Genomic DNA, 136668 nt, shown 5'->3' with positions numbered 1-136668 from the left:
GGGATTTCCATACTGGGTCAGGTACCCACATCCCAAAATCTCTCTCTCCCTTTCTTCCTCTTCCTGTTGCCTGACCACAGCCCACACATGCTCCTGTAGCTGAGACTAGGCCACAGTAGAGGCATCTCAGGAGGCCAAGGTGTTCCTGCAGCTAGAGGAGAGGAAGTCCATCATTTGCTGAGCCAAAGTGAAGCTGGATCTTGCTCATAGGCAAGCGTGTCCCTCTGTGGCCAACACTGGTCTCTTGCTGCTTTAGGCACTCAGTCAGGGTCCCAGAAACTCACTCCCATTTTCTGCCACTTTTCCTGGGGTTTGGATTCCCTCCTTTTTAAGGAACAGCCAAGCCAGGCCCAGACTGACCCTTCTCCAACTCTCATCAGTCAATGCTACTATTCTTGGCCTTGGAATACAACCTCACGAACACAATCAAGAATGGGATGGCCAGGACTTACTATTTCTGAAAACTGTAAGTCCAGTGATTCAGCCTTGCCTTACACTTATCCTTGTCATGCAGAACACAGGCCATCTGTCCTCTGCCATATGCTCAGCATTTCCCACCCAGGTAGAGCTGGTCCTCTTCTTCCAGGAATTGGCTACTGTCCCTCCGCAATCCCATTCATGATAAAAAGCATTCTTACACAACACGAGAAATGCTGCATCAATAATTCTCAAGCCTTCGAGGCATCCAAATCAACTAAAGATGCAGATTCCTGTGCTCCAAAAACTACCAGAATTTTCCATTTCCTAGGTCTGGGGTGAACCTGGGAATCTGCCTTGCTAACAAGTGATGCTGACACTGTTGGTTCAGGAACCCCACTTGGAGAACCTGTGCTCTAGATCTCTACCCTCTTACTGAAGCGTTCTTCCACTTCCTGCTTTAACTGGAATCCAGCCATCCACCCCTGCAGCCCTTACAAGTAAATTGCTATCCCTTCTCTCTCACTGGTTTTCTCTGTCTTGTCTGTTTCTGGCCTAGATTCTGGGGAACATCACTTCAGCCTGTCATCTCCTCTGACCTGTCATCCTTTTGTCTAGCTTTCCCAAAAGAAACTTCAATTAAAATCTTTCACTTCTGCTTGTATATACAGACTGCACGGGGAAAACACATACCCATGTGGATTGATGTCCCCACAAATTCATTATCTCCAAACTCAAATTTAAGAACTGACCCCAACATGCTGACTAGCAAACCAAAAGCTTGTTAGTCATCTATTTAAACCTTCATTCTCAGGCATTTCCTTCAGGTTCTGCATTTTCTACTCCTATCCAGGAAGACAATATCAGCCCTCAGACCTCCCCTTACTAATGCATCCTACCATCTCACCATCATGGTGTGCAAGTTAGGCAAAATTCTAAAATGACCCATGATCTCTCCCCCTAATCTTCAGTACTGTTAATAGGATGCATTTTACTCCTGTGACTGGATTATGTTACAAGCACAAGGAGAGGGAGACCATCTGGGTGTTCCTAACCAAATCATGAGAGCCGTATGGAACTCCAGAGTGGTCTATGGCTAATAATCAAAGAGAAAGTAAGAGAGTCCAAGCCTGTGAAAGATTCCACACATCATCACTGGCCTTAAAGTTGAATGGGCCCACATGGTGAGGGATGCAGCAGACTCTCATCAAAGGTTCCTGACTAACAGCCAGCAAGGAAATGGAGCTCTCAGTCCTACAGCCGAAAGTAAATGAATTCTGCCACCCTCAATGATTCTGGATGCATATTCTTCCCCAGAGCCTCCAGATGGAAGCCCATCTCTATTGACACCTTGGGTTGGGGCTTCTGAGATGCAAAGTCGAGAGCCCAGTTGAGCCTGCTCAGGCTTCTGACCTACACCACCGTGAGGTAATCAATGATGGTGGTTTTGAGCTTTTACGTTTGTGGGAAAGTGTTAATGCAGCAACAAACTGATTCAGAGGTTTAATGAGCTTTCCCTCCTCCTCTCAGGCCAGTCCATCACCTGTGCTCTGGATCCCACCATCAGCCAGCAGTAGGGGGCAGTGGCTGGAGCACTGGCCCTGCATACAGACTGCCTGGCTTTGAGTCCCAGCTTTGCTAGCTGTGGAGTTGCTCCATCTCTCTGTGCCTCCATGTCCTTGACTGATCATATCCACCTCCTAGACTCCTCGTGAGAATGAGGGTACTTGATATGCGTAAAGCATTTAGAGCAGGGTGTAGCACATCTCAACTCTGAATGTTACCTGCTCCTGCTGCTACTGGTACTGCTGTCACCATCATCTGTTCCTTGGGGAGCTTCCTCCTTTATCCCATGTCACTCACGTCTTGAAACTGTTCCTTTCTGTTGTGATCTTGCCACTAGTATTTAAAAACTGTTTTAAAATTGTAAAATACATGCTCATAAAGAATTCACAATTCTGAGCCATTCAAGAATAAAAAGTGAAAGAGGAGTCTACTTATGATGCTTTGATACAGCACTCCAGATCCTGATCAAAATGCATCAGCAAACAGATGTACAGGAAAGGTTTTGAATTGTTAGTTTCACATAACTGATAAACACCAGGAATGCTGTTCTGTGACTCCATTTCACTCTATGTTGGTAATCTTACTGCTCACTACAAGCTTCAGGTGGCTACAAAATTCCTCAGTTTGAATGTGCCATGATTCATTTAACCGTTAATCTACTTATCACAATTCATTTGTCTCCTATTTCTCATTCCTACAAATAAGACGGAAAAGAAAATCTTGGGTAAATATCTCAGTGTACATGTGCAAGTATTTCAATAGAATAGTTTCATAATGAGGCAATTGCGTATTTTAATTGTTACAGATACTACCAAATGAGTCAATGCTGTGGTTTGATTATGTCTCCCAGAATTCCTGCGTTGGAAACTTAATTCCCAATGCAAAAATATTAAGAGGTGGGGCCTTAAAGAAATGATTATGGCATGAGAGCTCTGTCCTAACAAATGGCTTAGTGCTATGATCTCGTGAGTGGGTTACTTATCTCTAGTGGGCTTGTTATAAAGTGGCCCTGTGTTCCACATGCTCACAATTCCATGTTTTCTCTATTTTTTTTTTTGATACGGAGTCTCCCTCTGTCACCCAGGCTGGAATGCAGTGGCGCGATCTCGGCTCACTGCAACCTCCACCTCCCGGGTTCAAGCAATTCTCCTGCCTCAGCCCCCTGAGTAGCCGGGATTACAGGCGTGCACCACCACGCCTGGCTAATTTTTGTATTTGTAGTAGAGACAGGGTTTCACCATGGTCAGGCTGGTCTCGAACTCCTGACCTCGTGATCCGCCCACCTCAGCCTCCCAAAGTGCTGGGATTACAGGTGTGAGCCACTGCGCCTGGCCTCTCCCTTTAAAAGCAGTCCTGTCTTGGCCAGGTACAGTGGCTCACGCCTGTAATCCCAGCACTTTGGGAAGCCAAGGGGGGTGGATCACTTCAGGTCGGGAGATCAAGACCAGCCTGACCAATGTGGTGAAACCCTGTCTCTACTACAAATACAAAAAATTAGCCGGGTGTGGTGGTGGGCACCTGTAATCTCAGCTAGTCGGGAGGCTGAGGCAGGAGAATTGCTTGAACCTGGGAGGTGGAGGTTGCAGTGAGCCAAGAGTGTTCCATTGCACTCCAGCCTGGGTGACAAAGCAAGACTCTGTCTAAAAACAATAACAACAACAACAACAAAAAAAGAACACCATTTCTATTAATTAGGGCTGCACTCTCATCACCTCATTTAACCTTAATTACCTCTTTAAAGGCCTTAGCTCCAAATACACATTGGGGGTTGGGACTTCAACAAATGAATTTGGGAGAAATACAATTCAGTCCATAACACACATAGCACCACCAAAAGAGCTCTTGTGAGCTCATTACCTCATTGTTATCAAATCTACCAGATCCTCTCCAGTCCTTTCTTTGACTTGTTTGGCCTTTGACTTTTTGGGACACTTTTTCTTGAAAGATCCTCAACATTGGATTTCATGGTTCCTCTCTTCCATGTTCTCCACCTAACTACTTCAGTGGCTGCTCCTTCCTAGTCTCCCTTATAAGTCTTGGCCTCTATCCTTTAAATATCAATGTTTCTCACAGTTCTGGCCTAGGCCTTCTATGCACTCTTCTGTGATCTCATCCATTTTCATGGCTTCAAATATCATCAATATTCTGATGACACCATCCCAGAACTCCCTCGAGCCTTGGGTGTATCCACTTAGATGTCCCATGGGGACCACACCATCTATCCCCCTCACAAACATATTACCCTCAGCATCTTTTCATCTAACAGCCACCTCAGTGCCTGAGTCAGAAACCTACCCTGGGCTCCCAGAGGTGGTCAGGTGCCCCTCGCCTGTGCTTCAATATCCAGAATAGCCAGCACACTAGTGCAAACATTTCCTTGCCTCACTGCCCACAAGTCTGGAAGCTTCTTGAGGATACAGATTATTCTGTGTTGTATGCTAAGCTTCTAACACAATGCATAGCACATAGTGGTTTTCAATACAAAGTTATTGCATGTATACAGAAATGGTCCAGTTGGAACACAACTTTGAAGCAGTAGTAGATGCTATGTCGCCCCACTCTTATCTAACCCCACCCCACTCCCACTTTAGTATGCAAATGCTTACTCTCCCAACAGCCAACAGTTTGCACTCACTTCCCATTTCTAGATATCACCCGCCCATGCCTGAAGAGGAAGAGGGATGCCTCCCCACCAAGGTCACACTCCCCTTTCAAGGGCATCATACATCTCAATGACAAGGCAACACAGAGGTATAAAATGTGGCTTGTGGCTGGGTGCGGTAGCTCACGCCTGTAATCTCAGCACTTTGGGAGGCCGAGGTGGGCAGATCATGAGGTCAGGAGTTCGAGACCAGCCTGGCCAATATGGTGAAACCCCGTCTCTACTAAAAATACAAAAATTAGCCAGGCATGGTGGCACACCAGTGACCAGCCTGGCCAACATGGTGAAACCCCATCTCTACTAAAAATACAAAAATTAGCTGGGCATGGTGGTGCACACCTGTAGTCCCAGCTACTCCAGAGGCTAAGGCAGGAGAATCACTTAAACCCGGGAGGTGGAGGTTGCAGTGAGCTGAGATGGTGCCACTGCACTCCACTCCAGCCTGGGCAACAGAGCAAGACTCCATCTCAAAAAAAAAAAAAAAATCACCATTCCTCATGGTGATTCCTCAAAGACCTAAAGACAGAACAACGATTCAACCCAGCATTCCCATTACTGGGTATATACCCAAAGGAACAGAAATCATTCTATTATAAAGACACATGCACATGTATGTTCATTGCAGCACTATACACAATAGCAAAGACATGAAATCAACCTAAAGGCCCATCAATGGTAGACTGGATAAGGAAAATGTGGCACATATCTACCACGAAACACTATGCATCCATAAAAAAGAGTAAGACCATGTCCTTTGCAGGGATATGGATGCAGCTGGAGGCCATTATCCTTAGCAAACTAACGCAGGAACAGAAAACCAAATATTGCATGTTCTCACTTATAAGTGGGAGCTAAATGATGAGAACACATGGACACACAGAAGGGAACAACACACACTGGGGCCTATTGGAGAGAGGAGGGTGGGAGGAGGGAGAGGATCAGGAAAAATAACAAATGGGTACTAGGCTTAGTACCTGGGTGATAAAATAAATAATCTGTACAACAAATTCCCATGACACAAGTTTACCTATGTAATAAGCCTGCATATGTACCCCTGAACTTAAAAGTTAAAAAAAAAAAGAAAGAAAGAAACTCCATGACTCTCATTTGGATGCAGCTAGACAAAATTTTAGGCTGCAAATGCAGTTTCCCAATGGTCCCACAGCAACCCTGCCCAGTTTAACTTCCAATTCAGGGATTTAGGCCCATGTAACCTCCTGACTAACAATCCTAGGTAGGGTCAACTCTACATCTCTGGCCAACAGGAAGCAGTTGGAAGATAAGACCTTCACCCACATGCCAAAAATTTGTCATTGTTGCTCTGTCATAAGTGAAATGTGGAGTCCTAATTAAGGAAAAGGAGTCAGGCTGGCAGGACTGAGGGAAAGCAAAAAGAGAAAGCAGAGAAGCTGTAAGTTGGCCTTTCTTCATGTTCCGGGATACGTAGCACTCCTGCACCTTACTATCTCCAAACACCTGCAGGTTAGCTCATGGCAACCTTGGCATTATCAATACTCAAAGTAGCACTGTGCAGCCCAAGAACTATCCTATAGAGTCTCCAGCTAGCCTTTGTTTCTTTGCAGTCAACTCTTTTGTTGGCTGCCCATTGCAACCTTGCAACATATTTTCATACTTTCTTTAATAAATCTGCCTTCTTTACCTACAAATGTCTTGGTAAATTGTTTTATTCCTGCACCACTGGCCCAGATAGTCATTGCTCACCTGTGACAATATACCCTTGGATTCTGTCAACCAAGAAGCGGCAAAATTCCAGACTGCAAAGCAGTAAGACAGGACGTTTATTGGCATCTTAGGAATTCCAGATTTGGGAGAAACAGATTAGGTTAGAAGTCAAATTGTATTCCAAAGTACTGAAGTAAAGTAGGAATTTTTTAAAGGACACTGAAAGTGATTATACAACTTGTTTTGAAAGAATTATCATTGATGGAAATGGCTGGCTTAGTATACAACTCCATAGTTCATTGGTTGTTGCTGTTTAGGAGTTGCAGTGCTGGACAAATTCAGTTGTTTTCCAAGGATGTTATGGTCCTGGAAAGTGGCAGTTTGGCCCTGTTCAAAGGTTTGAGGCAAGGCAAATTCCTGAGTGGTTGTGGTTTTGGTTTTTGTTTTTGTTTTTGCAAGGTTGCAGGTCATGCAGGTAGTCCTTCTTAGTATGGCTTTCCAACTCCATTTTAGGGCTCTGAACCAGAGTGATGCCATTTTGTATATCATATTTCACAATTTTTATTATTATTTTTTTTTAGAGCTTGGATCTTGCTCTGTTGCCCAGACTGGAGTGCAGTGGCACAATTATAGCTCACTGCAGCCTCAAACGCCTGGACTCAAGCAATCCTCCTGCTTCATTCTCTTTAGTAGCTGGGACTATAAATGGGTGCCACCATGGGTAGCACATTTCACAATTCTAAAATAATTTGAAACAATACTTCAATAACCTCTAAACTAAAACTTTTCTCTTTTCCAAAAGCCATTCTCATGCCTTATTTATAACCTTACTTTCCAAAAACACATCCTACTTTTGTTGTACACTTTGCAAATGTGTTTCTCTTATATCTAACAGTTTTAATTACATATATTAATTACATTGTTAACTTTTTTTTTTTTTTTTGAGACGGAGTCTCATTCTATCGCTCAGGCTGGGGTACAATGGTGCGATCTTGGCTTACTGCAACCTCCGCCTCCCAGGTTTAAGCAATTCTCCTGCCTCAGCCTCCTGGGTAGCTGGGATTATAGGCGGGCACCACCATGCCCAGCGAATTTTTGTGTTTTTAGTAGAGACAGGGTTTCACCATGTTGGTCAGGCTGGTCTTGAACTCCTGACCTCAGGTGATCCACCCATCTCGGCCTCGCAAAGTGCTGGGATTACAGGAGTGAGCCACAGTGACCGGCCAACAATGTTAACTCTTAGTAACCATAATTTTCAGTGAAAACCTAGGCAATTAGCAATTATAATTGTTAGGTACCAGATGCAGAGCCCAGGACAATGAACAGAGCTTTGAAGACTGCCTAGAGAATCTGACCCCTCCCCGCGTGGCCAAGAGGCACAGCTGGTCCAGAGAGGATGCGGCCTGGGTGCTGGGGACACACACGTGACCCCAGGCCTTACAAAGGCCACTTGTCTAGACTCCAGAATCTAAAGGCTCAAAACCAAAACATAAGCTCACAGACAATATTAAAAAAATCACAGAAGTAACAGTTTAAGTACCTTAAAACATGTAGTAGAGACAGTATAAATCTGCTTGACCAATACACCCAGGCAAAAATGTCTGAATTCTTGGGACATTTCTATTTTATTTTACCAATAATTTTTAAATTAGTGTTACTTATCAAAGGTTACTAAAGTCACATGAACATGAAAAGCATTTGGGCTTATTAACTTAATTTATGAGTATTTATAAATCAATTTGGTACCATGTAGATAATATTCAGAGACATATACACATGTGTACAAAAAAAAACAGACACAAGAATCTTATAGCTTTCATTTTAAATTTTAGCCATGAAACTGGAAAAACTCACTACTTTAAAAGGACAGTTGGATTAAATTGTGCCTCTGTAAATGGAACAAGCTAAAGTGTATCTATCCCACATGGCTGAAGCCCTTGCCAAGTTTTGGAAAAAACAGGGTAGGGGACAGGAACAGTGGCTCATGCCTGTAATCCCAGCACTCTGAGAGGCCAAGGCAGGCAGATCACTTGAAGTCCAAGAGTACAAGACCATCCTGGCCAACATGGTGAAACCTCGTCTCTACTAAAAATACAAAAATTAGCTAGGCATTGTGGTGGGCACCTGTAATCCCAGCTACTCAGGACGCTGAGGCAGAAGAATTGCTTGAACCCGGGAGGTGGAGGTTGCAGTGAGCCAAGTTTATGCTACTGCACTCTAGCCTGGGCAAAAGAGTAAAACTCAACTTAAAAAAAAAAAGAAAGAAAGAAAAAGAAAAAACAGGGTAGCAAACTTACAGAGAAAGAATTTAAGGTTTGTCAAGACAGAGTTTGGGTATGTTCATCGAGAAGATTAAAAAAGGATGCCAAGTGAATAAAAAATAGGAACTCATTACATGATTTTACAAAGAAGCACATAGATGAGCCTAGAGAAAAGTCAGAAACCTTTTCAAAATAAGCAGCTGAATGCCAGAAACTCATAATTTGGAGACCCATCTATTTAGATATGTGGAGTTTTCATTTTCATTCTCTCTCTCCCCCTTTTTTTTTTTTTTGAGAGATGGGGTCTCACTCTGTCACCCTGGTGACATGATCATAGCTCACTGCAACCTCAAACTCCTGGGCTCAAAGGCTCCTCCCACCTCAGCCTCCTAAGTACCTGGGAATACAGGTATGTACCACCCCACCTGGTTAAGATTTTTTATTTTATGTAGAGTTGGGGTCTCATTATGTTGCCTAGGCTGGTCTCAAACTCCTGGCCTCAAGTGATCCTCCCAACTCAGCGTCCCAAAGAGCTGGGATTACAGATGTGACCAACCATGCCTGAACAGTTTCCAATTTATAACTAGACCATTGAGCTCAGGGTGAAGCCATTAACAAATAGGGTCAACAAAGCACTTGCAGTTTTTAGGAACTAATATATAAATACGTGAAAAACAGGCACAGCTAGAAGGTAGAGCATCTAGATTCTTTGAAATCAAGGATCCCATTTTTTTACACTGAATACCAGGTTTCCCAAAACAGGGAAATGCCATGGGACCAGGTTACACAGTACTTCCACAGCGCATCCTGCTGCAAGGGCCACCCAATGGCAATCAGCCCAATCAACAATCAGCCCATTCCCCATTAGAGTCATCCATTGGTACTGTTTCCATGGCCTCCAAATGTTCAAATTGTGACTTTTAATCCAGATGAGCAAAGAAATGAGTAGTCCCCTGTAATAACCATTCATGGCAACAACTCTCAGCCACCTACAAAACTGGAGCTCTTGTCAGTGACTTACCAGCCATCACATACAGAAAGGTCAAGTTCTCCCTCACATTACGAAGTAATGTCTGGTACACTCAAAAGACAAGGAGATCAGGTAACACAATCCATAAAAGAGCAGAGCTTTACACCTGCAAGGAACCTGCCTGATGACTCTTTGGACTGTAAAGAGCAGACAGAAGACCCAAAAAGTGGGTGAGTGGTGCCTTTTTCTGTGTTCCTCACTGGGTCTCAGCATCATTAGAAGTTCCCTTCTGGATCCACCCCCAACTCCTTTTTTTTTTTTTTTTTTTTTGGAGACAGGGTCTCACTCTGTCGCCTAGGCTCGAGTGCAGTGGCATGATCACAGCTCCCTGTAGCCTAGACTACCAAGGTTCAATCGGTCCTCCCACATAGCTGGGACTACAGGCATGTGCCACCATGCCCAGCTAGCCACCATGGTCGGCTAATCGTTTTTTTCTTTCTTTTATTTTTTGTAGAGACAGTGTTTCACCATGTTACCCAGGCTGGTCTTGAACTTCTGGGCTTAAGGGATCTGCCGGCCTCGGCCTCCTAAAGTGCTGGGATTACAGGTGTGAGCCACTGCATCCAGCCCCTTCGAGATCGTTTCATGTGGTACTGAAGATGACAAAGAGGAAAGAAGAGCAGAAGTAAATGGGAGAACAATTTAAATATATATATATGCTACTACCACCAAAATCTGTACCTGCAAAGGCTCCACTTGGGCTTCAAGCCTCACTGCAGCAACCCTCCTACTCGTTGCCCGGTAGCATCCAGGGAGAACAATTCTTAAAGGAGCCAATCGGGGAAATTTTAAGCTTTCTGAAGGGCCAATAAAATGCTGCATTTTTCTCAGTAAAAATCGTATCAACAAGAAAGGAAGTGAACAGAGGACCAAATATATTTTCAAAAGTTGTTTCAGTTGACTGAAAAAAAAAAATTCCCAGAAACAAGATCCAAAGAGAAAAAGTAGAAAGGCCTTTAAAATAAATAAATAAGTAAATAAATAAATAAATATCTTGAATATCAGCTTTTAATTATGCAGCCTTCTGACCACAGAGCTCTATTTAAAAAAAAAATTCCTTTCAAATTTCATATGATCAGAATTATCTGATTTTAGCCAGAACAAACAGCTGATAATCCTGGCTTTGGAACTTTTTTACCAAAGGTACCCCCATAAGTCACTCACCACCAAAGTTATGACTTAACCAAAGATACACAAGACATCTCCAAAGAGATGCAAAGCCATCCTCACAAGATCCAGAACCACCCCAAAGATAGCTCAAAGAATGGGAAGTTTCACTAGCTGCAAACTGACAACCCACATTTCTGTCTGGCCATATTCTCAGCTGACCATCTACACACAAAGACCTAAAAGTCCTGTGTGTCCCTACAGACAAAAGAAGACAAGAAATCAGAAGTTGTCCATGGAAAGTAAAAGGATCAATAACAAACGGGTACCCCCAAAAGTCAAAAGTCACAGAAATATCAAAACAAAAGGGACTAGTTCCCTGACTGGGAATCAAACCCAGGCCATGGTGGCGAAAGTGTAGAATTTTAACTAGACAAGATAGAGTAGTTATCGTTGCAAATCCTACAAAGGATCCAAAACTGGCAATTTGAGAGTACAAATCATTTTAAATTTGTTTTAGATCAGACTGTTGCTCTTTAATTTTGTCAAGAGAATTTCTAAGAATAGCCATGATACTATTACTTGTCTTTCTTTTAATTTAATCTTCCTATAAATACAAATAGGGCCACTGTTTACAAAGATCCAGAACCACCCCTTCATCCCATTTAATCTTTTTTAAAATTTAGGGATCTTTCTAATGTATAGGATCCATCTTTTAGATTAGAATTTCCAATGGTGTACTTAGGCCTTTTTAAAATTTTTTTAAACTTTATTTATTCATTTATTTATTTACACACAGATGGAGTCTCACTATGCTACTCAGGCTGGTCTCAAACTCCTGGGCTCAAGGCATCCTCCCACCTCAGCCTCCTAAGAAAGATTCCAGGCAGGAGCCACCACACCCAGCTCTAATGGTGTACTTATTCCAATAGCAACTCAATCTAATAAGCCTTTTCATAGAAAGTCTAGGAGGTAATATTCCAGCATTGGAATAAGTTTTTAACAAGAGATGTTTCCTGGACAGGACATCGCAGAGGCAATACCAAAGATCCCTTCCAAAAAATTTACTCCCAGTAATAAGATAAGACAGCAAGTCTCTTGTTGCCACAGACGGCTAAGGATAGTACTTTCCCAGGACTAACCAGGCAACAAGAGTTGTGATGACAAAAGTTCCTTATGGATGGGAATTTTTTTCTTTTGAGACAGAGTCTCGCTCTGTCACCCAGGCTGGAGCGTAGTGGCGTGATCTTGGCTCACTGCCACCTCTGCCACCCGGGTTCAAGCAATTCTCCTGCATCAGCCTCCCAAGTGGCTGGGACTACCGGCGCATGCTGCCACGTCCGGCTAATTTTTTGTATTTTAGTAGAGATGGGGTTTCACCGGGACTTCTTATTAAGACAAAAGTCACTGGAAAGTTTGCCGTATTCGGAAAAACATATATACTGCCGCGTCTTGGGTTCCCAGCCAGTTTTAGATTGGCCACCTAATATGACCCCAAAATCACACCCATAGATGGTGGAGACCAAGAGCAGGTGCTCCCACTTGGTCACAAGTCAAGCTCCCAAGGACATACAAGACAAGAGAGGAACTTCATCTTGCTTTTATTTTGGGGGCCCACAGAAAAATTTGTCTACATAGATGATGGTCTAGTCAGAACCACAAAACCGACCTGTCTGCATGGCTGGCATGGTTGGCTCAAACAGGGGGCTTATAGGGGTTTTAAGCCCACGTCCTACCAGAACAACATAGAAAGACAAAGATGATGGAAAAGACTATTTCTGGGAGGAAAGAAATCAATATTTGATCCCCAGTTTATACCAAAAAAAAGTACACCAGAGTTGCGATACCCAAGACTAGTCACACAAATCCTTTTCTCCCAGATTTTGCATGGGAAAAAGGGACAAACAGTGATTTTTTTGTTTTTTTAATATCTGCTTGGCCAGCTTTTCCAGAGAGACCAGAACCTGGCTAGTAAGAAACTCATACCCCATTCTACTGGCTTATCGGGTCCTGGGTTCCCTTGACCGCTGTTTCCAGAAGAGCAGAGTGGCTTTGGTAATCTTGCTCACAGTGCCAAAACTATACGGGCCAAGGGAAACTCCTTCACCCTCTGAAGTTTCACTCAAACAATCAACTCACAAAGAGGATTAATAGGAGAAATGGAATACAAATGTGTTAATGTGCATGGGAAGAAATACAGAGTGATCAACCCATCCCTCCCACCCCTCTGTGCCTTATATGTGTCTCATGTAAGGCACAGAACCTTATATACTATCCTGAGGTTACAGAAAAATGAGGGCTTGGATTGTGACAAACAGGTTATGAAAGGGGAAGAAGAAGAGGCCTGACTAGCAAAGGTGATCTTATAATGCAGACGAAACCTCACAGGTAGGCTGGGCAGGGTGGCTCAAACCTATAATCTGAGTATTTTGGGAGGTTGAGGCAGGAAGATCGCTTGAGGCCAGGGGTTCAAGGTTTCAGTGAGCTGCAATGGTGCCATTGCAATCAGCTTACATGACGGAGTGAGACCCTATCTCTTAAAAAAAAAAAAAAAAAAAAGAAAGGAAAGAAACCTCACAGGTAGCAGCTATCAGAGAAAAATAGATGGTGACTGTTTCTTTCATACCTTTAAAGGTGTCAGACTTTCAGTTAATCTTTCCTAGATCAGACAAAAGAGGGCCTCGGAGAAAGGCTGACTGCATCAATGCAGATTTTCTCTACAGATGCAAATCTCGCCCATAAAAGACAGCCTTTCAGCTATTCTTGTATTTCCAGCCTTTCTGAATAGCCATCTTGAAATATGTTAAAGAAGTATATTCTGGGGTGAAATATTTTGGTTTCCTATACATGCCTGCTATGTTTCTAGAACAGCAAGGAACCCATGTTGACTGGAACAAATGGGATGAAGGGGAGGGTAGTAGGAGATGACGGTCAGAGAGGTTAAGGAGGGGTAGACTGAGTAGCCTTACAGGCCCCTGTGAGCACTTTAGCTTTTATTATGGGTGTACTGGAGAGCCATTGGAGAATTTCAAGCAAGGGAATGACATGAGCTCATCCATTGTACAAATGATCACCCTGCCTACTGTGTTTCGAACAGACTATTAAAGGGTCATGGATAGATTACCAAGAGACCATTTAGAAGGCTATTGCAATAATCCAAGTATGACGGTGAAAATGACTGACATAGCAGCAGTAGAAATAAGTGCTCAAATTTTTGATATATTTTGAATTGATGTGGTGTGTGTGAGAGAGAGGTCAAAGATGACTCTGAGGTTTTTTCGTTAGAGTACGTAGACAAGAGCAGGGCAGGAGAGGGCTCCCCTCCACACACACACCAGGAATGTCAGGTGACCATCTGGTGATGGTCAGGCAGTTGTGAGCTGTCTCTCTAAAATACTAACTGGTCACAGCCGGTGCCAGGGAAAGGCCGGCTCCCAGTAAATAGAAAACACCTGAAACTGGTGAGCATCCGCTTCCCAGTAAGATCCGGGCGAATGGACTCACACATGCACAGTAAGAGGGAAAATGGCAAAGTTTAACTGGGATATGACCTCCTAGGGACATGTGACTGGTAAGGGAAGAATGCCTCAAGTGAGCATGTGTACAACCCCAGTAAACACAGTGCGCATGCTCCCCTCCCAGGTGACAGCCCACCCTAAGGGAAGAATCCAGGGAGAAGTAATGCAAGACTCCGGAAGTATGCCAACATATAAAAGGCCAAGCCAAAAGATCAAACCACACACTTGTCTTTCAAGTTGCCCACTTGGCCCTCTTCCAAGTGTACTTTCCTTCCTTTCATTCTTGCTCTAAAGCTTTTTAATAAACTTTCACTCCTGCTCTAAAACTTGCCTTGTCTCTCCTTCTGCTTTATGCCTCCTAGGTCAAATTCTTTCCTCTAAGGAGGCAAGAATTGAGGTTGCTGCAGACTCATACGGATTCATCTCATCGGTGGTAACTTATTTTGATGCCATGTGACTCAGATACTTTATACTGTTAACATTTTGACCTCAGTAACTAACAGATGGACAGTTATTAATGAGACAGAGAATGGGTGAGTGGCACAATTACAGAAGAAAAATGGAATGAGGAGTTTGGCTTTGAACACATTAATTATGAGATGTCTATGGCATCCAAGTGGAGATGCCAAATAAAAAGTTGGACATATCTGTCTGTAGTGCAGGATGCTGCCCTGGAAAAGAGACTTATCAGCATACACATGGTGCTCAAAGTCATAATAAGATAGAAGGAGACCTCATAGGGAGAGAGGTATAGGGAAATGAAGATATAAAACTGGACTGGGCTCTGGGGTGCTACCAGTAAAAGGAAGGAGGAGTCTGCCAAAAAGACTGAACAGAAGTGTCCAACAAACTCAAGGGAAAACCAGGAGTGAGTTATCAGAAAGGAAATTGTCTTAGTCTATTTTGTGTTACTATAAAAAAAAACCTGATGGATAATTTATAAAGAAAAACAGTTTATTTGGCTCACAGTTCTGATGGATGTTAAGTTCAAGATTAGGCATATGTAGCTGGGGAGGGCCTCAGGTGGCTTCCACTCATGGTGAAAGACAGAAAGTGACTTGGTGTGTGCAGAGTGCACATGGAGAGAGAAAGAAAGAAAGAGGGGGAGGTGCCAGGCTCTTTGTAACAATCAGCTCTCATGGGAACTAATGAAAAACTCACTCACCTTTGAAGGAGGGCACTATTTTATTCATGAGGGATCTGCCCCCATGACACAAACACCTCCCAGTAGGACCCACCTCCAACACTGGGGATCAAATTTCATCACGAGGTTTGGAGGACACAAATTTCCAAACCATAGCAGAAGTGAAAAAAGTATATCTCAAAGGAAAGTGTGACCAGCTATATAAAATGCTGCTAACATATTATAAAGAATGAAGAATTGGAGGCACAAATTCCATTTGGAGACATAGCCAAAGACAGAAATAAACAGTAACCAACCAAGAAGTAAGTGATCCTTTTTTATTCTAAGCTGTGTTTAGGAAGAGTAATATATCCTGGGTTTGCCAAATTTTTCATAGAATTGTTATTGCTTGTTCTAAATTGTTAGGAAGGAAGGACAGAAGGTTAGGTTGACCAAATATTGCCACAGTTTGAGTGGTGGATCTTGTGGCTCAGCTCAATGTTTCCCTCTTTTCAAAGGCCATCTTCTACTTGCACAAACCCCTTCACCTTCATATAAAAACAATTGAGATAAAATTGTTCTGAAGATAAGGGAAATACACTCCCTCCACCCCAAACTTCAGGTATTCTTAGGCAACTAAGAATCTTGTGGACCTTGGAGGGAAATCCCTGGTGATGTGCAACAGTCCATAGGGTTCCACTATGAACAGAAGAACATTCAAAATAGTCTAGCTCCTCCAGGAAACACTTATGAAGAGGGGTCATTTAGCATTAGGAGTAGCTCCCTCTTTCAGCAGTGAGTTTTCCTGAGACATGTAAGCGAGCTAAATTCACTTGGGAGTGCAAGCCTGAGGAGTAAAGCTCTAAAGCAACATATTTTTGACCTTGTACATTCTTAGCTTAGTGCAGATGGATGGGGACAGGAGGTAACATGGGAAATTAGACATCAAAGATTGAAATCTTTGAAGGGTGCTTACCACCCCTTGAAACACCAGCTGGATTTATGACAAAATTATGGCACTTCATATTGAGAATTTTTGAATCACTGGATTAACATGCATATTGGGAGAGAGCTGGCTCAAAGATGAAAGAGAAAGAGTGAGAAAGCTACTTTCAATGGCATCTAGAAGCCTCTAAAGTAGGAAATGACAAGATCATTTCCATATGGGAGGTAAATCACAAGATTCTGGAAATTGTTTCTCAGTTGAAAAAAAGTCTGAATTGTCTACTGTTTTATCCTCTTCTACTACCGTTCCTGCTCTGTCCCCCAGAGCCTTTCCAATCCTCTGCTCTCAGAATTGCCCTGTCCAGACCTACCTTGACTTCCTCTCCCATTATCTATGGAAGTTTTAGCAGCACCTTCCAAAGAAAAGCTGAATCCAAGGGAGGATCCTTCAGTGGCTTATACCACTTACACCTGGACCAAATCAGAACTCAGGGGTTTTACTAATTTCCTGATCCTACCCAAGATCCTATAGGCTTTGCTAAGGAACTTAGTTTGGCAGTAAAGACCTGGCTGGGTGTGGTGGCTCAGCCTGTAATCTCAGCACTTTGGGAGACCAAGGAGGGAGGATCACTTGAGCCCTGGAGTTTGAGATCAGCCTGTACAACATTGTGGGACCACATATCTATAAAAAATAAAAATAATTAGCCAGGTGTGGTTTTGTGGTTCCAGCTACTCAGGAAACTGAGGTGGGAGGACTGCTGGAGCCCAGGAGGTCAAGACTACAGCGAGCCATGATCACACCACTGCATTCCAGCCTGAGTGACAGAGTGGGTGTGTGTGTGTGTGTGTGTGTGTGTGTGTGTGTCTCAAAAAAAAGACCGATAAGCCAGTATATTCATATTTATGTCAACTAGTTCATATGTTACTATCTGAAAGGAAAGGTAGAGAATGGATATCAAAGGTTGATTTGAAGAATCCAGTAAGCAATTTCTATTAACAAAAGGCAGAGGACCCAGCAGAAGCCTCAGAACTGACAAACTGTCTAACACAGGTAATTCCCCAGATATTTCCCAAAGAACACTAATTGGTTTAAGGTACAACAATGTAAACAAGGATCAAATGAGACTGTATTAGACTACTTTGAAAGATTTTAAAAGATGTTTAAACAATACTCTGGAATAAATGAGGCCAGTTGTATTAGTCCATTTTCACACTGCTATAAATACCTGAGACTGGGTAATTTATAAATAAAACAGGTTTAATTGACTCATAGCTCTGCATAGCTGGGGAAGCCTCAGGAAATTTACAATCATGGTGGAAAGCAAAGGGGACGCAAGGGACATCTTAAATGGCAGCAGGAGAGAGTGAGAGCGAAGGGGAAACTGCCAAACACTGTAAAAACCTCCAGCTCTCATGAGAACTCCCTCATTATCACAAGAATAGAATGGGGTAATTCACCCCCATGATCCAATCACCTCCCACCAGGTCCCTCCTTCAACATGTGGGGATTACAATTAGAGATGATATTTGGGTGGGAACACAGAGCCAAACCATATCACCAGTCTAAGATCATCAAAATGATCCCTTACTGAATTCAAGTTTATTTAATGGGTTAGACAAACAATTGGCCAAGGTAGTCAAGTTACATTAAATAAACTGGGACTCATCACATATTTCTGAGCTTGTAAACCTTCTTGATAAGCCAACCAGGGTGATACAACAGAGGAAGGATGACAATGCCACTAAAATTATAAATTTACAACTCCAGCAACTTACTGGCCAAGTTGCTAGGTTTAAACAGAGGCCACCCTTTTGGAAGGCGTTTCAAAAACATCTAAGAATGTCTGTATTATAGAAAAAAAAAAAAAAGACATCTTTTAAAACACTGTAGAAAGCTGAAATGGGTGCAAAAGCAAAAAGAGAAAATGGAAAGGAAGAACAGGGAGGCTCTGGAAAAATAAAGAGGGCTTTTCCCTTCCTCCTAAGTTACACTCTAGGGGACGTAAATACGTTTATAAGCAAAAACCAAACTAAGGCTTTAGTTGATATAGAAGCCAGACTTTCTATTCTCAACCCTACCCTCCTAAAGAGCCCTCTTCCTTGGAGTAACTAACCACTTCAGATGGTAAGGATACCTAATCAGCCTATGACTGTACATAGATCAGAACTTTTAACTTTGCAGCTAGGGAATTTAGATAGACATCATTCCTTCCTTCTGGTGCCTTCTGTACCAATATATCTTACAAGGAGAGATTTCTTAGAGCTTTATAATGCCCATATCTCTTTTTCAAAAACAGGAAGAATATTCTTCAAAATGAGAAAGAATCAGCTAAAATTGATACTTATAAACATTTTCAGTCAAATGATTATTTAGGTTCAATTACTAGGCACCAAAGGAGGAACACCATGATTTGTTAGACTTCATTCCTGATTATCTATGGTCCTGCGCATCCATGAACATAGGGAAAATTCCAATGGCTGTACCAGTAAAAAATACAAGTAGATCCAAATAAACCAATTCCTGATATTAAATGATCCCCATTAAAACAGGAATCCATAATAGGCATAAAGACGTTAATTAAGGAATTCATTGATAATCATTCCTTGCATCTGCCCTTATAATATGCCCATCATCCCAGTACAAAAACCCAAGGGGAAGAAATGGAAATTTATGCCAAATTTAAGAGCCATTAACAATATTGTTGTCCTTTGACATCCAGTATTTCCAAACCCTCATAACCTCTTGTCTAATACACCCATAAATAATAAATGTTTTACTGTATTTGACTTATGTAGTGCCTTTTTCAGTATACCAGTAGATCCTGATAGTCAATACCTGTTTGACTTTACTTGGGACAGTGCCTATACACCTGGACAGTCATGCCCCAGGGTTTCAAGGAAAGCCCAACCTACTTTTCACAAATATTAAAAGTTGATTTATCTGAACTAAATTTTGAAGAAAATTCTGCTCTGCTCCAGTATGTGAATGACCCTTGTTATGCTCTTCCAACTTAGAAAAATGAAAAAGGGACTGTCTATATTTATTGGAACTAGCAAAAAAAAAAAAAAAAAAACCATAAAGTCTCTAAGAAAAAACTTCAATTCTGCCTAACAGAGTGAAATACTTAAGACATTTTATTTCTAAGGAAGGGCTACACATAAATCCAGACAGAATAACTGGAATTCTTACATTCCATACTCCAAAAACTAAAAGATAACTTAATGGATTTTGAGATTAGCTGGTTCCTTTTTTTTTTTTTTTTTTTTTTTTTTTTTGAGACTGAGTTTCGCTCTTGTGGCCCAGGCTGCAGTGCAATGGCGTGATCTCGGCTCACTGCAACCTCCACCTCCCGGGTTCAAGTGATTCTCCTGCCTCAGCCTCCCGAGTAGCTGGGATTACAGGCGTCCACCACCACGCCCAGCTAATTTTGTATTTTTAGTAGAAACAGGGTTTCTCCATGTTGGTCAGGCTGGTCTCAAACTCCCGACCTCAGGTGATTTGCCAGCCTCAGCCTCCCAAAGTGCTAGGATTATAGTCGTGAGCCACTGCACCTAGTGAGATTAGCTGGTTACTGTCACAGCTAGATTCCTAACTTTTCCCTCATGGCACAAACTGTATATATTTATTATTTTTAACACTCTTTTATTTTTTATGTTTTTGGAGACAAAGTCTCACCCTGTCACCCGGGTTAGAGTACAGTGGCACAATCATAGCTCACTGCAGCCTCAACCTCCTGGGCTCAAGCAATCCTCCTGCCTCAGCCTCCCAAGTAACTAGGACTACAGGTGCATGCCACCACACCCAGCTAATTCTTTTATTTTTTGTAGAGATGAAGTCTTGCTATGTTGCCCAAGCTGGTCCCAAACTCCTGGCCTCAATCAATGCTGCCGTCTTGGTTTCTCAAAGTGTTAGGATTACAGGCATGAGCCACCATGCCTGGCCTGTTTATATACATTAGTAAAAGAGGATCATCCAGATCTCATACATTAAACCACAGAAGGAAAAACAGCTAACTAGGAGTTAAAGGATAGTTTTATAAAAGCCCCTGACTGAAGACATCCAAATTACTAGTAACCATTTTTCCACTTTGTCCATGGAAGTCATGGAATCACCTTACGCATTCTGGCCCCAAAACACGGGGACAACATAGACGTATCAGCTATTACTGCCAACAACTAGCTTCTGTAGCATGTGGATTACCCCCTTGTTTAAGAGCCATCTCAGCCATAGTTGCACTTCTCAAGGCTACTCAGGAAATTGTAATGAAAGTTCCACTACGTATGTACCTCCTTCTGCTGAAGCTCTTCTAAATTTGCATTGCACTCAACCTTTTTCTATTAGCAGGTTGGCTTCTTTTGTTTTGTTGAGACAGGGTCCCACACTGTCACCCAGGATAGAGTGCAGTGGCATGAACATAGCTCACTGCAGCCTCAATCTCCTGGGCTCAAGCAATCCTCCCATCTCAGCACCCCTGAGTAGCTGGGATCACAGACATGCCACCACACAACCAGCTAATTTTTTAATTTTTCTATAGAGTTGGAGGTCTTGCTATGTTGCCCAGGCTGGTCTCAAACTCCTGGGCTCAAGCCATCCTCCCGCCTCAGCCTCCCAAAATGCTGGGATTATAGGAGTAAGCCACCGTGCCTCGCCAGCTGGTGTCTTATGAGATACTTTTACTCTCTCCCTCACATAATACAATCTTCATTATAATGCTCTTAAGCTCACTTCCCTGCTGCCTAAAGTGACTGATGAGATGCCCTGTGATTATATATCACTAACAGTATAGCTCTTGATGCCCAGACAGGATTTGTTAAAAAACAAAACAAAACAAAAAAACACTAGAGAATGCTGATGTTATTTGGTGATAGATCATATCTAAAGGATAAATATTGGAAAATATTGAGCAGGCTATGCTGTTGTGTCTTTTGTGGACATTACAAAAAGTAAGCCTTTCCTTATGGTGATATCACCTCAGCTGGCTGAATTAATAGAGCTCACTAGAACTTGCCAGTTGGCCAAAGATCAGACAGCTAAAATTTACACTGACAGCCACTATGCTTTTGGTGTAGCTCATGACTTCGGCATGTTACACAAATAACAAGGTCATCTGACTTCCTCTAGACACCCTACAAAACATGGCTCTCACGTCTCTAAACTTATAGAAGCCATTCAATTACAAAAATAAATTTGGTTATAAGATCCCTAGACATTCAAAAACTGAGTCTCTGGAAAGTAAGGGAAGCCATTTTACTGATGTAGCAGCAAAGACAGCTGCCCTATTACCAGTATGAGATGAAATCATAGAAATAGCCATGCTTAAATGGAACCCAATTAAAAGGGAATGTCAGGATGCTCAAGAAAGAGCCTCAGAAAAGGAAAAAGAAATATGATTAGCAGGCTGGGTGTGGTGGCTCATGCCTGTAATCCCAACACTTTGGGAGGCTGAGGCAGGAGGATCACCTGAGCCGAGGAATTTGAGACCAGTCTAGGCAACATGGTGAAACCCTATCTCTACAAAAAAAAAAAACAAAAAAAAAAAACAAAAATTAGCCAGGCATGTTGGCAGGTGCCTGCAGTCCCGTTACTCAGGAGGCTGAGGCAGGAGGATTGATTGGGCCCAGGAGGTTGTGGCTGCAGTGAGCCATGATTGTGGCACTGTACTCCAACCTGGTAGACAGAATGATACCATGTCTCAAAAAAAGAAAGAAAAGAATGAAAGAAAAGAGAGAGAGAAAAGAAATATGGTTAACAAAGGGCAAATATTCCCCGCTACCATTTGTAACCTATGGTTTGGACTCAATGACAAACCCATTTGCCTATGGGATTTCAATTTCCTATGTTACAACACATCTATGAGCTTATACACTAGAGACCTAAAAAAAAATGATTGCATGAGAAAAACAATACTACTGAAAACCTTCACCCACAATAGCTTATAAGGTTTATGCTAAATAAACATAATCCAGCCCCTCTGTGAGTCACAGAGGCACTTCTCCCTTTCTGCTGGACCCTTTGATACTTGACAAATACATTTCATTCAATTATCTCCTGTTCAGGGATATAAATTCATGTTGGTTATGATTTGCATGTTCTCCCACTAGGTTGAAACATTCCCAAGCAAAAGAGCCACAATGCAAATTATAAGAAAATGTCTGTACTAGTCCATTCTCAGACTATTATAAAGAAATACTGAGACTGGGTAATTTATAAAGAAAAGAGGTTTAATTGGCTTCGGGTTCTGCAGGCTGTACAGCAAACATAGAAGCTTCTGCTTCTGGGGAGGCCTCAGGAAACTTACAATCATGGCAGAAGGCAAAGAGGGAGCAGCACTTCACATGGCCAGAGAAGGAGCAGGGGTGGTGTGGGGTCGGGATGGGGGGGGGCAGGGGACATGCTACACACTTTTAAACAACCAGATCTCACAATAACTCACTCACTATCACAAGAACAGCACCAAGGGGATGGTGCTAGCCTATTCATGAGAACTCTAACCCCATGATCAATCATCTTCCACCAGGCCCCACCTCCAACACTAAGGATTACAATTCAACATGAGATTTGGTGGGCCACAGGTCCAAACCATATTATTGCACCCCGGGCCCCTCCAAATCTCATGTCCTTCTCATGTTGCAAAATAAAATAATTCCTTTTAAAGAGTCTCCCAAAGTTTTAACTTATTCCAGCATTATCTCAAAAGTCCAAAGTCTTGTCTGAGATAAGGCAAGTCCCTTCTATTTATGAGCCTGTAAAATCAAAAATGAGTTAGTTACTTCCAAGATACAATGGGGTACAGGCATTGGGTAAATACTCTCGTTCCAAAAGGGGGAAATTGGCCGAAAGAAAGGGGCTACAGGCCCCATGCAAGTCCAAAACCCAGTAGGGCAGTCTTTAAATCTTAAAGCTCTTAAATAAGCTCCTTTGACTTGATGGCTCACATCCAGGGGATGCTGGGGCAAAGGGTGGGCTGCCAAAGCCTTGGACAGCTCCACCCCTTTGACTTTGCAGGGTTCAGCCCCTATAGCTACTCTCATGGCCTGGCATTCAGTGCCTGCAGCTTTTCCAGGTGCACAGTGCAAGCTGTTGGCAGCCCTACCATTCCAGGGTCTGGAGGATGGTGACCCTATTCTCACAGTTCCACTAGGCAGTGCCCCAGTGGGGACTCTGTGTGAGGGCTCTAACCCTACATTTCCCCTCCATACTACCCTTAAGTAGAGGTTCTCCATGAGGGCTCCGCCCCTGCAGCAGGCTTATGCCTGGACATCCAGGCTTTTCCATATATCCTCTGAAATCTAGGCAGAGGCTCCCAAGACTCAACCCTTGCACTGTGTGCACCAACAGGCTTAACACCACATGCAAGCTGCCAAGCTGCCACGCTTGTCCCCTCTGAAGTAGCAGCCTGTACCTGGTCCCCTTTGAGACATGGCTGGAGCTGGAGCAGTCAAGATGCACAGAACAGTTTATTATTTATTTCACAGCACACTACTGGGAGATGAAGACATCAAATGTCATGACCTCCAATTGGGTGACTACATTTATTGGGAAAGACATCAGCTAAAGGACTCTCTTAAGCCTCACTGGAAGGAACCTTATTAGATACTGTTGACTAATCATTGTGCAGCTAAACTTGAAGGATTTGACTCTTGGGTTCACATCTCTCATTTAAAAAAAGCCCCAACTCCTAAATGGATTTCTAAGCCCTCTGGAGATCTTCAGTTAAAATTTTGAAAGACTCCTGGCTCCTCCAAAGACAAGACAAAGACAACAACAGGGTACACAGTGTATCTCAAGATACTAGACCAGTCCCATACAATAAATTTATTCTATAGCTGGGCATGGTGGTGCATACCTGTAATCCCAGATACTTGGGAGGATCGCTTGAACCTAGGAGTTCAAGACCACATAGCAAGACCTCATCAAAAAACAAAATTAAACAACAATTTCTTCTGTATATGACTTCTACTCTCATGCTTTCCTTTTATACTGTCTAAATATTTAATGACACCCCCTCTGTGGAGGACAAAGCAACTCCATCTTAAAAGTTAATCTGGCCGGGCACGGTGGTTCATGCCTGTAATCCCAACACTTTGGGAGGCCGAGGCAGGTGGATCACCTGAGGTCAGGAGTTCGAGACCAGCCTGGCCAGCATGGTGAAACCCTGTCTGTACTAAAAAAAATACAAAAATTAGCTGGCCATGGTGGTGCACACCTGTAATCCCAGCTACTTGAGAGGCTGAGGCAGGAGAATTGCTTGAACTTGGGAGGCAGAGTTTACAGTGAGCCAAGATCGTGCCATTGCACTCCAGGCTGGGTGACAGGGCGAGGCTCCGTCTCAAAAAAAATAAAAGCTAATACACCATGTTGGCTTCTGATATTCTTTGTTCTGAGAAGGCATCTAAGATTTCCAGTTTATCTATCGTTCATTGTGTAAAAGCAAGTACCATAAATACTGCCCTAAAGTCAAACAAACTTGATATTATTATATGTCAATTGTCCTACACATTCCTTCTAAACCACCCCTTTCCACTGGTATATAAGCCTTGGGTCTGAGGGGTCATGGTAATGGGCATCCACCATCTTGTCTTACTGCCACTGAAGACAAAGACATGGCTTCTGTTTGTAACTGGATTTGTCAGCCTCTGTCTTCAGCCTCTCAGCTTCTGTGGACTTTGGGGTAGGTTTGCACATGTCTGCTCCCCACAAAACACCTTCCTTTATTCAATACCCTCACCATACATTGGAAAATAACTAATTTGATGAACATAAATATGGGACAGACTCTTATTTTCCAATATTTTCATATCAAAATGACATTGGTATTCTAATGTCAACCCCTTGGAACCAATCCAATGTTCCTATAGCTTATGGTACTTTCTTTTCAGATATAATATACTATCTGAAATAGTATAATGTACTATCTAGGTTCCCATGTAGAAAGGAACATCCAGAAAGTCCTTCCCAATTCTAGATCTCGTTGGTCTATTTTTAATACTTGACAAATGGATCACTGTGTTTCTATAAATATAGGTATCAGTTACTGTGCAAGGTCCCCAGGTATAAGAAAAGACAGCAGCAACCTGTGTGCCCTGTCACAGTATCTCTTGACTGAGGGGACAGAAACCTTGCTTTTGTGGTTGGAAAAAAAACAGTGTAATGTAACCTAGAATCACACAGTAGGAATCACTTAATGGACTAGGATCCCACTAGATGGTAATTTAGGACTCACTCAGAAAAAATATGGGAAGTCTTATGACACACTCAGACTAAGCTCTATTTAGGAGTAGCTACCATTCACCTCATGTTGATTTGGAACACTCAACATTTTTGGGTCCATAACTTATACTCAAACTGCACCTCTGCCATAAATGCCCAGTGGCAACAACATGTTTGGTGGATATGGCAACACTGGCCAAGTAAGGTAGAGATCCTTAGGGGCAACAGGTGCAGGATTGGGGGTGTTAGGGCAAGTCAAGAGTGCATATAATGAAAAAAGGCATTTTCAAAAAAAATCAATACTTACTGAACTAAATTTAAGCTAAAGGAAGTACTCTTCCAGGAAAAAAATAAAGGCTAGGCAGCTGCCTGAAAAGATAATGATGCTATTTTTAAAGCGGGTAAATCAAACTGTTCAATTTATGGGGAAAATGCTAAGGTCCAAGAGTGAAAAAGAGCATGTGTCCAAACTCACATTTTTTTAGTTCTGTTTTTTTTTTTATGGATTTAGGGGTACAAGTGCAGTTGTGTTACATGGATATATTGAGTAGTGGTAAAATGTGGGCATTTAGTGCACCCATCACCAGAATAGTATACATTGTATCTAATAGGTGGTATTTTATCCTGCCCCCCTACCCTTGCACCACTTGGAGTCTCCAATGTCTATTATTCCACTCTGTATGTTTATGTGTACCCATTGTTTGACTCCCACTTGTAAGTGAGAAAAAAAATTAATTTTGTTTCTGAGTTATTTCACTAAAGAAAATGGTCTGCAGTTCCATCTATATATATAAATATATATATTTATATATAATAGTGTTTTATATACTTATAAATTATATATAAACATATATATTACATATATATTATAAATATATAAAACACATATTTATATATTATATATTATATTATATATAATATATACTATATAACATATAAAATATATAAAATAAAGGCTAGGCAGCTGCCTGAAAAGATATTGTATATTATATATACAAATATAATTTTATATATAAAATATATATTTTATATATACTTATATAATATATAAATTATATATTTTATATATTATAATTTATATTATATAAAAATATATAATATATATATCTTTATGTCCATGAGTACTCAATGTTTAGCTCCCATTTATAAGTGAGAACATGCAGCACTTGGTTTCCTGTTCCTGCATTAATTTGCTTAGGATAATGGCCTCCAGCTGCATTAATGTTGCTGCATATGACATGATTTTGTTCTTTTTTTATGGCTGTGTAGTATTGACTCATGTCCATGTACCACATTTTCCTTATCCAATCCGTTGTTGATGGACATGTAGGTTGATTCGATGTCTTTGCTCTTGTGAATAGTGCTGTGATGCATGTGTCTTTTTGGCAGAATAATTTATTTTCTTTTGAATATATACCCAGTAATTAGATTGCTGGGTTAACTTGTAGTTCTGTTTTCTGTTATTTGAGACATGTCCAAACTGCTTTCCACAGTGGCTGAATTAATTTACATTCCCACCAATAGTGTTTAAGCATTCTCCTTTGCCCATGGCCTCACCAGCATCTGTTGTGTTTTGACTTTAAAAGCCATTCTGACTGGTGTGAAATGATATCATATTGTGGTTTTGATTTGCATTTCTCTGATGACCAGTGTTGTAGAGCATTTTTTCATATGCTTGTGGGCCATTTGTATGTCTTCTTTTGAAAAATGTTGTCCTTCAAGTCAAGGGCAGTATGGTCACTTTTTAATGGTTTTTCTTGTTGAGTAGTTTGAGTTTCTTATAGATTTTGAATAGTCACCCTTTGTTACATGCATTCTTTGCAAATATTTTCTCCCATTCTATAGGCTGTATGTTTAGTCTGTTGATTATTTGTTTTGCACTGCAGAAGCTTTTTAGCTTAATGAAGTCCCATTTGTCAACTTTTGTTTTTCATTTTTGTTGTTTCCTTTTGAGGACTTAGTCATAAGTTCTTCGCCTAGGCCAATGTCTGGAAGAGTTTTTCCCAGGGTTTCTTCCAGGATTTTTATAGTTTCAGGTCTTACATTTAAGTCTTAAATCCATCTTGGTTAATTTTTGTATACGGTGAGAGATGGGGGTCCAGGTTCATTCTTCTGCATATGGCTCTAAAATTATCCCGGCACAATTTATTGAATAGGGTGTCCTTTCGCCAGTGTATATTTTGTCAAATATCAGTTTGCTGCAAATATGGGGCATTTATTTCTAGTTTCTCTATTTTGTTCCATTGATCTATGTGTCATGTCTATTTTTATACCAGTACCATGCTGTTTTGTTTACTATGGCTTTGTAGTATAATTTTAAGTCAAAATGTGATACCTCCAGCTTTACTCCTTTTGTTTAGGATTGCTTTGTCTATTTGGGCCCTTTTATGGTTCCACATGAATTTTAGGATTGTTTTTTCTAATTCCATGAAGAATGACATTGGTAGTTTGCCAGGTATTGTGTTGAATCTGTATTTGCTGAATATGTATTCCTGAATCTGTATTTGCTGAATCTGTATTGTTGAATTTGAATTGCTTTGGGCAGTATGGTCATTTTGATGACATTAATTCTTCTAATCCTGGAGCATGAGGTGTTTTTCCATTTGTTTGTGTCATCTATTCTTTCTTTTTTTCTTTCCTTCCCTTTCTTCCATTCTTTTCCTTTTTCTTGAGACAGGGTCTCACTTTTTTTTTTTTTTTGAGACACAGTCTTGCTCTGTTGCCCAGGCTGGAGTGCAGTGGTATGATCTCGGCTCACTGAAAGCTCCACCTCCTGGGTTCATGCCATTCTCCTGCCTCAGCCTCCCGAGTAACTGGGACTACAGGCGCCCGCCACCATGCCCAGCTAATTTTTTGTATTTTTACTAGTGACGGGGTTTCATCGTGTTAGCCAGGATGTTCTCGACCTCCTGACCTTTTCACCAAGGCTGGAGTCCATAATCATAGCTCACTGCAGCCTCCAACTGCTAGGCTCCAGCAATCCTCCCACCTCAGCCTCCTGAGTAGTTGGGACTACAGGCATGCAGTGTCAGGCCTCTGAGCCCAAGCTAAGCCATCATATACCCTGTGACCTGCAAGTTATATGCCCAGATGGCCTGAAACAAGTGAAGAATCACAAAAGAAGTGAAAATGGCCTGTTCCTGCCTTAACTGATGACATTCCACCACAAAAGAAGTGAAAAATGGTGGGTCCCTGCCTTAACTGATGACATTACCTTGTGAAATTCCTTCTCCTGGCTCATCCTGGCTCAAAAGCTCCCCCACTGAGCACCTTGCGACCCCCACCCCTGCCTGCCAGAGAACAACCCCCCTTTGACTGTAACACATTTTCCTTTACCTACCCAAATATTACAAAACGGCCCCACCCCTATCTCCCTTCACTGACTCTCTTTTGGACTCATCCCGCCTGCACCCAGGTGAAATAAACAGCCTTGTTGCTCACACAAAGCCTGTTTGGTGGTCTCTTCACATGGACGAGAGTGAAATGCAGCACCATGCCCAGCTAATTTCTTTGGTTTTGCAGGGATTGTAGAGACAGGGTCTCGCTATGTTGCCGAGACTGGTCTCAAACTTGTGGCCTCAAGCAATCCCCCAACCTTGGGCTTCCAAAGTGCTGAGATTACAGGCACCAGCCACCTCACCTGGCCTGATTTCTTTCATCAGTATTTTGTAGTTCTCCGTGTAGAGATCTGCATTAGTCTGTTTTCTGGCTGCTGATAAAGACATACCCCACACTGGGCAATTTACAAAAGAAAGAGGTTTAATTGGACTTCCAGTTCCACGTGGCTGGGGAAGCCTCACAATCATAGTGGAAGGCAGGGAGCAAGTCCCATCTTACATGGATGGGAGCAGACAAAGAGAGAATGAGGAAGACGCAAAAGCGGAAACCCTGATAAAACCATCAGATCTCCTAATACTTAGGTCACTACCACGAAAACAGTATGGAAGAAAACACCCCAATGATTCAATTATCTCCCACCAGGTCCCTCCCACAACACATATGAATTATGGGAGTATAATTCAAAATGAGATGTGGGTGAGGATACAGGGTCAAACCATATCAAGATCTTCCATGTCTTTCAACAAGAATAATTAATATGTTAATTCACAGAGAAGCTGAAATAGTCTCCAAACATGGCCAACCCTCTTAGATTCAGAAACACAAGGTTTACACTTATAAAAAACATATGGACCCCTTTCCTCCTGGAAATTTACTACCAGGGTTTGTAGTCTAATTGACTATACTCCTACAGCTTTAACATCTCATATATATGATAATCAGACCTATGATATAGTATAACTAGTTAAAATAGAAATCATATTTCAGAGTACCCACATTCTTCCCATGCGCAGTTGACGGGCCATATTACAAAAACAAAATTTGGAACTCCATTTCTGTTTTAGATTGTCCACAGCTTCAAGACGAATGTTATTGTCTACAAAATGTTTAAAATCCTGAAATTATAGAAACGTGGCTTTAGTCTCTACCCATTCAAAATAATATGTAATATATGGAAAATGTTTTTGTTGAGGAAGAAAGATAAATGAGACTGTGACCATCTTAGGCCTCACAATCAGACAACATTTAAGTCATATTGGTATTTGGTGCAAAACTGGATTCATAAAAAATTGGCGACAAAATGACACAGTAATCTAGATATTGATACTCAAATATTCTGGGTATTAAAACTCAGTCTTCTTCAGGTTATACTCCCAGCTAACTTACTTTGGGACACGTTCTCGGTCTATACTGAGTCTGTGTTCCCAGGCTTAAGTCCTCAAACTTGGCCGAGTAATAAAACTAACCATGATTTCTTTAAGTTTTAGTGCCTGTTATTTCACCTTTCGGTCGACAAATCGTTTTTCTCATGTTCCTCTGTCTTACATCAATTTAATTTGTAGACCAGCCAAATAACCTAAAAGGCTAGAAGGAAACAATTTTTCCTCCCCTACAACTATTTCCTCTAGTCCTCCGGGTGAAAGTTGTTCCACGTCCTGGGCAGAGAGAGCCCCACCAGGCAGCACCACCAGCTCCACAGAGTTGGAGCGATTCCCCCAAGAAGCTCCCCTGCGCCCCTCCTCACCCCCAGAGACCAGCAGAAGAAATGGCATCTATCCCTTGGAAGACACTAGGCAGGAGAGAACAACTGCAAGCCCTTCGGCTCACACAGAAAAAAGGATGGCGGAGGCGGCGAATGGGATGCAGCAGAAACCCCGCGGCTGCGGCGGAAGGGACACGGCCCCTCTCCCGCCTAACTCTGAGCCATCTTCCCCGCGTTGTTATAGCACTTAGAACGGACGCCACTGCGCAGGTCACACCGTGCCGCGCCGCCTTCTGGGGGCCGGAGTCCAGAGGGGCTGAGGCGCGAAGGCGGAGACCGACTTCTTAGCGGGCCGCAGTTGGAATTAGATTTCTACTGGGGCGGGGCTCGAGCGAACCACGGCCTAATCCTCATTAGCAGAGAAGGATAATTACCGCAATACTCTGCCCTGCCCTGACAGCAGCTCGTGAGACCCTGAGTCCGCTGAAGGCCGCCTCCAGCCTGGGCTCCGGGCACAGGCCACGCCCCTCCCGCCGCGTCCTCGCCTCTTCCATCGATGGCGTGTGGGTGGGGCTTCGTGGGGGCGGAGCTGCGCGGGGCGGGGCGTCGCGGGCTCGTCCGTGATGCTCTGGGATCCCGCGCTTCCGAGACTCGCTGTCTACGCGAGCTGCCTGTTTTTTTCCTGCCTGGACGCGCATGAGGGCCCCGTCCATGGACCGCGCGGCCGTGGCGAGGGTGGGCGCGGTAGCGAGCGCCAGCGTGTGCGCCCTGGTGGCGGGGGTGGTGCTGGCTCAGTACATATTCACCTTGAAGAGGAAGACGGGGCGGAAGACCAAGATCATCGAGATGGTGAGTGTGGAGGCTCGGCGCGCCCAGAGCACGCGAGGGGCCGGCTGGGCCGTCTGCTGGCCTCGGCAGCCTGTGCTGGGCCGCTGCTCGGTCGCGACTGGGAGCTGCCGGCGTCGCCTGTCAGGCTGGGATCTCGCTAGCTCGGGACGCGCAGCTTGGGGGACCCGGCCGCCCCGCGTGCGGCCACTCCGCGGGCTTGGTGACCAGGGTTTGGTCCCCGGCTGCGGCCCTTGGCTGCCCGTGGTCTTTGTTAGGTTTCCGTTTGAAGGAGCAAGGCAGAAAATAGATGAATCGGACACAGGCTACTTTGTGCTGCAAAACCCGTTTCTCTAGAGATAAGCTGCATGTCCTGGGCAGGTCGCTCCTTCTCTCCCTGCCTTGCTCCCGCCCTCCCCCCGGATCCGCGTCAAACCGTTGCCGCTAATCTAGTTGCAATTCCCGCAGAGGACTAGTTTTATGTTGGGGCTGCCATGAGTTAGATTATGAAAATGTGCAATATCTAAAATTTTACAAGAATGGCAATCCAGGAGAAATTCAGGATAGTTTATTTTGTATTTGAATGTATTCCTTCTTGTCTCAAAACTCCCACGAAATATCTTTGTTTTCATCTTAACTCCCAAAGCTCTTGTATACATTTTCGAATTTAATTTTTTATTGAAGAGGGTGTCTCAAGAATTCCCTTTGAGATACATTATAAGTAATTGTTTCAAAAATGAGGATATTTAGTTTCGTTTTGTATTTTAATTAGAACCCACTCAGGAAGACAATTCTTGCACAAACTTGCACGCTTATGTATTTCCTGAAATGCATAATCCTGGGTATACGCCTGACCGTGTGCTATACATGTGAATATCTAGGGTCAGATGATTTATGATAGAAAAAAATTTAAAATCTACATTAAATAATATCATTTTAGGGTGTAATACTTGGAATTTCTCAGCACCTGCGATATGTTCCAACTGACGAAAGACACGATTTGTCCTATTGGTTGTATTGACCCCAGGTTGAATACAGACGTATTTGCATAATTAAAATTAGCCAGTGTCCCAGCTATTTGGGAGGCTGAGAGGAGGATCACTGGAGTCTGGGAGTTCAAGGTTATAATCACACCTGTGGATAGCTACTGCACTCCAGCCTGGGAAACATAGCGAGACCCTGTCTCTTAAAAAAAAAAATTAATTCCCACTTGTCTCATATTCCAATAATATTCCCTAATTTTGAATTAATTTATTCTTAAAGGGTCTTAATAATTCTAAAGGCTTATTAAAATTCATTTGTCCCACATCTGTATGCCCACAGCAGCAAATGGTTTTATCTCAGAAGTTTCATTTTGCTTTTGTTGCTTTCCTGCTTAGAAAACTTGGCTTTCTTTTGCCCACAACCCAAGGTTAATAATGCCTATGTAGGGGAAAAAACCGAGTTGCCATATCTCCCTGCCTGTGCTTAAACTGTGGATTGGTCTGTATACCACTTATCTAAGCCAAGTAAGGTTAAAAATCAGCGTGTTCACAAAATCCTTCAATGATACCATCATAGGAACAGTTTGCTATCTTTGTGACAAATAATGAAGACCTATCTAGAATACCAACTTATTGGTACTAAAGAAATCAGTCAATATTTACATGTATGCGTAGTATATTAATTCAGATTGTAATATATGTGTAGCCTGCTAGTAGCTTTTCAATGGAAAAAGTGAAAAGAGCTTCATATTAACTTTTTAAATTTTAATAGGTTGCTTCTTCAAGTGGAAGAAGTATTTGACTGGGGGTCAGAAGACCTGGGTTGGAATCCTAGTTCCATCTTTCTGTAATAATGTAGGTCTGCTCTGCCCATCCTCTGCCCTCCTCCCTCAGAAAAATCTCTGCAAACCCATGATGTCCAACAGACATAGCTCATATTGGTCACAGCTAACGGAGTTAACTACCTAACCAAGTTGGGCCTATCTAACTGGCTAAGAAAACCAATAACTTCTGGGACTTGGTCAAAATGATGCATTGTCTTGCAAGAGTTTTTAATTGAGAGACATGAGGAAGTTGCTAGTGGGTTGTGTATGCTACAGCTGAAATATCCCATAGGGCAGCAAGATTAATGTACAGAAGAAGCCAGTCATGGCTAGGCATGGTGGCTCACACCTGTAATCCCAGCACTTTGGGAGGGTGAGGTGGAAGAACCCTGTCTCAAAAAAAAAAAAAAAAAAAAAAGAAGGAAAGCAAGATAGGGAATGGGATCAAGAAACTGAATTGTAAAGGAATTTTGTAAAGCCATTATAAAGAGTTTGCTCTTTATTTTGCAACAAAGGATCATCAAAGGTTTGCTTTGGCAGGGTACAGTGGCTCACGCCTGCAATCCCAGCACTTTTGGAGGCTGAGGCGGGAGGATCCCTTGAGCCCAGGAGTTCGAGACCAGCCTGGGCGGCATAGGGAGACCCTTTCTCTACAGAAAATAAAGATTTTAGCCAGTGCAGTGGCACACACTTGTAGTGTAGTCCCAGCTACTTAGGGGCCGAAGGTGAAATCTCTTGAGTCAAGGTGGTCGAGGCTGCAGTGAGTCGTGATCACACCATTGCACTCAAGCTTGGGTGACAGAGTCACCCAGAGTCTCAAAACAGAGAAACAAAAAACCCAACAGTATGTTTTATGAAGATGAGATAAGGTGGACTGGAAGGGAAGATCCTGGAAAGAAAGAAATTTAGGAGGTTGGTAGTATTGCTTGCGAAAGATGATTAGAGACCTTAAACTATGGCACTAGCAACAGGTATGGAAATAAGGGATCAGGAGACAAACATTTCCGAGATAAAATCAACGGGACTTTGTGCACAGACTGTAGAGTCATACAAACCTAGTTTTGAATCTAGTTTTTCTCATTTATCAAGCCATGTGACCTTGGGCAAATTACTTAACCTCTCTGAATCTCCCATTTTTCATCTATTAATTGGGAGATAATGATAGTACCTACTTCATAGGTTGTGAAGATTAAATGAGATAACACAGGGCCTAGAACATAATTGCTTTCTTTCAGAGCTTATTATTTGTGATCATTAGATAAAGGGATTAATTGTAAGGAGAAATAACTTTAAGGTTATCAGGTAACTGCTGATTCTGGTTATATTATTAGCCAAGATGAAGAGAAGGAAAAAGTGGCAGGTTTGGAAAGTAGCCAGGAGGTAAGGGAAATGTGGAATCACAAGTTCACTTTAAGTCATATGAAATTTGAGATGATCAAGGAATGACCAACTAGAAATGTTCATGAAATAGTTAATATATTTAAAGTGCTTAGAAAAGTGCCTGGCCCAGAGTAACCAATATATACATTACTTATTGTTATTATTAGCAATAGCAACTGAAAATGGAAGGCTGGTGCTCTAAAGATAAATTGGGGCTAGAAATAATATTTTCCCAAATGTCTAGCCTCTCAATGGCAAGTGTGGAGCTGGATATTATTTCTCATCCATAGTTTTACAGCAAGAAGAAAACAGAAAACTTGGCAATGCCAAGTTCAGTAAAGACGCTGAAAGCTGTCAGAGGTGGAATAACAGGAAATGTTTCCAAAGAAGGGGCAGAATTAGCTATGTCCATCTTCTCTAAGGTCAGAAGTTGATGACAAGATCAGAAGTTGGTCTGAAAGGCTATGGTAGCAGTGGGTTGAGCCGCCGTTGGTAAAACAATGATGTGAAGAAAACTAAAAAATGGCTTTTGGGCAGAGGAAGTAGTTGTGCTGAGGATGGATATTTTGTTTTGTTTTTCGAATGGTAGGCACAGGAGTATGTTGGTGGGCAGAGGAGTAGTGAAAAGCAAATGGTTAAAGATAAGAGGAGGAGAAAGAATAATCAGTCTAGCAAAGTTCTAGGGGAGATGTGGACAGATGCCTTTTGAGGGGAATACGGAACATCTCTGTCTTTCTGAAAGAGTGTACTACTCTGGGCCAGGCGCGGCGGCTCCCGCCTGTAATCCCAGCACTTTGGGAGGCCAAGGCGGGCGGATCACCTGAGGTCAGGAGTTCAAGACCAGCCTGACCAACATGGTGAAACCCCGTCTCTACTAAAAATAAAAAAACAAAGTAGTTGGACGTGGTGGCGGGTGCCTGTAATCCTAGCTACTTGGGAGGCTGAGGCAGGAGAATCGCTTGAAACCAGGAGGCAGAGGTTGCAGTGAGCCAAGATTGCACCATTGCACTCCAGCCTGGGTGACTGAGCAGGATGTCATCTCAAAATAAAATAAAATAAAATAAAAAATAATAAAAGTGTACCATTCATACTGAATTATAGTTACTTATTCTCCATATTCTCATTATATTACATCTTATTATTTACAGCCTTAGATTAATTGCCTCCACCTACTTCATTCATTACTTCTATCCAGTTAATCTGATTTTTCCTACTAAATGACACCTCTTTCAAATGTTACATACCGACTTCTTTTCTAATTTCTCCTGCAATATCAGAATGTATTCTATTTTTATCAGCAAATTTTCAGTTTTTCTCTAATAAAGCTACCAAAAAGAGGATGAGACTAGAATTCAAAGAAAGAGCCAAAAGGAAAAAAAAATGAGATTGCTTAATCTTATTCAGTTATTCTAATATCCTTTATTAAATTCTCTAAAGTAGAGTATTTATCCAGTGAAGTAAAATGCAAGCACAACACTAGAATGAATGTGTAGTCTTAAGCTTAGCCCCTAAAAAGCAACGAGGAAGGGAGGAAATTATTTAGACAGCAGGATAGGGGAGATGGAATGGTCACTAGAACCTCCACAGCCAGTTAAAAATGGTCATTTCCAATTTAAATATATCTCTCAACGATTTATTGCTTTGTTGTTAACGTCAACTATTACTTAAGTAGCTGATGTGGGATGGGGAGATGGAACGATCACTAGAACCTCCACAACCAGTTAAAAATGGTCATTTCCAATTTAAACATATCTCAACAATTTATTGCTTTGTTGTTAATGTCAACTATTACTTAAGTAGCTGATGTGGTTTTTTTAAAACTTTAGTATACTGTGTTTCTTTCTAGGACATAAACTTCTTTTTTTATTTTATTTTCTTTTTGAGGCAGGGTCTCACTCCGTCACCCAGGCTGGAGTGCAGTGGTTGAATCTCAGCTCACTGCAACCTCCACCTCCTGGGCTCAAGCCATCCTCCCACCTCGCCTTCAGAGTAGCCAGGACTAAAGCACGCACCACCACGCCCAACTAATTTTTGTATTTTTTTGTAGAGATGGGGGTTTTGCCACATTGCCCAGGCTGTTCTCAAATTGCTGGGCTCAAGAGATCCACCCATCTTGGCCTCCCAAAATGCTGGGATTACAGGTGTGTACCAACTGTGCCTGGTCCTAGTAAATAAACTGTTAACAAAAACTTCTTCCCTTCTTCCACTTTAAGACAATATAGGCCAACTCTGGGTGCATTGCCTATGAGTTAGCCCTGCTCCTCAAGGAGCAGTTAAAAAAAGAAAAAAGGGCCGGGTGCGGTGGCTCACACCTGTAATCCCAGCACTTTGGGAGGCCAAGGCGGGCGGATCACCTGAGGTTGGGAGTTCGAGACCAGCCTGACCAACATGGAGAAACCCCGTCTCTACTACAAATACAAAAAATTAGCCGGGCATGGTGGCACATGCCTGTAATCCCAGCTACTCGGGAGGCTGAGGCAGGAGAATCACTTGAATCCAGGAGGCAGAGGTTGCAGTGAACGGAGATCACACCATTGCACGCCAGCCAGGGGAACAAGAGCGAAACTCCATCTCAAAAAAAAACAAAGAAAATATCACATGTTTTCTGGGTATTATACTGAGTGAATCGAAAGCCCACTATTGAGTCTGTGTTTTAAAAAAGAAGGGAGAAGCAACCCAAGTTTTAAACAACTGCTTTAGTGAATCAAATAGACTTTATTTTATTGTATTTTTGAGACTAGGTCTCACTCTGCTGCCAGGCTGGAGTGCAATGAAGCGATCATGGCTTACTGCAGCCTCAAACTCGTGGGCTCAAGCAGTCCTCCCACTTCAGCCTCCCAAGTAGCTGGGACTACAGGCATGTGGCGCCACACCTGGCTAAGTTAAATTTTTTTTTTTTTTTTTTTTTTTGGTAGAGACGGGGTCTCACTATTTGCCCAGGCTGGTCTTAAATTCCTGGGCTCAAGCAATCTTCCTGCCTTGGCTGCCCAAAGTGCTGGGATTATAGATGTGAACCACCATACCTGGACAGACTTTTAAAATATCTCCATATCTCAATTTTTATCTAATTTATATCAGTGCTTAGATTTATGACTTTTTAGGACCTGTTTTGAATTCTTGATTTGTTTTGTAAAACATTTTCTCTGAATTCCTTTGGCATTTCCTGATGATTTCTCATAATTTAGCAATTTATACAGTGTCTCGTATTGTTTATTATTATTTATGTTCCTTGAGGGTTGGAATGGGTGCTTTTCTTTTGGTCTTATTTATTTTTGAGACAAGGTCTCATTCTGTTGCCTGGGCTGGAGTGCAATGACATGATGATAGCTCACTGTAGCCTCAAACTCCTGAGCTCAAGTATTCCTCCTGCCTCAGCCTCCCAGGTAGCTGGGAATATAGGCATGAGCCATTATGCCTGGCTAATTTTTTGTTTTCTGTAGAGACAAGACTTTGCTGTGTAGCCCAGGCTGGTCTCAAAATCCTGGGCTCAAACAATCTTCCCACCTCAGCCTTCCAAAGTGCTGGGATTGCAGGCATGAGCCCCCTGACTAGCTGGTCTCTTTAAAAATTAGTTGCACTCGACTAAGAGAAAGACCCCAAAACTGGCTTCAGTAAACAGTAAATTTTATTTTTCTAATGGAATGACAATTCCAAAAAACAGGCAGTTGCTTGTGTTTATTAGGGCCGTAAGGATACCAAGGCATAGGTCTTTGACATTTCTCTTGTCTTTTCTTCATGGTCGTGAGATGGTCGTTCCAGTCATGGCCAATGCGTCCATGTTTCAGGCAGCAGAAAGGTGGAATCAGGGAAGAAAATACCTATTTCAGTCAAGCTGAATTTTCTGCTTACAGATAATTGGAGAGAACAAGGTTGTATGGCCACCCTTATGTAAGTGAAGTTGAAGAATTGTTTTCTGATTGAGCACATTTGCCACCTTCCAACCAAAATGAGATATTATTAGTAAGAAAGAAAGGGAGAGAGTCCATTAATTGGTTACTCATAATACAGCAGTAGAGAACACAAACTCAGAACAGCTTCTGTCTTTTTTTTTTTTTTTCCGACACCAAGTCTCGCTTTGTGCTGGAGCGCAGTAGCATGATCTCAGCTCACTGCAACCTCTGCCTCCCAGGTTCAAGCAATTCTCATGCCTCAGTCTCCCGAGTAGCTGGGACTATAGACAGGCACCACCACGCCCAGCTAATTTTTGTATTTTTAGGAGAGATGAGGTTTCTCCATATTTGCCAGGCTGGTCTTGAACTCCTGACCTCAGGTGATCCGCCCGCCTTGGCCTCCCAAAATGCTGGGATTACAGGTGTGAGCCACCATGCCCGATAGCATGTATCTTTTGTTTACCCCGAGTAAAGATATATTCATTCACACTTGAAATATCTAGATTTTAAGTAGCTCTCAACACATAGCCACCTCCTTCGTATGTCCTAGTGAGATGTGGAAGCTAATCTCCCAATTATGTGTCACAACTAGCTTCAAAACTATAGACCTAACAGTACTCCAAAATGAATGCAGATTGAGCACCCCTAATCTGAAAATCTGAAATCCAAAACTCTTCAAAATCTGAAGCTTTTTGAATGCTGACATGATGCCACACAAGTGGCTGAGATATTGACACCTTCGCTTTCTGATGGTTAAGAGTACACAAATTTGTTTTAGCCACAAAATTGTGTAAAATATTTTATAAAATTACTTTTAGGCCATGTATATAAGGTAGATGTGAAACATAAATGAATTTCATATTTAAACTTGGGCACCATCCCCAAGATATAATGTATGTGCAAATATTCCAAAATCCCAAAATACCCGAAATCTGGTCCCAAGCAGTTTGGGTAAAGGATACTTAACCTGTGTAAGGTTGTGAGACATAGCAACAAAAGGCTATGTGATAAAGAAACAGGAAATGACATTGCATAATGATTCATGGCTGTGGTGATGTTTGAAGGATAAAAATCATGATTGTTCCAGTTTGAAAAACAGAGAAATACATTAAATTCTTTTTTTTTTTTTTTTTTGAGGCAGGGTCTCACTCTGCCACCCAGGCTGGAGTGCAGTGGCACCATCATGGCTCACTGCAGCCTTGACCTGCTTGACTCAAGTGATCCTCCTACTTCAGCCTCCCAGGTAGCTGGGACTACAGGTGCATGCCACCATGCCTGGCTTATTTTTGTATTTTTTGTAGAGATGGGGTTTTGCCATGTTGCCCAGCTGGTCTCAAACTCCTGGGCTTAAGCGATCCTCCTACCTCTACCTCCCAAAGTGCTGGGATTATAGGTATGAGCCACCATGCCCAGCCCATTAAACTCTTAACATTATCAAAAGCTATATTCAAGATGATCTTGAATTCCCAAATTTGTAAACGTGGAAATGTTTGTACCAGGCATGTATGACTTTGTCCTTTCAAATCATGTTTGTCAGGTTTCCTGTAGATTATCCATATGCCACAAGTTAACCACATTTTCAACTTTAATGCAAAGTTGTTCTCTTATCTAGTGAGCTACTTGTATATTAGCTAGAAACAGCTCCTTCCTGAAACAGTTTTAGCTTTACAATTTTTTTCTCTTTCCTTTTGTTGAGAATTCATTTACCTAACAGATGGAGTCGCCTTTGAACTGGATACTTAATTTTAAATTTATTCACAAATTTTTTTCTGACTAAAAGCCATTACTTCTTTCTTTCTTTCAGTCATTTATTTATTTATTTTAAGAAATGGGATCACAGTCTGTGAGCCAGGCTGGAGTGCAGTGGTGCAATCATAGCTCACTGCAACCTCGACCTCCTGGGCTCAAACCGTCTTCCCCCCTCAGCCTCCCAAGTAGCTGGGATTACAGACATGTGCCACCGTGCCTGGCTAATTTTATTTTTAGAGACAGGGTCTTGTGGCTGGGCACAGTGGCTCACGCCTGTAATCCCAGCACTTTGGGAGGCCAAGGTGGGCAGATCTTGAGGTCAGGAGTTCTGGAGCAGCCTGGCCAACATGGTGAAACCCTGTCTCTACTAAAAATACAAAAATTAGCCAGGCGTGGTGGCACAAACCTGTAATCCCAGCTACTCGGGAGGCTGTGGCAGGAGAATTACTTGAACCCGGGAGGCAGAGGTTGCCGTGAGCCAAGATTACACCATTGCACTCCAGCTCCGGGCAACAGAGCAAGACTCTGTCTCGAAAAAACACAAAAACAAAAACAGACAGTGTCTTGTTATGTTGCCCAGGCTCATTACATCTTTAGATCCTTTTACTTTCTTCACCTCGGTTACCAATACTAGCCATTGATTGGCGGGCAAGAGGTGGGCATTTTTTCCTACAATACAGCAATTTTTTACAACCTGGCTAAGGCTCATAAGAGCTGGTTATATAAACCATGACAACTAGAGAAGGATGAAACCTTATTTTGAAATACAGGATCCCATATACTAGTGTTTTACACCAATGGTACTCAAAGAGTGGTCCCAGACCATGGCATCAACATTGAGCAGGAACTTATTATATATGCGAGTTATCTAGTCCTACTCCAGACAAACAATCAGAAACTTTGAGGTTGGACCCAGCAGTCTGTTTTAACAAGCCTGCAGGTGATTGTGATGTGTGCTAAAGCTTGAGAATCATTTAAGTAAACAATTCAAATTCTTACCACAGCAAAATGCAAATTTTATGTGTAACAAAACTTCCTGGTTACTTGCTCACAAATAATAGAATCGGTGCTGCCAGACAATTACTGTATAAAGAGAGAGTGATGAGGATATAGAAAAACAGGTACTTTCATTTACTTTATTAAAGGCAGTATGCATTGGTTAAATGAATGATGGTGCATTTGTATAATAAAATATTGGGCAGCTGTGAAAAAAAAATCTGTATGAGTTAACTTTTTTTTTTTTTTTTTTTGCGACCGAGTCTCTCTCTGTTGCCCAGGCTGGAGTGTAGTGATGCGATCTTGGCTCACTGCAACCTCTGTCTCCCAGCTTCAAGTGATACTCGTGCCTCAGCCACCTGAGTAGTTGGTATTACAGGCACCTGCTACCACGCCTGGCTAATTTTGTATTTTTAGTAGAGACGAGGTTTCACCATGTTGGCCAAGCTGGTCTCGAACTCCTGACCTCAGGTGATCCACCTGCCTCAGCCTCCCAAAGTGCTTGGATTACAGGTGTGAGCCACTGTACCGGGCTATGTTAACATTTTAAAAAGCTCAAGAAATGGTGACAAGGGGAAAAGGCAAGTTGCAGAACAGTTGTGCTCCCAAAAGAAATACACATGTATATCCTTATGTCATTGGAAATTAAAAAAACAAAAAACAAAACAAAACAAAAACTTTAGAAGCTGTTTCTAGTTTTACTAATGACAGTGGACTTGGGAGGATGAGACCAGGAAGGGAGACTTCAACTTTTTCATCCTTTAACTTTTTAGATTGTTTGACATATCATGAGGATGTATTGCTTTTATATATTTTTTAAATCGGTTTTTTAAAAGCAACAAGATTTTTTAAAGTGTGTTGGGACCACATTGTAGAACATCTCTATTAGTATAAGATATTTGCAATTTATTTGCTAGAGAGGCTTTGGGTATGGTTTTTAAAATAAGTGATACCATCTGGAATGTGTTTTGATACAATTAAACTGATAACTGAGCACACACTAAATTAATATTATTAGAATCTGGAGGTGGGGAGCAGGAATTAAAATAAGCCTGTATTAAAGATAATGAAGTATTAAACTGTTATGGGAGCAGTAGAAAGAGGAAGACAGAAAAGAGATGGATTGCAGAGGTGAAATCTATAGGACTTTATATTTTTTGCACAGTGTTTTGGATTATCCTTAATGTTCATAGTAGTTTGAATGTTCCTGTGTATTTTATGTTAAATAGTTTCCATATTTACCTCTTTTGTTTGCTTTAAAAATAGTTCAGTTGTCCAGGCGTGGTGGCTAACGCCTATAATCCCAGCACTTTGGGAGGCCGAGGCGGGCGGATCACAAAGTCAGGAGTTCGAGACCACCCTGACCAACATGGTGAAACCCCATCTATACTAAAAATACAAAAATTATCTGGGAGTGGTGGCAGATGCCTGTAATCCCTGCTACCCAAGAGGCTGAGGCAGGAGAATCACTTGAACCTGGGAAGCAGAGGTTGCAGTGAGCCAAGATTGCACCATTGCACTCCAGCCTGGGCAACAGAGTGAGACTCCATCTCAAAAAAAATAAATAAATAAAAAATAAAAATAAAAATAGTTCAGGTATTACATATTTAGAGAGAGTTATTAAAGAGAGAGATATATAAAGAATCTGAAGTCCTATTTTAATCTTTATTCTCTTTTAAATTAGAGGTTGTAGTTTATATCTTCAGCCTAACAACTTGACATGTAATGTCATTAAACCATACCTGATAGGTTTTTTTTCTCTCCTTAAAAACAGCAGTAGGGAAATCTATACAATTCAGTTTTTCCATCAGCAGGTGGCAGACTTCTCTGGCCATTGTGACACACTGCTATTCTATATCAAATTATCTTTCTTGTGTTATGCACTTTTATGTTAACTCTCAGAGTTGCTTAAACCATTAATCTATACAATTTAAACCAAGTAAGACAACTTTCTGCCATTATAGACTTAAACGCCATTTTGTCATTTTTTTCATATATGTTGTTTATCTTCCTCATTTTCAAGGTGCTGATAGATTACAAAGTAGTTTAGCAGTTCATTAAAAGAGTTGCTTCATTTGTTTGCCAAGTTCCTTCTTGTAATTAGGTGGAAGTAGAGAGCCAGTGCCTGCAAGATCCTTCCTGTCCCCATTCTGTCTTCTCTACCGCCTTGTCAGAAGGCATAGCCTTCTCCTTTGCCTTATCTCCGATATCATTAGTTAGGCAGACTTTTCCCAGTGAAAAAGATCAGTTTTTCAGCCTATCTGGATTTCTCTGTCAAATGGTTAGGGTTCTAAGGGAACAAGTTGCTAGATAAAATTCAATGAGACAGGAAAAAGTTGAGAACCCAAGCATTATATACAGCATAGCAAAATGTTGCAAAATAGAAACTCACTATAGTCGGCTTAAGAAAAAAGGAGGCTTCACTGGGACTAGAACTAGAAAGCAGTTAGAAACTGACTCCCATTTGGGTTAATTCGGCACTGTGCTATTGTTCGGTAACTAGGGAAAAACTAAAATTTAGAGGTGTCTACCTTGACCAAGTATACTCTACGCATTTATTTAGTCCTTAAAACACAGTCTAGCTGTAGTTACTTTCCTAATTTTTGTTAACTCACTTAGGAAATAGCTAGTTAAGTAGCACAGTCAGCATTCAGTTTGATTCTTGTACTCTGAAGCTTTTGGATAAGGTTTCCCTGTTTGGGTAATTTAAGCAGGTGTATGTTTGTTGCCAATTTTTATGTAATTTTTTTTTTTTTTTTTTTTTTTTTGAGATGAAGTCTCCCTCTGTCGCCCAGGCTGGAGTGCAGTGGTGTGATCTTGGCTCACTGCAAGCTCCGTCTCCCGGGTTCACGCCATTCTCCCGCCTCAGCCTCCCGAATAGCTGGGACTACAGGCACCTGCCACCACGCCTGGCTAATTTTTTTGTATTTTTAGTAGAGATGGGGTTTCACCGTGTTAGCCAGGATGGTCTCGATCTCCTGACCTTGTGATCTGCCTGTCTCGGTCTCCCAAAGTGCTGGGATTACAGCTGTGAGCCACTGTGCCCGGCCTGTTGTCAATTTTTAAAATTTTGATGTCCTTCTAAGCTAGATAAATAGAATAAAAATTCTATTTTGTATACAATATGTACATAAAAGAGATTTTGTCACATGTTCCTAATTTTGGTAAGATAGGAAACTCTAGTGTTCCATAATTTTTATTCTGTAATTCTTTGTGTGTGGCTTATTTAGTAATGATATACAGTATCTTTTTCCTTTAACAAGTTATAGAATCTATGGCTTGAACAGAAGACAATCTCGTAAGGGAATGGGGTGGTCTTTGAAAGTTTAGTAGTTGGTAAGTCCTTGGTTCAAATCTCAGCTCTGCCACATTTTAATGGTTTATCCTTGGACAAGATACTAAACTTTTCTAAGCTTCAATTTCCAGTTATCTAGAATGGGGATGATTCACCTAAATACTCTTATGCCTTGTTTACTTCAGGGTATTATATTAAGAATGTATTTTGACTTTGTCAGGCAATGTTGCTATAAGGCCTAATAATAATAATTAATAAAGAATATGTTCTTAGTGTTTGTATTTTATTTCACTTGATGTTTTAAAGTAATTATATTTTGGAGAATTCTAACAGTATACTATTCTAAGTGCCTTCCTGGATTAAGATTGAAAAAGAGATGATATACATAAAGTTGTAAACAGTGCTTACCACATAGTAGTTATTCAGTACATATTGTCCTATCTTCTCCCTTCTGTTAATAAAGCTGATTTTGTTCAACTTACTTTTAGACATGATACTCTCTTAAAGTAGGTTTAATTATGTAATGCATTAAAAAATTATCTCTAAACAATATTCCATTTGAGCCCTCAGATTTGGAGATAGCAGAATGTTTAGTGATGTCATACATCTTTCTTAAAGTTTAAAAAGATGGGATATGGGGAGATATCCAGCATTATGCCAAATTTTGAGCAACAATTTGTAACCTGAGCACTTAGCACTGTAGAAAACAGGGCCTGATCCCCTGAATGCCTGCCATAATCATTGGAGATGATTAAAGTGACCCGGGGGTCTTGGAGGCATTGCATATATAATTATTTAATTTTGAGCTACTGAAATTTAATATGGCTAAAACTATGCAAGAAACATAAGTTACTATAGATAATAAAGCTTTCATATATGTTTTACCCACTTTTGAATCCCCTCTAGTACACTTATAGCAAGCATAGATCGATCATGTGATTAACTATAGATTTCAGAAAACTAACTTATGAGGTCCACATTCATGGGTTTCCAGTCATGTGACCTAACTTTAAAGAAGTCTTAATAATTGGACTCATGAGTACCTGAATTATGATCCAGCTTTTTATAAGGAATTTGTTTATTTTAAACTATTTACCAGGCTGGGCAAGGTGGCTCATACCTGTAATCCCAGCACTTTGGGAGGTGGAGGCAGGAGGATCACTTGAGCCTAAGAGTTAGAGACCAGCCTGGGCAAAATAAGGGGACCTCATCTCTACTAAAAATCAAATACATCAAAAAAAAAAAAAAAAACCCACACACAAATCAAATGTATCAATACTATAAATGAAGACTCCATTTATGGTATTATCTTACATCCTGTTTTCTTGGACCTGACCTACCTATTGCAACATAAATGTCATTTCCTATAAAAGTTTATTTAAATACATAATTTAATCCTATTTAAGTAAGAAATTAAAAGACACACACACACACACAGACACATACACATATAAAAGCCAGGTGTGGTGGCACATGCCTATAGTTCCAGCTACTCGAGAGGCTGAGGCAGGAGGATCACTTGACCCCAGAAGGTTGAGGCTGGTAAGCTAAGATCATACCACTGCACTCCAGTCTGGGTGATAGAGTGAGACCCTGTCTCAAATAAATAAATAATTTATCTATTTTATTTCGTATTGATTCTTTTTATATCATACAATACATGTTGATATAAAAGTGAATCTAGATGAGCAAAAGAAATCTATAATTTTCACCACCTTAAAAGTCCCCCATTTTAGTAAGTGTACTTCCTTTATTTTTCTATGTATATAATTAAGTATAGTTTTTTTACCCAAATGAAGTCATTCTGTAATGTTTTAAATCAAGATTATTTACTTAATTTGTTTTTAAATTTATACTTATATTTTCATAACTATATTGTATTTATGCTATTATATCACATGGATGTCATAACTATTTAAAAATGTGTTTAATTGATGCATAGTATTCAACTCAAGTTATCACCCGCCAATCCTTCATATGATTTCAGATAATTTTGCTACTAGTTACTATTAATTCATGAATTTAAATCTCAAAATAATTTTGTTTATTGTTCTCTTGCCTTAGTATTTACTTAATGTGTTTATGTGGCACAGTAAGAAGGGAGGGTAGTAAGTTAAATCTTAACTTTTTACTCCTCATTTAGATGTACTCGATATAGTGCACCAATAATAAAAGCTTAAATTGCATTACCTTTTTGCCATTTTTAATTTAACTTATAACAAAATAGTGATCTTAAACAATATTGTTTGTTTCTTTTTAAGGGCAGGAATACCAATTGTGAGATGTAGAAGGAGTCCAAAATTAAAACAGAAAGCCTTTCATCTTGTTTCATTTCAATCATAGAGATTCAGCTATAATAAAATAAAAACATTCGGGAGGCTGAGGTGAGAGGATCGCTTGAGCATAGGAGTTCAAGACCAACCTACTACACCCCATAGCAAGACCCCGACTCTTAAAAAAAGAAAAAAAGAAGCCAGGTGTGGCAGGGTGCACCTGTGGTCCCAGCTACTCCAGAGGCTAAGGCAGTAGAATTGTTTGAACCTGGGAAGCAGAGGCTGCAGTGAGCCAAGATTGCACCACTGCACTCCAGCCTGGGCGACAGAACGAGACTCCATCTCCAAAAAAAAAAAAAGTCAGTGCTAAGCATCTTGAAATATTCAAACATATGGCATTTGAAAGGAGAGCCAGGAAAGACTCCCTTCATTTATGTTATTGTCTTACATCCTATTTTCTTGAACCTGACCTACCTATTGTAACATCAGTGTCATTTCTGCTAAAAGTTTAAAACAGAATTTAATGCTTTTTAAGTAAGAAAGTAAAAAAGATATAGTTCATTTTCAACAATTTTACTTGATTTTTTGAAAATTAAATTACTCGATCTAGATTTTTGCAATTTTTTTTTTTTTGAGACAGCCTCCCCCTGTCACACAGGCTGAAGTGCAGTGGCATGATTGTACTGCAGCCTCTACCTTCTGGGCTGAAGTGATCCTTCCACCTCAGCCTCCTGAGAAGCTGGGGCTACAGGCACATGCCACCACACTTGGCTAATTTTTTAACATTTTTTTGTGGATACAGGGTCTCTGTATGTTGCCCAGGCTGGTCTCAAACTCCTGGGCTCAAGCAATCCTTCTACCTCGACTTCCCAAGGTGCTGGGATTACAGATGTGAGCCTCAGCCCCAGGCCTAGACTTTTGCAAAGTTTAAGAAATACATTGAGATGGGAACCATAGGTTCTCATCAGTTTGCATATACATATGTCTGTAAATTCATAAGGCTGCAATCAGTCTTACTCACAGTCATCTACTAGGATAAGTTTTTGCAGTGATCTTAAATGATAAAAAACATGAGGCTGCGCCTACTGGCCTAGCGCCTGTGGTCCCTGGGAGGTTGAGGTGAAAGGATCACTTGAGCCCAGGAGCTCCAAGCTTTAGTGTGCTGTGCCAATCAAGTGTCTGCACTAAGTTCGGCATCAATATAGGAACCTCCTGGGAGCAGGGGACCACCAGGTTGCCTGAGGAGGGGTGAACTAGCCCTGGTTGAAAACAGAGCAGGTCCAAACTCCTAAGCTGATCAGTGGTGGGGTCATGCCTGTGAATAGCCACCATACTACAGCCTGGGCAACATAATGAGACCCTGTCTCTATGTTTTTTTTAAAAAAATTTTAATTAAAAAAAAAATGAGGGCCGGGTGCGGTGGCTCACGCCTGTAATCCCAGCACTTTGGGAGGCCAAGGTAGGCGGATCATGAGGTCAGGAGATTGAGACCATCCTGACAACATGGCGAAACCCCATCTCTACTAAAAATACAAAAATTAGCCAGGTGTGGTGGCGCACGCTTGTAGTCCCAGCTACTCGGGAGGCTGAGGCAGAAGAATCGCTTGAACTCAGGAGGCAGAGATTGCAGTGAGCCGAGATCGTGCCACTGCACTCCAGCCTGGGTGACAGAGTGAGACTCCGTCTCAAAAAAAAAAATTTTTTTTCATTTGCCATTCATTTTCAAAAAATATAATAAATGATTGTTTCATCTCTGTTTTCTGCTCCTTATACATTTTAAACCATATTCATATAAACATTTATAGTACCTTGTTTCAGTTCTATTTTGAACAGTCATAATATTGAAGTCAGTTCACTGTTGTCTTCAGGGAAGTTTGAAGAGAAGTCACATACCTAGACTGATGTTTTGCATGTTTAAAAAAATCATCTTTCTATTTACATCATGCAGCAATTAGCAAGAACAAGTTTTGCAAGAGTCAGTATAGAGACTATTGCATCTCATCTTCTACTAAATTGTCTTCCGTATATGGCTGCTTCATTGTTTTGTTTGGAATAACTTCCTAGGGTGTCATCCAATTTAAGTTTAAAAATACATTCCTTGTTGGAAAGGTAATTGGATTATAGTAGCCCAACTGTAAGTTAGTAGGCAAGTGTAGATTGTATTGTTGAGAAATAAAAATACTTGCTACAAGTTTTATGTGGGATTATGATGTGATTTCTTTTACATGCAACTTTTAATTTAATGCAATGCCTTTGTTTACTTCCCTGTCTCAATGTTAAAGACAAATAATAAGTTATTAAAGCTTAAATTCATATATTTGGTTTTCTGTGGGCTTTTTGTTTTTTCATTATTTGGAATTTCTAAGAAATCTTTTGATGGAAAAATATGAAGTGATAATTTTTAGTTTTTCAAGTTGATTGAATAATTGACTATCTAAAAAGCTCTTAACTAGTTACTCAGAAATAAAAATGGATATCCCTTTTTCCATTGATAAAGACATCCAGTTTCAGCGTTAAAAGGGGAGGAAAAAAAATCTTCCATTTGTGAGTTCTGTACAAGTGCTGTGCTCTTTGGCATATGAATTTCAGATCCAGAGTTTGCCACTAGGAGTGATAGGAGTGATTTCTGTTTCTATGTCAATGAGTAAATAAAACTCCAAGGCAACAGGCCCCAGTTATTGTGTACAGAGGTGAAAGTCCATTGTGCAGTTAAAGAACCTGTCTTTACAACTTCGTACTTCCATATCCTTTCTATCCCTTCTCAAAAAAAAATTTTTTTTAAGTGCCCTAGAGCTATTAGAAACAAAATTCAGTGTCTTTGATTCAGTGCTTTGCTTGTGTCCTTATTCCTTTCTTGTGGCATATTTTTTAAACATTCTTACTCATTCATAGACTTCTCAAGCCCTCTCATGTTATGTGTTGCCCAGAGACAGCCTGATATAGTTTGGTTCAAAATGTGTCCCATACAAAATTAGCTGGGCTTGGTGGTACATGCCTGTAATCCCAGCTACTCAGGAAGGCTGAGGCAGGAGAATCACTTGAACCTGGGAAGGCAGAGGTTGCGGTGAGCCCAGATAGCGCCATTGTACTCCAGACTGGGCAACGGGAGTGAACCTCTGTCTCAAAAAAAAAAAGAAAAAAAAAAGTGTCCCAACTCTTGTACATTAAGTCACATAAGTAGTAAGTGACTTAAGTTCTCCTGACTTCAGATTCTTTATCTATAAAAAGGGAGGAAGTATTATTTTTCTCTTAAAATTACACCAATTAAATTACAATGTATATAAAGGGCCATCGCATGCTTCTGGGACTTTGAAAAAGCAAGAAAGTGCTTGATACATGTTAGTCCCTCTTCCAGGGACACCCCACCAGTCCCACTATCTCACTCCCACCCCACTCCTACCACATACACACTGGGTGGAATTAAAAAGATGAAGTTCCTTATGGACAGGAAGCGACATCCATATTCCCTCTCTTCTCTTTTCTCCTTAGAATCAGACTAGCAGGACAGGCACACACACCAGCAGAGCCCAAACCACCTACCCTTAGAGACCAACACTCCTCTTGATAAGATACCAGCCATCTTTTCATGCCATAAAGTATTTTGTTTTGGAGCCGACAAAGCTGGCTGGATTCCTTGCTTCTGTGTCTCCATTAGAAACATTGTTTCAGACAATCCAACTATATGATGTTGACTGGGTTTTTAACTTTATTTTCTGATTATGGACATGATGGGTGCTACTCCTATGACGTTTTTAACACGCTATTTAAATTTCCCAAGGAGCACATTTATTTTCTAAAACTCAGGTTGTAAAAATGGCCCCTTAATGTCATTACAAATACTGTCTTATGTATTCTATTTTAAACTTTCCTATACTTGTATAAAGATTTTTCCTTCTCAAATTGGACTCTTGCTGTAGATATTATAACTTTTTTCAATCAGTAGTAGACCATATGTCTGTAAATACTCAGCTCATGGAGCAGTACTGTGCAGTGATCTGAAACATGGATTCTGAAGTTAGAGAGAACTGAGTTAGAATCTATTTCTGCCACTTATCAAGTATAAGGCTTAATTTGCTCACCAGTAAATTGAAAATAATACTAGCATGTACCTTCTAGGGTTGTTTATAAGTATTATATGAGACAAGGAATGTCAAGTGCTTACAGACATCTGGCACATAGTAAACACAATACATTTTAGCTATTCATAATAATCATTTTTAAGAGCAGTATAATTTTATATTTTGTGTATGTATCACAGCTTATTCACCTCTTCTGTATTAGTGAACATTTAAATATTGGCCATTTAGGTTGTTTCCAGTTTCCCAGAATTATAAAACAAATTTGCAGTATACGTCCTGGCAGCTAAAGTTTTGTGTACTGCCTAATTTCTTTAGGAAAAATTTCTAGACACAAAATTGATGGTCAAAGGGAATGTATATTTCTAATGCTTTTAATAGTATTTCTAAATTGCACTCCAAAAAGATTGTAGAACTACCATTTTAATATTCTTGGTTGTTGAAAGTGATCTGTGAATCATCTTTCAAAGTGATGTATTTTAAATTCTTACCATTGTCAACTATAGTAATATTAAAGTACATTTAAGTCATCATTTTCATACATAATACAGAAATATTTTAGAAATGGAGCCCTCTGTGGCCCTTGAGTCTTCATTACTGATTAGAGATAATAGGCTGTCCTCTTAGAGGAGTGTTTCATTATGAATTTTATTATTGTATTTAAATAAGATAGCAGTGTCAAAGGTTTCACATTTAGTAGATACAAATTTGGATAGTTTTGTTTTTTGGGGTTTTTTTGTTTTTTGTTGTTTTTGAGACAGTTTTGCTCTTGTTGCCTGGGCTGGAGTGCAGTGGCACGATCTCAGCTCACTGCAACCTCTGCCTCCCGGGTTCAAGTGATTCTCCTACCGCGAGTAGCTGGGATTACAGGTGCCTGCCACCAGGCCCGGCTAATTTTTTGTATTTTTAGTAGAGATGGGGTTTCATCATGTTGGCCAGGTTGGTCTCGAACTCCTGACCTCAGGTGATCCACCCGCCTAGGCTTCCCAAAGTGCAGGGATTACAGGCATGAGCCACCACACCCAGCCTGGATAGTTTTTTAACACCAATTTTAACAGCAATTTAAAATTTTTTTCATGTTGTTTTTAATAGAGAACGATACTTCACAAAATTTGATTACTGAAATACTACCTAGACTAGATTTCTCTGAGGACAGTAGAGAGAAAGCCAATAATAAAAATTATTTACATAAGTGTAGTGTAGCCATGTTCCCTAATGATAAAGGTTCCCACAGCCCATGGCATAACTTATCTATCAGGTCCTGACACATGGTATTAGCATATTGCCACCCTACTACTCAGGTTAAAAGCAAGACTAGTTCTCTTTTAAAAAAAAAATTTTTTTTTTCTTCATGGCAGTTGGACTGCTCTTATTTTTAACAGGAAGGAACTTTTTCCCCCAATTTTTAAAAACAGAAATTAATTTTTATTTTCAGATTTTATGGCTGGTCTTATTAAAAGTATAGGAAAATATAAAAATTACTTTAAATCCCACTGCCCTTTGATGAAGACTATTAACAGTCTTTTGACCACATTTGCATATTTCATGTCTTTTTGGTTATGGACTTTAAGTGAGCTGATCTTTTTTTTAATTGTGGTAAAATATACATAATATAAATCATACCATTTAAACCATTTTTAAGCATTTCATTTGGTGACATTAAGTACATCTACACTGCCGTGCAACCATAACCACTGTCCACTCCAGAACTCTTTTCATCTTCTAAAACTGAAACTCTATCCATTGAGCAATAATTCCCCATCCTCCTCCTCCAGCCCTGGCAACAGCAACCTAATCTTTTTAACTTTGTATTAAAATAGAATATACAGAAAAGTTCACATATCAGAAGTACACTGACAAACCACTGACAAACCACGAGGAAAGGAATGTTTTCAAGTGTTAGTGTAGAGGTTCCTCTTTTCTTTCCAGAGCCAGTTGCCAGTTCTAATAGTACAGATTTACCTTCTCTTTAATCGTCACATAACTTCAATTGATAATGTTATGTAGATTGACTTGTGACTAGCTCAGAGCTAGCGAGGCTGTAACCAAGAGCATATATAAAGTACTGTGCAGCAGTGCGTCACAAGGTTTTTGCATAGGGCTTAGTCAAGGCTTTTGGAACCGCCCTCAGTTGCACCTTGTGCTATATTAGTACTTCTCAGACAGGAAGAATTTTCTTTTGCTGGTGTAGCTCGTCCGGTTACCTTCAGGGTAAGTGTGTACGGTTCATGTAAATGAGTTTCTCTTGTCTAACTTTATGTGATTCTTATTTGATTCTATAACTTACTGAAATTTTGGGCATTTTGAAATACAAACTTAGGAAATAAAATAATGTTCCAGTATAATGCAAAACTTCTTTATAATTTGTGAAGAAATGAATGTGCAAAACTTTGAAGAGTCTTAGGTCTCAGAAATTACATTTTATATGTTCTAATTTTAAGAGCTTCTTGTTTCACATGTAGATGTTGAGAAAAAGCAAAGTACCTTCAGAAGTCTCTTTCCAGGTTGAGGGGAAACACTCTAAGATTCAATTTGGTTGTTCATTCAGTTGGCTATGTGACTCAGTTTTACTGACAGCCACAAGCTTTGTGTTACTAGGATTAGGAACAGTTATTATGGGTAGTAATAAAGATTATCAATTTTTATTTTGTGCATGTGAGCTTTACCCAGGATTTTATAGAATGGGATTATCACTGGTATGTTTTATGAATTGATAAAAGCTAGATTACTGATTTATAACAAATTATATATTGAAAATTAAGATTCAAAAATTTATATTACAGTAAAAGCCTAGAATATTATGGCTAAGTTATATTTAAATAATTGAATTATCTATATTTTATAGGTTTTTTTTTTCCTTTAAATCAGAGAAGTTAGATCATGCTGCAGATCATTTCTTAAAGCACTTTGCTTAGTTTTTATTGGCAGCCTGCATCCAAGCCCGGCATCTCTGGGTAGTGCTTGTCACCTATGCTGTTGTCCTAGGACAAATTCAAGGACAGAAGAACTCAGGGTGTCTTAAGGGTTGTCAGTATAAATTACTTAGTTTCCATGTGCTGTGTGTGTGGTTTACTTATCTTGAAAAAATGCTATTAGATATTAGAGGCAGTGAATGTGGGAAGGATAGAGGAATAAATTCTAAACATTGAAATTGTTTATTTGCATAAATATCCACAAAATTCTGACTCAGTAGCTGCTTTACCATTTGGGAAAATTGGTTAAAATTGCCCATTTTTAAATAACTAGCTTTTGAAATCTGTTTTTTCCTCTTTCCTCCTATATCTCTTCTACCCCTCCCACTCTTTGCTATTTAGTTTCATTTTTGTTTTATGCCTGTATTGAGAAAGTTTCACTTTGCAGCGTGTGTGTTTCTTTTTCCCCACTGCTGAGTTGAAAATCTAATTAGGGAGAATTATTTAAATGCCCCCCCAAATTATTACAGCCATACAGAAAAGATGCAGTTACAGTTTGATTTTGCATGTGCTAATCACCCGAAGACAGTAACATTAAAAAAAAAAAAAAAAAAAAAAAAAACCGAAGCTTAAGAAAGTCAATAGTACAGGTTACTGAAAAAGTATAGGAAAAATTGATGTTTGGTACTGTTGCGGATACTGTGTCCATATTATGGTAATATATGCCTTTTCTTATGTGAGTAATACACAGTTTAGCATTCACAATTTTATTACCTTATCAATGTAGTTTACATGTTTCTGCGAGTATCACAATTAAAGCAGTCACAGTTTTTAAAGCTATATTCATGAATTTAATCTTTTTCACTTTCCCGTAAGACAGAGTCAAGTAGACCTTTAAAAGTAATCAGTTTGCATTCAGGTACTTTAAGACTTGCTTTAAATCAGGTAATTTTTTTTCATGTAGACATACCAATCAATTTTCATTAATTGACTTGTAAACTATCATCAGAATGAAATACTGTGATAACTAAAGTTTTCAGTTATCAAGTTTGTGTTAAGTGAAGTTCTTACCTCTTGCTTCAGTCTTTAGCCTTGTCCTACATATTCCTTGTAAAGAACTCTGCTATAGTAGAGACCTTAATCTCATACAAAAAGCACACAAAGTAATTATTTTCCAGTTTCCACATTTTCCAGTTCACATTTAAAGACTCTGAAGACTTAAAATGTTAAAACTTCCTTTGAAGAGTGTTCGTAGATCAAGGGCAGTATTTTCTATTTTTGAACACGTCTTCTACACTTGATGTGTTTTTTCCAGCAACTCTTCTCTTGAAGCATCTGCAACAGATGACCATTGGCAAAGTAAGCCAGAACTTTATATACCAGGTATAGGTTTACAAGCCTATTGGTTTAAAAATACTCTGCCCTAATTTTCAGTGTCTTCCTTAGAATAGTGCCAGAATGCTGACATTTTACACCTGAGTCTTTACACTTTTTAAATGATAAGACCTTAGAGTAATTTTTGTATAAGGACTGCAGTATCACTTTATGTGAGATTATCTTTGAACAAAGGTAAATTCTGGTCAGATTGCTAGTGAGGACTGGCAAGAATGAAAGATCTTTAGTTGAAATTTGCATAGTATTCATGAATTGTTGGTATACTTACCAAAAAAAAAAAAAAAAGGTCCTAAAGTTGGCCATCAAATTTCTTATCACTCTTTGTTTTTATTTGATGAGACCATGAGAAAGATGATCATTCTTTTACCAACTTATACTGACTTTTTTCCTCTTTAAACTCAAAATGTATGTTCCAAAAAGAGCCATACTTCAGAGGTAGAGAATAAAGAGGATTTCTACTACCTGAATGTGTAACAAAAAGATCTTAGATTCCTAGATATTAAAATGTGTTTAATTCTTCACTGTGTGAATTGTTTGCCCTTGGGCTTTTCAAATGTTTCACAGATCATGCGGTATTTTTATAAACTCTACAGTACTTTTCCACAGTCTCCACACTATTCCTTTTTTTCAAGCTAATGAGATAGTTTTATTTAAATAGTGCTCTTTGAGAAATCTAGACTGCTTTTCACATATTAAACATCAAAGAAAAGCTGTAAGCATTTAATAATTAGGCTTTGATTGCTATGAATGAAGAAATAGACTTGCATGCAGCTTCTATAATATCTTGTTTGTTAAAAATCTGGATGACTGTGACAGAAAAAAGTTAGACCAAGGAAAGTCTACTTAAACTTGACTATAATCATCTAAGCTAAAGACTACTAATCCCCAAACTACCATTATATTTTGAGGGTGGTGATCAAATGTTTTATGAGTTATATAGTGTATGTGTGTATATATATAGCTGTACAAAGATATATACACATACACATCTTTATATCGATATATATACACACACTCATACTGCAGATACATTCTTTTTCAGATGTGAAAAATTGCAAGTTATCATCTTACTGTTTGGAAATCGTGTTTACTCAATTCTAAGATGCGGTCAATTATGAGACTATCAACTTACTAGCAGGCTTTCTGAGAGAGGGAGAAAAAGACATTTTGTAATTTCATGGACTTAAAATGGAAGGGAGTAGGGACCGAATTTTAGAATTTGAGAAAATTTGATATATCTGCTATAACACCTTTTAATTATAAAGAACACAGATCTAATGTCCAACTTATATTACTAGAGTTTAAGAAAAAGTCAGATATGTTCTCCCTTTCAACTAAGTTGCCATTTTTAAATAGTGCTTTAATTATAAAATTTTACTTATCTGAAATAAAGTAAAAGTAAAGTCATTATGGAACAAACATAGCTTAGTAATTTTCCCTAAGATTTATACTACCAACACAGCAACAACCAAAAATCTTAGAATAATGATGAGAGATGTTTTAAAAACTGGTTCCTTTTGTTTGATGAACAGATATATTTAAACTTCACCCAGACCCTAAAAGGTTCATTCAGTTGGTAAACACTCTCACATACCTATTTTGTGCTAGACACAATGCTCGATTCAAATACAGCTCATGTCTTAGTCATATCATATTAAAAAATTAAAGATTTTAGGCCGGGCGCAGTGGCTCATGCCTGTAATCCCAGCACTTTGGGAGGCAGAGGCGGGTGGATCACGAGGTCAGGAGATCAAGGCCATCCTGGCCAACATGGTGAAACCCCATCTCTACTAAAAATACAAAAATTAACCAGGCGTGGCGGCATGCGCCTGTAATCCCAGCTACTTGGGAGGCTGAGGCAGGAGAATCACTTGAACCCGGGAGTCAGAGGTTGCAGTGAGCTGAGATCACGCCACTGCACTCCAGCCTGGCAACAGAGCAAGACTGCATCTCAAAAAAAATAAAAATAAAAAATAAATAAATAAAAATAAAATTTTAATGTAAGAAAATTGAAGGAAAAAATGGACTTTTGTGTTATGTCTTCCCTTACTTTGTTCTGTCTGTATATTCCTATATTGATTCGGTAGTAGCAATGCATAATTTTCCCACAAACTTCATCCTTACATGTAGAGAAAGTGTTGATAAAATATTCTTGCAATAAAGTGCTCTTTGCAAATATGTACTTCATTTTCACTGTTTATTCAATTTTCTTAATACCATATAAGTTCTTACAGGAGAGCTTCAGATTCTCCATACAAAATGGTTAATCTAAAACTATGCTGGATAGAGTAAAACCCTTGCTGAGCTTCTTAGGAAAAAAAAAAGATGCTTTATGTGTCAAATATAGGCTATGTTAAATCATAGCAAAGCCTTTTGCCTCATTGCACTCCCGAAAGCAAGATGGGTCACCAGCAGCCCTACTGGAGCCACCCACGGAAGCTGGGCCAGGGTTCTCACTCTCTTCACATCTGCCCAAACCAGCATAGTCTGATCTGGAAACACGGCCTCAATATGTGCCGCCGATGTTTCCATCAGTATGCAAAGGACGTAGGTTTCATTGAGTTGGACTAAGTGATCTTCCTTGAATGGATTATCCAAGGCATCCACCCAATGAAAGAAACCATGTTAGTTCTTTGTACATAAAATAAACATTTTTTAAAAACGAAATAAATAAGTCATATCAAAAATTCCACCTTAATATATTATTGGCATAACAGGAAGAACCTGAAATTTATGTATGTCACGTGTACTTTTTTTTTTCTCTTTTGCTGTGACATCACCTGGGAAAATCCAGAAGATTGGATAACCAAGAAATGACTAATCAGGAGTCTGCCGTACATGTGAAAATGGTGGGTATTTGCCTATTTCCAGTTCCATTTATTAATGGTAAATCTTCACCACTTTTACCTCTGTCTCTAACCAGATAATTATGGGACTGAAATTTTATACAACTCTTTCTTCACAGTGCATCACAAAATAAACCTCAAATACTTATTGAATTGAATTTCAAATTATCTTTAAAATGTTTTTGCTTGAAATCTAATGCACATTGTCGTGCTTCTCAGAATATAAAATGTTTCCCCTATTCCTTTTTACGCTAAATTTTCTTTGCTCAGCAATAACACACTTAAATCGTACAGTGTGAAATACATTATTGTAGGTTTCCAAATTTAAATGACAAGCATTCAGAAATTTTTAAAATACTTACTTGCATGACAATAGAGTTGCATTATATATACTAGGATGAGATAGGAAATGTACAGGCTTTGGAGTCAGAACTGGCTTCATATCTTAACTCATTCCGGCCGGGTGCCTGTAATCCCAGCACTTTGGGAGGCCGAGGCGGGCGGATCACCAGGTCAGGAGATCGAGACCATCCTGGCTAATACAGTGAAACCCCATCTCTACTAAAAATACAAAAAATTAGCCGGGCATGGTAACAAGCTCCTGTAGTCCCAGCTGCTCTGGAGGCTGAGGCAGGAGGATGGCTTGAACCCGGGAGGCGAAGGTTGCAGTGAGCCAAGATTGCACCACTGCACTCCAGCCTGGGCGACAGAGCGAGATTCCGTCTCAAAAAAAAAAAAAAAACTTAACTCATTCCTTATTAGCTTCTATAGCCCTGAATGAGAGCAGTAATCTTACCTTTAAGAAATGGGTGTGAAACCACCAACTATGTGTTATTATTCATACTCAATGAAAACATAAAGTTCCTAGTAACCCCAGATTAAGCATTCATTAAATATTAATCTACTCTATTACATTAGTGAGTGTTTTAACTGTGTAACTGGCATATTTATTTGCATGTGTGGAAAGAAATTACATCTGTTCTCCATATTCACAGTGATAAAATCTTAAAAACAACAATTAAAAATAATCCTTTCTTTTAAAGAGAACAACTGCCTCATGATCTCTTGTTTTCTCTTTGTGTTCTTATTATTGTTGTGCCTCCTCTTCTGTTCCATTTATTTTTTCAGCTTTCTCTTTCTCTCTAGCTTTTTTCTGGCCTATAAACTAGAGCGTGACACAGCATTTTGTCACACTTAATAAATCTCTTGTTCATCTTTCCCCCAACCAGTGTAGGATCAAAGGTGAAAGTTGACTCAAAATGGTGATTAAGTCATCGTCAGTTTAGTTATTGCTCTTAGGTTGAAGCGTATGAAATTGTTTTTATATGTCAAATATAGTCCAATATTGCCAGTTTTATATGGTTCAACCTAATAACAGCTCTTTCTATCCATTGAAGGATTGGCACTTGATTCATTGGAATTGAGCATATCTCTTTGATACATAGAATTAAACCAGTCTAAAACTTATTTTCTTGTTTGGGTTGACTTTTTTTTTAACTTACGTGAACACAAGCAGTATATGAATTCCCTGACATATAAACAATGTTAATCCTCTTTGTATAATGTTGTTACTTGGGTCCTAGAGCCCTCTAGAAGGTGTTTGTGGAGGCAAGTAGCAGTGTATTCACTCCACAGTTGTTCAGACTGTTGAAGGAAAACAAGCCAAAAGATTTTTTTTAAATATTATTGCATTAATTTACACAATTTTTACCTTGGGTTTGCTTTCCTAAAAATATTGATAGGTCTGGCCGGGCGCGGTGGCTCACGCCTGTAATCCCAGCACTTTGAGAGGCCGAGGCGGGCAGATCATGAGGTCAGGAGATCGAGACCATCCTGGCTAACATGGTGAAACCCCATCCCTACTAAAAATACAAAAAAATTATCCAGGCGTGGTGGCGGGCACCTATAGTCCCAGCTACTCGGGAGGCTGAGGCAGGAGAATGGCATGAACCCAGGAGGCGGAGCTTGCAGTGAGCTGAGATGGTGCCACTGCACTCCAGTCTGGGCGACAGTGCGAGACTCCCTCTCAAAAAAAAAAAAAAAAAAAATTATATATATATATATATGTCTTTTATATTGACAACTTTATAGCATGTTATTCTTTACTTCTCATGAACAGGATTCAGATCTCTCTGTCCAGACTTTTTACATGCACACTTCTCTGTGTACACTCAAGTTCTATACAAACAGAGCTATTTCTCTTTTTCCCATAATAGACCCTGCACTTTGATTCCTCCCTAATCTCAGCATATCTAAATCCTGTTTCTCTTCCAGAGCCTACCTCTGTTGGCTCTTCCTCCTTTGACCCCAGAAGAAGAAATCTTTGTTTCTTCTATTCCTCTTACATTTTATCTGGACATCTTGGCAATGTATTAATTATTTGGGTTTCTGTTTTTTAATCCACATTAGAGAATATGCACCTTGAGTGTAAGATTTATATTTTATATATCTCTTACAGAGCGGCTTCACACACTGTCTTATACTTAATATGTGGTGAAGGAATGAAAGAATTTGGCCTACACTATCTTAATGTAGAAACAGACCAAATATGTAATAGGCAAGGGAAATCGCTATTACTAAAATTTAGTACTGCATAATCTTCCAAATAAATCTGAGAATCATCTATGTGTGGGGGTAAATGTACCAGTTTGAATAGGTGGCTTTAAATCTATACTTTCTGTGTAGTTGGATAAAAACTCTAGTGCCTACTTCTTTGTACCACTGCAGTAATGAAGTCTTTTGTTGCTACCAAATATAAACAATGGAAAACCAAGAAAGAATATTTCTCTGAGAACATCTGACTGGAATTTCTTAAGTGATTCAAACTAATTTTTATGTGGGCTATTTCCAGAAAAATGTAGGATAATACTAAGGTGATTTAAAATTCACTGAGGCTGGGCACTGTGGCTCATGCCTGTAATCCCAGCATTTTGGGAGGCCAAGGCGAGAGGATCGCTTGAGCTCAGGAGTTTGAGACCAGCCTGGGCAACATAGTGAGACCCGTCTCTACAAAAATTAAAAAATTACCTGGGCATAGTGGCAGATGCCTGTAGTCCCAGCTACTCTGGAGGCTAAGGTGGGAGGATCTATTGAGCCCAGGAGGTCAAGTCTGCAGTGAGCTGTGATCATGCTACTGCACTCCATCCTGGGTGACAGAGTGAGACCTTGTCTCAAAAATTTTAAAATAGGTCAGGTGCAGTGGCTGATGCCTGTAATCCCAACACTTTGGGATGCTGAGGCAGGCAGATTGCTTGAGTCCAGGAGTTCAAGACCAGCCTGGGCAACACTACAAAACCCTGTTTCTACAAAAAAATGCAAAAATTAGCCGAGGGTGGTGGTGAGCCCCTGTAGTCCCAGTTACTTGAGAGTCTGAGGTGGGGGGATCACCTGAGCCCAGGAGGGAAAGTTGCAGTGAGCCAAGATCATGCCACTGCCCTCCAGCCTGGGTGACAGAGCAAGACCCTGCCTCAAAAAATAAAAATAAAAAAACATAAAAGTAATTTTTTTTTTTTTTTTTTTTGGAGACCGAGTCTCACTCTGTCACCCAGGCTTGGAGTGCAGTGGCGAAATCCTGGCTCACTGCAACCTCCGCCTCCTGGGTTCAAGCAATTCTCTTGCCTCAGCCTCCCAAGTAACAGGGTTACAGGTGTATGCCACCATGCCCAGCTAATTTTGTATATTTAGTAGAGATGGGGTTTCACCATGTTACCCAGGCTGATCTCGAACTCCCGACCTCTGGTGATCTGCCTGCCTTGGCCTCCCAAAGTGCTGGTATTAGAGGCATGAGCCACTGTGCCTGGCCTTTTTTTGTTTGTTTTTGAGACAGAATCTCGCTCTGTCACTTGGGCTAGAGTGCAGTGGTGCCATCTCGGCTCACTGCAACCTCTGCCTCCCAGGTTCAAGTGATTCTCCTGTCTCACCCTCCAGAGTAGCTGGGATTACAGGCATGTGCTACCATGCCCAGCTAATTTTTGTATTTTTAATAGAGACAGGGTTTCACTATGTTGGCCAGGCTGGTCTTGAACTCCTGACCTTAGGTGATCCGCTGGCCTTGGCCTCCCAAAGTGCTGGGATTCCAGGCGTCAGCCACCGTGCCCGGCCAAAAATAAATTTTAAAAATAATAAATAAATGAAACTCATATAGATGAACATACCTATTTATAAATTAAAAGTACAAGTAATTTTTTTAGTCTTGGTTAAAATATGAATTGTTTTCTCTGTACATTGTGGATTGTATAATCCTTAGTTTATTTTGTTTTTTATTTTTAGTTTAAGAATAATAATTCATTATTTTAAATATAATGTATTTATGTGTGTTTTTTAATACAAAATCTTTTTATTTATTTATTTTTTTTTTGAGACAGGGTCTCACTGTGTCACCCAGGCTGGAGTGCAGTGGCATGATGTCAGCTCACTGCAACCTCTGCCTCCCAGGCTCAGGCAATCCTCCCACCTTAGCCTCCGAGTATCTGGGACTACAGATGTGCACCACCATGCCCGGCTAATTTTTGTATTGTTTGTAGAGACAGGGTTTTGCCACGTTGCCCAGCCTGGTCTCGAGCTGCTGAGCCCAAGTGATCCTCCTGCCTCGGCCTCCTAAAGTGCTGGGATTACAGGCATGAGCCACCATGCCCGGCCGTGTTTTCTTTTTTAATCAAAATTTAATATAATTTGAAATCTAGTTCAAACAGAATTACACTTTGAAGTTGTCATAATCTCATCCTGGAAATTAGGATTATCCCTAGTCTGGAATATTATCATTGGATTGATGATACCAAGCCACACCCAGAAATTTGGTAACTGCACTATGGAGCTTCTGTCTTTTTTTTTTTTTTTTTTTTTTTGAGGCAGAGTCTCGCTGTCGCCCAGGCTGGAGTGCAGTGGCGCGATCTCGGCTCACTGCAGGCTCCGCCCCCCGGGGTTCATGCCATTCTCCCGCCTCAGCCTCCAGAGTAGCTGGGCCTACAAGCGCCCGCCACCTCGCCTGGCTAATTTTTTGTATTTTTAGTAGAGACAGGGTTTCACCGTGTTAGCCAGGATGGTCTCGATCTCCTGACCTCGTGATCCGCCCGCCTCAGCCTCCCAAAGTGCTGGGATTACAGGCCTGAGCCACCGCGCCGGGCCAGAGCTTCTCATTTTTATCTTATCCCAGTGTATCCACAAGATCATATCAAATCTAATATTAAACAATTGAGTTGTGGATAAAATGGCATAAGTTTGAAATCCATTTCATCTCTATAAATATATTAAGTATTGGTCAAAATAAATGAATTTTAGGTCTTTCTTAATCATTTTTGGTGTTGATTCAGATTGGCATCAATCAACCAACATACCCTGATTCTTTTCAGGAAGGCATTGCTCCCTCCCCAACATTTTATACTGCGGCTTTACCATAAAATGAATTTGTTCTCTTTTTATCACAAATGATGGAAATTTTTAGCTTCTTATTTATTTTTCATAAAATTTTATCATAATCAAATTGAAAATTTTTCAGACAATTCAAAATACCTTGCCCTTCAAATTTGAAGTATCGTTATTTATATGCCACCAAACCAAGTCTGTGTTTTTATAAGAGGGATATAGACAGAAGGACTTTGTGGAGGTAACAAAAGTATATGATCTCATGCAACAGTTGGGGCATGTTCAACAACAACCACCACAACAAAAAGTATGTGATGTATTTCATCATACTTCTACAGTGTGCTTATATTATGATACTCTTTGACATATTCCATACAGGAGTCTTTGATTCTCTTTCTTAGGCTATATTATAAAGTATTTGAGTAAAATACCCCATATCTCAAGTTCTTGTGAAGTATTTCTCATATAGATCAGTGACATTAATTGTGTATTGCAGGAGAGGAGTATAGTATACTATATAACCCAAGACAGATAGAATGGTCATTTTTATATTTCTTACACCTATTTCATCATTATTTTACTCCCGTGCCATTTGTGTATTCACTACTTATGAATACACAATGAAAATGAATGGTTGTATGTTGTACAGGAGCCACCAATGCTTTTAGCTACCGGTTCTCTTTCATCCATTGTGATTTAAAGTAAACCAGTATTGGCTGGGCATGGTGGCTTACACCTGTAATCCCAGCACTTTGGGAGGCTGAAGCAGGGAGATCGCTTGAGCCAAGGAGTTTGAGACCAGCCTGGGAAACACAGCAAGACCTTATCTCTATAAAAATAAAATAAACCAATCTTACATTTGTTAGTGTAGCAGAAACCAGCCTTCTTCGAAGTGGTCTTGGTGTGATTCTCCTATCCGTTATCAAAAACTTGAAGCTGTGATTTGCCTGAGGTAAGACATCTTGGGTACACTGAAATCGAATATTTAATTTTTTTGGTGAAAAAATAGTCTATGATATATATCCTGTGTTGCTTTCACCATAATGGATTGGTTATTGAATCAAACATATGCTGATTGCTGTGCATCTGCCAGTTAAGGCTGAGGTAAGAACAAAAATTAGTTGTCAAGAGATAAACTTACTAGCTGAGGTATTTGCAAGGGAGTTACAGAAGTGATATTCCAAAACAGCAGTGGTCCCTAAAACTCAGCAGAAAAGCAGAGTAAATACTACTCATCATCATATCCTTAGCATTTAGCAAGAGTGTGTGGCACAAAGTAGACACATGGTAAATATTGGTTAGGCGAGTGAATGGGTTAATGTATGAAAAAAAAAAATAGGAACCAGAGCCTATCTGCCTTTCCATCTATTGAAAAATCACTATAAAATACATAGATAACCTTTAAGCCATTGAAACTCATCCAGTTGAGTTAAAAGGATTACTACATCAAGGTTAGTTGCATTGCAGGTCATCCTACTTAAATATGGCTTTTTAAAATTAAATATATTGTAGGTGGTAGATCTTTCATCCATGGAGAAAATTTTAATGTTAGCATTTGTCTTTTCTCTACACTTTCTTTTTTTTTTCAAGCTCCGCCTCCCGGGTTTACGCCATTCTCCTGCCTCAGCCTCCCAACTAGCTGGGACTACAGGCACCCGCCACCACGCCCAGCTAATTTTTTATGTTTTTAGTAGAGACAGTGTTTCACCATGTTAGCCAGGATGGTCTCGATCTCCTGACCTCGTGATCTGCCCACCTCGACCTCCTGAAGTGCTGGGATTACAGGCGTGAGCCACTGTGCCCGGCCTCTTTCCTCTACGCTTTCGTTATCATCTTCCAGTCTTTGGAAGACAGTCTATCCTTTTTCTGATTTTTCTACTCTTGCCCATTATGTAGGAACAACACGGCATCTGATAGATTTACGTGGTGAGATTCTCTCGTAGCAAAGATAGAAGGTCCAGGGAATTTTTGTAACCATGTCCATGACACACATGAACTATGTTAATATTACTAATAACATACCCAGAATAAAAACATATAAATAAAGATTATCCAGTACAAACCAGTATAGAACTTGGATTTGAGGTACTATTATTGCCTATGCTGTATAACTGACTATAAAATGAGGCATAATTTTCTCCTTCTAGTTGTATTGTACATGTGCTATGAGAGCTTGTACTGATTTTTCCTCTAATCAGTTTCATTCTATTTGTGATAAAATAGCTAGTAACAAGAAATAATACTTAAGATTAAATTGTTGAGCAACCCTAAAGTCTTCATAACTCTGTAGTAGCAGCCTACACCCATTTTTTTAGATGGGTCTTGCTATGTTGCCCAGGCTGGTCTCAAACTCCTGGGCTCCAGTGATCGTCAGCTTCCAAGTAGCTGGGATTACAGGCATGTGCCACTGTGCCTGGCACAATACTTTTTGGCAGTTATCTCAATTTGAAATAAATCTATTGTAAAATGTGTGCCAAGAACAGTATATTATTTGGAAAATAGTACAATAAAAAGAGCAAAGATCTTGAAGCAGCTTTTCAAATTTAAAATATTTTAAATGTATTTTAATTATACAAAGACAAACTTTTGGGGGAATAATTGTGATAATTGCTTCCTTTCTGCTCAGGAACATTTTAAAATATAAATATGTAGGCAAGCTAAATGTATGTATTAATTCATAAAAGCCAGATGCAAAAGTATATAATGAGGATGAGCTAAAACTATATGCGTATATATGCATGTTTCAGAGGGATATGCTCAAGGTATTATATTAGTATTAGGGTGGAAGTTTAGTTACTGTATTATATAAAATGGAGGCTTAACGGGAGTCATCTTAAGATTTTTAGAAAAATTAATCAATCGAGGGGTAGCTGCTGGGGTATTCATGGTTAAAATATGATTTCTGGGCTCTCTCTGGATTGCATCACAACCCAGAAATGAAACTAATAGAAAATCACAGAAATGAAACTAATAGAAAATAAATTTAAATGTTACTTGTTTATCTTCACGTAGTTGAACTCCAGGCAGTTTTTATTGTCTTTTTTATATTTTTACTGTTATTTCTGTGGTAAGCGTGCATTGCTTTTATACTTAGAAAAAGATATATACTTTCTGATAAAGCAATTGAATCACAAATGTAGTTTTATCTTACTCTGTAGCTGGAAAATACTGATAAGTTTTAAGTATTTTTGTGTGTATAAATGGTAATGTGGGAGCTGGGCTTGGTGTCCCACACTTTTAATCCCAGGACTTTGGAAGGCCAAGATGGGAGGATTGCTTGAGGCCAGGAGTTCAAGATCAGCCTGAGCAACAAAGCAAGACCTCACTCACTTCTACAGAAAATTTTAAAAATTAGCTGGGTATGATGGCGCATGCCTTCTACCTACTCAGGAGGCTGAGATGGGAGGATCATTTGAGCCCAGGAGTTTGAGGCTGCGGTGAGCTAGGATTGTGCCACTGCACTCCAGCCTGGGTGACAAAACAAGACCGCATCTCTAAAAAAGTAATAACAAAATAAATAAATGGTAATTTGATGTGGTGGCTTGCTTTTTAAAAATAATGCCTTAATATTTTTATGTCTTTAAATAAGACAGGTTTCTGCTTGGTATCAAAGGAACCTGGGGAAAGAAGAATGAAAACTAATTAATTAATTTTCTTTTACTTTTAGATGCCAGAATTCCAGAAAAGTTCAGTTCGAATCAAGAACCCTACAAGAGTAGAAGAAATTATCTGTGGTCTTATCAAAGGAGGAGCTGCCAAACTTCAGGTGAATAATTATCAAGAAGCCTTGGCTGTGTGTGGTGGCTCATGCCTGTAATTCCAGCACTTTGGGAGACTGAAGCAGGAGGATCACTTGAGCCCAGGAGTTCGAGACCAGCCTGGGCAACATAGTGAGACCCCATCTCTGTTTAAAAAAAAAAAAAATGGCCAGGCATAGTGGCTCACACCTGTAATCCTAGCACTTTGGGAGGCCAAGGCGGGTGGACAAGGCTGAGGTCAGGAGTTCGAGACCAGCCTGGCCAACATGGTGAAACTCTGTCTTTACTAAAAATACAAAAATTAGCCGGGCCTGGTGGCGCATGCCTGTAATCCCAGCTACTTGGGAGGCTGAGGCAGGCTAATCACTTAACCCTGGGAGGCGGAGGTTGCAGTGAGTTGAGATCATGCCACTGCACTCCAAAAATAAAAGCTTAATAATAAAGGCTTCTTTTCTTTTTTTTTTTTTTTTTTTCTTTTGAGATGGAGTCTCGCTCTGTTGCCCAGCCTGGAGTGCAGTGGCGCAATCCTGGCTCACTGCAACCTGCTCCTCCTGGGTTCAGGCGATTCTCGTACCTCCGCCTCCCCGAGCAGCTGGGATTACAGGTGCCAGCCACCACAACCAGCTAATTTTTTTGTTTTTTGAGACTGAGTATTACTCTGTTGCTCAGGCTGGAGTGCAGTGGCACGATCTCAGCTCACTGCAACCTCTGCTTCCTGGTTCAAGCAGTTTTCCCTCCTCAGCTTCCAGAGCAGCTGGGATTACAGGTGCCTGCCACCACACCCAGCTAATTTTTATATTTTTAGTAGAGACAGGGTTTCGCCATGTTGTCCAGGCTGGTCTCAAATTCCTGGCCTCAAGTGATCCATCCACCTTGGCCTCCCAAAGTGCTGGGATTACAGGCGTGAGCCATCATGGCCCAGCCTTATTTTATTTTTAATGTTAAAGCCGACTCATTCATCTCCTGTTTGATAAAATCTGAGTACAGCAAGTTTAGGTAGACAGTTTTTGCCTATCCTTTAGGAATATAAAATCCAGAAAATATATATCTTGAGTTGTTCTAAAACAGACAGAATACCCTATTGGAAAAACAAAAGTTAATAACCCTGAAATACTCTTTTTATTAGTCTTAAGTACTAAGCTAACTCATGCTGTGTACAAGCATTAAACCATTTTAAGGATAATATTTAAAAGTGTATAGTTTTATGCTGCTCTTTCATGTTTTAATCATAGTAGTTCAGATTAAGATACAACCTTATTAAGGGGATAATTGAGTTTTTAAAAAGTTGTCTCTGTTTTAAAGGAATGTGTTACATGTAAATTAAATCAACAATCTGGATATTCTGTAAAAAAAAAATTATTCCTTTTTTAAAACATTTCTGAAAAATAATATTTAACCCAGTCTCCTAAGTTTCAAGAGCTGGCCAGCTATTTCAATGTGCATTCATTCATTGGTATAGTTTAAATAAGCAAGTTAAATCCAGCATGTAATGGTATCAGTAACTAAGAGCTTCATATAGTTGAATTGCTTCCACTGCATTTTTGTGCATTGACCAAGTTGGTCGAAAATCTCTAGTGAGAAGAGTAGCCATATCACCTGCAATTGCAAATTCCCATACCAATTAATCAGATTTTTTCAAATTTTTATTTTTATTTATTTATTTAATTTTGTTTTATTTTTTCGAGATGGAGTCTTATTCTGTCGCCCAGGTTGGAGTGCAGTGGCATGATCTTAGCTCACTGCAACCTGCGCCTCCCAGGTTCAAGTCATTCTCCTGCCTCAGCTTCCTGAGTAGCTGGGATTACAGGCACATGCCACCACACCTGGCTATTTTTGTATTTTTAGTAGAGACAAGGTTTTACCATCTTGGCCAGGCTGATCTCAAACTCCTGACCTCGAGTGATCTCCCCACCTCGGCCTCCCAAAGTGCTGGGATTCCAGGCATGAGCCACCGTGCCTGACTGGATTTTTTCAGTTTTTAAAGTTGATACATAATAACTGTATATATGGGGTACATGTGATATTTTCAAATGTATATAAAATGTGCAATAATCAAATCAGGGTAATTAGGATATCTGCCACTTCTAATATTTATTCTTTGTTTTGGGAACATTCTAAATCTTTTCTTCTAGCTGTTTTGAAATATACAATAAAATACTGTTTACTATAGTCATTCCACTGTGTAAACACTAGAACTTATTCCTTCTAACAGTATTTTCATAACCATTAACCAGCTGTTCTTTATCTCACCAACCCTCCCACCCTTCCCAGCCTCTGGTAACCGTCTTTCTACTCTCTGTTTCCATGAGATCAACTTTTTAACTTTTCACATATGAGTAAGAACATATAATGTTTGTCTTTCTGTGCCTGTCTTATTTCACTTAAGATAATGACCTCCAGGCTCGCCCATGTTGCTGCAGATGACAGCATCTCTTTGTTTTTTATGGCTGAATTACGAATCAGATTTATTTGGTGAAAACACTAGGGCACTCAAGGTAGCACCTTGTAGTTAAGATTATTCCCAGGACTTTATAAAGGAACCGCATGAGAAAATTCAATGTAAAGAGAATAAGTTAACAGTGTGGACCAGAGACTTGAGCACAGTCCTATGCATCTAGGAAAGCATGAAGTATGTGTTTGGGTAGCACAGAGAAATTCTGGCCATGTGGGCTATGTTTACAATAATGCATTTCACTCTTTTCTTACAGATAATAACGGACTTTGATATGACACTCAGTAGATTTTCATATAAAGGGAAAAGATGCCCAACATGTCATAGTAAGTGTGATATTTGTAAACAAATTCACAAAAGCATGTCATCATTATTTTAAGATCCTCTTTATATTACCTGTGAGATAACTGGGTTTTTAAAATTCTTCTTGGACATTGACAGTGAGGAGACCTGCTTTTTCTTACTATATTTTTGAGGTTTTTTTCCCATATTATATAAATGGTTATTTTCATGTATGGTTTTGGTAGCAAAGGGAATCAGAGACTCCTGAAATATTTCTTGCCAAATATGGTCTATTCATTATTCAAGAAATATTTAAATAGGTTGTAAACTTTGGGTTAACCTGAAGAAACACCATTTATCAAATACTTTGTTTTCTAGGAATTTTACCAAATTTTAATGTCTTTTTTGTTTTCCAACTTGGCTGTGAGTTTTTAAAATAACACTCTTCAACCTGACAGGGAAACGGTGAAATGAACTCTCTCATTTGCTTTTAGTACATGTGTAAATTGAAAAATTATTTTGGGGCTGGGTGCGGTCACTCGTGCCTGTAATCTCGGCATTTTGGGAAGCTGAGGCGGGCAGATCATTTGCAGTCAGGAGTTCAAGACCAGCCTGGCCAAAATGATGAAACCCTGTCTCTACTAAAAATACAAAAATTAGCTGGGCATGGTGGCGGCCACCTGTAATCCCAGCTACTCAGGAGGCTGAGGCAGGAGAATCACTTGAACCCGGGAGGTGGAGTTTGCAGTGAGCCAAGATTGCACAACTGCGCTCCAGCCTGGGCAACAGAGTGAAACTTCATCTCAAAAAAAGATAAAAAAGGAAAAGAAAAATTATTTTGATAACTTGTATTAAAAAAATGCTAAAAATCGCCAGGCACAGTGGCTCACGCCTGTAATCCGAGGACTTTGGGAGGTGGAGGTGGAATAATCACTTGAGCCCAGGAGTTTGAGACCAGCCTGAGCAACATAATAAGACCTTTTCTTACAAAAAATAAAAAATTAGCTGGGCATTGTGGCATGCCTGTGGTCCCAGCTACTCATTTTGGAGGCTGAGAGGGTCCTTGAGCCTGGGAGGGCAAGTCTGTAGTGAGCCATAATCGCACCACTGCACTCCAGCCTGGATGACAAAACAAGACCCTGTCTCAAAAAGAAAAAAAAAAAAAAAACACGAAAAATCTTCATATCCTTTGCCCTATTAAGTCCTCTTTGGAGAATTTCTAATAATCCCAAATGCAGTTTTTAAAAAACTTTATTCACAAAAATAATGGTGACTAAGCTCAACATAAAATTATTACTAATAGCAGATGCTTGGAAGCAACCTAAAAAGTTTAATGCTGCAGAAATGATATAAATTATTTTCTGCTCACATACCAGAAATTTTAATTACATGGAAAAATGCAGACTACAATGTGAAATGAAAAAGAAAATTCAAAATTACAGATTTGGTATGATCTCTTATCTAATTGATATACATGAAATCTTAAGACTGAAAGGAAATATACTAAAATATTGTTCATTACTTATTATTGAATGCTAAAACCTTTTACCATTCAATTTTTGTTTTCTTCTTTACAGTGGTCTGGATTTTCCAGATGTTTACGTTAAGCATTTATTATCTTTTTATTACGAAAAAAGTGTATTTCCCATATGTGTTTCTTATATTTAATTACAAAGGAGAAAATGGAAGTGATCAATACACAGTTCATAGTATTTGAAGATATTGAATTGTCTATCTCAGTGATGTAAGCGAGCAGTCACTGAATCTCAGATTTTAAGCCATTAGCTTCTTTAACAATGTCATGTGAATTATACCACTGACACCAAAAGTTATAATAACCATGCTAGTTGACTTGGCATTACTTAAAAGTATTGGGTTGGTGCAAAAGTAATTGAGTTTTTTGCCATTACTTTATAGCAAACTATTCATAGTAGTGGTAGCATAAATCAGAGTATTTCTTTTAATGCTTATTTTGCTTTCTATCTTTAGATATCATTGACAACTGTAAGCTGGTTACAGATGAATGTAGAAAAAAGGTAAACACTAACAACAATCTATAGTCACTCAAAGACTTCATTACCCTTTTTGCCTGAGAATTTCTTCAGGTGCATTCACAGAAGTAAGAATGGATGTAAAGTGCTTACAGCCATACCTGGCACATAGTAAGCACTCAGTAAGTAGTAGGTTTGCTGTATGAATTACACATTCAAAACATATTTTAAAGATAAAAATTCACAGTAACTTGACAACAAAACTTATATTTAAAACTCTTAAATGATTACCAAAGTATTCTGGTGTTGTAACGTTAACTGGAGATTTAAAACAAAAGTACTTCAGTTTTCTGTAGGTTTTGCTCCTTTAAGTTGATGAGGAAGTTGCTTCAGTACTTTGCTTGAGTATGTATGTGTCTGTGTATATCTTAACAAAATGCAATTTGAAATGTGAATCAAATTTAATACCTTTATATGAAAACTAAAGTGTTTTTTGTACTGATAATTTTATTGTTGGTTTTTACTCATCTGAAAGTACTTTACAAAAGAAAGGTAGCTTTTTGCAGGTATATTTGATTACATGTCAACTAAGATCAACAAATATTTTTTCAATTGATGCATTAGCTCAACTTTTAAAGCAGTTTGTTGAAAATACTTGTTTACATTGTTTTGCTTTCTATAAAACCAAGCAGATTTATTTTCAAGTAATCTTCATGATTAAGTTATTCATATCTTCCTAGTTATTGCAACTAAAGGAAAAATATTACGCTATTGAAGTTGATCCTGTTCTTACTGTAGAAGAGAAGTACCCTTATATGGTGGAATGGTAAGTGTATATTAGGCAGTAGGAGGATTTAAAAAAAATAATAAAACAACACTGCAGTTACAACTGATGGCTTATTTTTTACCTGTATTGCAAACAAACAGATTAATAAATTATGCAAGTTAGAGCATTGAATAACAAAATGAGCTCTAATTATCTAATCTCTCTAACAGTTTAGGAATCCTTTTGTTTTGTTTATTTAAGGTGAAGTCCAGTAGGAATAAATTAAAAGTCCTGCATTTAAGTCTCAAATTAAAAACAAGAATTTTTTTTAAGTATATGAACAAAATGTGGCTTAATGTGTAAAGAAAAGGTATGAGGATTTAAACTGAGTCTGAACTCAGAGCCAGCAGGTGATATGGTTACCCAAAAATCGACCTTTGGTTGCATTAATCAAAATGCAGTGTTCCAGGCAGATCACACTGAAAGCACTGTGTCGGATTCTGGAAGAATGCTGTTAAGAGAAACCATGACAATAGTGACCAAAAAAAAAAAAAAAAAAAACAGATCATGACAAACTTAAAAGGAGTCAGAGTAGTCCACCAGAATGATCAGAGGAATTTGAGCCTTCCCACTTGAGGAACATTTCAAGGAATAGAAAATGCTTTGATTTGAGAAGGAACAACTTGTTTTAAAATCTTAGGAGACCAGGAATGATTTGTCTTTATTGTCCTGTTACCTAACAGTTACATACTTCATCTGTATTTATGGTATTAAATGTTGAAAAGATATTAGACTTAACTCTACAAACTGGTAGCAGCAGAACTGGAACTAGACTTGGAAGATATAAGAAGATTGATTTCAGCATGAGAAATGAAAAGCCTGTCTAGCAATTAAGAGTTTTCTGGCAATGGAATAAGCTTCCCTGGGAGAATGAGCTTACTGACATGATAGAAGCTGACCCAGGCAGGGAAGAAGGTGACTTAGGAATATTATAGGGGTATTTTTAGGTATCAGATGAAGAGTTAGGCTTTTTTTCTTTTCGTTTATTTCTTTCTGTTTTTAGTGACTGTTTGCATAATTGTAATGGGTTAGAGAGTCTAAGGGCCCTTTATACTGAGATGCTATGATTATAGGTGTTTTCTACATAAAGCAGGCTAATCTATATATGACACTTGCCATAACAAAGATTTTCTCTCTTGTTCACTAAGTAGCATCTTCAGTATGTAGAAAATTCAAACTACAAACAAATTTTAAAAATGGGGTTGCTCTAATTCATTTTACTGCAATCAGAGAAAGGATTATGCTTCCATAGGTTGGGTTGAGTTTTTATGTGTAGAATTAGGAAAGGTTTATAGCTAGTTTCCTTTCATTACCTTACTAACATATTTAAGCTAAGTCTGGGTTTGGGAGGACTGGGAAACTCAGTAAGAACATGCATATCACATTTTGAGACATGAGGTATACATTCATTAGTGATGAACTTCAATCTCTAAAACTTAAATCCAAATATGAGGAACAGATTTTCTCACATGGAAGAATGCTTTGTAATAAAGATAATAATTTTAGTTTGTCTTAATTGATAGTCTTTTTTCCTTTGGTCATAAACTCCAGGTATACTAAATCACATGGTTTGCTTGTTCAGCAAGCTTTACCAAAAGCTAAACTTAAAGAAATTGTGGCAGAATCTGACGTTATGCTCAAGTAAGTTTCTTGGGTGTTTTTTGCTGTTATTGTTCACAGACTTGAATTATTGCTATTTATGTAGTCAGTTGTACTTTTTAAAAATAAGATTGAATATTCCTTATATAACCATATCCAAAATATGCCACCTATCACAAAATACATAGTGGTAAGATAAGGAATTTAGAATGACATGTTAGATCTTGGTGTAGGTAGTAAGAGCCTTATGAGATTTAAATTCTAATTTGTATTTTGTTTCTCCAGATTAAAAATGTCAAGACTTAAAATTTTTGAACCAAAGCCATTTAAAAATTTTTTAGCAAAATACTTAGGAAAGACATATGAAAGGAATGTATAAATCAAGTTAAAAGGGATTTAAGTATACTTTTTTTTTTTTAAAAAAAAACAGGGTCTCTCTCTGTTGCCCAGGTTAGAGTGTAGTGACATAATCTCTTCCTCAGTTCAACCTCTGCCTCCTGGGCTCAAGCGATCCCCTTGCCTCAGCCTCTCAAGTAGCTGGGACTACAGTCATGCACCACCATGCCTGGCTAATTTTTGTATATTTTTGTAAAGATGGGATTTCACCATGTTGCCCAGACTGGTCTTGAACTCTTGAGCTCAAGCGATCCCAAAGTGCTGGGATTATATGTGTGAGCCACCAGGCCTGGCAGTATACTATGTCTAAATTTACATAAGCCTACTTTTTAAATTCTCGAACTTCTTTGAAAACTATTCCTAGGAAAGATTAGTATGTTTTAGTACATAATTATATATGTATGCATGAGTTATAAGATACAAGAGGCTTTTTTTTTTCTTTTTTTTTTTGAGACGGAGTCTCGCTCTGTCACCCAGGCTGGAGTGCAGTGGTGTAAGCTCCGCCTCCCAGGTTCACGCCATTCTCCTGCCTCAGTCTCCTGACTAGCCAGGACTTCAGGCGCCCGCCACCACGCCCGGCTAATTTTTTGTATTTTTAGTAGAGACGGGGTTTCACCGAGTTAGCCAGGATGGTCTCGATCTCCTGACCTTGTGATCTGCGCGTCTCCACCTCCCAAAGTGCTGGGGTTACAGGCGTGAGCCACTGCGCCCGGCCCAAGAGCCTGTTTAATACTGTTTATTACCTCGTAAAATTTTCAACTCATTAGGCAAATATGATGATGTTACTTTTTTATGATGATGTTATATTTTAAGGTGATTACTTCTAAAAAGGAAAGCAATAAATTGTCAGAAAAAGTGTGAGGACAGCTAGTAAGTGTTTCATTCCTTAGTAGGCAACATTAGCATTCTTTAACCTATGGCCCAGGAAGGGTAAAAAAGGGAAGAGGGCTTAAGATCTTAGTAAAGACACATGCCAGATGTCGAGAATACATCTAAGTTCCTGCCACTGTGCTTTTCTTTTCAATTTTATGGATTTTGATGAAACTGTAAGAATATCAAGTCATTCTTCATAATTTTAAAATCTGAAAATATTTTAATCATGTAAATGTATTTGTTGTTGGTCAATATATATCCATTAAGTTAGGCCAAGTTGATAGGCCCACTATGGGACTTCATCCTTCTCAGTGTTAATATATCCATATTTTAACCCCTAAGTGGGGTTTTCAAGGTGTAGCTTAACTATTGTTTTCTCTTTTTAAATTTCATTTTAGAGACAGGGTCTCGCCATGTTGCCCAGACTGGACTAGAACTCCTGGGCTCAAGCAATCCTCAAGCCTCAACCTCCCAAATAGCTGGGACTATAGGCATGCACTGCTATGCCTGCCTATTTCTTTTTAAATGGTATAAATTGTGAACTGTAGGTTTATATTCATATTCAGTGAAAGCTTAAAGACATCTAGTTTCTAGTATTAGAATTGATTAAAGGGAAAGTAAAGAGTTAACTGTTGTTTGAAAAACTTATAGTATTGTAGATATCAATAACAGCCCTCTTGGGCAGTATATTGAAATAAGAATATGAGTGAACCATAGAATTACTAGGAATATTTCACTTTTTTAGCTTCTAAGTAAAAAGGAACTATATCTTGCTCTTTAATAATCAGTTTGTTATCTCCATCTTACAGAGAAGGATATGAGAATTTCTTTGATAAGCTCCAACAACATAGCATCCCCGTGTTCATATTTTCGGCTGGAATCGGCGATGTACTAGAGGAAGTTATTCGTCAAGCTGGTGTTTATCATCCCAATGTCAAAGTTGTGTCCAATTTTATGGATTTTGATGAAACTGTAAGAATATCAAATCGTTCTTCATAATTTTAAAATCTGAAAATATTTTAATCATGTAAATTTATTTGTTGTTACTTAATATATATCCTATATCCAGAAATTAGGCCAAGCCGATAGGCCCACTGTGGGACTCCATCCTTCTCAGTGTTAATATATCCATATTTTAAAAACAATGTGCCGTTCTTAAACTTTCATTCCCCAAGCTATAGACTAATAATAAAAGTAGTAAAACTTCTTTTTTTTTTTTTTTGAGATGGAGTCTCACTCTGTTGCCCAGGCTGGAGTGCAGTAGCACAATCTCAGCGCATTGTAACCTCTGTCTCCTGGGTTCAAGCAATTCTTCTGCCTCAGCCTCTCGAGTAGCTGGGATTACAAGCGTCTGCCACCACACCCGGCTAATTTTTGTATTTTTGGTAGAGATAGGGTTTCACCATGTTGGCCAGGTTGGTCTCGAACTCCTGACCACAAGTGATCCTCCCACCTTGGCCTCCCAAAGTGCTGGGATTACAGGCATGAGCCACCACACATAGCCTAAAACTTCCTTTAAAATATTTTAATGCAGCAACTTTGAAGCCTTAACATTCATAGTTGGAAAAAGAAGTGAGTTAGAACTGACATTATTTGAATAAGGTTTTCTAATCAAGGCAGTATATTATGAAATACATAAAATAACATAAAATAGGATATTTTGGTTAGAAACAAAATAAAAACTGAAAATTGAATTTCGAACTCATTTTGTTTTACCTTTTTTTTTGAGAGGGAGTCTTGCTCTGTAGCCCAGGCTAGAGTTCAGTGGGGTGATCTTAGCTCACAGCAACCTCCAACTCCCGGGTTCAAGCAATTCTCCCTACCTCAGCCTCCCGAGTAGCTGGGATTACAGGTGCGTGCCACCACGCCCAGCTAATTTTTGTTTTCTTAATAGAGACAGGGTTTCACCATGTTGATCAGGATGGTCTGATCTCTTGACCTCATGATCTGCCCATCTCGGCCTCCCAAAGTGCTGGAATTACAGGCGTGAACCACTGTGCCCGGCGTTCTTTTTTTTTTTTTGAGACAGAGTCTCACTCTGTCACCCAGGCTGGAGTGCAGTGGTGCCATCTTGGCTCACTGCAACCTCCACCTCCTGGGTTCAGGCGATTCTCCTTCCTCAGCCTCCCGAGTATCTGGGACTACAGGTGTGTGCCACCAAACCTGGCAAATTTTTATATTTTAGTGAGGTGGGGTTGCACCATATTGGCCAGTCTGGTCTCGAACTCCTGACCTTGAGTGATCTGTCCTCCTTGGCCTCCCAAAGTGCTGGGATTACAGGTGTGAGCCACTGCGCCCGGCCTTTGTTTTACCATTTAAAATAGTATCTAAAAAATCATTTACTTCTCCGAGCCCTTCTTAGCTATGGTGAATGTGATGGACTTAAGTGCTTTGAGATCTCTAGTATCAAAGATGCATTTACAAATATGATGAAATAATGGTGACATCAATTAAGAGCTCCAAAATATGAAAATCCAACAAATAGAATTTTTAAAGCCTGTTAGTTCAAAAGATTTATATTTTTCATAGGGGGTGCTCAAAGGATTTAAAGGAGAACTAATTCATGTATTTAACAAACATGATGGTGCCTTGAGGAATACAGAATATTTCAATCAACTGAAAGACAATAGTAACATAATTCTTCTGGGAGACTCCCAAGGAGACTTAAGAATGGCAGATGGAGTGGCCAATGTTGAGCACATTCTGAAAATTGGATATCTAAATGATAGAGTAAGTATACAAATCTGTAATTTTTTTCGAAGAAAATATTAGGATGAAACTTGATAGGCAATTGTTGCCATAGTCACCTGAGAAAGTAGTTATTTTAGAGACTTTTTTTTTTTTGAGACGAGCCTCTGTTACCGAGGCTAGAGTGTAGTGATGCAATCACATCTCACTGCAGCCTCGACCTTCCCGGTTCAAGCAATGCTCCCACCTCAGCCCCTCAGGTAGCTGGAACTACAGGCGCACACCACTACACCTGGCTGATTTTTAAATTTTTTTTAGAGATGAATTCTCCCTGTGTTGCCCAAGCTGGTCTCAAACTCCTGGGCTGAAGTGATTCTCCAGGCCTCTCAAAGTGCTTGGGATAACAGGCGTGAGCCACTATGCCCAGCCAAAACATATTGTGATCATGCATTTTGATTGTTCTTTATTCTGGTGATGTTTAAAAAGGAGTTGAGATGCATGCTATAGGTACTGGGAAAAGGGAGGATGTGTATTCTGTAGGAGGCCTCTGTGTCTTCTGCCCACTAGATGCTGGATAGCAGTCTCCTGCCATGAGACTCAAAAATGTCCCTAGACATTACTAAATGTTCCGTGGACAAAATCACCCCATTTGAAAGCCACTGGACTGGAGAGAGAGCATTTTGGGGAGAAAAGCTACCATGTGGAAAAATGTCTGTCAGTGGGTCTTAAGGATTTGAAAATATTTCTTCATTTCAAAGATTTTTTGAAAGTGAATTTAATTTATTGCATTTTGCCCAAGAGATCTAACAACGAGATTCATACTGAAATTATTTGTTTCTTTGCCCTGCATGTTAATTTTCTTTTGTTCATCTCTTGATTAGGTGGATGAGCTTTTAGAAAAGTACATGGACTCTTATGATATTGTTTTAGTACAAGATGAATCATTAGAAGTAGCCAACTCTATTTTACAGAAGATTCTATAAACAAGCATTCTCCAAGAAGACCTCTCTCCTGTGGGTGCAATTGAACTGTTCATCCGTTCATCTTGCTGAGAGACTTATTTATAATATATCCTTGCTCTCGAAGTGTTCCCTTTGTATAACTGAAGTATTTTCAGACATGGTGAATGCATTGACTGGAAGCTCCTTTTCTCCACCTCTCTCAACACACTCCTCACCGTATCTTTTAACCCATTTAAAAAAAAAATCTTAAAGCCAAAATTAGAAAAATAACTCCCTACTTTTCCAAAGTGAATTTTGTAGTTTAATGTTATCATGCAGCTTTTGAGGAGTCTTTTACACTGGGAAAGTTTGTAGAAATTTTAAAATAAGTTTTATGAAATGGTGAAATAATATGCATGATTTTAAGTATTGCCATTTTTGTAATTTGGGTTATTATGCTGATGGTATCATCATCTCTTGAAATTGTGTTAGGTTTGGTTATTTTGTCTGGGGAAAAAATATTTACTGGAAAAGACTAGCAGTTAGTGTTGGAAAAACCTGGTGGTGTTTACAACGTTGCTAATCATTACAAAACATTCTATATTGAAGCACTGATAATAAATATGAAATGCAAAACCTTTTTAATTCTATGGTCAAAACTATCTTTACTGAGTCAACAAATATTTATTGAGCACCTACCATGGTTTTTTGTTTTCTTCTTGTTTCTTTCTCTCCGTCTGCCTATCTTTTGTGATATATAAATTCTAAAGTCCTTGTCATAGTGGCTATTTAGATTGAATATTTTCAAAAATTATTTAAGTCTAAAGATATTTCAGGGAAAATTTTGTCTGCCCTTCAGAAAATACTGAGACCTCTGAAAATTATTTTCTCCCATTTAAAACATCAGTAAAAGGTACAAGTCTGCAAGTTTCAGAACGCGAGACAGGAAGCAGTGGAGCTGGGTCTCGTGGTGACTGAATCTGAGCAGCACTGCGACATTAGGAGCCAGCATCTCTCTCTACAGTCCAGCTACCCACTCCACATCTCTGGCTCTGCCTCATCATTCATCTTCAGGATTTAGACCTGCCATTGTGATAAATTTGACCGTGATTCTTACCCTTAATTCCAGATCCTATGAACACCTAATTGGTTTGCTTATATAAGCACCTGAGCTATGATACACACAAAGCATGATCTGATTCATTCTGGCCATCCAGTGTGAGCAGCAGTCTCTAGTTCAGTCCGATGTGGCTGGAAGGCAAGGTCACATGTTAGAAAACTTTTTTGTCCGGGGAATGCCCATCCTTATCCTCCCCCACCACTCCTCCTTTTCATCATCATAAGCAATGAAGCAGGCCAGGCACGGAGGCTCACACCTGTAATCCCAGCACGTTGGGAGGCCAAGGCGAGTGGATCGCTTGAGCCTAGGAGTTTGAGACCAGCCTGGGCAACATAGGGAGACCCCAGTCTCTACAAAAAATTAGCCAGGCATGGTGATGCACCTGTAGTCCCAGCTACACAGGAGGCTGAGGTGGGAGGATCACCTGAGCCTGGGGAGGTTGAGGCTGCAGTGAGCTGTGATTGCACCACTGCACTCCAGGCTGGTCAACAGAGCAAGAACTTATCTCAAAAAAGCATAAAAATAATGAGGCCAGGTGCAGTGGCTCACATCTGTAATCCCAGCATTTTGGGAGGCCAAGGCAGAGTTCAAGACCAGCCTCGGCAACATGGCAGGACTCAGTCTCTACTAAAAATACAAAAAATTAGCCAGGCATGATGGTGCGCACCTGTGGTTCCAGCTACTCAGGAGGCTAAGGTAGGAGAATTGCTAGAGCCCGGGGGGGCCAATGCTTGCAGTGAGCTGAGATCATGCCCCTGTACTCCAGCCTGGGTGACAGAGCAAGACCTCATCTCAATAAATAAACAATGAAACAAAAATGCAATGGCAAAAGGCAGACTAGACCCTGCCTAAGTGTTTCTAAAATCAAACTGAAAATAACTTCTTGCATTAAAGCAGATGGCATGGCATGGGAGTATCAGAATTACCTGCAGGACTTTTGCACATAGAAAAAACAGTTGGGAATCTGATTCAATGATAGCTCTTTACCCGTGTATTGCAATCAGAGCTTATATTGGCTGTTTCCCAAAGGTGTTTATAATATGCTTCCATGAATAAGTATATTGCATGCTGTAAATCTAAAGAACACTGAAGTCATGATCTACATTCTGGTCATGGCTCAGCCCCTTACTAAGAGTACAGGTTCAGTCACCTCCCTATATAGTGAATGCCATAAGAACATGCACTCTCTAAGGCCTCTTCTAACCAATTCCATAAATTGAGTCTCATGCTTCTTCCGTGATATGTTTATTAACCTATCACATCTCACTGCCACCTGCTGCTACTGAAATTTAAAATATTGGTATTTGAGTTCAGTTTTCAGACCAGTTTAGTATAGCCATTAAGAGTGACCAGGACAAATTATTGAGCCTGTGTCCCAGTTTGCTCATCTATTAAGTGAAGATGGTGATATAGCTTCTAGATTCATAAGTAGATATGCTCATCTTTTATGTATGCATCTGAAATTTATGTATGCATTTAAAACAGTCCAAGTATTCAATGTTGTTAGGTAGAATCCGTCCACAAATGTATAAGCTGTTATATCCCCCAGTACAATGTTTGGTTGAATCAATGAAATGGAATGATCTTTTGCAGCCCCAGCAAATACTGGTAGTGTATGGTAACTACCATATTCTCCAAAGAGCCTAGCATTAGCCAGTGGTTTTATTCAACTTTAAATTTTACTTTATGAAATAAAGTAATTTTGAGGGCTAGAGCTAACAATTTTGACAAAACTGGAAAAAAATGAAAACAACCATCACTAATACTAGCTCATTCCGGAGTGATTTCACGAGAAATCTACCTTCCATGGTCTATTTAATAGTCACCCAAATTTTGGTAGATGACCGAAGGTCTGTTTAACCGGCCTTCAGGTTCAGTTTTCTCTTTGATATACCCTAGGGAGAATCAGCAAGGAAAAGATCAATGTAATCTTGAATAACTTATCCTGAAACTTCTCCAGAGTTACCCAGAGAGTCAACAGTCATGCTGCTTTTTGTACTTAGTCTGGTGTTTCAGTACCAGTTTAACACATAAAAAGTGATCAAGGTGCAAGGGACACGGCTTTGAAATAGTCAGACCTGGATCTGAATCTGTGATTCTGTCATCTGCAATAAGTTTCTAACTTCTCCAAGCCTTAGTTTTTTATCTGTAAAGGGGAATATTAACTAGAGATGAGGATTAAATGAAAAGTCACTTACTCAACAAGTCTCTGTGTTGTGCTGAGTTCTAGGGAAACAGTAGTTAAATCAGGGCTGGATGCGGTAGCTCATGCCTGTAAAATCCCAGCACTTTGGGAGGCCGAGGCGGGCAGATCACGTGAGGTCGGGGGTTCGAGACCAGCCTGACCAACATGGAGAAACCCCATCTCTACTAAAAATACAAAAATTAGCTGGGTGTGGTGGTGTGCGCCTGTAATCCCAGCTACTTGGGAGACTGAGGCAGGAGAATCGCTTGCACCTGGGAGGTGGAGGTTGCAGTGAGCTGAGATTGTGCCATTGCACTCCAGCCTGGGCAACAAGAGTGAAACTGTCCCCTCTGCCCAAAAAAAAAAAAAAAAAAAAATCAGTCATGCTTCCTGCCCTCCTGTAGCTTCCATTCCTAGTGGATCAAACAGGAGGAAAGAGTAGCAATTATGAATATGGTAAATGCTATGAAGAAAACACAAATGACCTACTTTATTTTATTTATTTATTTATTTTTTATTTTTTTGAGATGGAGTCTCACTCTGTCACCCAGGCTGGAGTGCAATGGCGTGATCTTGGCTCACTGCAAGCTCCGCCTCCTGGGTTCACGCCATTCTCCTGCCTCAGCCTCCCGAGTAGCTGGGACTACAGGCGCCTGCCACCACGCCCGGCTAATTTTTTGTATTTTTAGTAGAGACGGGGTGTTAGCCAGGATGGTCTCGATCTTCTGACCTCATGATCTGCCCACCTCGGCCTCCCGAAGTGCTGGGATTACAGGCGTGAGCCACCACACCCAGCCAACAGAGATCTATTTTAGATATGGTAGTCAGAGGAAGCTCTTCTCAGGTGATATTTAAGCCAAAGTCTGAAGGATAAGGACCTAGCCATGTGAGGATTTGAGGTAGAAGCATTCCCAGGAGAGGGAACAGGGTGTGCGAAGGTCCCAAGTGAGAAAGTTTTAGGGCATTTGAAGAACTGAGAACTGGTTTAACAGTATTATGAACAAAGGGAAGAATGGCATCAGGCGTTGAACGGGAAGTAGGTGGGTGCCAGATCATGAAGGGCTTTATAAATCATAAGAACTTTGGTTTTTCTCTCCTTGCAAAGGAGGGGCAGGATCACTGCTGCCACGTGGGGCAGGGACTAGTGAGGGCAGATAAACCCAAGCACACCAGTTTGGGGGCTATTACAGCAGTTCCAGCTAGAAATAATGGTCGGTTTTGGGGGCTGGGGCTGTGGAACTGGAAAGAAGTGGGTCATTTCCAGGAGTAGCTTAGAGACAGAATTGACAAAACTTGCTGTTGGCTTAAATATGTAAAGATGAGATGAGAGAGCAGGGGGTTGCTGATGTCTGCTTTGGACACATGGGTGCCAGGGAAGATGGAGAGGAATAGGCTTGGTGGTGTTGGCAAGGGAGTGGGAACAGACATGCTGTTTTGGACATACAAAGTTTGACGTGCCTGTGAGACATACAAGAGAAGATACCAAATAGACAGACTAGAGCTCAAAGGAGAAATCTGAGCAGGAACTATAAATGTGGGTGTTGTCTGCATTTAAATGAGATTTAAATATGGCCAGTGTACGCTGGAAGAAATTGCCCTACCAATCAGAATTTCCAACATTAAGCATGGAAACCACACACAAACTCTTAATAAGCATAAATATTTTATATCTGCATCTAGCAACAAATAATCAGGAATATTATTTTGTTTTTGAGATGCGGGGTCTCCCTCTGCCCAGGCTAGAGTGCAGCAGCACTATTGGGGCTTACTGCAGCCTCAACCTCCCAGGCTCAAGTGACCCACCTCAGCCTCCCGAGCAGAACACAGGTGTGCACCACCATGCCTGGCTACTTTTTGAAACTTTTTGTAGAGATAAGCTGTGTTGCCCAGGATTGTCTGAAACTCCTGGGCTCAAGCAATCCTCCCACCTTGGCCTCCCAAAGTGCTGGGATTACAGCATGATCTACTGTAGGGATTACAGGCATGAGCTACTGCACCCAGCCCAGCATTCTTATTAAGTAAAAACTCCAGATCCCTGAGAGAGTGAAGGGAAAAAGTCTTCAAAAAAAGCAACTTTGTCCCTGGAAACCTGAGATAGTAAAGTAACAGATGGGGGCAGGGACCACTGTTTATGTATAGTCTTGCAGTTAAACCTATTTCCCTGCCAAAATGAATTTTTTTCCTATCTTTTAAGTATTTGGACAAAATTATAAAGTCATAAATAATCAGAGATCAAAACTCACTGGTTTTAACAAAAGGTGCATACTGCTTACATGTGCAGGCGGCCTAGTTGTGTCAAACATACTCAGATGTCATGTTCATGTTCTATTAGACTCTCATCCCACAGTAGGTATCAATGACCCAGTTCATATGTAGGGTCAAAATCTGTATAGATCCTGAGTTAGATAGTCACAATATAGTACCTATCAATAAATGTTCCTGTCAGAAGGTCCAGAGGCTGGCCAGGCACAGTGACTCACCTGTAATCCCAAAACTTTGGGAGACAGAGGTGGGAGGATCACTGGAGGCCAAGAGTTCAAGAGACTACCCTGGGCAACATAGTGAGATCCCATCTCGGCAAAAAACATTAAAAATATCTGGGCGTGGTGGCACCTGCCTGTGGTCGCAGCTACTCAGGAGGCTGAGATGGGAGGATTGCTTGAGCCCAGGAGGTCAAGGCTGCAGTGAGCTGTGATCACACAATTGTACTCCAGCCTGGGTGACAAACCTTGTCTCAAAAAAAGAAAAAAAAAGTGCTGTCCAGGTGAGAACTGATTTAGAAAACAAAAACAAAAATTGCTGTGTGGCATCTCTACCCTGTACTTGGCACCTTATTTAGTATTTACAGCCTTGTTGGCAGAACTATAGCCCATAACCATAATGTAAATAGAAGCAAGTGTTGCAGCCATAGCATAAAGTGGGGCCAGCTAAGCAGCTTCCCCTTGCAGACAGATAAACGCGCCTGATCACTGAATGCTCTCCTCGGCAACGGGAAGAATGGAAGTGCCTAGGCAGAATTCAGCAGGCCAAAGCTTCTCTCCATTCCTGAAGTTCTAAGGTCCATGTCCTTTTTTTCTTTAGAGTCAGGGTTTCGCTCTGTTGTGCAGGCTGGAGAGCAGCGGTGCAATCACAAATCACTGCAGCCTTAATTTCCCGGGCTCAAGCAATCCTCCCTCCTCAGCCTCCCAAGTAGCTGGGACTACAGGCACATGCCACCATGCCCAGCTAATTTTTAAAATTTTTTTAGAGATGGGGTCTTGCTATATTACCCAGGCTGATCTCAAATTCCTGGCCTCCCAAAATGCTGGGATTACAGGCATGAACCACTGCCCCTGGCCAAGAAATTTATTTCTGATTCAGCCCGTCTGTCTCCACCATCACAGAAAACAGCCAGTGAAGAAATTCAAATAGGCAAATAAAAATCTGCGGTACAGGATAAGCACAAGGTTTTTCTTTTCATAAGGCGGGTAAGGCTAATGAAGTCAAATGCATTCCAAAGCCCAATTCAACTTAGCAAGAAGCAAAAAAAAAGATTTTTTTTTTTGAGACATAGTCTTGCTCTGTCGCCCAGGCTGGAGTGCAGTGGTGCCATCTCGGCTTACTGCAGCCTCCGCCTCCTGGGTTCAAGCAATTTTCCTGCCTCAGCCTCCTGAGCAGCTGGGATTACAGGCGCTGATCACCATGCCCAGCTAATTTTTTTTTTGTATTTTTAGTATAGAAGAGTTTTCACCATGTTGGCCAGGCTGGTCTTGAACTCCTGAACCTCAAATGATCCACCCACCTCAGCCTCCCAAAGTGCTGGGATTACAGACATGAGCCACTGCACATGGCCAACATTTGCTTTTTAACAGCAACTGTATGTATATATAATACATATATTTTATGTATATTAATATATATTAAAATAATTGCTTTTAAATATATAATTGCACTACACACACACACAGTTTCTCTATACATGTGCCAGTAATTCTCCATTTGCTCCCACCCACCCCATCCCTACCTCAGATTCATTCTCCACCTTTCTCTGCACTCAAGAGGCTGACCTCTGAGAACTCCAGTCTCTGAGCTCCTCTTACCCTCTGGCTTCCAACATGGTTCCACTAATGGGAGCCAGTGGCAGGCATCAGAGAATGGGGGCACAGAGGGGATGGGGCATTTGTCCCTCGCTCTGCTGCAGTGTCAGCTGCACTGTCAGATGCAGCTGGCTGCATCCCTCTGTTAGGTCTCCAGGTAGCCCTTCCTGTGCTGCTCCCACTGCCTCCTCTTGAGCTCTCAGGCCCTGGTGGTAGCAGCCTCCTGCGGTGGCCAACACTGCTGTCACTGGCACTCAACAGCCTCAGTTCCCCCAGCCTCGCCCACACCCCTCTAAACAGTCCTTTCCTTAGCTTCTCTTCAGGAGTCCCAGAGGAGGGCCAGGACCCTGACTGACACTCCCTATAAGTAGAGTGCGCTCCCTCAGTAAATGCAGTGAAGTCCTGCTGTTTTCATCAAGGAGATTCTGACTGCACGGTGCATTCTTATAGGTCTTCAGCCTTCCAATAAAACATCAGAAAACCAGATAATACAATTCAACATTTTATATCAGAAAAGATCAGCTTTCCAACATTTATTCCATGGAATGAGTGCACAGCATTTTCATGAACTACCTCAGGGCTACATCAGTACAAAATAGTTTAAATTAGTAAAATAAAGTAGTTTCAAAGGGAAATCATTGACAACTTCAGGATAAGTGCCACCACCATTTGGGAACAGAGGATAGAAGGTAGCCATGTGGTTATTCCATGATGCAGGAATCAGGTCGGCAGGTGGACTGTCATTGCTGTCTTGCGGCAGCTGGCCTCTGCCTTCAGGGTACCACCGTCTCCAGGACACAAATGGGCAGCAGAAAAATGTCACCTTGTTGATGCTCAGCAGCTCATCTATTGGGACAAAACTTCCATCTCGGCCAAGGGAAATACTCTGTTGAGTGACCAGCGGGGCCCAGCCCCCAGCCCTATTTATCTCATCAATATGGTTCAGGGAAGATAAAAAAGAGTGTTCTATGGGATAGAAAGGTGGGAATAAGAAAAAACTAAGTGGCTGGGCATGGTGATTCACGCCTGTAATCCCAACACTTTGGGAGGCCGAGGTGGGCGGATCACGAGGTCGAGATTGAGACCATCCTGGCCAACACGGTGAAACCCCATCTCTACTAAAAATACAAAAATTAGCCGGGCGTGGTGGTGCACACCTGTAGTCCCAGCTACTCAGGAGGCTGAGAGGAGAATCGCTTGAATACGGGAGGCGGAGGCTGCAGTGAGCCGAGACAGTGCTGCAGTGAGCCAAGATGGCACCACTGCACTCCAGCCTGGCGACAAAGGGAGACTCTGCCTCCAAAAAAAAAAAAAAAAAAAAAAGGAAGGAAAAGCTAAGCAGATGACTTATGTGGCAAATGAGGAATCAAATTCTCTATTTGTGGTCTGAGATGCCTTTTCCTGGCCCAGTTTTCTGTCCAAAAGGCTCTTTTAACCTCCAAGTTATACACTATTAATGGTAGGCCCATAGTGGGGCGGGGTGTGATGAGCTGGAAAAGCATGATGTGTGTGTGCGTGTGCGGGGGTGGGGCCATCATCGGAATTTGCACAGGCTGCTGGGAAGAGCCATGGCTGTCTGCTGGGAACTCTGCTGGGGCAAGCAAGCCCTTTGACTCTCCTGCCCATCTCAAGAATATTTCTAAAATGTTTTAACCAGCAAGTTAAAAAAAAATTTAACCCTCTTTATATAGATACCCTGGACACTTTTTCTTATGGTTCCTCCAAGATGATTATAACTTCCGTCTGACACTATATATTCCTTTAATAACAAAATTTCCCAGAAGGCTCACAAATCATGGTTGGCAGTGCAGCCTTTTCAATACTGGACACATCCCATGCTAAGGTCCTCTGCACAGATTTTGTTTACTATCACTGGCGATCAGCCTAAACTTCTCACCCCGTCTATCAACCCACCCCGATGTGTACACCAGGTACTATGTGACCCACCTACTACTGGCTAATGATGCAACTTCTGAAAGACCCTTGCACCCTCACTGCACGTTCTGCCACACAGGTGGCTTGGTGTCACGTACTCCCTGGCACCATCTGCTTCATGCCAGGTTTAGAGTTCATCGTGTTTGGCTTCCTGGTCTTTGAGTTTAAATTCCTCGGCTGTGACCTTCCCATCTCCATTCCGGTCCTGGTTGGTGAACATATTCTTCACAATCAGCTCAGCATCAAAGCCAGGAGCGAGTTTCCCTTTGCCAGATGCCACCTGGGCGTGAATGTACTCTGAGAACTGGAAAAGAAGGGGACAGGAAAGACCATGAGTTCAGCCGCCATGAACGCCAGGCCTGGGGCCAGAAACAGAGCAGTCTGGGGGTGACAGGGCTGGAACTTGAGTCTGGGCTACCAACACAGACAAGATCTTTTTGGCAGCTATATGACCTATGATCTGTGTTTTGTTTTGTTTTTTTCTCTAAATGCAGGTGAAAAACCCTTGTACTAAATGACTCCAAGAGCCCTTATTATTCAGGTAGCCAATACCCAGCAGCCGTCAGAGCTATCCCTTCTCCCATCTTGGTTCCCCACCAAAGGCTGACCCCCAAGACCACCCAAGACTGTAAGAACATTCTTGGATGCAGGCATTCATTCATATGATCAAAACATATGGTCTACTATGTGCTGAGCACACTGTTCTAGATCTTGAAATACATCAATACACAAACAAACACCCTGTCCCTGTGATGCTTGCATTCTAGTGGAAACAGACAATTAGACATGAACATAAAAATAGGTAAATTACACATTTAAGTTACAAAGTGAAATGCTCCAGAAAAAAATCAAAAAGCGGAGCTCAGTAAGGAAGGGAGAAAGGGACGAAGTGTTGAATTCAGTGGTCAGGATAAAACTTTAAGAAGAAGGGAAGATTTGTGCAAAGTCTTGAAAGATGAGAAGGAAAGGGCCGAACAAGTTATCTGGGGTAGATGTCTCCTGAGCAGAGAGGGCAGCCGGTGCCAGGGCTCAAGGTGGACGCATGCCTGGGTGGTCACAGACAGCACTGGGGGCGGGTGTGGCCGGGTAAAATGGGCAGAGGGAGACAGCTGGCAAAGAGGTTACAGTGAGCAGAAAGTGCAGGGTCTTCACAGGCCACTGTGAGGCCCTGTAGACAGGGGCCTCTGCAGGTCTGACCCAGCTTCTGTGTGAGAACGGCCACTGTGAGGGCAGAAGGAATTTCATGAACACCACTGCTGTGTGTGACCCGGGAAAGAGATGACAGGCCCCGGGCTAAGATGCTACAGGGTGGGGGTGGTAAGAAGTGTCAGGTTCTGCGTGTGCTCTCAAGGTAGAGCTGGAATGATTTCCTGAGGACCATTACGGCCTACGAGAGAAAGAGAGGAGTCAGAGATCACCAAGTGCTCTCGCCTGAGCCACTGGAGGCCAGTGATGCCACTGACTGCGACGGCAAAGGCTTTGGGTAAAGCAGGCCCCAAGCAGGGTGTGCGGGTGGATAGCAGGGGTTCCGTAAATGAGGACATCAAGCAGGCAGCTGAACACATGAGTGTGAAGTGGAGAGAGAAGACTGGACTGGAGCTACAAATCCAGACACCATCAGGATATGGACCCGATAAGATCACCAAGTGAGTGACTTAAAGACAGAGAAAAGAACAAAGGTCAAGACTTAGCCCGGGGTACTCCAACATGAAGCGATCAGGGACAAGAGGCCTGAGAGGGACGTACCAGGGAGGTAGAAGGAACACCATGAAGTGTGGTGTCCTGGAAGCCAGAGAAAGATGCATCCTGTAGGGGAATCAGCTGTGTTGAAGTTAAGAGGAGCGTGAGAGCTGACCACAGGATTCCGCGATACGGAAGACATTGGCCACCCTGGCAAGGTCAGGCTCAGAGGCATAGAGGGACAAATGCCAGAAAGGAGTGGGTTTAGGAGAGAATGGGAGGAGAGGAATTGGAGGCAGAAAGGACACACAATTCTTTTGAAGTTTTTGCTGTAAAGGAAGGAAAGCAATGAAAGAAACAGACACATCCAGGGAAGGGAAAATAATAGCACATTGGTATGCAAATGAGAAAGATCCAGAAGTGCCGATGATGTGGAAAAGAGAGGAAAAGGCTGGAGGATGTGCTTCAATAGCGGATGTGGAAGAGGCAGGGAGCTGGAATTCCCCAGGGGTGGGGCAGAACAGATGGTTCTATTGCCCAGCTTCACAAAGAGGAGTGTGGTCCTGGCTCAAACAACTGAGTAGCTGTGTGACCTTGGACAAGTCATTTACCTTCTCTGTGCAGTTCCTTCTAAAAAACAGCTGCTGTGAGGGCCAAATCAGAGAATACACTCAGCACATACAGGCAGGCGTTGAGCACCCAGTAGCGAGAACTAAATGCAGACTGTGTGCCCGGAATCAAGCCCTACACCTCTTAGGGAATCGGTTTCTTCAGAGAGGAATGGTGAGCTTCCATCGAGAGGGTGTGTGTAAAAGCGCTTGGCACACAAGTGTGCTGGTCATCTCACAAGCCCTCCAGCCAGCTGGCCTCACCCTTAGAAGGCCTCACCTTCAGAACCGGCCCCACGGCCTCACCAGGCTCCCTGAGCTCTTCGGTCCCACCTTCCTACAGAGGCCAGTTAGTTACCTCTTCCAGGAGGACTTCTCCGTTGCCATCCTTGTCAATTTCTTCAAAGAGGTTGGGTGACACCTCACCATTCCATATGAACATGTACCCCTCAGGAAGGCCAGCCACCAGCTCCAGCAGCTCAATGTCAAACACTAATACGGCACTGCCGGGCACTTCTCCATCTGTCCAGGTGACAGGAGCGGGAGGCGGTGTCAGCCGGCAGGCAGCAGTCAAGCCCAACAACCAGCACCCACCCCAACCTCCAGCAGCCTCACTCAGGGTGGGACTTCTGACCAAAGCAAGAAAGCGGAGCAGAGGCTAGTCACTTTGTCACTGTAGGCAGTGGCCCGTTAATGACTCACGAAATCAGTTTAGAGGGTGGTGACCAGCGTTTAGTTATTTTTTAAATTAAGGAATAGAATAGAGGCCAGGCATGGTGGCTCATGCCTATAATTCCAGCACTTTGGGAGGCCGACTCGGGCGGATCACTTGAGATTAGGAGTTCAAGACCAGCCTCGCCAACATGGTGAAACTCCATCTCTACGAAAAATACAAAAATTAGCTGCTGTGGTGGTGGGCACCTGTAGTCCCAGCTACTCGGGAAGCTGAGGCATGAGAATTGTTTGAACCAGGGAGGCAAACATTGCAGTGAGCCGAGATCACGCCATTGCACTTCAGCCTGGGTGACTGAGTGAGATTCCATCTCAAAAAAAAAAAAAAAAAAAAACGGAACAGAATACTTTGTACCTGTAGAAAAGATAGGTATTGTGTCATGAAACTTGAGTTTAAATTTTATATATAAAACTAAAAGTAATGCTCACTTTAGCAACACACACTAAAATTGGAACCATACTGAGAAGAATAGCATGACCTCCGTGCAAACAGGACAAGCAAATTTGTGATGTGTTGATTAAAAAGAAAGAAATAAATGTGTATATGTGTAACTTTTATGTTTATGTAGAATACAGATTGGGAAATAAAATGTATTTCTTACTGTGTGTCTTGTGGAAAAAAGTTTGAAAGCTGCTTGTAGAGACTACAATACAATGGTAAAACTTTTAAGTAAATCTAACAGCAGAACTTTTAGAATCTGAACAATATGCCTGAAGATGATGATCCAAGATTTGACTGTAAGCACAAATTCAAGAATAGTGTAAACAGTATAGGCCCAAAGAAGTTATCTAAGTATGGAATATATAAACGTAATGTGTATTATTCCAAATTATTATATTTTATCTAGATTATATGTTATATATAATATGCTATGTATTATAATTATTAATAATATATCACAGAAAAAGTCTTAAAGAATATACAACAATTTTTTTTTTTTCTGAGATGGAGTCTTGCCCTGTCGCCAGGCTGCAGTACAGTGGCATGATCTCGGCTCACTGCAAGCTCCACCTCCCGGGTTCACAGGATTCTCCTGCCTCAGCCTCCCAAGTAGCTGGGATTATAGGTGCCCGCCACCATGCCCGGCTAATTTTTTGTACTTTTAGTAGAGACGGGGTTTCACCGTGTTAACCAGGATGGTCTCCATCCCCTGACCTCATGATCTGCCCACCTCGGCATCCCAAAGTGCTGGGATTACAGGCATGAGCCACCACACCCGGCCAGAATATACAACCATTTTTAAAGGGTTTCTTCTGGGATTGGTAGGAAGAACAATGTACTTTACAATTCTTTTATGGGGAAAAAATATCAATCCACAGTGCCTATCATTGTTACCAGTTAGCTCTTCCTATCTCCTCCATGTCCAGATATCAGCAGTGTGAAAACACTGAAAAGAAGGGGTTCCTGGGGCCAGGCACAGTGGCTCACACTGATAATCCCAGTGCTTTGGGAGGCCTAAGCAGGAGCATCGCTTGAGCCCAGGAGTTAAGACCAGCATGGGAAAGATAGCGAGACTCTGTCTCTAAAAAATAAAAAATCAGCCAGGCGAAGTGGTGCATGCCTGTAGTCCCAGCTACTTGGGAGACTGAGGTGGGAAGATTGCTTGAGCCCAGGAGTTCAAGGCTGCAGTTAGCCATGATGGTGCCACTGCACTCCAGCCTGGGTGACAGAGTGAGACCCTGTCTCTGAAAAAAAAAAAGTTATTGAATCCCCATGCGGAGGACACATTGTGGCTGAAATGATGGAGTAAAACATAACCACTGTGAGGATGAGGTAAAGCCAGTATTTCCAGAACTTGCAACTAATCTCTCCCAAAGGAAACTGTCTGGGACAGCCTACAGGCTCAGAAGTGAAAAGCAACGGCCTACAGCATTCCACCTGTCCCAGGAAACAGTTCCAGAAGGACGTGCTCAGTCTGACCCCAGAGAAACCTCCCGGACAGCTCCCCTGGGGACACCTCCCACACACGGGTCTGAAGATCCAAGATTTATTTCACTCAAACTGGTTCTTTCTCAAGAGGGTAATGGAGCATTGACGTGGCTCACTGAATTCACAGGGGTCTCCAAACAAAAATACTAAATAATTTTTTAAAAATAGAAACCACACACTCTTTGGGTATTACATGTAAGAAGTATGCTGTGATTCTAACTATGGCACCCCAAAAAGCACAAAATTCAGATAGTAAGCGGGCCCCCAACATCCTTGAATAGCGTTGCTTACTCACCCACGCCAGCTTCCCCATAGCCCAGGTGAGGCGGAATGATCACTGTCCGTTTCTCGCCAACGCACATCTCTCTGAGACCCATGTCCATCCCCAACACAACTTGCCCAGATCCCAGAACAATATTGTAAGTTTTGCCTAAATTCCACCTAAAATGAAACAGAAGAGCCTCGTGTTAGGTCACCAACCCATTGGCGCTGACAGTGTTCCTATGAGAAGAACACATCACTCCTAGGATATTTCTACCAAAGAAATGCAAATCCCTATCTAATCATGAGGAAACATCAGACAAAAACAAATTGGGGCACATGCTGAAAAATGTCTGGCTGTCATCTTCAAAACTGTCAAGGCCATGAAAATCCAGGCAAGACTGTGGAAGTTCCAGAGTGGAGAAGCATAGTGGAATGGAGTCCTTTTTGCTTGAGCCCAGGAGGTGGAGGATGCAGTGAGCCAAGATCGTGCCCCTGCACTCCAGCCTGGGAGACAGAGTGAGACCCTGTCTCAAAAACAAAAACAAAACAAAAAACCCTGGCTTTTGGATTCAGCAAGACCTGAGATGGATTCCTGGTTCTGCCACTTAATTTGACCCTGAGAAATGTAATCTCTCAGTTACTTTATCTATGAAACGGAGACAACAAATATAGCTATCTCACAGGGACGTTTTAAATCGCAAATAACATGTTATGCTTGGCACAGTGGAGAGGAAGTACAAAGGGCTCAATAAATGTTTGGCCTTGAGGTGTAAAGTGTTTATGTCTGTAACAGTCTAAGACTTAAAAAAAAAAAAAAAAAAAAAAAAAGACCACCAAGAGTTTAATTATCCTTGATGGCCATGGGCCTCAGGAAGCCAGTTAAAAAAAAGTTTGCTCTATCACTTCGGTCACTACTAAAAATAAATCTACTCCAAAATCTATGCCATTCCTATCACTTCCTAAAGGCAAACAGTGTTTATGTTCTTTACTCCAAGGAGAAAAGCCCCCTGACCCCCCTTGATGCCCATGAGCACTGGGGACAACATGGACGGGTGCCCCTTTGGGTCATATCCTCTTCTCAGGCTTCCCGACCTCCCCTGGGCCCAGGGCAGCTGCTTCTTTCCCTCCTCCAGCTGATTACCAGCAAACCAAGACAGGGTTTGTGTTTTCCCACCTGGGAGGAACCCAAAACAAAGCCAACTCAGGGATGGCTTTGGGGAGGGAGCCAACTCCCACTGCCTGCCTTTCTCTGGGGCTACTCCAGTTGCAAAGTCTTATGACAGAATATTCCAGAACTCAGTCATCCAGGAACGCATGTTTCTTCTTCCTCCTTGAGGCCAGTTTAAACACGCACGCATAAGAAAATCCTCCAAGCAAACAATTTGTTGTCATGTGTCATCTCTGAACACACCACTCATTCTTTTTCCTCGGGTCCTGTGATTTTCTTTCTTTCTCTCTTGGGCAGTGTTTCTCTCAAACACGTTCCTCACTCCCCCTGCATGCTTCCTGGCCCCATCCACCGCCAGCCGCAGCTTCCTGCCTGCTTCACCCTCCCCGGCTCACTCCCACTCCTCTCCTCCCTTCTAGGCAGCAGCTGCTGCCTTAGTCCTGATGAATGGGGCCCAGCCCACACGGGGCTTTAGCTGGGACCAGATAGGCAGGTGCTGGCCAAGCTTTCCATTAGCCCAGTATTCTGAAGCTCACACCAGGAAGACACCAGCAGGGACGCCAGCCGCTACTCTTCTGCTGCAGATTTACATGTAATACAGAGGCTCTCAGAGTACAAAATGCACTTCCTGATAAGGAGCTCTGGCTCATGTGGCTCCTGAGTGGAGTCCTCCAAACATAAGCAGGAGGCAGGGAGACTGACTCCCCCCCCCCGCCCCGCCCCACGTGAGAAGCAGATCCTGGAGCCTCCGAGAAGGAATTCCTTTGTTCATTCCCCACACCCACTTCCCCTTTCCTCTGCCTCAGGATCAGCGGACAGGAATATGAACATCAGCAGGAGCAGTGACAGCAGCCACGGACCTTACAGACCCTTCTAACCTCATGGACCATTTTCACTCTTAGGAGCTCACTTGATCCACAAAAGCACTACAAGCCATGCCCCTTCCCTGCTGCCCTGCCTCCCGCTAGCTTCCAATAGTCAGTGGTTGGGATTTCTTTGCAAGGTCTGTTGTAAGCCAGGTCCCTGTACATCTGGGCCCTGGAAGCCTAGCACATATTTTACTGATTCTAAAATGCATATTTTTTCACAGTTTAACCTTTCTATAATTAGGATACATTTTATGACTGACAGTATGTCATCAGTTAGCGTTTTTACTTGGTCAGAGATACATGAAATGTTTCCATCACGCTCTTTAGAGTTGATGAAATACATTAAATGCATTAGCATACAGGATCCCATACAGAGAGGGAGAGCTCTGAAGAGTATATCCATAGGGTCTTTTCTTTTTCTTTCTTTTTGGAGACAGAGTCTCACTCTGTTGCTCAGGCTGCAGTGCAGCAGCGCTATCTCGGCTCACTACAACCTCTATCTCCCAGATTCAAGCGATTCTCCTGCCTCAGCCTCATGAGTAGCTGGGATTACATTTGCCCGCCACTATGCCCGGCTAATTTTTGTATTTTTAGTAGAGATGGGGTTTCACCAAGTTGGCCAGGATGGTCTTGATCTCTTGACCTCATGATCTGCCCACCTTGGCCTGCCAAAGTGCTAGGATTACAGGCATGAGCCGCCGCACCCAGCCTCTGTGCATCAATTTTTAAAGAAAGCAGTTCGGCTGGGCATGACGGCTCAAACCTGTAACTCCAGCACTTTGGGAGGCCAAGAGGGGAGGATCATTTGAGGTCAGGAGTTCGAGACCAGCCTGGGCAACATAGTGAGGCCCCCCATCTCTAAAAAAATTCTAAACATTAGCCTGGGTCAGGTGCAGTGACTCACACCTGTAATCCTACCACTTTGGGAAACTGAGGCAGGAGAATCACCTGAACCCAGGAGTTTGAGACCAGCCAGGGCAACATGGCAAAACCTTCTCTCTGCTAAAAAGTAAACAAAATTAGCCAAGTATAGTGGTGCATGCCTGCAATCCCAGCTACTTGGGAGGCTGAGGCGGGAGGATCACTTGAACCTGGAAGGCAGAGGTTGCAGTGAGCCGAGATAGCACCACTGCACTCCAGCCTGGGTGAAAGAGTGAGACTTTGTCAAAAAAAAAAAAAAGAAAGGAAGGAAGGAAGGAAAAAAAGAGAGAAAGAAAGAGAAAGAAAGGAAAGAAGAGGAAGGGAGGGAGGGAGGGAGCAAGGAAGGAAGGAAGGAAGGAAGGAAGGAAGGAAGGAAAGATAGCAGTTATATGATGAGATCTGCTTTTCAGAAAGACAATTTCATGGGGTGAAAAATGACCTGGAGCAGGGCAAGACCATTAATAGGAAACTCTTAACACAATGCACCTGAGCAGTGATGCAGCCACGAGCTATGCAGTGGGGCAGCATGGAGATAAAAGCTCTCAACCAGCATCTACCCAAGAGAGGAGGATGGTGGGAGCACGCAACTGTCACCCTCCTGGCTCACTCCCACAACATTCTGGTTGCCCTTACGTGGAGTCCAGCAGGGTCCCATCCAGAAGTGAGGCATTGTAGTGATATTTGAGGTAATCTCCCTTCTTACTCAGCACTGAGCAGTCGGGGGGTTTGTAGTGGGAGGTGATGCTGATGGAGTCCGAAGGGTTGTGGAAGTCGATCACATGGATGTCAAACACCAGCACAGCCGAGCCGGGGATATTCCCTAAAGGACAGACACGGGGAATGAATGAATGACCCCTGAAGGCTGCAGCACATGGGCCTCCCCAGTGTCACCAGGTATGTCCTCAAGGCCCTCCAAGTGAGGAAAACGGGCACCCAGATACAGAACCCTAGGAGGACTCCAAGACTGACGCTGAAAGGGCTGTTAGATGTAACCTCATCCTCATTTTACACGTGGATAAACGGAGGCACAGATTTGCCCTGGGTCTCACAGCCTGTAATGAGCACAGTTTGGACTAAAATTCAAGACTATGGACTATTGCCCCATGGAATTGTTGAGCCTGAAAATGAGTGGCTAAGTTGATCACAGATGAGGAAACTCAAACCCAGCCAAATTAATACTTGCCCCTCGCCCACTGGAAGTAAGAGGTGGGGTGAGAAAATCAGCCGTAGAGTGAAATCACTCCAATGTCCTACCACTGCTCAAGAAAAACATAACATAAACTTCATAAAGAAAAAGACACCTCTCCCCCAAAATTGGCCCCTTATGATCATACACCTAACAGTCACAAGGTGCTTTTAGAATACACCCTATTTGTTCTATACTGAATTATTTATTAACTTTTCCATAATTTCCACTTTTGAAGACAGTAGCTCACATCTGAATAATGTTTTAGAGTTTGCCAAAGTATTTTTCACCTACATTTTCCCTTTAAATCCCTGCAGCAACCTTATGGGGTAGGCATGGCCATAACCCCAGGAATTTAACGACAGCTTCCCAGGGGCGTGGGGGACACTTAAACATATGCATCAGTTGTAATACATCCCCCAGCCCAAATCATTTCAGAGAAGTTTAAATGTAAAATATTTTAAAATCATGTTACCTAGAGTCAACGACATATTTTATTATCATCAGCATTTTACATATAAAAAAACCAACTCAGGTTAGGTATGGTGGTGGCTCATGCCTATAATCTCAACTCTGGGAGGCCGAGGTGGGAGGATCACTTGAGGCCAGGGGTTTGAGACCAGCCTAGGCAACACAGCCAAATGTCTCTACAAAAAAATTAGCTGGGCGTGGTGGTGAGCATTTGTAGTCCCAGATACTCGGGAGGTTGAGGCAGGAGGATTGCTTGAGGCCAGGAGGTCAAGGCTACAGTGAGTTAGGATTGCACCACTGTACTCTAGCGTGGGCAACAGAGTGAGACTCCGTCCTCAAAAAAGAAAGAAAGAAAGAAATGAAAAATTCAGACATGATATTACTTATTCAAGAGAATAACACAGCTAATGACAAAATTCAGATAGAGATACACAAACTCCAACAGTCCCTCCTTACCTCCTGTCCCCACATGTACTTTTCTGTGTCTGCTTCTTGATTGGTCTCTCTCCTATCTCTAATAGAAACACACTCACGCTCATATTTAATAGGCGTTTATTGAGTACCAGGCATTCTTCTAAATTAAACATGTATTGTTTAATTCTCATTAAAATCTTGAGAAAATGGAGGTACAAATTTTGGGGCTGGCCAAAGTTAAAGGTAATAATTTGAGAAGCATGTGCTTTAATAGCAGAACACAGGTGCCTGCTACTCACTCAAAACAGGGGCTGCTGGTGTGGGTGGAGTGGGGTGCAGGCTCCTTCCCACAGGAACCAGGAAGTACAGCCTGCCATTGGCCAGAAGGCTGCTCAAAGCCAGGCCACGGATGGCTCTGTGTGGGAAGCTAACACACATGGACAGGGTGGGTGTCTGCAGAGGCAGATCTATGGTTTCTCAACCTTGGCAACCTGTTAAAAATCACCTGGGAATGAACCCGAAAACATTATGCTAAGTGAAAGAAGCCAGACACAAAAGGCCACATACTGTAGGATTCCAGGGATATGGAAACGTCCGGCATAAGCAAATCCATACAGACAAGAAATAGATTACCTGTTGCCAGTGTGGGGGCAGTGGGTGGATGAGGACAGGGTACGGAGAGTGACTGTTAATGGTTATGGGTTACTTTTTGGAGTGATGAAACTGTGCTGGAATTAGGTAGAGGTAATTGTTATGTTACCTGGTTAATATACTAAAAACAACTAAATTGTAAACTTTAACATGATAATTTTTATGGTATGTGAATTATATTTCAAGAAAACATTAAATAAAAATATCTTTCTTGGGTATATATACAAAAGAATTGAAGCTGGAGATGTGAACAGATATTTGTACACTCATATTCACAGAAGCATTAAGCATTATTCACAATAGACAAAAAGTAGAAACAGCCTAGGTGTTCATCACCAGACGATCTGATCAACAAAATGTAGTATATACATCCAATGGAATATTCATTCAGCAATAAAAAGGAATGAAATTTATTAGCCAGAAAAGAGGAATTAATTTTTTTTTTTTGAGATGGAGTCTTGCTCTGTCATCCAGGCTGGAGTGCATTGGCGTGTTCTCAGCTCACTGCAACCTCCATCCCCCTGGTTCAAGCGATTTCCCTGCCTCAGCTGAGATTACAGACGCGTACCACCACACCTGGCTAATTTTTGTGTTTTTAGTAGAGACAGGGTTTCACCATGTTGGCCAGGCTGATCTTGAACTCCTGACCTCAGGTTATCTGCCTGCTTCAGCCTCCCAAAGTGCTGGGATTACAGGCGTGAGCCACCACGCCCAGCTTGAAATTTTGATAAATGCTAAAATACAAATAGACCTTGAAAACATTATGCTAAGTAAAATAAGACAGACACAGAAAGAGAAATATTGTATGATTCCACTCAAGTGAGGCACTTAGAATAGGCAAATTGGTAGAGACAGAAAGAAAGGTGGTTGCCAGAGGTTGATAGGAGGGAGGAATCGGGAGTTATTGTGTAATGGGTTTATGTTGGGGATGATGAAAGAGTTCTGAGTGTAGATGATAGTAATGGTTATACAACATTGTGAATATATTTGATGCCACTAAACTGTACACTTAAAATGGTTAACAAGGTAAAGATGTTAAGTATATTTTACCACAAATTTTAAAAACTTCTAACACTGAGCTAAGCAGTCACCAAATTTTGTCAATTCAAATATAATCTCCCCTCCAAGATGCATTCAGGTGCAGGGCCTTCTCCAGGGCAAAAGGGAATGCATCTGGAACCACCCACATCCCTGGGATCTGATGTCAGCAGTCAAATGAACTCAGCCTCTCAGGCCCCAAGGATTCCAGGCACAAGAATTCCAACCAGTGTAGAGGTCGATTCACACCCAGTCAAGGAACCATGTAGCATCAGGTGAGTATGTCAGCTTCTAGGAAGTTAACGTGAGTCAGTCTCCCAGGTGCCTGATAACCTCTGAGGCACACACATTATTGAGGGCGTCAACAAGGAAACACTCTCTGTGTGTGTAGGAAGTTTTGTTTGTGCTTCTTTCTGCTGAATCCCTAACACCGTGAGCAGGGCCTGGTCATGAAGAAACTCAATAAATCTTTGATGGATGGATAGATGGAGTTTCTCGGCCTGCAAAAATGAAGATCAGAGCCTTGAACCATAGACCCCACCTACCCCAGGCAGCACCAAGGCCTCGAACCTCTATCCCTCTATCTTGCTCTGACTTCCACAAAGCTATTTGTAGATTAAGTATAGAAATGAGTGCTGATCAGCAAACGGGCAGAAATAGTCCAACGTGGCTCCAACACCAACCTCCTCTCTGTATAAACCCTTAACCAATGCAGAAGTCATCATTCTGTTCTCACCATGAGGATGCCTCCCTCAGAAGAGATACAGATGAGAAAAACTTAAAAGCGGCCAATAGCCCACCCAAGAAACTCTGCAGCTCCTGCTGGGGGTGGGTTTCCTCTGCTGGTGGTGGGTTTCCTCTGCGGGGGGTGGGTTTCCTCTGCGGGGGGTGGGTTTCCTCTGCGGAGAGTCAGTTTCCTCTGAGGGGGGTGGGTTTCCTCTGAGGGGGTGGGTTTCCTCTGCGGGGGTGGGTTTCTTCTGAGGGGAGTGGGTTTCCTCTGAGGAAGGTGGGTTTCCTCTGAGCGGGTGTGTTTCCTCTGAGAGCTCTAGGACTTCTGGTTTGAGGTCTCGGTTCTCCACATATGGGTATCAACAAGTCACTACCTAATGGGGACTCATTCTTTCTGTCTGTCTAGGACACATATGGGTCAGAGAGCCCTGGGTCCAATTCCAGCTCCATCATGGATTAGCTATTGTGGCCTTGGACACATGGGTGGAACTCTCTGGGCCTCATTATATTTCTAAACAATGAGGGTAATGATGCCTCAGAAGACTGTTTCCAGGTTTGAATGAGTTCATGTGCAAGAAGTCCCAGACACACAGTGGGTAAAATGTAATTTATTAACTTTCCTCTCTTTCCTAAAAGGGTGCTCAAAAGGTAATCTGGAAGTTGAGTAACAGCAAACCATCGATGAAGGGATGCTTACACATCCTCGCAGGCAGAATCCATTCCCCACTTTGAGGCTGCAAACCCATCCAAATGCCCTAATTTCAGGGCTGACCCATGGAACAAAGCAGATGGCAGAAAGATCCAGAACCTCTCCCAGGAGGCCTACCCTTTCCCCTCCACCAATCTTGCAGGGGAAAATGGCTGTGACAGAATGAAATGCTGATAGAGGCTGAGAGCACACGGTCAGCCCACAATTCATTCCTTCCACAAATATCTGCCAAACATTCACAATGTGCCTGGCCCCGTGGTATGCAGTGAAGAAGCCACTAAGAAGACAGTTTCAGCATCCTGACCCCTCTCGGGTCAGCCCCTCAGGGATCAGCTGAGCTCCTATGTAACCCCCACAAAGAGGCCAAGGGTGCTGATCAGGAGAGGACAGAGGCAGACTCCACTCAAGAGCACTTGGGGTTTATACCTCAGGGTGACTCAGGGTGCCCTCCTCCCACAGCAACGTGATTCAGGATGAAGCAGTCTCATTGCCCAGAAAATTTACGAGCCTTCGGCTGCTTCCCAGAGGCTTATATAATTCTTTGCAGAGCTCTGTCTCATACTTGATAGAAAGCCAAGAGGAAAAAAAGTAATTTAAGCAAATGTTTTCCATCAATGCATTCTTTTCAAAGAAAGGAAAGATTAGTCCTCAGGCCATAAAGAAACAAGAACATTCAGAAAGTATTTATCTGTTTCTGTTTATATTTGACTAGAAGTAGAAATCCACACGATAAAAAGCAATAGAGCATCAAGACACTAGACAAGCAGGATGTGTGAAGAAAGGCCTGTTGAATGGATCTTAAGCTGTGATCTGTTGTGGTTTAATCAATCAGAAATTTAAGTCAGGGAGAAAAAAATATGTCTCCATTGTACAACCTACCTTCCAACCAACTTGACGTTTCTTGGATCCTCTGGGATGAACACTACTGGGAAAACTCTCAAGATACATATGATGTATCAACAAAAAAACAGAACAGAACTAACAAAATAAATGTACAGCGAGCAAGGCCAGCCTCCATCAGCAAAAGAATACGAAAACAAAATAAATACTGCATCAACTATTCCTAAGCGAGGGAGCAGCCATTAAAATACATAGCATAGAAAGTTGTTCGCAACATATCTGTTGTTCACCACAAATTAGGTGAAGAGAGAAATCACAAAGTAATACGCATAGACAATCCCATGTTTGTCTGTATTGATTAGTGTAGGTGGGCATTTTTTTTTAAACCTATACATAAACTCAAAGGCACAGAAGGACATTCACTTCATGGCTGCATTTGTTTCCTACTGTTGCTGCAGCAAAATACCACAAACTTGTTGGCTTAAAACAACGCAAATGGATTCCCCTAATTCTGGAAGGCAGAAGCATAAATTCAAGCTATTGTTAGGGATGTGTTCCTTTTGGAGGCTGCCGGGGAGAATGTGTTTCCATCTTTTCCAGCCTCTCGGGGCCACCTTCATTCCCTGACAGGGTCCTCCTTCTGTATCTTCTAAGTCAGCAGTTTAGCACTTTTTCCCCGGTCTGACCGCCTGCCTCCCTTTTACAAAGACCGTTGCAAGTATTTTGAGGCCACTTGGATAATCTAGGATACTATTCCTATCTCAAGATCCTTAATCAAATCTGTAAAGTCCCTTTTAATAAGGTAACAGGAGGCGAGGCATGGTGGCTCACACCTGTCATCCCAGCACTTCAGAAGGCCAAGGTGGGAGGATTGCTTGAGTTCAGGAGTTCCAGACAAGCCTGGGAAACATAGCAAGACCATGTCTGTCTTTACAAAAAAAAAAAAAAAAATTGCTTTTGAATTAGCCGTGCATGGAAGCACACACATGTAGTCCTAGCTACTCAGGAGGCTGATGCAGGAGGATCACTTTAACACAGAAGCTGGAGGCTGCAGTGAGTTAGGAGCTTATCTTACCACTGCACTCCAGCCTGGGCAGCAGAACAAGACTTTGTCTCAAAACAAAATAAAGTAAGGTAACATACTCATAGGTTCTGGGGATTAGAACATAGATACTTGGAGGGGCTGAATATTCTGCCTACCAGATTAAGATTAACAATATTTATTTCTGGCATGGCATGGCGCTCACATCTATAATCCCAGCACTTTGGGAAGCCAAGGTGGGCAGATCACTTGAGGCCAGGAGTTTGAGACTAGCCTGGCCAACATAGTGAAACCCCATCTCTACTGAAAATTTTAAAAAAAATTAGCCAGGCGTGGTGGCACACACCTGTAGTCCCAGCTACTTGGGAGGCTAAGGCACGAGACTCACCTGAACCCAGGAGGCAGAGGTTGCAGTGAGCCAAGATCATGCCACTGTACTCCAGCCTGGGTGACAGAATGAGACTCTATCTCAAAAAAAGAAAAAAAGAAAAAAGAAAAAAAGGAAAAAAAATATTTATTTCTGGGTGGCAGGATTTCTTTGCTTAACTGTATTTTCTTTTTCTAAAGTCAATATGTATGATTTGTGTAACTTTTAAAAGGAAGTGTGGTATGAGGGTGACAAAAATGTTCTAAAACAGGATTATAGTGATGGTGACATAACCCACTAAATGTTCTAAAAGTCACTAAATTGTATACTTAAATGGGTGAATTTTATAGTATATAAAACAAAAACCAAAGAGGGGCTTTTGCACTTACTTTCAATGGTTCAGCCCGAAATAAATAAATAAATATAAAAAGAGATCAAATATAGCAAAATGTTAACAATTGGCAAAACAAAGTGGAATTCACCGTAACGTGCTTTTGACTTTGGTGTAGGATTTAACATTTTCAAAAGGTAAACGAAAATGGGCGAAGAAACAAGGAGAAATAACAGGACAACTCTAGAAACTAAATCTATTTGGGGATTCCAGTCTTAAGCTGGACTTTAGCTTCAATATTTTGGCTCTCAAGAAGCTCTGTGCAGGGTGTGGTGGTGTGTGCCTGTAGTGCCAGCTACTCTGAAGGCTGAGGCAAGAGGATCACTTGAGGCCAAGAGTTCCAGGCCATAGTACACGATGATCACACACTACACTTTACAGCCTGTTCGACAGAGGGAGACCCTATCTCAAAAAGAAAGAAGAAAAAGAAAAGCCCTTTTCCAAGCAATGTGGAAGCAGCCACAGCTAGTGAGGAAGGCAGGTGATGCTGATGCTCACCTCTTCCTTCCTCTCCATACCCCAGGTGAGGGGGGACCACAATCCTTCGCTTTTCTCCAATGCAAACACCAAGTAGACCTTCATCCATCCCAGGAATCACGTAGCCCTGCCCAATGTACGTGTCAAACGTGCGGTTCCGAGAGTAGCTAGAAAAGAAGAAAGGAAAGAAAGAGGTCATTCATGAGGGCCTCCACAGCAGCTGTGCAAATTAGTTGGGAAAGAGATGCAAAGGCACACAGAGGCCTCCAGACTCCGGAACAGCGTAAACCACAGTATCTGACAACACAGCCAGGAAATATGCTCCCCTGGAAGGGTAAATAGGAACCCCCACACAGCATGTGAACAGCCACCTGTAGGGACACGCCATGTGGCCCTCCAGTTTCGTCAGGTTATGAATGCAGTGTGGGTTATGAGAAGCACCACACAGAAATGGAGCTAATGTAAATTGAACACTATACTTTCTTTTTCTGAGGCAAGGTCTCACTCTGTCACCCAGGCTGGTGTGCAGTGGCACCATCATAGACAGCTCACTGCAGCCTCAACCTCCCAGGCTCAAGCAATCCTCCCACCTCAGCCTCCCAAGTAGCTGAGACTACAAGCACATGCTACCACACCTAGCTAATAAATTTTTTTTTTTTGTAGAGATGGTGTCCCACTATGTTGCTCAGCCTGGTCTTGAGCTCCTGGATCAAGTGATCCTCCTGACTCGGCCTCCCAAAGTGCTGGGTTGACAGGTATGAGCCACCATGCCCAGCCTGTACACTCTATAACCATGTCAAGTTAATGAAAACAATCAAGCTCTCAACCAGCCTGGGCAACATGGCAAAACTCTGTCACTACAAAATTACAAAACTTAGCTGGATGTGGTGGCACACACCTATAGTCCCAGCTACTCAGGAGGCTGAAGTCAGAGGACTGCTTGTGCCAGAGAGGTTGAGGTTGCAGTGAGCCAAGATCACAACACTGCACTCCAGCCTGGGTGACAGAGTGAGACCCTGTCTTGAAAACAAAAGACAGAATCGAACGTAGCCCTTATCAGAAACTACGAATGTGTCACAAGGATAATGTCTCCAATATCTAAAGAGAAAATATCTGCATATGTGGGACATGAATATTCTGTTTTTATTTTCTAATTACTTTTTAATTTTTTTTTTTTTTTTTTTTTGAGACAGGGTCTTGCTCTGTCTCCCAGGCTGGAGTGAAGTGGTCTGGTCTCAGCTCACTGCAGCCTCAACCTCCTGGGCTCAAGTGATCCTTCCACCTCAGCCCCTCAAGTGGCTGGGGCTACAGCATGCAATACCATGCCTGGCTCATTTTTGTATTTTTAGTAGAGATGGGGTTTCACCACGTTGCCCAGGTTGGTCTCGAACTCCTGGGCTCAAGCGATCTGCCTGCCCTGGCCTCTGAAAGTGTGGAATTACAGGCCTGAGCCACAGCACCCAGCCTGACATGAAGATTCCGATCGCCAGGAAAGCAGCATACACACTGAGAGTAATGAATTCCGCACTCTCCACCACAGCCCGACAAAAAGCCCCCACTATCACCCCTGCTCACCCCGCCACCCTGGTGAATACTTGGGTTTTCCAAGTGCTCCTGGCAGGAGCCCCAAGTCCACTCAGTGGAGAGATCCAGCCTGTGTGTAAACTGCCGAGTGAGTCTATTACCATGAGTTTGGTAAAAAGAGGAATCAATTCCCCACAGCATAATGATTCCAGAATAAAATAATAAAACTTCATATGCCACAAGTCCACTATCAAACTGGACCACGTGACCTGTACCCCTTCCCCACACCACCTGGTGCCGATGAGGCAGAAAGCCTGTCCTGAAAGAGCCAATCGGTCCTGCCATTCCCTCACCTCAAAGCCAGGGCATGATGCCCCGGAGAAGAAGGACCGCTGAGCGGGGCCAGGCCGATACACAGGCAGAGCTGTGGGGGTTCTCCCTTCTCAATACCCCTCAGAGACCACAAAGTCATGGGGCACGAAGAAAGAATCACAACAGATGTCTCTCCTCACCCAGGAAGCAGGAGATTGTCCACATAAACTCCCAGACAAGGCTGTGAGTCCCCCTTCCCACCCACTGAGAACAGCATCCCACGCTGAGCAGCTCCAAGCCTCCTCCTGGTGCACTGGCCAGGAAGGCCTGGAGGGGAACACAGCAGGGAAGAGGAGGACCGTGTCGGCTCCCAGCATCCTTCAGCCAGAGCAGGGCTCACCCTCCCGAGGTTCCCACCTGCAGGACCCTGGGGATCACCAGCAATGTGCAGCCACTGCCAGACATTCAGGGAAGAGAAGGATACCTACGTGGTGGGCTCCCGACAAAGGGACACCAAGTAGTGAGAGAGATGGCAGGTACCCACAGCGGGGATTGCTGCCCACTGGAATAGTTGCAAAGATTCCATGGCAGAGGGGAGATAGCAGACACCGAAGGCTGTGGGATCTGCCTAAGGGAAGAGCAATGGTCTGGCAGCAAGGGCCAAGCCGAGAGGCAGGATATAAGAGCCTCAGAAGGAGAGACGGAGTGGCGGGGTGGGCTTGAATTGTAGTGAATGCTGAATAAAAGTTAAAGACAAGTAAATGCAAAACCATCCTGTTCCCCAATGGAAAAGCAAAGTCGTCAGTCCTCCCCTAAACTAACTTATAAGTTCTTTTATCTTTTCTTTTTTTTTGAGACACAGTCTCACTCTGTTGCTGAGGCTGGAGTGCAATGGTAAGATCTCGGCTCACTGCAACCTCCGTCTCCCGGGTTCAAGCGATTCTCCTGCCTCAGCCTCCCAAGTAGTTGGGATTACAGGCATGCACCACCACACTCAGCTAATTTTTGTATTTTTGGTAGAGACGGGGTTTCACCATGTTGGCCAGGCTGGTCTTGAACTCCTGTCTTCAAGTGATCCACCTGCCTCAACCTCCCAAAGTGCTGGGATTACAGGTGTAAGCCATCGTGCCTGGCCTAAGCCACCACAGCTGGCCCAAACTAACTTACAAATTTTAAAGCAATTCCAATCAAAATTGCTCAGTAAAGTAATGCTAAAATTCACCTGAAAAAAGAAATAATTAAGAATGCTGTTTTTAAGGTGCAGTATATAGCAAGCTATCATTCTTGTAAAAAATTAAGAAGGAAATATATACATATATGTACTTCATTATATATGTATGGAACACCTATGAAATTAATAACACTGGGCCAGGGGCAGTGGGTTACACCTGTAATCCCAGCACTTTGGGAGGCCGAGGTGGGTGATCACTTGAGGTCAGGAGTTCGTGACCAGCCCGGCCCAACATGTTGAAACCCCATCTCTACTAAAAATACTAAAAAAATTAGCTGGGCCTGGTGGCATGTGCCTGTAATCCCAGTACTCGGGAGGCTGAGGGCAGGAGAATCGCTTGAACCTGGAGGGCAGAGGTTGCAGTGAGCCGAGATCGTACCATTGCACTCCAGCCTGGGCAAAGAAGTGAGGCTCCGTCTCAAAAAAAAAAAAAAAAAGAAAGAAAGAAAAAGAAATTAGTAACACTGGTTCCCTATGAAGAGGGGAGGTGGGACAAGGATAAGAGGATATTTGTCATTGTATACCTTTTCATACTTCCAGGGTTTTAAATCATGTCAATGCATCACTTAGTAGAAAAAAAAGTTATTTTTTAAAAAAGAAAAAGAATGCCCTCTACTATACAAATTAAAAAGCTAACACTAGTTAATCATAGTTAAAGTTGTGATGCTGCCCTAGGAATAGATAGAAGGTAAAGGATAAAAATTCTACACAAAGACTCAAAAGTACATAAAAGAATTTAGTTCATAACAAAAATCACCTTTTAGAGCAGTGAGGAAATGACAGAGTCATTCATGACGGATGTTGGAAAAACTAGCTAACCATCTGGAAAAAAATAAAGTTAAATCCTTCCTGTCACAGTGATACCACAATAAATTCCAGATGGATTAAAGACTTAAATATGAAAGCATTTATGAGCATAGAGAGAAACTGCAGAACGTTGTTAACACTGGCGATCTCATGGTAGTGAGAATGGAAGGGGATGACAGGAAATTTACATTTTCTGCTATACATTTTTGCATTGTTTCCATTATGCAATTAGGACATATTACCTCTGGCCTGGCACGGTGGCTCATGCCTGTAATCCCAGCACTTTGAGAGGCCCAGGCGAGTGGATCACTTGAGGCCGGGAGTTTGATACCAACCAGGCCGACATGGTGAAACCTCATCTCTACTAAAAATACAAAAAAATGAGTCGGGCAAATTTTTTTGCATCACTACAGGTGATGGTGCACACCTGTAGTCCCAGCTACTCTGGAGGCTGAGGCAGAAGAATTGCTTGAACCTGGGAGGTGGAGGTTGCAGTGGGCTGCAATCACATCACTGCACTCCAGCCTGGGCAGCAGAGTGAGACACTGTCTCAAAAAAAAAAAAGAACATATTACTTTTGAAAATAAAAATTCTAATAAAGAATATCTTAAAGAATAGAAAAAAAAACCATTAAAAGGCTTGAGGGAAATACAGGCAAACATTTATATACTCTAGGAAGAGGACAGACTTTGTAACAAGTCACCAAAGACGGGAACCATAATGAGGAAGTCTAATGTATTTAACAACATAAAAGGTTTACAGTTAAATGGGCCAAAAATCAACATAACCAAAATTAACAAACAAATAAATTGAGGAAAATGTTTTTAATAATATGCAGCCATAAAATAATTAATATTTTTAATGTGTAGAGCTCTTCAAATCAACAAGAAACAGACAAATGCCAATGCCCTAAATAGAAAAATAGGCAAAGGACCTGAACAGGTAGTTCACAAAAGAAAGTACTCAAATAAACACCCAAAGGAATTCCAATCCCAATAGCAATAGAAAATTCAGATTAAAACCACAGGTATCATTGTTTTCTCCTATAAATTAGCCAAGATTATTTTTAAATGATACCCAGTGTTACTGAATTTGTAGGGAATGGGATACTCTTAAACTGTGATGCTGAGTAAAACCTTCCTTGAGGGCAACTTGGTAGTATGTATCAAAAGGTATAAAAATACACATAACCACTGGGCGCAGTGGCTCATGCCTGTAATCCCAGCACTTTGGGAGGCCAAGGCAGGCAGATGACTTGAGGTCAGGAGTTTGACACCAGCCTGGCCAACATGGCAAAACCCTGTCTCTATCAAAAACACAAAAATTAGCCTGGTGTGGTGACAGGTGCCTGTAATCCTAGCTACTCGGGAGGCTGAGGCAGGAGAATCACTTGAACCCAGCAGGTGGAGGTTGCAGTGAGCCGAGGTCACACCACTGCACTCCAGCCTGGGTGACAAAGCCAGATACTGTCTCAAAAAAAAAGGCAGGGCACAGTGGCTCACACCTATAATCTCAACACTTTGGGAGGCCGAGGCAGGCAGATCACCTGAGGTCAGGAGTTCAAGACCAGCCTGGCCAATATGATGAAACCCCTATCTCTACTAAAAATACAAAATTAGCTGGGAGTGGTGGCTCATGCCTGTAATCCTAGCTACTCAGGAGGCTGAGACACGAGAATCGCTTGAACCCACGAGATGGAGGTTGCAGTGTGCTGAGATCACGCCATTGCACTCCAGCCTGGGCAAGAAGAGCGAAACTCCATCTCAAAACACACACACACACACACACACACACACACACACACATAACCTTTGACCCAGAGATTCTTCTAGCAATGTATCCCAGGGAAACAATTAATCATATATTTTAAGATTTCCCTACAAAAATAATTACTGCAGCCTTAAGTGTCAAAATACAGGAAACATACAGGACAAACAACAAGGATTGATGACCTAAATATAGGCAAATCTATACAATGAAATATATGCAGCTGTTAGAATGGGCTAGATCCCACTGTACTAAAATGGAAAGCTCTTGAAACCTAAGAAAACTGTGGTTCCATTATATGAACAGAAATCTGGTGTACACAGAAAAGTGGTCTTTCAATTGGAAATATAATTCCAGGGAATAAAGAACAGAACCACACTGGAATGTAACAAAGAATAATACACATATGCACTAAATGATTTTTTTTTGGTAACAGAAAAAGATAAAAACAACTCAAATATTCATCAACAGGGGAATGGTTATCTAAATACAATATACTCACCCAATGGGACACCATGTAGATGTAAAAAATAAAGGATTTCTCTCTATGTATTAGCATGGAAAAATCCCAGAGTAACAAAAATCAAGGAGAACACCACCTTGTTCCCTAGTAATACTATATTCTGAAATCCATATAATTTAAAGAGAAGAAAATAACATTTGTGTTTGCTTATATTTGCATTTTTAAAAATCCACATATTAGGCTGGGCGCAGTGGCTCACGACTATAATCCCAGCACTTTGGGAGGCTGCGTTGGGTGGATCACCTGAGGTCAGGAGTTCGAGACCAGCCTGGCCAATATGGTGAAACCCCGTTTCTACTAAAAATACAAAAATTAGCCAGGCATGGTGGTGTGTGCCTGTAACCCCAGCTACTTGGGAGGCTGAGGCAGGGGAATCACTTGAACCTGGGAGGTGGAGGTTGCAGTGAGCCGAAATTGTGCCACTGCACTGCAGCCTGGGTGACAGAGTGAGACTCTGCCTCAAAAAAAAAAAAAAAAAAAAAAAAAAAATCCAGACATTGGAAAAATTAAAAATAGAAACCAATAAAGATGGTTAATTCTAAGGGGTAGGGGAGACAGGGAGGTTAGGCAGACAGGAACAGGTATACAACATATCTTTTCTTTTTTTTTTCTTTTTGAGACAGAGTCTCGCTCTGTTGCCCAGGCTGGAGTGCAGTGGTGTGATCTCAGCTCACTGCAACCTCCGCCTCCTGGGTTCAAGTCATTCTCCTGACTCAGCCTCCTGAGTAGCTGGGATTACAGGCACCCGCCAGTGCATGCCTGGCTAATTTACAACATATCTTAATGCATACTTTGTTTTGGTTTTGAGCTATGTAACTATTACTCTTTTCCAAAAAATTTAAATGACAAATTTAAAAGAGATCCTAGGAACAAGAATGAATTATTCAAATGAAATAATGCCATATACAAATTCTTCTGTAATGGTTTTGGATGACTACATTAACTAGAAGTCTATCACCTCAGAGACAGGGAGGTTGCTGTCACTACTTGTTTGCTCTACTGGAAGCTAAAGGAGTAGTTTCAAACAACACACGCCACTAGAATGACCAAAACAGGCCAAACACAAGCCATCTCTACAATTGCAGGCCATGCCTGATAAACAAAACAAAACTTTGAACAACAAAAGAGGCCAGTAATTAGCCTCTATGGCACCCAGCATCCAGAAGGGAGCTGAATGCATCCAACAAGTGCCATCCAGCTGATCAGCCTCTGAAATTTGTAAAGCACTGTGACACATACCTTATCTCTTTAATCTAACCACCTACTTGACAAAGTTGCTGGAATAGGGAAAAATGAAGTCCAAGGCAGTCAAACACTATCCAAAGTCATACAGCTAGTGCACCACAGACAGGGGCTAGAGCCCAGCTCTCTTGGCTTTAAGCCCATTCTCTGCCCACTGTACCTCCTTGACATCACTTCTGGCCACTCCTCATCTTGGGCCCCATAATGAGGTTTATAACTGGATAGCTAAGCACAGTATAGGGGGATGGTGGGAGTCGAGGGTGAGTCTCTCCTGTCTTCCTGCAGAACCATCTAAAACAGCCCCCAAGAAAGAAATGGTTACAAGAGCCTATGAAGAAACTTAAGCCCATCTCTACAAAAAATAAAACATTAGCCAAGCATGGTGGCACACGCCTATCGTCCTAGCTACTAAGGAGGCTGAGATGAGAGAATTGCTTGAGCCCAGGAGTTCAAGGCTGCAGAAAGCCACAATCATGCAGCTGCACTGCACTCCAGACTGGATAACAGAATGAGACCCTGTCTCAAAAAAAAAGAAAGAAAGAAAGAAAGGAAGGAAGGGAGGAAAGAACTAAGTATCAGAAAACAGAAACCTGTATTAGAGATGAAAATGCCAACTACAAATCAGCATGGACAGAGTATTTAAATCATGGTCCAGCCAATGGCAGACTTTATTTAATACAACGTTCTGGCAATTGAAGACTTTAATCATTTCCTTACCTGGAATCAAAGAGGGTGCCATCCAGAAGCGTGCCATTGTAATGATACCTGAGAAAGTCCCCACTTTGACTTATCCGCTCACAGTTTTCAGGTACTACCTTGTTCTCAATGGAAATGCTGTCCTTGGGGTTATGGAGGTCCAATAATGCAACATCAAACACCAGAGATGCCTGACCGGGAATGTCTTTCCCTAGAATGGAATGGGAGAAGATGATTAAACGGGACACAGGATTTAGGAAGTACTTTACAACTCAACAGGCTTGGGGTTGGTGTTATTCATTTCTTGCGGTTTTGAAGCCAAGGAAACAATGTTCTTCCAGGTCTTGAATGGGCCCCCATGGTGTCCAACCATGGGCTGATGGTATAATCTAAAACCTGACTCAGCAAAAGGAGAAAATTGGTATTAATGACATAAGAGACTACCATGACCATACTTTCTGGACTCATGCTGGAAAATCAAGGCTCTATGTAGGTGGGCAGGCACCCACAGGCAAACCCAAATACATACCTCTGTGGGTTTCTGTTTGTGAATAAATGCAAACCACAGACATTTAAAGGAGAAAATTCCAAATCTCTGGTCTGGTTCTGGAGAACTGTACACAGACTTGTTCTTTGAAACGAACGGCCAATTTTTTAGAGGCAAAAAGTAAAACTCAATGCTTTAAGTATATCCAAAGCAAGATATAAATAAGACGAAAGCAGAATAACAGAGAAAAAAATGGCACCCACAATCCAAAATATAAATAAATAGTCCTCAAATCACTTCTATCTCACTTCTGGGTAGTACTGCTTCTCTTGGATGTTCCTGCCAGTGGGAATATTTTGAATATCTGCAAAATGAAATCCACATGAAGAGATTACAGGACACTAGTTCTTCCTGCAAAGATCAACATCAACCAATAAATAACTCAAAATCCAGTAATTTGGGATAGCAGAAAGTTAACCAACAAACCAATCCCTCAGTTTTACTTGCCATTTGTTATATCATGCAAAGGAGTAGGCCCAGACAAGCAAACCAGATGCTGCCAAGCCTGAGCTCCTTCCACTGGCCTTTGGCAAAGCCCACCCTGCATCTCCTTCCCCTCCAAGGAATGATGAAATCTGCTGAAAGCCGGCTGCTGAGTCAGCCCCTGGAATGCAAGGTGTGGTCAATCCCTAAATTGCACGCGTGGGAGATAGAATATTAATCTTTTATGCCTTACTGTATCTTTTCATTTAAGAGAAAAATGAAAGCCTTAAAAGTAACCATGGGGTTTAAATTTTTCTTTTCTTTTTTTTTTCTTTTTTTTTTTTTTGAGATGGAGTCTCGCTCTGTTGCCCAGGCTGGAGTGTAATAGCACAATCTTGGCTCACTGCAACCTTCGCCTCCTGGGTTCAAGCGATTCTCCTGCCTCAGCTTCCCGAGTAGCTGGGATTACAGGCACCTGCCACCACGCCTGGCTAAATTTTGTATTTTTAGTAGAGATGGGGTTTCCCCATGCTGGCCAGGCTGGTCTTGAACTCCCGACCTCAGGCGATCCACCCAAATCAGCCTCCCAAAGTGCTGGGATTACAGGCGGCAGCCACTGCGCCCGGCCTGGGGTTTCAATTTTTCTAGCATTAATGTGTACTAAATGAATAATGTTTTCTATAGCAACTTTGCAGAGAAATAATTCACATACCATACAGTTCACCCATTTAAAGTTACACTTGGATAGCCGAGCACAGTATTCAAGTATAAAGTATTCAAAAATAACTACTCTAAATAAGCTATTATTTATTTAAAGTACATAAATAATATTTCTCATATTAGGCTCACATCTGGTTTTGTTATGTGGCTGATGACAAAAGGATCTGGGAGCCAATGTGAATGAACTTCTTGGGGCCAAGGACAAGACCATTTGAACATCAATAAGAAAACAGTAACTGCCAGGCACAGTGGCTCCCACCCGTAATCCCAGTGCTTTGGGAGGCTGAGGTGGGAGGATCGCTTGAGTCCAGGATTTCAAGGTAAGCCTGGGTAACGTAGCGAGACACTGTCTCTAAAAAAACTTTTTTAACTAGCCAAGCATGGTGGCACACGCCTGTACTCCTAACTATTCGGGAGGCTGAGGCAGGAGGATCACCCAGGAGTTTGAGGTTACAGTGAGCTATGATGGTGTCACTCCAGTCTGGGTGACAGAGTGAGACCCTGTCTCTAAAAATAATAATAACAGTATCTTATATCTCAGTGGGGGGGAGAATTAAGACATATTTATGGCACTGCTTTAAACTTTATTTTTCTTTTAGTAGGGAATTCCACCTCTAATACTCTGTTTAAGAAACCATCTGCAGATCCCCAGCATGTAAAATATATAAAAGTGGGCCAGGCACAGTGGTTCACACCTGTAATCCCAGCACTTTGGGAGGCCGAGGTGGATGGATGGCTTGACCTCAGCAGTTTGAGACAAGTCTGGCCAACATGGCGAAATGCTGTCTCTACTAAAAATACAAAAATTTGCCAGGCATGGTGGCATACGCCTATAGTCCAAGCTACCCAGGAGGCTGAGGCAGGAGAATCTCTTGAACCCAGGAGATAGAGGTTGCAGTGAGCCGAGATCGCACCACTACACTCCAGCCTGGGCAACAGAGTGAGACTCTGTCTCAAAAAAAAAAAAAAGTGTATATATATATATGAGTGTGTGTATATATATATATATATGAGCGTGTATATATATGAGTATATATATATGAGTATATATATATATGAGTATATATATATGAGTATATATATATGAGTATATATATATGAGTATATATATATGAGTATATATATATGAGTATATATATATATATATGAGTATATATATATATATATATATATATGAGTATATATATATGGAGGTAGAAAGGAGAGAAGGCTGAGCCCCATCACCTCAGGCTCCCTTCTCCTCCTGCTCCGCTCCACAGAGCCAGGAAAAAACGTTGAAAACATATTGGCTATTGTAAGTTGACTATCACTATCAGTAAACTTCTTAAGAAGCATCATGTTCTCATTTATATCCTTAACTACAAAGTCATGTGCTGCACAATGAAGTTTTGGTCAACAACAGACCACATATATGAGAGTGGTCCCATGAGATTATCATATCATGTCTTTACTGTACCTTTTCTATGTTTAGATACACAAATTCTTACCATTGTGTTACAGTAGCTCACAGGATTCAGTACAGATGCTGTGCAGGTTTGCAGCCTACAGGAAACAGGTTACACCACACAGCCTAAGTGTGCAGCAGGCTGTAGCACCTAGGATTGTGTAAGTGCACTCTATGGCATTTGCACAACAATGCAATTGCCTAATGATGCCTTTCTCAGAACATATCCCCATTATGAATCAACACATCACTGTATCCATCTGCTGTTTAAATGCCTACAGGTCTCTATGTTGTGCCAGCATGTCAATATGACTAAACGCACCTGAAATTCAAACATGAGTACCTGAGACATTCCATTTATCAGTCAATATTATGTGTTTTCCTTCACAGTAAAACTACAAACAGGACACTAGTTGTAATTAATGTGTTTTCTAACATTACACTTTGCTTTTGTCCATATGGAGTTAATGCCATAGGTAAAACTCATTGTAGAGGTGCAAACGGGAAAATCTGGCAATTCTGACATTGTATGGCTAAATTTCTACCTGGATATCTGCAACTTTTATAGTGTCTAATTCAAGTCTCATTTCACAAATGTTAAAGCCAGAGAGGTTGGTGGCCAAGGCCATGGCGGGTACAACAGGGGCAGAGGGGGTTACTTATGAATGCCAATGACTATAAGTAAGTGGAAATTTCTGCAACTCAATCATCAGACAGCAGACAATCCAGACTAGCACTGTCAAATAGAACTTTCTGAGTGATGGAAATGATCTGGGTCTGTATCTGCACTGTCCACTATGGTGGTCCTCAGCAACGTGAGGCTATTGGGTACCTAAAATGTAGCAGTGTGACCAAGGAACTGAATTTTAAATTTTAGCTAATTAATAGCCACATGTAGCTAGTGGTTACCATATTGGCCAGCGTAGGTCTAGACCGAAAGGTCTAGTGGGTTTCATGTGGTGACAACTGAATTAACCACTGCAATAAAAATAAGGGTAGGAGAGAGTGGCTCCAAGAAGGAGAAGGACTTACCATCTCCATCCTCTCCATAGGCCAGAAAAGGAGGAATGGTGATGATGCGCTTCTCACCCACACACATCCCCAGCAGCCCTTTATCCATTCCAGGAATCAGCCAGCCAATTCCCACATACGTGTCATATGTTTTCATGCGATTGTGACTGAAAGGTAATGAGAAAGGGAAAAAGTTCCACACCATGAGGATATTTCCAACTCATCTCTCCGTACGGTTTTTCTTACCCAAATATCAGCTAAACAATGATCCCATACCCATCCTAGAGATAGACATTTATGGATCTTTGCCCCCAAACACAGGGCAGATGTCCTCAAGTTTAGAAAGAAATAAAAAGCATGCATTTATACTAGTGATAGACAAAAACAGGCCAGCCATTCCACTAATCAAACACACTCTAATGAGAAGAAATTGCGAAGGGTTCCCTGATCTCCCGTGTAGCCCCATGCCTCTCCATAGCTTCACATACATTCATCTTTTCCCTCTTGCTTCCATGGGAAAACTATAAAAAGGAACCAAAACGTGCATAAGCCTCCTTAGAAATAGAGACTTACACGGCCGGGTGCAGTGGCTCACGCCTGTAATCCCAGCACTTTGGGAGGCCAAGGCAGGCAGATCATGAGGTCAGGAGATCGAGAACACCCTGGCTAATACGTTGAAACCCCATCTCTACTAAAAATACAAAAAATTAGCTTGGCGTGGTGGCATGCGCCTGTAGTCCCAGCTCCTTGGTAGGCTGAGGCAGGAGAATCGCTTGAACCCAGGAGGCAGAGGTTGCAGTGAGCCAAGATCGTGCCACTGTACTCCAGCCTGGGTGACAGGGCGAGAATCCATCTCAAAAAAAAAGAAATAGAACCTTTCACTTAATGATGAGATCTCAAAATACTGTTAAGTTAGATAAACACTGCTCTTCAATGTTTCTAAGATGTATTAAAATTTTGACTCTGGCACCAGAGAAGATGCAACACTGACCAAAAGTCTTAAGTAGATGAGTTCAGTACTGATTACAGTTGAGAAGAGTCTTTATTCTGCTATCCCCATCAGCATAAAAAGCAAGTAAGACAGAAGGAAAGAACTATGCATGGGACATTTCACTGATACTGCCATGAACGACAGGACTTACCTCGAATCAAACAGAGTTCCGTCCAGGAACGTCCCGTTGTAGTGGTACCTCACAAAATCAGACACCTGGATGGTCCGAGGGCAACTCGGGGGCTTGAAATAGGTGTGAATCTGAACCTGGTCTTCAGAATTCCAAATATCCATCAGAAGTACATCAAAATGAAGCACTGAATTGGGGGGGATCACACCAGCTAGAAATTAAAGATTACACACTGAGTTCACAGTTGCTGCCTTTCAGGCCAGATAAATAAACACCTAGGATGCTCCCAAGGTGAATGTGGGCCAAAAGGGTTCAAGCAGTCACCGCTATACAATCCCAAAATGACCCATTCTTCCTCCCTCTTTCCTCCAAATGAAATTGAAAGAAAAGAGAAAAAACAGTCTTCTTCTCATTGAGGGTATCATTCAATACATCTGTGTTAATGACACTTTCTTTCACATCTAGAAGAAATAAACCTAAGATGGAAATTTTAGCTGTGTATGAGTTCACTGCTTTTCATTTCCCCCCAATCTAAAGCTTCCAAGATTCTCCAGTCTGTTTGACTTAACATCCTAAAAGTGTTCTCATTGTTTCTGCTGACGTGTTTATAAACGAGGAAGAAAAGCTTACAAACTCCTTCACTTCCGTAGGCAAGCTTTGGGGGAATCTTCACGAAACGTCTCTCGTTTACGCACATCCCAACAAGAGCCTGGTCCATCCCTGTGATCAGCTGTCCTTTTCCCACAAACACGTTGAAAGTGGAGTCTCTGTCATAGCTGAAGGCCCAAAGGGTAGGGAAAGAGAAAGAAAAGTATAAATAGTCCCTTCCTCAGTAAAAAACCAACCTGTAAAAATGTGCCCATAGATGTAATGGGGCCATAGCAAAGCAAAAACCCTGCCTAGGAGTTACTGATACAGGAACATCTCCACTGGACAGTACTTGTAGGGTTGGAAATTTTAGACTACCTTGAATATTGCCAGCAAATCTAGTTCAATAAGAATCAGCATAACTCTCTCCAGGAAAAAAAAAAAGTGTTAAACTGATTTTGCAAAATAGTTACCTATTCTTTCACACACAAAAAAAAGAAAGAGTTGGCTGTGGTCATGCCAGGGCTTTGGAAGGCCAAGGCAAGAGGAGTTAAGTTGAAGTTAGGAGTTCGAGACCAGCCGGGGCAACAAAGTGAGGCCCCCCCCCCACTAAATAAATAAATACATATAATTAGCCAGGTGTGGTGGTGCATGCCTATAGTCCCAGCTACTTTGGAAGCTGAGGTAGGAGGATCGCTTGAGCCCAAGAGTTTGAGGCTGCAGTGAGCTATGATTGCACCACTGCACTCCAGCCTGGGCGACAGAGTCTCAAAAAATAAAATTAAATTAAATTTAAAAAAAAGACTTTACAGCCAGGTGCAATGGCTCACGCCTGTAATCCCAACACTTTGGGAGGCCAAGGAGAGTGGATCACCTGAGGTCAGCAGTTTGAAACCAGCCTGGCCAACACGGTGAAACCCCATCTCTACTAAAAATACAAAAAATTAGCCAGGCGTGGTGGCACACGCCTGTAGTCCCAGCAACTCGGGAGGCTGAGGCAGGAGAATTGCTTGAACCTGGGAGGCAGAGATTGCAGTGAGCCAACATAGCGCCACTGCACTCCAGCCTAGGTGACAGAGCAAGACTCTGTGTCAAAAACAAAACAAAACAAAACAAAACAAAACAAAAAAACACTTCATTTCATTTTCTATATGATTGGTACCTAAAAGCAACATCATAGGTACTAATGGCCAAAGTTAACACACACACACACACACACACACACTTGATTTTTTTTTAAAGTCATCCAGCTAAGTTAAACACAGAGGCAGCATGATAACAGCATAAAACATAAACTCTCTTAACCTCAGTTTCCTCCACTGCAAAATGCAAGAAATAATAACAGCCTCCCCAGGATCTGTGTAACAACATGAAAAATGCTCTGAAAACCTAAGTGTTATGCCAATATTGCTATAATTATCACAGGTAATAGAAAGTATGATGTAGTCTTAGGATCACTAATACACGTGTTTTAAAGGCTGATAGGCAACAGCCTTAGATCAAAAGATAAATAAGGAAATCATGGCTGTGACTCACACCTTTATCTTCTTCAATGTCAAATTTAGCAATCAATACGGGTTTGCCTATTAGGGGAGTGTGCCAGGTGCTTTGGGGGATATAAAGTACAAGGCATGGACTTTGCCTACAAGTACCTTATATACTGATAGAGACCCACAGGGTTTCAGAAGACATAAAATAAAATGCTGTATGGCATTTTATAATAACAGATTTTTACTCACTGACACAGAGGGATATATACAATAAGAGTAAAGGGTAGGTTACAATGCCAGGCGTGGTGGCTCATGCCTGTAATCTCAGCACTTTGGGAGGCCAAGGACGGTGGATCACTTGAGATCAGGAGTTCGAGACCAGCCTGGCCAACATGGTGAAACCCCATCTCTACTAAAAATACAAAATTAGCCAGGCGTGGTGGTGTGCACCCGTAGTCCCAGCTACTTGGGAGCCTGAGGTACAAGCATTGCTTGAACCTGGGAGGTGAAGGTTGCAGTGAGCTGAGATGGTGCCACTGCACTGTCATCCAGCCTGGGTGACAGAGTGAAACTTTGTCTCAAAAAGGGTGGCGGGGGAACAGGTTAACACAGTATAAAATCACTCCATTTTCAACTTACATATATAGATGCATATGAAAAAATCCACAAGGCAATACATGAAATATTATCTATCATCTACAGGTAGAGGACTTCAGGTGACTGAATTTGTTTTCTCTTTAATTATCTTACTTTTCAAAATGATCATGTAATTAATTGTGTAATAAAATGTTAAGAGCGCTGGGATTTACTTCATGAGAACGCGTCACCCTTCATTTTGCAACATGCTTTCACTTTTTCCTCTTTTTCCCTAATGAACAGTTTGGGCGAGCAACAGAGTCCACCTCACCACTCCCCTCAGGGCAGCTTCCTGAGACCTGGCCCTCTTCTCTTTCTCCTCCTAGTTTTACAGCCTATTTTAATAAGTTTCCTTTCTTCAAGGTCAGTGAACAGAAAGCAAGATTTCAAGTACAGGCCAACAAGCCAGAGGACAAAAGCACATGGCCAGTTGTGTGCCCAAGTCAGCTTTACACCTCCACCCTCTACCTCCGGGGCCCCAATCCCCACCCCCTGGAATGCCTGCTCTTGAATTACACTTGGCTGGGGACTCGCCCTGCCACTAAGCTATCATCAAACTGGCAGATTTATTATAATAATGGGCCAGAAAGCAAGACTTCAAAGACTCCCAAGCACAGAACACAGGCAAGCAGCAACAATGCACCGGCAAGAAACTACTTTAAAAATATTTTTTTCATTCACAGAACCAGAATATACTTCCTAAATTTAACAAAACTTTTTAATACTAACTACTATTTACAGAGTATCTATTATTTGTTGGGCACAGTAGCAAACTAAGCTCTTCAATATATACTACACCATTTAATCCTCATACAATACTTTAAGGTGGGTGCTATGATACTCAGGCTCTTTGGAGATTACAAAATTTCCCAAGCTCATGAAATTAAACATGAGGAGGGAAAAAAGCAAGAATCTAGGACCATCTCAATCTCACACTCCAGGGTCAGGGCCTCCCTAGAGGTGTATAGAAACAGTTGTTGCCCAGCTTGGGCAACATTGTGAAATCCCATCTCTACTAAAAATACAAAAAACTAGCTGAGCATGGCGGTATGTGCATGTGGTCCCAGCTACTTGGGAGACTGAGGTGGGAGAATCGCTTGAACCTGGGAGGCAGAGGCTGCAGTGAGCCAAGATCATACCCCGGCACTCCATCCTGGGTGACAGAGTGAGATCCTGGAAAGAAAGAAAGGAAAGAAAGAAAGGAAGAAAGGAAGAAAGAAAGGAAGAAAGGAAGAAAGAAGCAGTTGTTGCCTCACAGTATTAACTTCTTCATTTGATGTTGCCTAAGCACTGTGAACAATTAAGCACCAAAGTGCTAAAAACCAAAAAACCTTTCTGAAAGAAAATGTATACATTTATACATTAATAATGTATACATTTATAGAAGAGGCTAACAATGCAAGACCAGTCTTATCTACTGCTTAAAATTCTGACCATCTGGAAAAATAAAGTTGTTCTGAACAAATTTATTCTGATCAGCACAACTGGCACAAACTCATGGGCAGCATCAAGCCCAGAACTGGTCATGAAAATTACTTCTGCACACTCTGGAGTAAGCATTTATACAACCTGTCCTGGGATCTGGCTTATTTACACCTTTTACAGGCATCTCATTCAGGGGCCTGCAGGAAACAGATGACACACCCAAAAGAAGCTGTTCCAGGAAAGTTTAATAATGGGGTTGTGCACAGCTGAGATCATAATCAATGGTGAAAAACTGAAAGGTGTTCCCCTGTGATTGGGAACAAGGAAAAGATGCTTGGTTTCAACACTTCTATTCAGCATGGTCCTGGAACTCCTAGCTAGAGCAATTAAGCAAGAAAAAGAAATACATGGCACAGAAATTGGAAAGGAAGAAGTAAAAATATCTCTTTTAACTGACGAAATAACTTTATATATAGAAAACCCTATAAGAGTCCATAAAAAAAGCTGTTAAAACTAATAAACATTGGACTTGATGGTTCTGTGGGGGAAAAAAAAACAACTAATAAACAAATTTGGCAAAGTTGCAGGATACAAAATCAACACCCCAAAATCAGTTGCATTTCTATACACTAATAATGAACAATCTTAAAAAAGGAAATGAACAAAATAATTCTATTTACAATAGCATCAAGAAGAATGAAATACTTAGGATTAAACCTAACCAAGGAGGCAAAAGACTACAATGGAAACTAGAAAAACATTGCTGAAAGAAATTAAAGAGGGCCAGGTGCAGTGGCTCATGCATGTAATCCCTGCACTTTGGGAGGCCAAGGTGGGCGGATCACCTGAAGTCAGGAGTATGAGACCAGCCTGGCCAACATGGTGAAACCTGTCTCTACTAAAAATACAAAAATTAGACAGGCATGGTGGCATATGCCTGTAATACCAGCTACTCGGGAGGCTGAGACAGGAGAATCGCTTGAACTTGGGAGGTGGAGATTGTGGTGAGCCGAAATTGCACCACTTCACTCCAGTCTGGGTGACAGAGCGAGACTCTGTCTCTAATAAAAGAAAGAAAGAAAGAAATTAAAGAGGACACAAATAAATGGAAAGACATTTCTCGTTCATGGATGGGAAGACTTAATATGGCTAAGATGTCCACACTAACCAAAGCAATCTATTGATTCAATGCAATTCCTACCAAAATCCTGATGGCATTTTTTGCAGAAATAGAAAAAAAAAAACTAAACTAAAATTCATACAGAATATTTTTTTTTGAGATAGAGTCTCACTCTGTCGCCCAGGCTAGAGTGCAGTGGTGCAATCTCGGCTCACTGCAACTTCTGCCTCCCGGGTTCAAGCAATTCTGCCTCAGCCTCCTGAGTAGCTGGGATTACAGGGGCCCACCACCATGCCTGGCTAATTTTTGTATTTTTAGTAGAGACAGGGCTTCACCATGTTGGCCAGGCTGGTCTTGAACTCCTGACCTCAAGTGATCAGACTGCCTCGGCCTCCCAAAGTGCTGGGATTACAGGTGTGAGCCACGGTGCCTGGCCTTGGAATCTTGAAGGACTCTAAAGATCCAAAACAATCCTGAGAAAGAAGAACAAAACTGGAGGCCTCACACTTCCTGATTTTGAAACATACTATGAAGCTATCATAATCAAGGCAGCATGGTACTGACCCAAATACAGACACATAGACCAATAGATCAAATTAGCCCAGAAATAAACTTTTGCCTATATGGTCAAATGATCTTTGACAAGGGCTAAGGCTACACAGTGGGTAAGGATGGTCTCTTCAATAAACGGTGCTGGGAAAATTGGATCTCCACATGCAAAAGAATAAAGTTGGAGATTCTTACTTTATACCATAGGAAACAATCAATTCAAAATGGATTAAATGCATAAATATAAGATCCAAAACTATAAAACTAGGAAAAAAAACACAAGGGAAAAGCATCATGACATTGGATTGGATATGACACCAAAAGCACAGGTAACAAAAACAAAAACAGACAAAGAGGACTTTGTCAAACTTTAAAACTCTGAACAGCAAAGAAAACAATCAACAGAGTAAAAAGGCAACCTAAAAAATGGGAGAAAATGTTTGCAAACCTCATATATGATAAGGGATTAATATCTAGAATATATAAAGAACTCCTAAAACTCAACGACCACAAAATAATCCAATTTTAAAATGAGCAAAGGGATTGAATGAATATTTCTCCAAAAAAGATATACAAATGGCCAACAAGCGAATGAAAAGATGCTCCACATCACTAAACAGCAGAGAAATGCAAATCAAAAACCACAATGCAGGCCAGGCATGGTGGCTCATGCCTGTAATCCCAGCACTTTGGGAGGCTGAGGTGGGCAGATCAACTGAGGTCAGGAGTTCAACACCAGCCTGGCCAACATGGCAAAACCCCGTCTCTACTAAAAATACAAAAATTAGCCAGGCATGGTGGCATATGCCTGTAATCCCAGCTACTCAGGGGGCTGAGGCAAAACCCCGTCTCTACTAAAAATACAAAAATTAGCCAGGCATGGTGGCATATGCCTGTAGTCCCAGCTACTCAGGGGACTGAGGCAGAAGAATTGCTTGAACCTAGGAGGCAGAGGTTGCAGTGAGCTAAGATCACACCATTGCACTCCTGCCTGGGCGACAAAAGTGAAACTCTGTCTCAAAAAAAAAAAAAGAAAGAAAAAGAAAACCACAATGCAATATTACCTCACACACACTTGTTAGAATGGCCACTATCGAAAAACTGGAAAATAAAAAGTGATGGAGAGGATATGGAGAAATTGGAATCTTTGTGCACTTTGATGGGAATGCAAAATGTACTTGCTCTAGAAAATGGTCTGTAGGCTCCTCAAAAAATTAAAAATAGAAGTACTGTATGATCTAGCAATCCTATCTCTTGGTGTATACCCAAAAGAACTGAAAACAGAATCAGGCCGGACGCAGTGGCTCATGCCTGTAATCCAAGGTTGAAGCTTGAGCCCAAGAGTTCAAGACCAGCCTAGGCAACCTGGTGAAACACCATCTTTACAAAAACACAAAAATTAGCCATGTGTGGTGGTGCAAAGGTACTGTAGTCCCAGGTACTTGGGAGGTTGAAGTGAGAGGATCACTTGAGCTCAGGAGGTCAAGGCTGCAGTAAGCTGTGATCATGCCACTGCACTCGACCCTGGGCAACAGAACAAAAGACTCTGTCTAAGCTGGGCGCGGTGGCTCACGCCTGTAATCCCAACACTTTGGGAGGCTGAGGTGGGCAGATCACCTGAGGTCGGGAGTTAGAAACCAGCCTGACCAACATGGAGAAACCCTGTCTCTACTAAAAATACAAAAATCAGCTGGGCATAGTGCTGGGTGCCTGTAATCCCAGCTACTCAGGAGGCTGAGGCAGGAGAATCACTTGAACCTGGGAGGCGGAGGTTGCGATGAGCTGAGATCGCACTACTGTACTCCAGCCCAGGCAATAAGAGCGAAACTCTCTCTCAAAAAACAAAACAAAACAAAAAAACCACTCTGTCTAAAGTAAAACAAAAACAAAACAACAACAACTCAGATATTTGCACACACATGTTCAACTCAGCACGATTTACAATAGCCAAAAGCTAGAAGCAATCTAAATGTCCATAGACAAATAAATGGATAAAAAATATGTGGTATACACACACAATGAAATATTATTCTGCCTTAAAAAGGAAGGAAATCCTATCACATGCTACAATATGGATGAACCTTGAGGACATTACGTAAAGTGAAATAAGCCAGTCACAGAAAGACAAATACTGCATGATTCCACGAATTATATGAGGTATCTAAAGTAGTTAAACTCATAGAAACAGAAAGTGGAATGTTGTTATCAGCGGACAAGGAAGAGGGAAAAATGCAGAGAAGTTGTTCAGTGGGCACAAAGTTTCAATTTTGCAAGATGGAAAAATTCTAGAGATATATTGCACAACAGTGTGAATATAGCTAACACTATTACACAGTTCAAAACAGTTACAATGGTAAATTTGATGGTTTTTTTAAAGTAATAACAAAGTGGGTGTGTGCAAAGGTGTGTACAGAACACAGCAAAACACAAGGGATAGTACCTCTGTGGCTGGGTGGGGAATGCTGCTATCACACCTGAGCTTGAATGACAGAGACAGAGAGGGCAGCTAGGGGCTACCTGACAGGAACTGGGCCCTTTAGTTTAGAGCCACAATCCACGGTGACCCTACAGACAGGAAGCCAGAGGAATACATACCTTCACCTCACTCTCTTCCCTCGCTTTGAACATCTGATGCCTGATAGGGTTTGGATCTGTGTCCATGCCAAATCTCATGTTGATATGTAATCCCCAGTATTGGAGGTGGGGCCTGGTGGCAGGGCTTAGCGCCATCCCCTCGGTGATGAATGAGTTCAGAGATCTGCTTGTTTAAAAGTGTGTGGCACCTCCCACCCTCTCTCTCTTGCTCCTGCTCTTGCCATGTGAGATGTCTGCTCCCCTTTTCCCTTCCACCATGACTATAAATCTCCTGAGGTCCTCACCAGAAGCTGACGACAGCATGCAATGCTTCCTGTACAGCCTGCAGAACTGTGAGCCAATTAAACCTCTTTTCTTATAAATTACCCAGCCTTGGGTATTTCTTTCCAGTGATGCAGGAATGGCTTATCACAATGTCCCAATGGCTGAACCCAACCAAAGCCAGAAGACAAAGGGTCATTAATGCAACCCATACTATGCACATGTAGTCCATACATGTCAGCCTCCCAGAGCAAAAAGCAAATGGAACAGGTGAAGGGTGGACCTAGAAAGGCAAATGGAAACCACCTAGCACATCCAACACCCTCCTTTCCTCTCCACCAGCTTGTTTTTGTCCCCTTCCATCACTGCCCCAGGGGGGTGATGGGAAAGTTGTCTGTAGCACCCTCTGATGATGCTCTTTAAAATTATTAACCCAAGGACCACTAAGACAAGAGACATCATAGTCAACACACTAAACTGCCTACACAAAAGCTCACATTATATTGGCAACACATTACTTGAGATAAATAACTATCCTCATGGCTATATTCTTTTTTTTTTTTTTTTTTTTTGAGATGGCGTCTCACTGTCACCAAGGCTGGAGTGCAGTGGCACGATCTTGGCTCACTGCAACCTCTGCCTCTCATGTTTGAGCAATTCTCCTGCCTCAGCCTCCCTAGAAGCTGGGATTACAGGCACACGCTACCACGCCCAGCTAATTTTTGTATTTTTAGTAAAGATTCGGTTTCACCATGTTGGCCAGGCTGGTCTTCAACTCCTGACCTCAGGTGATCCACCTGCCTTGGCCTCCCAAAGTGCTGGGATTAGAAGCATGAGCCACCGCACCCAGCCCCCCATGGCTAGCTATATATATATATATATATATACACACACATATATATATACACACACACACACACATATATATATATGTATACACAGACACATATATATATATGTATATATATATATATTTTTTTTTTGACATGGAGTCTCGCTCTGTCGCCCAGGCTGGAGTGCAGTGGTGCAATCTCGGTTCACTGCAACCTCCACCTCCCGGGTTCAAGCAATTCTCCTGTCTCAGCCTCCTGAGTAGCTGGGATTACAGGTGCACGCCACCACGCCCAGCTAATTTTTGTAATTTTAGTAGAGATGGGGTTTCACCATGTTGGTCAGGCTGACTTGAACTCCTGACCTCATGATCCACCTGCCTCGGCCTCCCAAAGTGCCGGGATCACAGGCATGAGCCACCGTGCCTGGCCCCCATGGCTATATTCTTAAGGCAGAATGGGGCTTCTAAATGTAGGTTTAAATCTGCAATAAGAACGAGCTTTTAAAAGGACGAATGACAGGCTGGGCATGGTGGCTCAAGCGGTAATCCCAGCACTTTGGGAGGCCCAGGCGGGTGGATCACTTGAGCTCAGGAGTTCGAGACCAGCCTGGGCAACATGGCAAAACCTTGTCTCTACCAAAAATACAAAAATTAGCCAGGTGTGGTAGCACACACCTGTGATCCTAGCTACTCGCGTGGCTGAGGCATGAGAATTGCTTGAACCCAGGAGGCAGAGGTTGCAGTGAGCACCACTGCACTCCAGCCTGGGAAACAGAGTGAGACCCTGTCTCAAAAAGAAAGAAATAAAAAAAAAACCTGCCATATTTTGAGAACCCATAACAGAAGGGAGGCAAAGTAAGGAAGAACAAGTCCACTGGGCACGGGAACTACCCTTTGGGGGCCTCAAAGTTGATCCTGTCTCACTTGGGCCAACTCAGATGGCTGACTCACAGGGGTCCTGCTTGACGTTTGGACTGTGGTCCTGCCACCACCCTTCACGAATGGGACTGAAACTCACCTCCCCACTGGCCGCCTAGCTCCCAGCTGAGACTCACCCCCTCTGCTGGCTGAGTTTCACCACTGAGACTGATCTTACTGCAGACTTGAAAGCAGGGAGGCAGAGTTTGGCTTTTCTGCCTCCCACCTCCCTCTCCACACATTCACTCCCAAAGGGGACTCTGGGCTTTCTGGACCCTTTGCCTAAGACTATTTCCCTCAAACAGCCATCTCTACCAGTAGCTAATGAGACATGCCAGGGAGAAAAGAAAAGCAGTTAATGAACCGGCAAACTACCCAGACGGGAAAGTGTGAGAACACTGCAGAGGAGGAAGGTTAGAGGGGGTGAGGGAGGAGAGAGGGAGCAAGCGGGAACAGAGAAGAAATGAGAGAGAACGCCTCCATTCATAGCTCCTCAGAGAATCAGACCCTGAAACATGAGCTGTTGGCTTGGATGGGCTTTGACCCATTAAAACATCATTAAATGAAAAACTTTGCAAAGCAAAGCAAAATCCATTGCTGTTATGGATTTTTGTTTTTAAGCAACTGCACAAATTAAAATGTCAGATCCCTATAGATGATTCCCATTTTTCACAGGGCCTAGCCCAGTAAAATACCATACAGCCAAATTAAATTGTTAATATAAATGTGTAATTGCTCGCAATGACCCACAAATGAAAATTCAAAGCCACGCTAATAAGTCTTCACCAGGGGTGCTTGGCCAGCTGCCAATGGCCTCAGGAGACCGCAGTGAGAAGTAGCTAGGATCTTCCCCTAGTTAGCAGAAACGCACAGGGCTAATGCACAGTAGCAGCCTCCATTTCAGCACTCTCCTTCTCCATAAAAAGAGCTGCAATGTGGAGTCACACTCTAAACAACTCCTAAGTTAGCATGTCCTGACCTGGCCAGTTGCTCTGACACCACTGCCCCTGTCAGGCCCCCCTGACTGCATCCTGGCTGCTGCCCAGCCTACTGGCTCTTCCCTGTGGACCAGTCCTGCTGAAAGGGTGAGCCTGGGCCCCCAGTTAGGACCATGTGACTTAACACCCAATAGGGTGGACACCTGCCCCAAGCAGGACCCATCAGATTATTTCCTGGAAACCTAGAAGTGAGAAAGTCCAGTTTGTCGGCGTTGGTGCTGGATCCCAGAGATCATGTGTGCAGCATGGGGAGCTTATTGGAGCACTCTTTTTCTAGTGGGAGAGAATGAAGCCCCGTTTTCAACCCCTTGGGGAGAGGCAGAAAGTCACCTCAGTCCATGATTCTGGACCCTCACAAGGAATTGGAGATCCTTCCAATAAATTCCCACTCCGCTCTGCTTAAGTCTGCAGGACGGGCTTGTGTTCACCCCAACCCTGACTTGAGGGCAGGGACTTTTGTCAGCTTTATCCTCTGCTGTATCCCAGTACCTGGAATGTTAGAAGCTGGATGAATCCCTGTGTAAAATGAAGCCCCAATGAGGCTGATCTCTAGAATTTCTACTTACACTATCAGTCCATCCACTGAGCACCTCAATCCCCTTACTCCTCTGAACAAAAACCTTCCCTTCACAAGATTCTGAACAGAAGCATATATTCAGGGCAACTTGAATCCATGGGATGAAAAAAAAAAAAAAAAAAAAAAACAAAGTCCACAACACCTAGCTCAGCCACCCAGGCCTCCCAAGGACTGGTTCTCCCACACCCTTCCAGTGCCAGGTCCCCTGCCTCCTGACCCAAATATTGGAGCCTCTCACTGTTCCTTGAGCATGCACTACTCAGGCCCAGACTCTGGTCCACCCCATCCACTCTCTTAAACACACTCCCCGCTTCAAGGAATGAAATCCCATCCATGCTCAAGGCCCAACTCAAGCATCAGCTCCTCCTCAAAGCCTTTCATATGGCTTCAGCAAGAAGAAATCTTTCCCTCCCTGGAACGGGTAGAGGTATCTGTGCATAATACTCACAAGGCACTCACTGCATGCTGGCTGCTTTGTGTGAGGCATGAGAGTTCCCCAGTCCAGAATCTGAAGGTCAGTTATATTAGCTGGGTGGCCACTGTCCTCTCACCTTTCTGGGCCTGTCGCTCCACCCTCCCACCCCTCACTCCTACTGCTTTTTCTCCATAGTCCTCACCAACTTCTACTTTACCATATAACTTAAGAGTATGCCTGTCCTCTCACTAGTATGTAAGCTCTATGAGGGCAGAGATTTCTGTTTTATTCACTGTTACATCCTTGGCACCTGCAAGAGTTGGTACTCAGTAAATATCTGTTGGATGAATAAATGAATTCCAGCCTGGCCAAGGTGGCGAAACCCCATCTCTACTAAACATACAAAAATTAGCCAGGTGTGGTGTTGCACACCTGTAATCCTAGCTACTCAGGGGGCTGAGGCACAAGAATTGCTTGAACCCAGGAAGCAGAGGCTGCAGTGATGTGAGACTGCATCACTGCACACCAGCCTGGGCAACAAAGTGAGACGCTGTCTCAAAAAAAAAAAAGAATGAATAAATGAATGAATATACAAAATGAAGTTGACCCCTGTTATTGAGTTCATGATTCTTTTATTTAGTTAGTTAGTTTTTGAGACGGAGTTTAGCTCTCGTTGCCCAGGCTGTAGTGCAATGGCGCAATCTCGACTCACCGCAACCTCCACCTCCCAGGTTCAAGCGATTCTCCTGCCTCAGCCTCCCGAGTAGCTGGGATTACAGGCATGCGCCACCACACCCGGCTAATTTTTTGTATTTTTAGTAGAGACGGGGTTTCTCCATGTTGGTCAGGCTGGTCTCCAACTCCCTCAGGTGATCTGCCCGCCTTGGCCTCCCAAAGTGCTGGGATTACAGGCATGAGCCACCGTGCCTGGCCGAGTCTGTGATTCTTTTAGAGCAGTGGTCCCCAACCTTTTTGGCCCCAAGGACCAGTTTCATGAAAGGAATTCACTTTTTCCATGACCGGGGTGGGGGGATGGTTTTGGGATTATTCAGATACATTAAATTTATTGTGCACTTTATTTCCATTATTATTACACCGTAATATATAATGAAATAATTATACAACTCACCATAATGTAGAATCAGTGGGAGCCCTGAGCTTGTTTTCCTGCAACTAGATGGTTCCATCTAGGGGTAATGGGAGACAGTGACAGATCATCACGCATTAGATTCTCATAAGGAGCACATAACCTAGATCCCTCCCATGTGCAGTACACAATAGGGTTCATGTGCCTATGAGAATGTAATGCCCCTGCTGATCTGACAGGAGGCCGAGCTCAAGCAGTGATGTGAGCAATGCGGAGACACTGTAAATACAGATGAAGCTTTGCTTGCTCACCTGCTGCTCACCTCCGGCTGTGCAGCCCGGTTCCTAACAGGCCACAGACCACAACAGGTCCATGGCTCAGGGGTTAGGGACCCCTGTTTTATTTATTTATTTACTATTTATTTATTTTTGTAAATTGATATCCCATTTCAGTACCCCTGTTTTAGAGCAATGGTTCTCAAAGTGTGGTCCTCAGACCAGTAGCATCAGCTGGGAACTTGTCAGAAAAGCAAATTCCTAGGCCCTATCCCAGAGCTACTGAATCGGAAACTGTATAACAAGCTCTCTACGTGATTCAGAAGTATATGTAGTTTAAACACTACTGTGCTAGAGCATCTAGAACTCTGTATACCCAAAAAGGTATGTGGTAGGCACATAATAATATTTATCAAAAGACAAGCCTGGACCTTGGGGTCTGCAGACACACCCCTGAGCTCCTCCCCGGGGAATTTTCGTCATCCTTGGGTCTTATCCCTGCCATCCCAGGATTCCATCCTAACCTCCCCCACACACAGACACAAAAATATATAGTTAAACCTTCTCTGTGCTTTCATAGCTACTTACCTTTCTTTTGTCATATACATGGGTGGACTACAGACCATAGATTATGGCCATGAACTACCTGGGTTCAAATCTCCACTCAACCACTTAGTAGTTCTGTTCCTTGGGCAAATCATTTGAACTTTCTGAGCCTCAGTTTCTTCATTTGTAATGAGGTACCTACCTCACTGTCTTGTGAAGTTAAACAAATTATTCTAAGATTAAATGAGTTAACATATGTGAAGGCACATGGTAAGAACTATGTGTGAACTCTATGAGAGACAGAGTGTGCGCTACTGTCTTACTGTACTTATCACACTATGTTGTAATAGCCTAGGCTGTAAGTGGTAGGGATGGGGAAGAAGCATACTAGACTAGGACTAGTCTCTCTCTTGAGGGATAGACGCTGAAAAATGTTTGATGAATGGATGGTAGATCCTCCATGCTCTTTCAACTGCCCTACAGTGCCTCACAGTGGCTGCCAGCCCTAGAGATGTTCTAGATAGTAGGACAACTTGTTCTACTGGAATTAATTACCATCAACTCAAGCAAGAAATTCTTCCCTATGAAAGAAGCACATGAAAGAAGATACACAAATGATCAATACGCACATGATGCTCAACATCGTTAGCCATTAGAGAAATGCAAATCAAAACCACAATGAGATATCATTTCACACCCACTAAATGGTTATAATCAAAGACACAGGCCAGGCTTGATGGCTCACGCCTGTAATCCCAGCACTTTGGGAGGCCGAGGTGGGCAGATCACCTGAGGTCAGGAGTTCGAGACCAGCCTGGCCAACATGGTGAAACCTCGTCTCTACTAAAAATACAAAAATTAGCCAGGCGTGGTGGCAGGCACCTGTAATCCCAGCTACTCAGGAGGCTGAGGTAAGAGAATTGCTTGAACCCGGGAGGCAGGGAGGTTGCAGTGAGCTGTGATCGCACCATTGCACTCCAGCCTGGGTGACAAGAGCGAAATTCCATCTCAAAAAAAAAAAAAGACAAGTACAAGTGTTGTTGAGACCGTGGAGAACTATGAACCTTCATACACTGCTGGTGGGAATGTAAAATGGTGCAGCCATTGTGGGGAAACAGGTTGGCTATTCTTCAAAACGTTTATAACATAGGTGCCATAGGACGCAGCAATTCCAACTCCTAGGTATATATCCAAAAAAAGGAAAAGGTACATCCACACAAAACCTTGCACATGAATGTTCATAACATCATTCATGATAGCCAAAAAGTATAAGCAATCCAAATGTCCATCAACTGATGAACGGACACAATGGAATATTACATATACAGCCACAAAAAGGAATGAAGTACTGATATACCTTACACCGTAAATGAACCATGAAAGAAGCCAATTATACAAAGCATCTCAAATTATATGATTCCATTTATACAAAATGTCCAGAAGAGGCAAATCCATAGAGACATAAAGTGGATTCGTGGCTGAAAGGGACTGGAGGGCAGTCTAACTGGGGTTGGGGAGTGACTGATAATGGGTCCAGCGTTTCTTTTTTGGGGGTGATGAAAATGTTCTGGAAATAGCTAGTTGTGATGTTTGCACTACTCTGTGAATATACTAAAAAACACTGAATTGTACACACCAAATGGGCAAATTGTATGGCATTATATCTCAATAAAGCTGTTTTTTTGTTTCGTTTTTTGTTCTTTTGTTTTGTTTTGTTTTTTGAGACGGAGTCTCCCTGTCACCCAGGTTGGAGTGCAGTGGCACGATCTCGGCTCACTGCAGGCTCCGCCTCCCAGGTTCACGCCATTCTCCTGTCTCAACCTCCCGCGTAGTTGGGATTACAGGCGCCCGCCACCTCGCCCGGCTAATTTTTTGTATTTTTAGTAGAGACCGGGTTTCACCGTGTTAGCCAGGATGGTCTCGATCTCCTGACCTCGTGATCCGCCCGCCTCGGCCTCCCAAAGTGCTGGGATTACAGGCGTGAGCCACCGCGCCCGGCCTGTTGTTTTTTTTAAAGTAACTAAAATAGTAGTAAGAATGACCATTCCTAAGCGCTTGCTAGTGCCACATACTATGCTGAACAGCTTTTGTATATTCATTGTCTGGAACTTCAAAAAAGTCAAGAGTCTACAAAATATTCGTAATGACCCTAGGCCTTGGGGCACATAGCAGGGGCTCAACAAATAGCTCTCTCTGCCTGATCTAGTGTTCGCGAAGGGAAGTGCTGGCACAGACCAGGGTTTGTAACAAAAGCCTTGGCGAGGAGTAGCCTGGTGCTGGACGAAGAGAGGCCTGTTAACCCCGAACCTAAACTGGAGGGAAACGGGAGAGCAGTGCTGTGATCCTGAGGCAGAGCTGAGAGAAGGAGTTCTGGGCCTGATATAGGGCCTGGTGTAAAGCAGAGTGACGGTCCTGGACTACCTCCTGCCCACGAGAGGTGTCGTGTTGTGTTTTGTTTTGTGATGGGATCTCTCTCTGTCTCCCAGGCTGCAGTGCAGTGGCACGATCATAGCTCACAGCAGCCCCAAACTCCTGGGCTCAAGCGATCCTCCCGCCTCGTTCTCTCAAAGTGCTGGGACTACAGGCGTGAGCCACCACACCCAGCCCCAAGAGAGGTTTTTGTATGGCAGGAAAGGAAGGGCAGTGGTAGTTGCGCGCACAGACTCTGGAGTTGGATTAAACAATCTGACTCCATTGTTTAAACACGTTTCTTAGCCGCAGTTGCTTGTTACCTTACTGATAAAATGAGGGTAGTGATAGTACCTACCTCACAAGACTGCTGTACAATTAAATGAGTTCACTACAATATGGAAAGTACTTAGAACTACACCTACACATTGTTAACAGCTCATTGTATGTTTGGGGCTGCTAGCCTCTTCATCATTGTTCTGTGTGAGAAGCACCATCTGACTAGATTCCCAAGGGAGCGGAGGGAAGGAACAGGAAAGGGAGAAGAGAGGCAGGCACGAACATCCACTCTTGGGGGTCCAGTTGTGCAACGTGGCCTCCACTTACACTGATTATTTTACACTGATTTTACGTGTGTCCATGCGCTGGGAGGAAAGGGAGGACGTGGTCTGCCCCAACCCCGCTGCTCAAGGTCCTCCAAGGGTCCAGTCCCCGGCTGGCAGCCTAGGGCACGTGAGGGCCGGGAGGCTCACCCGCGGCGGAGGGTCTGGGGTCCTAGAGGATCTGGGCAGCGGAAGAAGGGAGGAGCGCGCCTGCACGGGGCGGAGCTAGGGGAGGTCCGGCAGGAGGGAAAGGCCTGTCCGGAGAGAGGGACGCGCATCCGCTGAGGCCGCGCCGGGCGCCAAGGGCGCGGTACCTGGAGTCGAACTTCTGGCCGTCGGGGAACGTCCCCACGTAGTGGTAGCGCACGAAGTCGCCGCTGCGCACGGTGCGCGGGCACTCGTCGGGCACGAAGCGCCGCTCGATCTGCAGCTCCGCGTCGGAGCCCAGGCCCGCCACGGGCGCTGCCTGCCCGGTCACCCAGAGCAGCAGCAGGAGCAGCGGTGGCGGCGGGGGCCTCCAGCCCCGGAACGCCATCGGGGCGGCGAGAAGAGTGGCGCGGGTCGGCCTGGGCGTGCGGCTGCGTTTGCAAACGTGGACCGGTCTCCTGGCCCTACCCGGGCTGCATCCGCCACCCCCTCTCCCCGGCCGCCCGCCCTCCCGGCCGCAGCTCCAGGGGAGGAGCCCAGCCTGGCCGCGCGCCGAGGGCGGGCCTGCTGCGCCCTGCCCCGCCCGGCATTGGGAATGTGCGTGCCGCAGCGGGGAGGGGGGCTGGGAACTCCAGTGGGGACCAAGTCTGGGCCTAGAGAGGGCGTGTCCCCGAGCGAGACACTGTGATCTCCGGACAAGGCTTTGGCCCAAAGTCGGAAGAGAAAAGCGCGTACTGCCCAAGCCCACCCGCTGGTCTCCGCCCGTCCCTGGAGACACCGGGTTTGGTGCCGTGAGGGGCTCCTACGTGGCCGTGGATCCAATTTCCCCTTGCTGCTTTGGAGAGGGAGGGA

At 42.0% G+C, this 136668-nt stretch overlaps 3 protein-coding genes and 1 non-coding gene across 10 annotated transcripts; 3 read left to right on the top strand and 1 right to left on the bottom strand.

Moving 5' to 3' along the window:
* The first annotated feature begins 31123 nt into the window (after positions 1-31123).
* Positions 31124-79820, top strand: NT5C3A (5'-nucleotidase, cytosolic IIIA). Of its 7 annotated transcripts, none has more exons than XM_001167567.6 (10): positions 31273-31413; positions 57957-58011; positions 67037-67135; positions 69836-69905; positions 71851-71897; positions 72593-72678; positions 74230-74319; positions 76356-76518; positions 78076-78276; positions 79116-79820. In XM_001167567.6, exons 2-10 carry the CDS (start codon positions 57976-57978, stop codon positions 79215-79217), a joined length of 894 nt encoding a protein of 297 aa, XP_001167567.1. In that variant the 5' UTR covers positions 31273-31413; positions 57957-57975; the 3' UTR covers positions 79218-79820. The 7 variants fall into 7 exon arrangements, with proteins under 7 accessions (XP_001167622.2, XP_001167567.1, XP_054511506.1 ...); XM_054655531.2 differs by having other exon boundaries at positions 31360-31413; positions 57960-58011; XM_001167593.8 differs by lacking the exon at positions 31273-31413 and adding an exon at positions 52987-53066.
* LOC107975752 (small ribosomal subunit protein uS14-like) lies at positions 57457-57864 on the top strand. The gene has a single exon (XM_063814166.1). It carries the CDS (start codon positions 57563-57565, stop codon positions 57731-57733), a length of 171 nt encoding a protein of 56 aa, XP_063670236.1. The 5' UTR covers positions 57457-57562; the 3' UTR covers positions 57734-57864.
* Positions 79821-87045: 7225 nt separating the features above from the next.
* On the bottom strand, positions 87046-136349 carry FKBP9 (FKBP prolyl isomerase 9). The gene is made up of 10 exons (XM_009452879.3): positions 135984-136349; positions 118977-119122; positions 118368-118557; positions 117247-117392; positions 113102-113291; positions 105000-105145; positions 97297-97483; positions 93737-93882; positions 91138-91301; positions 87046-88795 (listed from the first exon to the last, which is right to left on the bottom strand). The coding sequence occupies exons 1-10, from the start codon at positions 136202-136204 to the stop codon at positions 88619-88621; spliced, it is 1713 nt and encodes a 570-aa protein (XP_009451154.1). The 5' UTR covers positions 136205-136349; the 3' UTR covers positions 87046-88618.
* Positions 91935-92037, top strand: LOC112209879 (U6 spliceosomal RNA). The gene has a single exon (XR_002944871.1). It is a non-coding gene; the product is annotated as a U6 spliceosomal RNA (small nuclear RNA).
* Positions 136350-136668: the final 319 nt, after the last annotated feature.

Source organism: Pan troglodytes, chromosome 6 (assembly GCF_028858775.2).
Source record: "Pan troglodytes isolate AG18354 chromosome 6, NHGRI_mPanTro3-v2.0_pri, whole genome shotgun sequence".
In the NCBI taxonomy this organism is placed as follows: domain Eukaryota; kingdom Metazoa; phylum Chordata; class Mammalia; order Primates; family Hominidae; genus Pan; species Pan troglodytes.
The sequence above is the reverse complement of the archived record's forward strand: the minus strand, read 5'-3'. Positions and strand labels throughout refer to the sequence as shown.

Bases quoted from the DNA above. Each gene is read 5' to 3' on its own strand.
- LOC107975752 (XM_063814166.1), top strand. From the start codon at position 57,563: ATGGGTCACCAGCAGCCCTACTGGAGCCACCCACGGAAGCTGGGCCAG.
- NT5C3A (XM_001167622.8), top strand. From the start codon at position 31,261: ATGAGGGCCCCGTCCATGGACCGCGCGGCCGTGGCGAGGGTGGGCGCG. The intron at 71,898-72,592 runs GTAAACACTAAC...ATATCTTCCTAG, and splicing joins CAGATGAATGTAGAAAAAAG to TTATTGCAACTAAAGGAAAA. The intron at 74,320-76,355 runs GTAAGTTTCTTG...TCCATCTTACAG, and splicing joins GAATCTGACGTTATGCTCAA to AGAAGGATATGAGAATTTCT.
- FKBP9 (XM_009452879.3), bottom strand. From the start codon at position 136,204: ATGGCGTTCCGGGGCTGGAGGCCCCCGCCGCCACCGCTGCTCCTGCTG. The intron at 119,123-135,983 runs GTACCGCGCCCT...TTGGGCCTTCAG, and splicing joins GGCCAGAAGTTCGACTCCAG to CTATGACAGAGACTCCACTT. The intron at 91,302-93,736 runs GTGAGTAAGCAA...TCACCTGGACAG, and splicing joins CTATGGGGAAGCTGGCGTGG to ATGGAGAAGTGCCCGGCAGT.